Source organism: Arachis stenosperma, chromosome 6, assembly GCF_014773155.1.
Source record: "Arachis stenosperma cultivar V10309 chromosome 6, arast.V10309.gnm1.PFL2, whole genome shotgun sequence".
NCBI lineage: Eukaryota > Viridiplantae > Streptophyta > Magnoliopsida > Fabales > Fabaceae > Arachis > Arachis stenosperma.
The window spans coordinates 106,333,585-106,449,332 of NC_080382.1; the positions used below are offsets into that span (position 1 = coordinate 106,333,585).

The 115,748-nt window shown below is 32.6% G+C and overlaps 6 protein-coding genes and 1 pseudogene across 7 annotated transcripts; 6 read left to right on the plus strand and 1 right to left on the minus strand.

Annotated features, from left to right (window-relative positions):
• Positions 1-20,636: 20,636 nt before the first annotated feature.
• On the plus strand, positions 20,637-25,654 carry LOC130935164 (histone-lysine N-methyltransferase, H3 lysine-9 specific SUVH1-like). Of its 2 annotated transcripts, none has more exons than XM_057864758.1 (3): positions 20,637-20,826; positions 21,342-23,642; positions 25,271-25,654. In XM_057864758.1, the coding sequence occupies exon 2, from the start codon at positions 21,494-21,496 to the stop codon at positions 23,585-23,587; it is 2,094 nt and encodes a 697-aa protein (XP_057720741.1). In that variant the 5' UTR covers positions 20,637-20,826; positions 21,342-21,493; the 3' UTR covers positions 23,588-23,642; positions 25,271-25,654. The 2 variants fall into 2 exon arrangements, with proteins under 2 accessions (XP_057720741.1, XP_057720742.1); XM_057864759.1 differs by having other exon boundaries at positions 20,652-20,826; positions 21,442-23,642.
• Positions 25,655-29,174: 3,520 nt separating this feature from the next.
• On the plus strand, positions 29,175-32,932 carry LOC130934370 (probable protein S-acyltransferase 1). Its single transcript, XM_057863947.1, has 5 exons — positions 29,175-29,258; positions 30,431-30,617; positions 30,702-31,009; positions 31,896-32,117; positions 32,492-32,932. The coding sequence occupies exons 1-5, from the start codon at positions 29,175-29,177 to the stop codon at positions 32,930-32,932; spliced, it is 1,242 nt and encodes a 413-aa protein (XP_057719930.1).
• A 13,137-nt stretch (positions 32,933-46,069) lies between these two features.
• LOC130932733 (probable protein S-acyltransferase 4) lies at positions 46,070-51,112 on the plus strand. Its single transcript, XM_057862141.1, has 6 exons — positions 46,070-46,746; positions 47,337-47,525; positions 47,968-48,276; positions 48,632-48,847; positions 49,270-49,773; positions 50,275-51,112. Exons 1-5 carry the CDS (start codon positions 46,642-46,644, stop codon positions 49,732-49,734), a joined length of 1,284 nt encoding a protein of 427 aa, XP_057718124.1. The 5' UTR covers positions 46,070-46,641; the 3' UTR covers positions 49,735-49,773; positions 50,275-51,112.
• Positions 51,113-78,716: 27,604 nt separating this feature from the next.
• On the plus strand, positions 78,717-79,302 carry LOC130934371 (probable WRKY transcription factor 31; annotated as a pseudogene).
• Positions 79,303-88,149: 8,847 nt separating this feature from the next.
• LOC130933297 (uncharacterized) lies at positions 88,150-88,440 on the plus strand. Its single transcript, XM_057862876.1, has one exon. It carries the CDS (start codon positions 88,150-88,152, stop codon positions 88,321-88,323), a length of 174 nt encoding a protein of 57 aa, XP_057718859.1. The 3' UTR covers positions 88,324-88,440.
• A 17,592-nt stretch (positions 88,441-106,032) lies between these two features.
• LOC130935018 (magnesium-protoporphyrin IX monomethyl ester [oxidative] cyclase, chloroplastic) lies at positions 106,033-108,667 on the plus strand. Its single transcript, XM_057864558.1, has 5 exons — positions 106,033-106,612; positions 107,066-107,130; positions 107,222-107,549; positions 107,906-108,004; positions 108,255-108,667. Exons 1-5 carry the CDS (start codon positions 106,139-106,141, stop codon positions 108,516-108,518), a joined length of 1,230 nt encoding a protein of 409 aa, XP_057720541.1. The 5' UTR covers positions 106,033-106,138; the 3' UTR covers positions 108,519-108,667.
• A 431-nt stretch (positions 108,668-109,098) lies between these two features.
• Positions 109,099-111,093, minus strand: LOC130935019 (probable aquaporin SIP2-1). The gene is made up of 3 exons (XM_057864559.1): positions 110,616-111,093; positions 109,763-110,023; positions 109,099-109,615 (listed from the first exon to the last, which is right to left on the minus strand). Exons 1-3 carry the CDS (start codon positions 110,910-110,912, stop codon positions 109,451-109,453), a joined length of 723 nt encoding a protein of 240 aa, XP_057720542.1. The 5' UTR covers positions 110,913-111,093; the 3' UTR covers positions 109,099-109,450.
• Positions 111,094-115,748: the final 4,655 nt, after the last annotated feature.

Below are 115,748 nucleotides of genomic sequence, written 5' to 3' on the forward strand. Positions count from 1 at the left end.
TATACGTACTAAATTTTTATTTTAGAGGTCGTAATACCTTGCCATCTCTGAATTATGACTTAAACATAAGACTCTGTATGGTAATGTGTTACATTGGTTAACGAGGATGGTCCCGTAACTCACAAAGTTTTAACCATAAAATGGCTAGTTTATTGAGAACGATGAGTAGTTTAAATCTAGGAAAAATAATTTTTTAGTAATAAAAATAGATAACGATGAAGCATCCACCTCTAGAACTAAAAATGAATTAGAAATAGCTAAGTTAGAAGAAAGTTTTTATAATTGGAATATACCTATAATAGATAAAGACAAAGTATATAAAAAGAGAAACTTCTGGGAAGGAAGAAATTATGAAATTCATATGTTAGAATATTGTAAACCAGGAACAAGCAGTAATAAGATTATTACCATCTTAGAAGAAGATAAATTGAAAGAACATAGTAGCAAAGGATAATTTTATCCATATAGGGTTAATACAAGTAGCTATAAAACTTAATTTTAGGATAGGAATTAATCTACCTATATTATTAACCTTAAGAGATACCAGATTCTAAAATTTTTGTGATTCATTAATAGGAATATTAGAAAGTAACTGTCATGATGGACCAATTTTTTTTTAATTGTTACCCAAATTATGCTATGAATTTAAAAAATGAATACACATTGCAAGCCTTAAAATTGCAAGTAAGATCTTATGAAACAATTATAAATGAGAAATATGATCCATTTGAAATAATCTATAGAATATATTATAAAATTACTAAGGTTAATTATGACTTTAAAGCATTAAGATAATCCTCAAAAGAAGAAACGATAATTATGCATGCAAATCTAAAAAGATCTAATATACAAACCCCTAGAAGGTTAAGACATGAAGAATTAAAAAGCAGAATGCCTGAAAAATGGGTAATACCTGATGGTATTGAAGAACCACAAATACAAAATACTAGAATAAGAGAAATAATAAGAGAAGGACCAGATATTAGGATTAAGATGAATAGATCCCAATCATTAAGAATTCTTGATAATGTTGAAACTATTATTCATAGAAATTCTATAGATAACTCATCAATAGGAAATATGGATAATATTGTAGGAATTGACAACAGAAGGCCACATATAGCCACTGCTGTATACAAATCACCTTCAGAATTTGATCCAATGGAATCACAAGTTTTATCAGTAATTATTAAAGAAGAACCATTTGAAATTGATAAAGAATGGATAAGACAAGATTTTAATGCTGATTATAATAAACCACTAAGAGATTGGTATTTTACCAACCATTCAAAAAATGAAGTTATTAGACTAAGAGAACTATTCTATGATTTTATGAAAGAAAATAGAATTAGTTTATACTTATTTGATTGGTATGTTAATTATTACTCTAAAAACGATAAGAAATTATGTCCTTTAACAAAATCAACTGTTATTTGGAAAACAAGCTCAGGATCAGTAATAGAATCTGAATATCCTCCTAAAAAAACTATCAAAATACCAATTGGAAAAGACCTAGAAGTTGAAGCAACACCCTATAAAGATAGCAATGCAGAAGGAAATATAGAAAAAAGAGATATTAAGAAACTATATCAACAATTAAACTTTACTAATACCATGTTAGATATAATGAAAAATCAATTAGGAAGAATGAAAAATATGGAAAAGGTCATTAAGATAGAAAAACCCATAGAAAAACCTATATATAAGCTACAAAGTTTAGATAATATTAGCTTAAAATCTAAAGTAGAAGCAGAAGTTGAAAAACTAAAAGAAAAACTTAGAAGTATTAGTCTAAGAAAATTAACAATTAATACATTGCAAAAGGAAGAAGAATTAGAACTAAATAAAATATCCCAAAAAAGAGATTATCCTAAAACAAGGAATTAATATTTTAGACCATCACCAGTAGATGTAGGCTTAGAAGAGCGAACACAATTAGTGCAAAATAGTTTCTCAGGATCAGACTTAGTAGAATGGAATATAGATGGATTAAGTGAACAATCCATTTTAGATCAAATGTGTAATATGACTATGGCTACAACTGCCTATAAGATGAGAAAAGCTTCTGATAAAAAAGCGGCAATTATGATAATCCAAGAATTTACAAGACAATTAAAAGGTTGGTGGGATAATTTTCTCAGCATCCAAGAAAAAGAATTAATTATTAATAGTATTAAACAAGAAGATCAGTCATTAGACACTACATCCACATTAATATATACCATTATTAAAAATTTTGTAGGAGATCCCAGTATTTTTAAGGATAGGATACAAACTCAATTAATGAATTTAAGATGTCCAACCATGTCTGATTATAGATGGTATAAAGATGTTTTTATGTCAAAAGTTATGATAAGAGATGATTCACATGCACCTTTTTGAAAAGAAAGATTCGTAGCAGCCTTACCAAAATTATTCTCTGAAAAAGTATTACAAAAACTACAAATATAGTATGGACCCAGATTCCCTATAATTCATTAACCTTTGGACAATTGCATAATATAATAGTACAAACAGGTATAGAAATATGCACAGATACCAAGATACAATAGAAAATAAAACAAGAAAGTATCACGGGAAAAAGAGAGCTTGGCACTTTCTGTTATCAATATGGAATAACTCCTGAAAAAGTATCTAGTGGACAGCATAATGTTAAAAAGAAAAAATTTATAAAAGACCTAAATATAATATAGACAAACCCTTTTATTATGAATAGAAATATTATAAAAAATTTCATAAGACTCCTAAAGAAAAAACTAAATTTTCTAATAAGAAAAAACAAGTAACATGTTGGAAATGTAAAAAACAAGGACATTATGCTAATAAGTGTACGACCGAACAAAAAATAAATAAAATAGAAAATAAAGAGATTAAACATGATTTGACAGCCATACTAATCAATTCAGAATCAGAAGAAGAATCAAGTTATGAGGATTCTTCTGAAATTGAAGACTATTTTATACAACAATTAGACCTTATGTCGGAAGAAAAAAGCTCAGAAGGAAATAGTGGAAAAGAGGAACAGAATAATTGTTTAGGAATAGGATTATGTAACTGTAGAAATTGTGAAAAAACTATAAATGTTTTAACTAGAGAACAAACCTCTACCCTGGTCAAAATAATAGACAAGTTAGAAGATACTCCCTTAAGAGATGAGTTTATAAGACAATTAGCTGAATTAGTTAAAAAAGAAGAAGAAAGTAAGCAAAAAATAAGACCAATAGAAATAAAAAAAATTTATAATCGTTTTAAAAACCCACAAGAAGAAGTTTCCCTTAATTCTCTCAAAGAAGAGATAAAAAGTTAAAAAAAGAAGTTTCAGAATTAAAGCAACAAAATATCAATATGGACTATAGATTACTAAAAATAGAAGGAGAAAATATAATAAAAATCCAAGAACAAACTTTGAAAAATAATGTTAGAAAAACAGAGGAGACTAGTAACATAACAATTCCCGAGAATTATATTAATTTGGGTACAGAAAATTACATAAATATACTAACTTTATTAGTAAGCCAAAAGTTGTTCACTACGATAACCTTAATAGTGGGAGAAGAAAAATTTGACTTTATAACTATGGTAGATTCAGGAGCTGATGTTAATTGTATACAAGAAGGATTAATACCGATAAAATATTATGAAAAAACTACAGAAAGAGTCCTAATGGCAGAAAATGATAAAATGACTATAGACTATAAGTTATCTAAAGCAAAAATTTGTAAGAATAGAGTATGCTTTGCCACTATATTTTTTTTGGCAAGAAATATATCTCATCAAGTTATAGTAGAAAATTCTTTTACTTTATTATTATATCCTTTTAATGTCGATATCGACGGAATAATTTGTACACGAATCCCCAATCATCCTGTTCATTTTGAATTTCTCACTAGACCAAAACAACATGAGCTTAATATGTTACACACCTATCTACACAAGTTAGTATTATGGAAACAGAAGTAAAACAAATTAATTGTTTGAGCCAAGAGAAAATTTTACAACACCTACCACTCCAAATTAATATTATAGAAAGAAATACAAGACAAATTAACTATTTAAACCAGGAAGTTACACATAAAAGAATAGAAGAATAATTACAAACTCAAGAAATACAAGATAAAATAAAAGCAATTGAAGAAAAAATAAAGAAAGAATTATGTAGTCTAAACTCCACAGCTTTTCAGCATAGAAAATTACATAAAATATCTTTACCATATGAAGATGGATTTAATGAAAAAATATACCAACAAAGACAAAACTAATACATATGAACAAAGAATATTTAGAATATTATAAAAAAGAAATACAAAAATATCTGGATAAGGGACTAATAAGACCTTCAAAATCACCCTAGAGTTGTACAGGCTTCTATGTGATGAAAGCATCTGAAATAGAAATAGGTGTTCCAAGATTAGTTATTAATTATAAACCTAAATGGATTAGGTATCCCTTACCAAATAAAAGTGATTTAATTAAAAGATTAAATAAAGCAAATATCTTTTCAAAATTTGATTTAAAATCAGGATACTATCAAATTGCAGTAAAAGAGGAAGATAGATATAAAACAGCTTTTATAGTACCCTTTGGACATTATGAATGGAATGTAATGCCTCAAGAATTAAAAAATGCTCCAAGCGAATTCCAAGAAATAATGAATAATATATTTTACCTGCATATAAAATTTACTATAGTATATCTTGATGACGTATTAGTATACTCAAAAAGAATAAAGCAGCATATATATCATCTAAAAAAATTTATGGATATTATAAAAGAACAAGGATTAGTTTTATCAGAAAAGAAAATGAAAATTTTTACAACTAAAGTAAGGTTTTTAGAATATGAAATTTATCAAGGAACTATAGTACCTATTAAAAGAGCTATTGAATTTACAGATAAATTTTCAAATGAAATAACTGACAAAAAATAACTACAAAAATTTTTGGGATGTTTAAATTATGTAGCAGAATTCTTACCTGGAATCAGAGTTATATACGAACCTCTTTATAAGAGATTAAGAAAAAATTCACCTCCATGGACAAAAGAAATGACTTCTATAATAATAAAGATAAAAAATGCAATAAAAGAAATACCTTGTATAAGTATACTAGACCCATCGGCTAAATTAATTGTAGAAACAGATGCATCATAATTAGGATATGGAGGAATTCTTAAACAAATACCTCCTAATAGCTCAAAAGAACAAATAGTAAAATATCATTCAGGAATTTGGAACCAAACTCAAAAGAATTACCCAACAGTCAAAAAAGAAATACTTGCCATAGTATTATGTGTTTCAAAATTTCAAGAAGATTTATTTAATAAAACCTTCTTAATAAGAACTGATTGTAAAGCAACCCCAAATGTTTTAGAAAATGATGTAAAAAATTTGGTTTCAAAACAAATATTTGCAAGATGGCAAGCTATTATATCATGTTTCGATTTTACTATTGAACATATAAAAGGAGAACTAAGTTCACTTCCTGACTTTCTTACTAGAGAATTTTTGCAGGGAAAGAATGGATCAAAAACCAGTCTCCAGTGAAGATTATAGTCAACCTTTTGACTAAATAAAAGAAACAAAATTACCTATTACTCCTGTACCAGCAAAACCATTATCATTAAGACCCATGACTATGTCACAGGTTGTAAAAGCATCATCATTATCATCACCTTCTAAGAGCTCTTTAATTACTACTAATAATAAATTCACATTATTACTCAACCCTTGAAAGAACAGTTTTCTTACTATGAAAAACCTAATCCTATTAAAATATTAACCATTAAAAAAGAGTGGTTCAAAAAAGATAGAAAAATCCTATACAAGACTATTTTTTCAAATACCTTTCATTACATTCCTATTAACCCACAAAAAATCCAAAAATTCTGTGAATTCATATTAGTAGACACCGGATCTATTGAATTGACACATTATAGAGACTCCAATACCAAACAGTCCGTTTATTCAAAAATAAAAATCATGAAAATATTATCTTTACAAGAGTGGGAATTACCCCCATATCAGTCCAAAAGCTTCTCTTTGAAATTTGAACCTCAAAACTATACCTATTATGATTATCAAGAAGCATGGAGTCATATCTTATTCCTATCACCAAGTCCCCATTCTTGGTTCATTTGGTTCAGAAAGGAGATATCATTACAGTTTCTCAAATGGTTCCAATAATGGTTCCAAAATTTTGGACCAATAGAAGCCTTCTTCCCGAAAGAAGTCAGCATGGCATATGAATATTTTAAAAGCAAGTCATCATTTCTACAAGAGTATAAATTCATTTCATTTATAGCAGCTATGGGAATAAGCTGGATTATGACTTGGGAATATGATTCAACAGCATATGAAGAATGTTCAAGCATACAATATTTGGTAAGAATAATAAAAATAAAGTGGTGGAACAAATATGACATAAATCTTCTGAGTAAAAGAGCTATTGATCAATGGTTAACAACATCACAAAAACATCCAGCAATAACAGCCTCAAGCACCACCAACGAACAAATAGCTTATAAAAAAGAGACACAATTTTTAGCACAGAAGCGACAAATTATGGCAGCCCTAGCAGCAGCAACCTCAAAGGAAGATATTCAAAGCTCTCTACAAGCAATACAAACCGTATATATATATATATATATAATTGAGTGTTTTAAAAGAATATGTATAAAATATTTAAAATTTGCATAATACAATAAGAAAACAACATTGGCTTATATTAGAAAACATTAATTTTAAGACTTTAATTTGTTCATTTATTTTTTTAGTAATACTTCAATTGGTTTTTAATATATATTTTTTTGGACAAAGGAATTTTTAACAAAAAATAAATAAATTAATTTTTAATCTTTTAGAATACCATACATATTAAGAGTTTTTATTTAAAAAAAATATTTTGAATTTATGTTAAAAAGAACAAATTTACTATTATGCATATTATTTGTTAATTTTGTGGTAGCTTTATTTCACAAATAGTTTTATTTTGCTGAGATATATTGATAAATTTAAAAAAATAATATTTCATAAGTATTTTTTGCAAAAATTAAAAAATAAAAAAAATTCATTCCTATTTTACAGACTATACATGTAAAATCACATTAAAGAGATTTTAATTATATTAAAATATTATTTTAAATTAATCATTTATTTTATTTTTTATAACCTTTAAAATATAAATATCAATAAAAAAATATATATTTCTATTTGAATTCAAATAAAATATAATAAAAATTTAAATTTTGTGTTTTAATTCCAATTCAATAAAAATTATATTTTTTATAAATTTATCAATTTAAAACAAATCCATAATGATTTCTTAAGTTTTATTATAAATCATCATTAATTTACCATCATCCATGGAACTATTATGGGAATTTTTTATTTTGAATAGATACACCTAATATATAGTCCTACATATAACATATGAATTCAAAGTTAAGATTTTTAGAGTTGACGTTAGGATTTTTGCTAGTAAAGAATTTTATAAGAATATAGTCGCATTGTGAGTATAGATTCTAAACCAACAGAAATCCCTTCGTACAAACGTTTTGGTTGTCACAAGTAACAAATCCTTTTGAAATTGATAACCGAGTATTCAAACATCGGGTCGTCTTCTCAAGGAATTGCAGGGAGGTATGTTCTTATTATTGGTTATGGGTTTTGTAAATTGGGATTTTGAAAATGGGAAACAAGTAAATTAAATGACAAATAAAATAAATAATTAACTATAAAATAAACTCTTGGCAAGATATGAAAATTCGGAAGTTCTATCCTAGTTGCTCCTATGAGAATGAAAGTTAATCCCACTTAGTTAACCTTTGCGTAAGCAAGGGAAAGTCAAGTGAATCAATTGGTTAGATTTCCCAAGTCCTAGCCAATTTCTAAGGAAAGACTAGAGTTAGTGGAATTCCAGTTAATTAGCTGACATAACAATCAATCATGAATAGTTGATAACTCAAGAGCTTCCAATTAATCAATTAAAGCCAATAATATAGAAAGTTAAATAAGAATCTTAGATCTGAAATACCTCAAATTGAATTAATAAAAGTATCAAAAGTAACATGGACAGTTGTAGCTAAATAAAGAAGTTGAGTTAAACATAGGAATCCATAAACTAAATTGAGAAAATAAATAAAAAGAACATTGAACCTGGTATGAAGATGAAATAATCTTGAAGTGAAAAGAAATCCTAATCCTAAAATAAATTCTAATCCTAATCCTAATCCTAAGAGAGAGGAGAGAACCTCTCTCTCTAAAAACTACATCTCAAACTAAAATTGTGAATTATGAAAGGCATAATTATGAATGGATGCATTCCCCCACTTTATAGCCTCTAATCTGTGTTCTCTGGGCCGAAAACTGGGTCAGAAACAGCCCAAAATCTGCTGATTGTGAAATCTGGTCCGTACAGGTCGCGGCAAAGTGACGCGGAGGCGTCATCCACGCATATGCTTTCCAACGCAAGTGGAACCGCATCATTTGGACCTCTGTAGCTCAAGTTATGATCGTTTTAGTGCGAGAGGGTCAGGCTGACAGCTTTGCAGTTCCTTCAACTTCTTGTATTCCTTCCACTTTTGCATGCTTCCTTTTCATCCTCTAAGTCATTTCTGCCCTGTAATTCCTGAAATCACTTAACACACATATCAAGGAATCTAATGGTAATAAGAGAGGATTAAATAAAAGGAAATAAAAGTCAAAGAAGCATGTTTTCAATCAAAGCACATAATTAGGAAGGCAAATATAAAACCATGCAAATAATATGAATAAGTGGGCAAAGAATAGATAAAAACCACTCAATTGAGCACAAGATAAACCATAAAATAGTGGTTTATCAAGTTTGAACTAACATATAATAATATCTAAATATTTGTTATATTATATTTATTTTACAAATTAAATAGTAATTTAACTAATGTTATGCTTTAATTATTTTTAAAATCATAATTGCATAAATTTGGTTAGTATTCTTACTTTATTTTATTATAATTATTTGTTATTTCAAACTCTTAAGTTTAAACTCCTGTACCACCTTAAAAAGTTATATATTAGATGAATTGTTTTAAAATTAAAATATGTACACTACAAGAAAAAGGCGCATTTGTAACAAAAAATAGTGTTACAAAACGTCGATATTTTGACACAAAAGTTTTTTGTAACAAAAAAAGGGTCCATTGCAGTAAGTCCCGTTACAAAAAGTTTTTGTAACGAAAAATGAAACTGTTACAATTCAATAGCATATTTTGTAACAATTTTTTCTGATACAAAAAACCAGAAACCGTTACAAAAGTGGTAACAAATTTCGATCTTGAAGGTATTTTTCGTGACAGTCAATTTTTTTTCTATAAAAAAAATTTGTTACAAAATGTAACATGATTTGGTAACATTTTTTTTTCTTCAGTTACGAAAGTAAATTAATTATTTTGTAACAACTTTTTTTTATTACAAATTACATGCATAATTTACTAAATTATTTTTTAAATTAACTAATATATTAACGCTTTTAATAAGCAAGTTTACATGTATATAATATGCAAAAACATACATAAGTCAAATAAGATCCTTTTAGCTAAAATTGTCTTGAAACAAAATAACATTAACTAGTGAGTACATTGATTAGTTCAACCAAAACATAAAAGTTCTAACATAAAAGTTCAACCAAAACATAAAGTTCTAACATAGATTAGTGTCTCTATGCATCAAAACATTCTTGAGCCCTCAAGGTAGCATATGGTCACTATTTCAGCACTCCTGTAAATAAGAAAAACCGAAACAAAAAAGTTAGAAACAAGATATAACACTAATTATAATTTTTCCACTAAATTTTATCCAAAATATTTAGAAAAACTTCGGCAAAATCTCCCCTAAAACTTGAATATTTCCACCGTCCACGGTTCCAACAAACACAACCAATTCACAACTTATGTCTCAGCCATACCCAACCAAATTTATCAAACTAAATAATAGGACATTCGTCATTTTTCAACCATGACACAAGTAAAATGTGATAAATAGATCCATATACAAATTAAAGTATACTAATATAAAATGGGAATCATCTACGAAAATGTATTAAAACCATAAGCAACTTTAGGAGTACCTTTAGGGTCTAGTTTGTTTCATTGTCAAAGCGTGCTATGAGAGAGTTCACAACAACTTGTTGAGCTTCCAATTGAGCTTTCATTTGAGCTAATTCTTCCTCTTGCCGTGTTCGTTGCTCTTCAAGTTTTTCTTTGAGCACATCTATTTCCTTTGTTAGCTCCTCACGGTCTTGCATTGCCTCTTAAAATTGTGTTTGAATCCTTAACTTAGACTTTGGAGCCTTTATGTCATAACTTGCACCACTTTTCTCACCTCTCACAAGTAGAAAAGCTTCATTTGCAGTGAGAGGATTTTCCAAATACACAACCAAATTTATCAAACCAAATAATAAGACACTTGCCATTTATCAACTATGACACAAGTAAAATGTAATACATAGATCCATATACAATTAAACTATATTAATAATATATGAATCATCTATGAATATGTATTAAATTCAGTTTATTATATCTACCAAACAAGTTAATGTCTCCTCTAATTTGACAACCTTTATCTAAATTATCACATACTTAAATAATTCAGTTAGATGATTTACATGAACAAATACAGAACTTTTTTTGTATAATTATTCATTAATAAACAGTAAATACTTCCCTAATTCTTACAAATAAAAGAATATGAATCGCAAGTATAATTAAGGGAAAAATCACAGTTAAACCAAGAATACCATATATTACCTGCTCAATAATGTTATTATCTGTCAATGGAACTTTCTGCTTCTCTATTTTCATGTGTCCCTTCTTATAGATTAGCTCCTTTATGCTCTTAAAATTTGGGTATCTACAAAAGAAACAGATTTTCAAGAAATCAAGAATAATTTTAACATCATCGGCTAAATCATTACTTACGAGTCTATACCCTCAGACCTCATGCAATGTAATATAACTAAACACTAAGCCATTATTTAAAGAAATATTCTCCAACACAGATAAGCCAAACTAATAATCTAACATCAACAATACATAAACACCCATATGAAAATTTCAATCATATTCATCATATCAACTTTCTCTAGTTTTATTTACATAACTAAGTCCTGACTCTCACGAGCATCTTAGGTTCACTCACAAACAATGTAGCTTAGTTACATGCTCTCAAGTCTAAAGTTAAAGTAAAACAACTTATAAATTTATAATTAATTAAAACTGAAATAAAATAATAATAATAGTTAAAATTTTCAGTACAAAATATCTTCAACATAAAAAGGCAACTACCAAATAGAGATATGAAACACCAAATAACGTATATAAGTTATCAAGTAACTTATTTGACTTTGCTATGCCTACAATTGAAGCAAAAAATTTTATCATATCAAGACATACTAAACTAGATATTATACAATCATACAATAGTAAATATTCCAACTCCAGGATGGAAGATACAATACAACCAATTGCAGTTAACTTGAAGTGATAATTCCAAATCTAATAATCCAGTACCAACACAAAACACACTCCTAATTCTATACAATTCAGTAGCTAAAAACGAAATCAACTTCAAATTTTATAGAAGCTCCATAAAGCTACCCTGCCACTGACAGCTAAAAACATAATCACCTCATAACAAATATTTATAGTTAACTAGTTATAAAACAAATAAAAAGAAAATCAATGACAACAATATTCCTAGAAATGAAAGAAAATCAAAATCAGAGGGGAGAACGCCCTTACCAGAAGTGGATCCCAGCGAGGCAGTGCTATTTTTCGGCAACAGGGACTCAGTGACACAACCCCGAATAACGGCGACGACGGTGACTCCACGAACGGAGACTGGGCGCAGCAGCGCGAACAGCGACTCCTCCTTCTTCCTCGGTCTTCCTCCCACCACGCATCTGTCTCTCCTGCGCGTCCTCAGCGTCGCCCATGATGCGAGATGCGATGCAGTGGAAGCTAGCAATGATCCGCTTGCGATGAAGACGAGGACGGCGGCGGCTTCCCTCGGCGATAGCAGAACGCGAACTAACGGCGGTGACGGAGGCACAGCGGCACTCCTTCCTCGCTCAGCTCTTCCTCTCGCTCAACGTCTCCCCCTTCCTGACGGCGACACGACGGCGCGGCGGCAGTGATGCCCGCCGGCGCCGTCCTCCCTCTTCCCCTTCTCCTTCTCTTGCTCTTTGATTCCAGCTGCTCCCTTTCTTTTCCTTTCTTTCCCTGTACTGTGTGTGTGCGTTTTTGTGTTGTGTGTGTGCAATTGGGCAATTGTGAATTTGTGCGTTTTTGTGTTGTGTGGCGGCTGAGAGGGTTTAGGGTTAGGATGAGTGAGGGTGAGTTAGTGTGTGTGGGTAGGATTAGGATAAAATTAGCGTTAAAATTTTTAATTTGAGAATTAGTATTTGTTTTGGAAGAAAATGTAAAATTAGAGACTTTTGGATAAATTAATAATTAGTCATTTTAATTAAATTAGGGTATAAAGTATTAAATATTTATACAAATTATATAGATTTTAATTAATTTTAAACTTAAAATTTTATCACTTTGATTTAATTATTTTTTGATAATTAATTTTTTAAAAATAAAATTATTAATAACTATAATAAATCACAAATAGTTTATTATTTATTTTTTAACAACCAGAAATTTTACAAGCTTAATAATGAGTGTTGGATTATGGTGGGTTTAAGATTTTAGTAGAGAAAAAGAAAAAATCAGAATTCTATATTTTATTTTTAAGGAAGTTTTTTAAAAATTTATTTAAATATATAAATATGTTAAATTTTAGAGTGGTAATGAAACAAAAAATAATATTTTCTATAAATTTATTTTAAATAAAAGAAAGAGGGTAATCCAGTGAGCAATTTTACCTTCTGTAATAAGATAGCGTGACCTTGAGTGTGAGAAGTGAAGCCATAAAAATATTGAGAGTGGATGAAGGTAGCGAACAGTAGAATGAAGAGTGAAAATGAGGGTTAGAATTAAGATTTTTATTTTTTACTTTTGTTTGTATTTTTTAATTTTAACTATTTTTATTTATGTTTAACAATTAATTTTTTAATTTAAAAATTAATTTTTAATCAACATTTAAAACTTGATAATTAGTAAAAATTATATTTAGTTTTATAAAAAATATAAAATAATATATACCATTTTTAAAAATTCATCATTTAGTCTTTAATTTTTAATAAAAAATAATTAATTAATATAAATAATATTTTAAAAAATTAAATTTTTAAAACAAAATAAATTTATCTTAAAGATTTAATATTTTAAATTAATTTTTTTAGTTAGCAAAATTCTTGGATTTTGTGACAAATAAATAATTTGTTACCAATAATATTAAATTTTGTGATAAATTAATTTTTTGTTACAAAATAATTGGAGTTTTTGAAACAAAAAATTGTTTTGTTACAAAACAATTGGAGTTTTTGAAACAAAAAAAAATTTTACAAAATATTTCGAATTTTTGCAACTTCTTTTTTTTTTTGTTACAAAATATTACAATATTTTGTAACAAAACACCATCTCGTTACAAAAACTAACATAATTTGTAACAAAATAAAATAGGTTGTTACAAAATATTATCATGTTTTGTAACAATTTGTAATGTTGTTACAAAACATTATTCTTTTGTAACAATCATTAATTATTATTACAAAAAACTATTTTTTTGTAACAATTTTAACTTTGATACAAATTTTTTGTTACAAATGTTCTTTTTTCTTGTAATACGTTTAAAGTTATAGGTTTATAAAAAATACAATTTTACAAATAAATTTGATTTAAAATAAAAAAATAGATTACAATTTGTATTAGTTTTTACTTTTTATTTTATTTAAATACAAATGAGAATATTTTTTATTGAAATTTATTATTAGAATATTTTTCACTATGATTTCGCTTACATAACATGTAAAAATAAGAGTAATTCCCTTTACTTCATAACATGTAAAAATAAAGTATAAATTAATCCTTATTTTTAAAAACTAATATTATTGAGGAATTAAATTATTATTTAAAAACAAAAAAGATTTTATTTTTTATTTTATTAGAGATAGTTTACTATTTTTCTAATAGAAAATTTTTTTATGATAATTTCAATGAAGTATTATTTTTAATTTAGATATTTTAACAAACAAAAACTTATAGAATTTAACTATTTTAATCATGTTCATCAATCTTAGCATTTAAAGAGAAAAAAATATGATATTTAAATTACACTACTTGATATTTCATATATATAAAATCATTTCGACACTTCTATGTTAATCTTGCTATTTTTATAAAAATATTAATATTAACATAGAAGTCGAATTTTTTTTAATTTATTTCTTTTTACAAGTAAGCAATAAATTTTTGTTGGCAAAACTTTTTTAAGATTTATTTTCTATTTATTTAGTTATCATACTTAATAATAGAGTTTTTTTTGTTATTTTCTCTCGTAACTAATTATTTGGGGGGAATATATATATATATATATATATATATATATATATATATATATATATATATATATATATATGAATCTACATATAAATATACGTAAATATAGAATAGTTAATTTGATAGTTAATTTTTAGTACATGTAATAATATTTTTTATCTAAATAATGCATAAAAAATAAATAATAATAGTTCTTCTATTTTTTATAATGTCATTTTACACATAATTTTTTATAGGTTAAATTACACAGTTAGTCTCTACACTTTTAGTGAAATTACAAATTGGTCTTTATACTTTAAAAGTTTATAATTGGATCCCTAAAAAGAATTAAAATTTGTAATTTAGTCCCTACCGGTCAAAAAGTGTTGATTTAACAGAATATTCTCAAAATATACTGAAAATATTCTATTAAAATAGAAAATATACTGAGAATATTATGTTAAATTAAATACTTTTTGAACGGCAGGGACTAAATTGTAAATTTTAATTATCTTTAGAAATTCAATTACAAATTTTTAAAGTATTGGAACCAATTTACAATTTCACTAAAAATGTAGAGACCAACTGTGTAATTTAACCTTTTTTATGTTGTATATTTGTATTTTTTTCAAATATATAATATTATTAAAATAAAAATGATCATATTCATTTTTTATAGAAAATATAGTTATATATATATATATATATATATATATATATATATATATATGAATACTTAAATTTAATATTCAGTAAGAGAAAAAAGATAAGGTTCTCAACTTTTTTATTTCAATTTAATTAAAATTCGCAAATTTTAATTTTTTAAAGAAAAACTAAAAAAAAAAGAAATTATTTTTTCTTTTTTAATCATAGTATCTATATTTGATACTGAAATAGATTTTTTTCTTTTTTGTAAAAAAATGTGGTGATGAAATAGGTTAATTTGAAAATTTTCTCTCCTGCAAAATTAAACATCTAAACACAAATAGTACTATGCGTCTCTGTTCCATAGCAGCTGTCCCTTACCATTTTTTTTCTTTTGAGTTTGGGAATACAATAGTCATTTACACCATACTACAGGATAAATGCTAAATTTACAATTTGTTCATACCTGGAGTATCAAACTTTTAGAAAAGGACGATGGAGCACCTGAAATGCTTCCTATTAGGGATGTCAACGAAGTAAGGCGGGGGCGGGGGATGCCTCCATGCTCCCCATCCCCGCCCCCAGATTTGTTCTCCGTCCCCGTTTTTGTTTCCCTTAGTGGGAGAATATTACTCCCCAGTTCTATTTTTCATCTCTCTAATATTTCTGACTAATTATTAATTTCTATAGGAATAGAGTTGAAAGTATCTATCCTATACAAAAACAGCAAAATTTTATACAAAAATTCTAAACGACAAGAGGGTGACTTTCAAAATGACACCATGGTGAGCCAGAGCACAGAGCATTGGACAAAGTCAGAGACGTGATAACAGAAAGGAGAATAGAAACGACGATAGAGTTATGGAAAGGAATGTCATGAATATAGAGAATGATGCGGTGAGGGTGATGGGTGACAATGCGGTGAGACAGGAGAGTGGTGAGGGGGTGACTGTAGAGATGTTGGATGGAGTATGGATGACGCTAGGGATCTATGAATTAAAGAACGGTTATGCAAATGAGGATTAGGAATTTTGAGTCTCTATATATATATATATATATATATATATATATATATATATATATGTATGGCATGTGAAATGACTAAAAAACATATATGAAAAATAAACTATTAAGGACAATTAAGTAAATTTATAAATTTTGGGGATTAGCAAGGACCAGATGGGGATCCCCGCTCGGGTCCCCACGCCTACCTTGGGAGAATTTCGCCCCCTGCCCCCATCCTGCAAAATTTTTTCCCACCGTCGAATCTCCATTCGGGACAATTCCCGCAGAAATTCTCACGTCTCGGAGAGTTTTGTCATCCCTACTTCCTATATTATATGTACTAACTTAGTATATATAACAAAAGTGATAAAGCTAGTTTTAGGTGCTGAGCTTGAAATTATTGGGCTGTGCAAATGCTCGAAAATGCTAAGCGTCAAAACGAGTGTTAAGTGCTTGCGACATGTTAAATATTTTTTTTTCAACTTCGAAAATGTTAAACACTAGTTTAGGCATCAGGTGTCAAGTACAATTAATTGGATTTTATAAATAATAAAAAATATATAATTTAGTAAAAAATTCAAAGTGAAAAATATAATTAGTTAAAAGCTAATAGATTAAAAAATAATTAATTAAAATTTAGATATGCAAATATAAATAATTTGTCTCGAGGTTAAAGATTATTATTTAAAAGTTAAAAGAGATAAAAAAAAAGTAAAATAAGAGTTAAAAATATAAAAGGTAAATAACGTAAAAATTTTAAGAATATAACAATAATTATAATAAAAAACGTAGAAAGAGAATTTAAAGCCAAAAGCTTAAAAGTTCTATTCATAAAAGACTTAAAGTGAGGTAAGAGAGGTGAAGAAAGATCAACTAAGATACGAAAAGAGAAAAGAAAAAGAACAAATGAAATATAGGAAAACAGAAATAGAGAATTGATGAAGTCTAGAGTCTAAGAGTTAGAAGTCAATTGAAATAGTTTCGGCCATAAGACTTAAGAACTGAGTTCGAAAACAAAAGATATAAAGAAAGACTTTGAGTAATGAATGGAATAACTAATAATGTTAAACGAGTGATTGAATACTTGACAAGGTCAAGAATTTCGTTCTACTTGCTCAGTATTTAAGTGATTTGGTAGAGACATCTACAAATTAAGAATTGTTTTCCAGATGTAACGTATAATCAATATAATCTAAATTCAAATGTAATGGCTTCAGCCATAAGGCTTATATGCAACTATATGCATATGAAAAGTCATATATGGGACTTGTATCTAGGTAATATCGAGTTGCAGGGTGTAAGCCGATACGTGAGCTCATGATCTGCATAGAGTAGACATGCATCATACTTATTTGTGCATACCTATATGCTAAATATGTATTGTATGTTTGTGCGTGCTTTTTGTATTCTTGTCTACGTGATGTTTTTATATTTTCTATATGTCTATTGCTTTCTATATTTTACTATTTTTTGTATTTTTTATTTGTACATTATTTTTCTGGTAAGCAACGAAGTCTTAATGAACTTAACTAACAATCTCAATCTTACTAAAAACTCCCAAGTTCTCACCCCCTTTCTCTCCTCCAGATAGAACACTAGTGGCACAATAAAGACGTATGATCGTGCGGAGGAGTGATGGATGATTCTGATGGCATCAGCTTGGGTAAAGATTTTGAAGACCATGTTATACCCTCACTTTTATAATTTAGAGGAATTAGGGAATGTTATATATTTGTGTGTGTGGGTGTGTGTGGGTGAATAGTTAATAGTTAGTCACTTCTAGAAGTGTTATATTAAATGATGTTAACCACGTCCAGTGCATATATGTAAAAGTTCTAATTCTGCTTTATCTATTATTATCTATGATTTTATTTATGAATGTTTTTGCTTAGACCAAACACGTTTTTAAGAAAAATTATCCTGCGAAACAATTGCACGTTAACACTAATCAAGCTCATATAATAAATATTAGTTAATAAATAAGAAAGCAAGTTAGTAACACCTAGCTTCTAGTGTATTAATGACATGCTAGAAATTGGGTCGTTACATATAGCACAGACATCTATATACTGCATGAAACCTAAACGGTTCCATATGGAAGACATACGCAACAAACACGTCAATCCCCTCAAAGAACCCAGGTTTTAACACCCTAACTAGCCACCCATCTATCATTATCCCTATTATACATCCATAGATGATGATTTGGAATCATTTTGCAATAAACACCCTAGAATTCAACTAACAACACAAGTTATTAAATTTTTTAGAAAATTCGGTAAAATTTCTTCTATAATTATAATCTCTCACCAATTTAATTATCATTTTTTTTACATACCAAGTATATTTAAAATAATTTAAACGCAGAATTTCTCCTTAATTCAAAGACATACATCCACAAAATAAATTTATCACTTTTCATAGAAGAACAACTATAAGCATAAATTAGAACAAACACGCATTCTATAAAACATCAAATCCTAGTTGTTCTAGTGCGCAACCCTTATTACTCCATAATTTTCTAGCAAATAAGGGTTTCGAGAAGGCGCCACTACGAAGCCTTCTCCCACTTTTGTCCTAAAACTCTATCCTAAAAAAAGTAGGTCCATCATAAAACATAAACAACATACACATTTAGAGATAGAAAACCAACTTGAGTGCTGCATGAACAACCTATGATTAAAGCTACACAACTCAAAAAAAATATCCTAAAATAGAAGTGAAATTAGTAAATCTAAAAACTAATCATTAAAACTTAAAAATCTAACTTGAAAAATTAATAAAGTAAGTGAAATGTAAAAATTAATAACCCTAAATGTCTATTTACTTTCATCAAATTAAAACATAAAAGATTTATAATTAATCTTATATTTTAAACTAAAAACTAATTAAAATATCCTATTAGTTTATAATAGAATATAACAGAGTGTTATTCCATCATCTTTCTATTCATGTTATTCATGAAAAAAGTAACAACTTATAACTTAGTAATTATCATCCTAATTGCAAATTTTTTAACACATAACAAATTAAAATTATGTAAATTAGGATTTAAGGTTTATCTACTCTAAATTTTTTACTACGTGAGTTACCTGAAAATAGTGAAAGTGCAAAAACTTCTCCAACATGGTAGTGGCAGTATGTACGGCATAGTGGCAATGACAGTGACTAACTTGGAGGCTACATTTTAGGGTTTTAGTTTAAAAAATGCAAATATAAAATAGGATACAATATAAAGAAGGAGGAGGACAACCTACCTAGACGGAGGAAGGAGGCTACTCTAGCGAGCAACGACGAAATCGGCAGCAACACGACAACGTTCTACACGATGCAAGTTTGTGGTGATAGCGGCCAGTCCACGCAGTCGTTGGAGGCTGTTGGTGGTGGCTGGCGCTAGCGAAGAGGCTACCAGAGGTGGTTTGGGGAGGGAGAGAGAGAGAGAGAGAGAGAGAGAGAGAGAGAGAGAGAGAGAGAGTTGTCTTCCGAAATAAGGTGGAGAGGACACACGATACCAATTTAGGGCCCATTTTACCGTTGAATTTACCAGCGGATAAATCTGACGATAACTCATTGCGTATGACAAAACATTGTGTTCCATTAAGTGAGATTTACCAGCGAATTTATCAAAATACACCAAATTTCCTGTTTTTCCCTCCAAATATCACTGGTACATTTACTAGCGGAAAATTTAATCCAACGATAATGTCTTTATCGGATGAATTTATTTTCTGATCTGCCGGTAGATTCGTCGCTAATAGCTGATGCTAAATTTGACGGTAAATTCAACGATATTCAACATTTTTCTTAAAGTGGTGGTATAATGATGGTGGTGCAACTGTTTTAATTCTAAAAGTGGTTACAGTAGTGATGCTCAATATTTGAAAAAGAAAGGATCGTCAAGATTAAAAGGTTGAAGATAATAAAAAAAATAAGAGTAGTTTGACCGTTTGGATAATTTAATTAAATTTTTAACAAAATCAACAAAAATTTTTAATGATTTGACATGTTTGTCAAACAAAACTAATCTTTTATTATTATAATATTGTTTTTATTTTTATTTTTTTAGTCGATTTTAGTATTATTCAAATCTTTTATAATTAGAGATGATTATTTATTCATTTTAAAAATATTATAAAAGAGATATTTTATTAAAAGTTATTAATTTTTTTATAGTTTTAATACATTAAATGTATCAACATTTAATATGTCTATTATAATTATTATACTATAAGATGTGATGTATATCTTTAAAACACACGATAATTAAATCTTATTTTTAATGTAGTCTTAAATACTTGTTATTAAGATTTTTTTTTTGTACTTCCTCTCACTTCATTGCATCCAAATCTGATCCACAACCCCAATCACCATGCTCCGCTTCACCACTATACTCTCACTGTCACACTCAATCACATATTGCCACGTTATCTTTCTGATCCCTGACGTCACGAACTCCCTGCGGCTCACTTACACATGATCATGCTCACCTCAACATAAATTTCTTTTTTCGACTGTACCTTACATAAAGATACATACACAGAAATACTTAAACACAAAACCCCTCTCTCATTTTTATTTTCTTTCTCTTATTTATTTTTATTAATTTTTCTCTCTCCTCTGTAGAACTGAGGAAGCTTTGGTTTGGAGAACTTTCAGGGACTAAACTCAAACCGAAGCTCAACGAAGCTCACGCCAAATCTTCAAGACTCATTTCAGGTATGTTTGGTTCATTTCTTAGCTCTAAACCCCAAAGTTTTGAACTTCTCAACCTAATCTCGTAGCTCTCGCACCCTAATTTGAAAATTTTTTATGCCGTTTTTGAAACCTCTTGATCTGATCTGAGCTCCGAGGAGGAATCTTCGATTCTCCCCAGAATTATGATGTAGAATTTGCATTTTCGAATCTCTCCTTTCCATTTCGTTTTTCATTTTCATTTCCTTCAGGTTGGTCGTGTCGCTTGTTTTGTTGTCGTTGAGATTTTTCTTTTGTTTAATCTGCGTGTTTTTCTTAGGTGGGGGGGGGGGGGGGTTTGTTTGTGACAAAATTTAATGTTTCATTTTCGTCCAGCTCAAACTTAACCTTTTTTCAAATTCATTTTTTTTTTTAGCATTTGCCTAGTTTCCATGTTGTTCTGTTTATGATATCTGAATCTGGATATGCTTGCATGTTGCGGGAATGTGTTGTTCTTCACAGTGTTGACTCGAAAGTTTGTATCTGTTTTTCTCTTGTAGTGTGATTCTGTACCGGGTTTGTGCTGTTCTACCATTTCCTTGATTTATCTGAACATAGCAGAGATTAAAAGTTGTTAGCTTCCTCTTTTGCTCTTGTTAGCTGTGTATACTGAAACTGGTGGGTTCTGAATCACTGCTACTGAATCGTATCAATGGAACACAATCTAGGTCAAGGCAATGTTCCTCCACCGGGGTCTATTGATAAGTCTAGGGTTTTGAATGTTAAGCCACTGAGAACTCTTGTTCCTGTGTTTCCTTCGCCATCAAATCCCTCTTCCTCTTCAAATCCACAAGGTGGAGCACCCTTTGTTTGCGTTTCTCCTTCTGGTCCTTTCCCCTCTGGCGTTGCGCCGTTTTACCCGTTCTTCATCTCCCCAGAGTCGCAGAGGCTATCTGAACAGAATGCACAAACCGCACAAACCCCGGCTCCTCAACGTGTGGGCCCAATATCGGCCGCAGTTCCGATTAATTCATTTAGGACGCCAAATGGAGATGTGGGTTCATCACGAAAAAATAGCAGAACTCGTGGACAGTTAACAGATGAAGATGCCTATGCTGAGGTGCAGGACGTTGATGCTGAAGATGGAACGGGGGAAGGGAGGCGCACTAAACAGAAGAAACCAAGGGGACGGCGTCCTGGAGGTACTGCAGTGGTTGATCTGGATCAAGTGGCTAATGATATTCTCAGTTCAATTAATCCTATTGTCTTTGATGTTCTAAAACAACCTGATGGTAGTAGGGATGCAGTTACATATACACTTATGATATATGAAGTTATGCGAAGAAAGCTTGGACAAGTTGAAGAGACATCAAGGGATATTGCTGGAGCAAAGCGGCCTGATCTGAAGGCTGGCAACATTATGATGACCAAGGGGATTAGGGCAAATAGCAAGAAACGTATTGGAGGTGTGCCTGGTGTTGAAATTGGGGATATCTTCTTTTTCAGATTTGAATTGTGCCTCGTTGGATTACACTCTCCATCTATGGCTGGAATTGATTACATTGGTTCCAAAACCAGTCAAGAGGAAGAACCACTAGCTGTCAGTATTGTCTCTTCTGGAGGATATGAAGATAATGCAGAGGATGGTGATGTGTTGATTTACAGTGGCCAAGGTGGGGCTAATCGGGAGAAAGGAGCAAGTGACCAAAAGCTTGAAAGAGGTAATCTTGCACTGGAAAAGAGCTTGCATAGAGGTAATGATGTGAGAGTAATTAAGGGTTTGAGAGATGAAGCACATCCAACTGGTAAGGTATATGTCTATGATGGCCTTTACAAGATCCAGGATTCGTGGGTAGAGAAAGCAAAATCTGGTTTCAATGTATTCAAATATAAATTAGCTAGGTTGCCCGGGCAGCCTGCAGCATATATGATATGGAAATCCATTCAACAGTGGACTGATAAAACTGTAACAAGAACTGGAGTTATATTGCCTGATCTTACTTCCGGGGCAGAAAATCTACCTGTTTGTCTTGTGAATGATGTTGATAATGAGAAAGGCCCTGCATATTTTACTTACTCCCCATCTGTCAAGAATTTGAAGCCAACTGCCCCTTTGGAATCTTCTGGTGGATGTTCTTGTACTGGTGGATGCCAAGCTGTCAACCATAACTGTCCTTGTATTCAAAAGAACGGAGGTTATCTCCAATATTCTGCAAATGGGATGCTTGCTGATCTGAAGTCTGTGATATATGAGTGTGGTCCTTCCTGTCAGTGCCCTCCTAATTGCCGGAACAGGATTTCCCAAGGTGGCTTGAAATTTCGTTTGGAGGTGTTCAAAACTAAGGATAAAGGGTGGGGTCTAAGGTCTTGGGATCCTATTCGTGCAGGAACTTTCATATGCGAGTATGCTGGGGAAGTCATAGATAATGCTAGAGTTGATGAGTTTAGCAGTGAAAATGAAGATGATTACATTTTCGATTCTACTCGTATTTATCCGCAACTGGAAATTTTCCCAGCTGATACTGAAGCTCCAAAGATCCCTTCCCCTCTCTATATATCAGCAAAAAATGAAGGGAATGTGGCTCGGTTTATGAATCACAGCTGCTCCCCAAATGTATTGTGGCGTCCAGTTATACGGGAAAATAAGAATGAATCTGATCTCCACATTGCTTTCTATGCAATTAGACATATTCCTCCTATGATGGAGTTAACTTATGACTATGGAACAGTTCTTCCTCTCAAAGGAGGCCAGAAGAAAAAGAAATGCTTTTGTGGGTCTGCGAAATGCAGGGGTTACTTTTGTTAGTTGTCTGATGAGTTTTGGATGAGATGGCACCTGATCAATTAGACTAAAGGATAAGGTTAGTTTCCATTGTTCTAAATTACTTCAGCATACCGAATAAGTTTTTATCTTCTTCATTCCTTTCTCATGTAGTTCATGAATGGTGATTAAGGTTTGGCTTTAGTTGTGTATTTACTTTTGACATTATGGAGTTTGCAACCTTGATTATTTAATTTCCCAGTCTGTATTGGTAGTGCCTCTCATATATGAACTTACAAGATAGTTCTAATTATAATATTGAAATTCAAAAGGTGGTGTATCATGTATGGAATTTTGAGAAAAAAGATTGGTTAAGTAATTTGGATGAAAAGAAATATAATCTGTGTGCATCTTTTCTTGGTTGTTTAAATTGAAGAATATTTTCATATCTAATCCAACTTTCATACTGAGGTAATTATGTCACTATTCCATCCTGTTGCATTCATTGATATGATAATTTGTGTTTATATTATTATTATTATTATTATTATTATTATTATTATTATTATTATTATCTCTTGATTGATTATTTATTATTATTATTATTATTATTATTATTATTATTATTATTATTATTATTCCATCCTCTCAATTTTTTTTATGCACATCATCTAATTAAAAAGCTCAAAAATCAAGATGCTCAAACAAACAGGCCCTCGTTATAAAAATGATTGACTTAAGAAATTTGGTAAGCCTAGTGTCCCACATAATATGTAGGGATGAACTTTAGATTTTAAATTTGTAAATCGTCAGTTCGAGAACTTTTTATGAGACAGACTGATGGGTTATAGGAACTCTATTTGCAAGGTTATTGTGGTAGCCAATTTAAGAGTCAGAATTACTTTTAAGACATGAGAAAGCTATGGGAGAAGGGTTGAATATTCTGAATTCAATTGATGTATGACTAATGCTTAGTCTTGCTTTGATCATTTTTCGATAACAACCATAAATTGAAACCCAAGTTTGTTCCCTGACAAGTGATAATTTGAATCTTGAATGCCAAAAATCCATCTTTATGGATTACATCTGCAGACTTATGTATGCATGATGCAAATGGCACTATACTGCTGAGTGCTGACATGCTTAATAATTGAAAATTAGTGATGAAAATATATGAAGTTATTCAACAATGGATGTAGTATAAAGAACATTTGCTTTGAGTCTCTTGATGCCATATTTAACAAGTGTTAGGTAGCTTTGTTTTGAGGTACTAGGACAGAGACTGGGAGAGACTGGGAGACTGGGACTCGGGATCATGTTTGTTGGTCCAGAGACTGGTACTAAAATTTTAGTCTCTTTATCCAAAATTTCAATATTTCAGTACTTCCAAAAAGTGAGGACACAGAAGATTGAAATTTTTGGAGACGGAGACTAAAATTTTAATAACATTTTATATCTAAAATACCCCTAATTCAATTAATTAATTCCAATTTTATCCTTTGTACAAATTAAATTAAAGCTTTATTCTTATTTCAATTTCTGTCTCTCACTTCACACCAAACACAATACTGAGACTTATTTCAGTTTGTATCTCTCAATCGCTGTCTTTCTTCCAAACGCTGCCTTAATGACTTCTTTTAAACCTTTTTCATTTATAAAGATAATCCAGCTTTCACATTTTCTCAAGAAAGAAATGTCTCACTTATGTCATGTTTTGGTGTTTCTCAGCTCTTGCTGTGGCAGAAAGAAGGAAGAAACTTTCAGTAGACTACATGATGAACTCGTAGACGTTTTGGTTATCCATTCATCTTGTGAAGTATGGAATGTAGGAAGATGTTAGAACTTAGAAGACAACTTATTCCTTTTTGGCAATTGTAGTGAACGGCATTAGAAATATCAGGTTATTTTCTTACTAATGTGTTGAAGTTATTAAAAAAAATTAACTGTAAGACACAAGCTTTTTATGTAATTTATTTTCTTTTCTCCCTTTAGATTGCTGTTTTTATTACTCTTGGGAAGGATTTTGAGTAGGGCTTTTTGTCCATATTGGTAAGGATGAACCTTGACATGTAGCATTTAATTATTTAGTCTGTTGCCATCATTTTCATGATATATCTTTCTATTCTATTTTTTGGCATATGCTTGGCATGTTGATGATTTACTCCCATAAATAATGTGCAATTTGAATTTTATAACTACATCTCTTGATGGATGGTTTTTTAAAATGTTGGGCTCTTCCGCTGGAATAGAAATCAGTAGACTATAAAAAAAGAACATCTGAATCAATGCATTATGATGAATTTTGATTTGGTTTGGTTTTGTTTTTGTTTTTGTTTGTTTATTTTTTTATCTTTTTTGTTGTTGGTGTTTTGGATTCTTTTTATATTTGATAGGACAATTATGGGGTTGTTTGATCCGTGCAATTGACTCTAGTTAGTAGAACAACATAAGTAATATTTATTTTTGATTTGACTCTTTTTCAATTTAACCGTGGATATTTTCTCACAATTATGTGTGCTCTACTGCTCTTCACTGTATATGTTCCTGATTTTTTAAATAAAGCATTAACAGTAATACTACATAATCAACTGGTTTTTGTAATTAAGTCCAATCAAAGGGACTTCATTTTTTTTTCTTTTTAATCCTCTGGTGTTAATTTTTTTTTTCCTTCTTTTTTTCTCTTCTCTCTTTTTCTAAGCACAAAATTTTTTTCTTCTCTTGTCTTCTCATCTCTGTTTTTTTGTTGATTTTTTTCTTTTATCCCTCTATTTTTTATTTCCAAATTCTCATATTCTTCTCAAATGTTTATTTCTTTCAATTTTTTATTTTGTTCAAATTTCATTAAGAAAAAAAATTCATTTAAACCTTAATTTTGAATTATACATAAATATAATACAAAATTAGTACAGAAGAAAAAAATACAAAAATTATTTTGAATTATGTAAATATTTTTTAGTTGAATAAGACAAGAATAACACAGAAATATCAGTTGACTAATACAGAAATTGTTTTACTTTTTCAACTAAACATATGATTTCATATAAGAAATATCTTAGAAAGTATGAGAAATTGGTTAATGTTAATTTAATTTAAATGTAAGAAATAAATATTGATCACTAATATTTGTATTTTAATTATATCATGGTTAACACCAAATTATATAGGAGTTCAAAAGGCCATTGGTATACTTCGTTTAAGATAATAGAACTTTTTATTTAGTTATAAAAATTAGATTTTAATTTTGACATACCTTTGCCGTAAAATTTTATAATAAATATTTGTAGTTTATACAGGTAAAGCATTATTTTTGTTTCAAATGTTTGGATAATTATCAATATTATGTTTTGTCTTATTTGTGTCTTAAATATTTTAAAAGTGATTTAATATTTTTCTATCACTTATAAAAATTATGATAATATTACGTAACCAAGTTATTTTAAGTAATCAAGTTAGTCTAATATAGAATTTGATTTGGATACCAAACATAGACATTAGACTATTCGATTTCTTCCCCTCCGAATCTTACTATCAAAATTGATGTTAGTTGTCCTTATACACTACTTTAAACTTATTATATAAATAGACATATAGTTAGATATAATGTAAAGTTCTTTTATATGGCAGCCTTAATATTCTTTTTAGTATTTATTATTTGCAGAAGTATGTCCGTAAAGGCGTAAACCAATAAAAAGGGACGAATACTGTTTTTTTTTTTTTTAATTCGTCAAACTTATTCAATTATTAACTAAAATATCACTTGTCAAATTATACTACTTTATTATCAAGCAACATTACTCTACTATATCTTATCTACCATAATAATTTTAAAAACAATAATGCTTCATGTACATCCGTATAAAATAATATTTAATTTGGTTTTTAAAATTTCAATTACTTCTCTTTAGTTTTTAAATTTTGTGAATATAACTTATATTAATCTTTCGGATAATTTTTAACACATAAATGTTAACAGTATGATGTAAATAGTTAGATGTTATATTGGATTATATAAAATAACGTCATTTTTGTTTTGACACTCAAATAACCCAAAAACAAATATCGTAAATAGTGTTTATTAAAATTTTTCTTTCCAAATTAAAGTAAGTGATCCGGCGTCGTTTTTGGACTCAAAACAATGTCGTTTTACCAGTTTTCGTGTGACATCTGACTATTCATGTTTGCGTTCCGTCAACATTTATGTCTCAAAAATTATCTCAAGGACTATTGCAAAGTTTGAATATTAAATAGAGACAATTGAAATTTTAGAGACTAAATTAAAATCTACATATAAATTCAAAGACCAAATTGAGTATTAACTCCTCCATATATACTAAAAATTAGTTATTAAGTTAACCACTATCTATTTATTTATATTTATACATATTGATTCTTATATTTTTTATTAAATAATAAACTCCTAAAATAATTGAATCTGTCATAGTATAATAATCAAATTCGTAATAAATGAATTTTAAATTTATTTACCGTAGTATAATATGAAAATTATGAGATACGAAATAAATATTTTTATACGCAATAATTAATTAGTCACTAAACTTTTTATGTATAACTAACATGATTGTTTCAAAAATTATAATGTCAAATTTTAAAAATCTAAAAGTCGAACTAAGTATAAATCATAATTCGGGAGTAAAATGCATTTAATTTTTCTATTCAGTGACAATTTTCACTTAAATCAAAATTTAGGAGTAAATCACAATTTTTCCTAATTTTTCTGTTATGTTATGATTTTCACTTCTTAATGTTTTTGTTGTTGTTTATTTTGTTTGTCCGATATCTTAGGTTGTTTTAGATTTGATCTGTTCATAATTTTGTACACGATTCGAATCACACATCTATGATGATTGATGAGTATTTTGTTACTATACAGATAAATTCGCTTCGGTCCTCCTTAACATGTAAATAATCCAAATCCATAGAGATATTATGGTGTGATTACATTTTTTTATCTACCAAACGTATGGATAATTGGATAAACACCCAGTTAAATAAACAAACCTAAAATCTTTATTTGCATGACGTGCGTTTTTAAAACAGTTGGTAACACTTGCGAAAATGCCGGTTAAGTTTGAAAAATTGTTGGAGCATTATTGGTTTCATGGAGAGAGAGCAAGAGAGAGAGAAAAAAATGGAAAAACAAATAGAGAGAGAAAGTGTGGCAAAAAAGAGGGTGAAAAAAAAAAGAAAGAGAATGTAAGAAAACAAAAAGAAATCGAAGGAACCTCTGAGAAGGGACATTCAACTCCCTTCTCCTTGTTCCTTCTACCACCCTTCCCCATTCATTGTTCATCTTCCTTTATCAAATTAGTTCTCCCTCCCAAGAGTGGTGAGGGAAAATTGAGAAAAGGAAAAACGAAATTGAGGAAAAGAGGTAAAAAAAAAGAGAAAGAAGAAGCACAAATTTTCAACACGTGCAATTTTAACAGTATTGGAGGAGATGATTATTGTATTTGCATAAGGAATAGAAGAAAGAAAGAGTAATCAAAATCAGATCTAGGTTTGGGAAAAAAAATACCAAAAACAAAAAAAAAATAAAGAAAGAAAAAAGAAAAATTGATTGTGTTAATTGCATTGCATTTGTAATATGAACAACAATACCTCCAATCAGAACATGGTGACTCCTTCCCCTTCCATAGCCGCCTCGGCCGAACCTCCAAAAACTAAAAGGCTTTACCAAGTTTGGCCAGGGAACAATGTAAGCATTTTTATTGTTATCTTAGTAATGTTTTTAACATTTTAACGTAGACTTGTTTTTATGTTGGTTCCTTTTGATTGTGATGTAGTATCTTTCGTTCTTTTTATGTTTGTTTTTTATGCAAATGTAATTTTTTATTTTTATGGTGGTAATTTTGTTGTTTTCTATCATAGTAATAAAAGAGAATAGTGTTTTTTTTATGGGAGTTGTATTAGTGAAATAAGAATGACTTGGTGTTTGAATAGGAAAACACTTGGTCTAAAATTTATTTCTTAAGAAAGTTTAAACCATTTTCAATTTTGAAGTGCTTTATAAATTAGCAAAACATAGTAGTGTATTGACACTAATTATCTATATGGCTAAAACCATGCTAAAGTTCAGTATGAAGGCTAACGCTAGGTAACTATGATTTGTGAAGTTAGAGAACAAAAGTTGGACTTATGAAAATTGGTATACTTTTACAAGAAAAAAGCTAGATATGTAGGTAGAATATGATTTTCATCTTTGAATGGTTCAAGGCATCGTCGTTTTCTTCATAAACTGCCAATAAAAAAGAGGGTGGTCAGTCAAGGGAATTGGTTCACTTAATTGAAGGTGAGTTTTGAAGAAAATTGAGTAAGAATTTGGATAGAAAAAGTGATATCAAATTATTCATCTTTACCATAGACATATACAACTTAAATATTTCTTTCCGAAACAATAGATTTCTTGAGTTTCTTGTTCCAACTTTATTTATTCATTTATTTTTGGATCAAAGTGTTAATTGGTGCTTGAGAATAGAAAATTGAGAACAAAATAAAAGGAAGATTGAAAGAAAGTTGATTGGAGACATCTATTTATTAGTCTTTTACATTTTATAGTGGCATATCTATTTAATACATTTATCTCATACTTTTTCATCTTTGCAAAAAGACCAAAACAAAGCAAATAAAAACTTCACAGAAAAATAATATTTTTTTCTTTTTTAAATGACCTACTTTAGTTTAAATATATCTAACACATACAAATTACTAATTTAATAGTGTATGATCATTGTGTGGCAAATGGATAAAAAGTATTTAAAGAATAAATATACTGTACTTTCGTAATCCACCTTACAGAGCCTTAGAGTCTGAATCTATATGAAATACTATGTAAAATAATTTGTGATGAAGCTTCTTTTTTCATTTTAGAAATTTCTATGTGGTGGAAGGTTAGTCTTTGGTCACGATGCATCGTCTCTATTTTTAACATCGTTCCTGATTGGAGGTCCTGCAATAACCTTCTGTATAAAAATGCTAGTAGCGTTGAAACACGGGCATCCTATTGCTAGCCAGCCTATACTGATTGGAGCAGCAGTTCTCACAATTTTGGTTGGTAAAAAATATATAAGCTATTTTAATCAATGAAAAGTACTTGGCCTGCTTATGATATTGTAAATATGATTCTTCATTGTTTGACTACAGGATTTTATTTTTCTCTTCCTGACATCCGGTAGAGATCCAGGAATTATTCCGAGGAATTCACGTCCACCTGAAGATGAAGCATTTGACCTGAGTACACCATATCTTGACTGGATGAGCAATAAAACCCCTAATGTGAAAATACCCAGAATTAAAGATGTTAAAGTCAATGGTATGACGGTGAAGGTGAAATTTTGTGACACATGCCTATTGTATCGTCCGCCGCGTGCTTCCCATTGTTCTATCTGCAACAATTGTGTGCAGAAGTTTGATCATCATTGTCCCTGGGTTGGTCAATGTATTGGATTAGTAAGTTGTCCACACCATCTCATAGAAATCAAGCAAACTTTTATTATCTATTTTGGAAAATTAATGTCTCTCTTTTTACTTTTATTGGTAAATAAGGTAAATTAATAAATTTGTAGCAAGTTAATTTAGTTTGAATTTCAAATGCTACAAAGAGGAATAATATTTGAACATATATTGGGTTAAAATATAAAATAGGACAGTATATGTCATTGTCAAGTGTATTGTTGAGATAAAAAGGTGTTATATATATTTATGAGAGATGTTGAGTTTGGTGATAATATTGTTGAGATAAAAAGGTGTTATGTATATTTATATGAGAGATGTTGAGTTTGGTGATGATTAGTAGACATAACATTATTCTACTGAAAAATATGTACAATAGTTCAAGCACAAAGTGACTCTAACATCACTAATTTTGGTCATATGATTTAAGAAAGCATCCATCTAAATAGAAAATACAAATACCTCTTAAAAAGAAGCCAAGTTTTTCATTTCTAATAAGTATCCATAAATATCTACATGTCGAAAAAAGAAGAAATGATCTGATTTGCAAGGTTAATACATGATTCAATGTTATACCAATTGATTCATCCTTTGAGAAAGCTTTATTTTGATGCAAGATTCAATACTATATCACTTGTCTCATCCTCTGTAAGCTTTATTTTGATACCTTTTCACATACTTTTGTTTGCTTGTTAAACTTTTTTTCTTGCATCATTTTATTTTCTTTTCACACTATATCATAATTTGGAAAGACAAGTGCTAATTTTTGCCATATTACTTAATTCAACTTTACTTTACTCTATATTTTCAATCCACTATCTTTATCTTTTTCCAACTTCCTTTAGTAGAATCTAATAATTTTACTCATATTGATGTTTTGCAGCGCAACTATCCATTCTTCATATTGTTCATATCATCATCAACTTTGTTGTGTTTGTATGTTTTTTCATTTTCTTGGGTTAACCTTGTACGGCAAAAGGGTAGCTTGTGGTTTGCCATGTCACATGATTTCATATCAGTTGCTCTCATTGTATATTGCTTCATAGCCATCTGGTTTGTGGGTGGACTAACAGTTTTTCACTTGTATTTGATTTCGACCAATCAGGTAATCTCTTTCTCTATCTCTATTTCTATTTCTAGTGTTCTATTTTGTATTATTTCCCCTTCCATTAGTTCTTTTGAGAATCCATAGGAATATTTCTTAGTTTATTTCTTACTTTAATTTATCATTGTCTGGAAAATTTTAAAATTGGCCATTAGTTACAAACAATGACAAGGATGTAATGGATGACTCAAGATATAAACATTGTACATGAGAAATTCTTGTTGTATATTTAGTTAGGAAAATCCAAGTCCATCTTTCGTGTTTAATCTATATATTATTAAAGTTGATTCCTCTATATATTTTCTAATGTGTGAAGTTACTACATGATATATTTGTAATACATTCACCTTTTGTTGGCATTTTTCATATTACAGACAACTTATGAGAATTTTCGGTACCGCTATGATAGGAAGGAAAATCCATATAGAAAGGGACTAGTGTCAAACTTTAAAGAACTATCTTGTGCTAGAATCCCAACTTCATTGGTTAATTTTAGAGAGTGGGTTGCCGAAGAGGATGATTATCAAGATGAATCCTATAGGACATATAATTCAGAGTTTGATAAAGGTTTTGTAAACCCAAAACAAAAATTTGACATGGAAATGGGAACAATGTACGGCAAGGATAGTATGCGAGTTCCTAATATTCTAAAGGATTTGGATTATAGTGGCATTGATGATAATCTAAAGAAGAAAGTAGGAGCAAAAGATGGTACATTTGATATTTTTGTTCCTGCTGATCAAGATCTAAAGTATTCTCAATGGAAACCCAAAATTGCACCCAATGCAAACATTGGAGAAATTGGAAAGCTATAGCTCCTTCGGGTTACCCTACATGGGATTACATAGGTACCATTTTGATTTTAGCTTTACTCTCTGTACATGTAAAAAAGCATGAATCATACTTACCTCTAAGATTTGGTGAAATTTATCAACTTGATCTTCTTTATTAATAACTTGAACAAATAGAAGGATGTCCTGGCAAATTTCACCTAAACTGCGTAGGCGATTAGTGTTATTTCTCCATAAAAAATACTCTATATAATTCTTATGTTTGATTGTTTAAATACAAGAAAGAGAAACAAATAAAGTATTTATAAAATTTCATAGTTATTTCAAAAGACTGAGGACTTGAACAATTTGGATAGCAGTTAACACCTACTTGTATTTTTTGATCTTTTTGAGTGAAAAGTAATAGCCAGTATATGTTGTTGTTTTATTCCAAGAATAGATTTAATGAAATACCAAGATAAGGGTAATCTATCAGATTATGTTATTTGCAGTTGTTGTTAGTCTTAACTGATTCTACGGCTAGGATCACCTTATATTTTTTCAACTATTTTTTGTGCAGATCCAATTGAGCAATTTCTTGAGAGAAAAATGTTTATAGACAACAAATTTTAAGGTTAGGCTGCTATTTTTTTTTTCCAAAGAAAGGGGTGGCAATTAAAGGGTAGCTATGGCATGATTTTGTAATGAGAAGTTGTAAACAAATGTTAATATTTCAAATGCAAATTCAGATTTATTTTTCATTCTACTCAAAGATGGAGAAAAGTTTCGCAAGCTAAGTTACAAAAACTTAGCTCAAAACATGTTCGTCAGATAACACTGCAGAAGGAATGGAGACTCACATAAAAGAATAATGAAGCAGCTATATTAACGTATGATGTGTGATGCCTATTCTTTCTTCTTTATCTCAGCAAAATGTGGATTATAATTTTTTTTTTACTGCAATCCATAAATTTGTGTTTTCTATCTAAGCATGCTCTTTCATTACTTGTTATAGTAAGTCGTTATTACATTACACTTTGTATATTACAGAACAAATGCATCTAAGATAATGATATCCATTTCATTAGAAACAATTTATTAGCCTTGCTAGTAATATGTAATTGCACACATGAATCAATTAAATTCTTCAAGGATTTAACTTAATGGATTAGTTTCTATGTTTTTCTAGAGTAATATATCTAAACCAACATTTAAAACTTTAGGATACAATGCATAAGTGATTTTATGATTATTTATTTATTATTATTATTATTGTTGTTGTTGTTGTTGTTGTTGTTGTTGTTGTTGTTGTTGTTGTTGTTGTTGTTAAATTCTATTTATAAAGAGTAATAATGAGTTTCCAACTTCTAAAATAGTAGAAATCATTTTGTTGCAGCAACGACGACAATGAAAAGGAAAAATCTTCATTGACCAATCAAAGAGATGAGATAAAGGATTCAAGAGTAGGGTTTTAAAGTTCAATTCTCAATCGTATTAGAGTTTCATTGGCCGTAACATATTCAAATTTAATTTGTAAAGATAAGAAAAATTACATTGTAATGATAATAGATAATGTTGAATTTGAGGAAAATGACAATTCAATACATTTTTAATTTTTTTTTTGGTGTTATTCATTGTCGACACAATATAATGAGTAAATCCTTTTGCATCGTAGACTTCTCAAAGAGAGAAGAGTAATGACCAAGAAACTCTTATACTGTTAGTGTTCGAACCTCTAACTAAATGTTTAAGGAACTCTAACAAAAAAAAAGAGTTGAGTAAACTACAATTTCTATTTACGAAAATTAAAAACGTTGACATATCTATTTATAGAAAAAGAAAATTACTATTTGTACCCATGAAACATGAGTTTTATAAAATAAAATTATTCAAACACTAAAAAATCACATAAAAATCCTAAATTACCCTTATTATCATCCGTATCATCCTTTCCCTCTTCACTAACCACTCCATCATCCTCATCTGCTCATCACCTTACTACCACCACCACCACTAACATCCGTTGTTGTCCTCTTTCCGCCGTGAACATCCCTCCTTCTCTTCTTCCCTGTCTTGTCCTTGTCGACCAGGGAACCTTCGCACCAGCCCCTGCTTTGCCGCCGCCAGCAACTCTAGAGTGGCAGTGCCACCTTTCCTCTCTTCAACTAATGTGGCTACCTTTTCCTCATCATTGAACCAGTGCCACCGACGGGCCACTGCGCCAGCCGCCACCACCACGGTCCCTTTTGCGAACCAAAACCGCGGCGAGCTTTCTCTCTCTCTGTCTTTCTATCTCTTTCGCCATTTAATTTAAACCATCGAACCCTAATTCACTTCTCCGTCTCCTCTTCTTCTTCAAGAACCAGAGACTTCCAAAACACCATCACATCCCTGCCATCATCGCCGTCCGCATTTCCAGCCGCTAGAACTGTCGCGAACCACCGTCGTCTACACCATCTGCGACGAACCCGAGCCACCCTCACTGTTTCAGTCATTGTTTCTCTTGGTCCAGACCACCGCCAGCGAGCCACTCACTAGTCTTGCACCTCCTCTACCGAACCCTAACTCAGCCCTTATTCTCACGATCTCTTCTACTTCAACGAGCTGCTGGCGATGTTACCATCATCTGTAGCTAACATCTCTCTCGCTGAAACAGAACAAGTTTACCCCTGCCTCTCAGGGTTTAGCTCAAATGAGGATTGCTCATTTCCACATAGTCTGTTTGAGTTTGGCAATTAATTTGTTGCAGGAACATTAGGTGGTAGCACTATGTTTTGAGTTCAATAAAAAATTGAAAACCATGATGATAAGGGTAATTTGGGATTTTTATGTAATTTTTTAGTGTTTGGATAATTTTGTTATATAGAACCCATATTTCATATGTACAAATGATAATTTTCTTTTTCTATGGGTAGATATGTTAACGTTTTCAATTTTTGTGGATAGAAATGGTAGTTTACTCAAAAAATTTCAAAGAACTCAGAACTCGCACACGTTATCATAATTCATTGAAAACTAATCAAATCAAAACACATAATAAGAAAAAAAATCACAACATAATATATAATAAAACATTTAGTTAGATTCTCGAAGGGGGATTCAATTAGTTTGAGATACAGGGAGGGGTAGGGGTTGGAAGTTGCAACAACGTGGACGAGATCCTAGAATATGGATTTAAGAGAAGTATAGGCATTTAGAGTTAGAATTATTCTCCATATTTGTGAACAACTTACTGGAGGCTATTTCTCAAAAAAAGATATTCTATTTGTTCAAATAGACAAGAAAGATAACTATTATCTACCTTTCAAGAAAATATATACCAGATAAGGTATACTTGTTTGCTTTTACTAGATATATAATTGTTGGTACGAATTTTAACCTATAAAAAAATTCAATTATGATTTATAGGAGTTTAGGATATAATTGATGGATCAGATATTTAGCTATAGAGAAATTCACTTTCGACTATAATAGGAATGATAGTCGAAGTCGAGGACTTCATAATTTAAAATGAGTTGAGAATCAGGTTCGAAACTAAATAAACCACGTAGTTAAATGTGAGCAAAATGCAAGAATGTAGAGTTTGGAGACCATGACAAGATAGAATGTGGGGAGTCCACTATAAAGATTTTTCAGGGTTAAGGCAAAATTATGACTTGAGAAAAAGGAATAACTAGGTCACGGTCAAGATTTTTCAAGAGCAAGTCTATCCTTAAGGTCTATAAATAGAAGAAGTTTAGAAGGATAGAAGGGACTTCAATAGAAAAAAACACCAGATCATCATAGAAAATCCTGCAAAAAAATTCTCAGTCTCAGTGACGTAACGGAAGGTCATGGAGTGTAAGTGCATGTGAATGTATGGAGTCAACCTTTTATTTATTTTTTTATTGTTTTTGTTTCTTTTATTTCAAATTTATTTGCTCTGTCATCTCCAATTTATCTTGTTCAAGCACACTAATTTCTGTTTACTTTAAATCTCAATTATTTTATTACTTATTATCTTTGCTTTCATTATTCTTGTTTAGTCAAGTATTTCATTTCTTTTAAACTTCAACTATATTATTTTGTTTAGGTTCTATCTATTTTTTTCGATTCGACATCTAACTTAGTCGAATTTAATACATTTTTCTTTCTTGACACAAAACTAAGTAATTTCCGGATCAAACTCACTCTATCTTTAGAGGAGTCGTAACTGTTTCCTGAATTGAGATCTTGATACAATTTTGATTCGACACCCTTTCGAGATTACAAAAATTAGGTGAAATAAAATTGGCATGTCCGGTGGATCCCTGGGTTAAGTCACGGTGTCAAGCTGTGTATGCAATTACGTAGTAATAAATTAATAATGTCCGATAGAGCCTCGACTTTGACTGATACATCAAATAATAATATTGGGGATTTCACGAGAGGCCCAGAGACAGAGGTTCTCCCATCGACTGGAACCTCAAGGCAAAGGATGAACCCAGTTGTCATAGAAGAAATCTTAGGGTTGTGCCTGTCACATGGCCTCCATATGGGCTACCCCCAAATTATTCTTCACCTATAGAGAATCCTAATATGGGGTATATAGGAGGTGCTACTACCACAAGATATAACCCCTTGTACAATCCAGTACCGCGTCCTCTAGGTTATCCCCCTAATGGGGATATATAATTATAATTATGGCATGGTAAACTACAATGTCTACCAATACTTGATGAATAATCCTCCGTATTTAGGGTCAGTATCCATACCGCAATCTACTTCTATGATGCCAAATGCCTCTTCGACACAAGGCACAGGGGTACCTAGGTTGCCCAGGAGAGACACGTACCTCAATTTTTTTAGATATGTCGAGACAGATTTATGTCGAAATATCATCTCCTAATACAGTCGAATCCTTGGCTGTGTATAGATAGCAAATCGAGAATAGCCATCATGATTTAGTGAATATGCTTACTCAGCAGATGGCTACCGTGCTAAACCCCATGATAGAAAATAACAATGCTAGAATATAGCAAGTTGCTCAACGAGTCGATGATATTACAGGAGCAACCAATCGACCTTTTGTACCACCCTAGGCGGGATGCACGTTAATAACCCCTCTGATACTAAATAGGGGAGATGGCCCAAACAGGGTATTAAATGAGGCTAGAAGAATAATGCTGCTCAAACTTATGGTAAAAACATTATCCAAGCTGTCAAGCAAATCTTGAATAGAGCAGGGTTGAATATAGGAGTGACAAATTCACCTAAATTATCTCCTTTTCAAATTATGTCTTGCAAGCTAAACTCCCGAGGGGAGTTAAAGCTCCTAAATCCCTTACATAATTTGCTAAAAAAAGTGAAAAATTGACTATAGAGCACATTGCCGATATACAATCGACATCTGTGAGCTAGCCAATAATGAATACGTGAAAATGAGATATTTTCCTTCTTCACTCACAAAAAACGCTTTCACTTGGTTTTCAAACTTGCAACCTAATTCAATCCATAATTAGGTTCTATTAGAAATGAGTTTTCATGATCAATTCTTTAGGGGTGAAATGAAGGTGACTTTGTCTGATTTATTCATAGTAAAGAGAGAGAAAACTGAGTCGATCGATGATTATCTCATCCGGTTCAAGAATATGAGAAATAAGTGTTTCACTCCTATTCCTGAACTTGAAGTAGTAAAGATGGCTATCAAAGGGCTTGATTTTAATATCCAAAAAAAATTAGTGAATCAATAATTTCTCGACTTGACTAAGTTAGTTGATAAAGTACATTAAATCGAAAAGTTAAATAAAGAAACAGAGGAGCTAGAGTCAAACAAAAGGAAACCTTTCTTTAATAAAAAGGTGAATTTCATTGATTGCATGAGTAAGGAAGAATCGAATAATGATTCTATTTTTGTTGCAGAATTGAAAGGGCCTCCTTATATGTGTTAATCTCTTAATCGGTAAATGATAAGACCCCTTTGTCAGGGGAAAGAATTACTCTTTCGACCTAACAAAAGCTGAACAAATTTTTTATATGTTGTTAAAAGATAAGTAGCTTATACTCGCTGAAGGGAAAAGAATGTCATCTATTTCTGAAATTAGAAATAAAATATTTTGAAAATTTCATCAAACTTGTGGACATTACACTAATAATTATATTTCTTTCAGGGACTTAATACAAAAAGCTATTGAGGATAGTCGACTGAAATTCGCTGACAAACCTGAGATGAAAGTAGATTTTGATTCTTTCCATGTCACGTCGAACTTTGCTGAAATAGAAGACGTGGCCTTCTTAATTAACATGGCTTTCATCGAACATGTAAGAAAAGATTATCAATTTGAGCAGGATATTTTCGAAGCAAAGAGGTATATTTACCCAAAAGCAAGAGAAGACTTGTTGGATTTTTTGCTAAGGTAAAGAGAGGAGGAAGAAAATGTGATTACATGCCTTCGCTGCAGTGCCTTATGCGACACTTCAACTGCTAAGGCTTTCGACTCATACAAAAAGAGTAGAGAGCGTGTTTATCAAGAGGAATTAAGGCAAGCTCTACTAAATTAAGGAGCCAAAGGTCGAGATTCTGCAGATTCTCCTGTCAAACACCAAATACGCACTATGGTGATAGTCGATTAGAAACCCCAAGGGGTGTCAAGTTAGACTAGAATTCCTCTATCAAATGTGTTGAAATAAATGGGTACAAAACAATGCTCAAAACTACTCTAAGAACAATAATTATAATGTTCATAGAGGAGGTTTTGGAAATTGGGCTAGAGGCTAGAAAAGAGGTGTCTCTCGACGAGAAGCAAGTAGAAGAGGCAGTGGTGAGCAAGGTCTCAACGCAATTTTCAAGAAAGAGCTCCCTTCATTCCAAGAGTTGTAGCTCAAGCACATAATACTTGTGTTGATACACAGGGGCCATATCTAGAGTTGATTAAGGAAAGTAAGTCACCTCAAAAACAAGAACAGAAGGGAGAAAAGAAAGAAGAAGAAGAAGCACTGACAGAGAATTTCGATTTTGGTTTCGAGGATGATTTGGATGTGATATTTGGAGAAATTGGTTTTAGGTATGTTGCCAAAATATATGTTCTCTCTTTCAACTTCTAGGGAAACCTTGAAAGGCCTTGAAATTGTCTTGAAGGAGACTGTGATGACATCATTCCAAGAGATGAGTGCCGATTTATCAAAAATGGTATGATTAAAGAAGGATTGTTTGAAAGACCTGATGAGATCACCAAAGATTATCTTCAACCGCTGCATATTAAAGCAAAAGTCGAAGGATTGGTAATCAATCGTATATTGGTTGATGGAGGAGTGGCAATTAACATGTTGCAAGAGAGCATGTTGCCTTTGTTCCAGAAAATAGTCAAAGATCTGGTTAAAATAAACTTGGCTGTTATTGAATTTAATGGTAAGTTGACAACAGCCCTCAGAATGATCCCACTAAGGATTAAAGTAGGAAGTATTGAACGACCCACAGTGTTCATACTGGTGCCTACCAAGGAAACCTTCAACATGTTGTTGGGAAGAGACTGGATCCATCGAGTAGGGGCAATTCCCTTGACATTGCATAAAAAATTAGTGCTCCAGGATGAGGATGGAAGAATCGAGAAAATTGAAGTTGGCAATAGCTTCTGCTATGTCGAACAAATGAATGTCAGCCTTAAAGAATATCATACCAGTGTTCAACCACTAGATATTGATATGAGCATCTTTGACCCCACTCTTATCAAAGGTTGTTACGTAGGGGCTATGGTATGAAGCTGGTCCCTAAGGCTAAGGGGAGCTCAGCCACAGAATCTACTTAAATAAATATATCGAGCCATTGGACTGTTATGACATGTCATCTTAACGATTTGTAAAGTTCTTTTTCATTCATTTTCTTAGGTTTTAATCAAATTTCTTATGTTTTCTAATGGAATTTTACAAATAATCAAATATTTAGAGCTGGGATATTGTTTTTATATTTTCAGGAGTTTTCAGCTCAAAACAAGTAATAATCAAAGCTTTTTGACAAGAAAAACACAAGTACAGCAAAACTGTGTCTTAAGGAACCTTATTGTTTTTTTTTTCATTAATAAGTGAACTTTGTTCATAGAAAAAGACATTCGGTTCCTCAGCATAATTTCTTTTCATTAATTATTTTGCGTTCCTTCATGGGTAAATAATCCATTTGTTAAAGGGTTAGGAGCTCTGTTTATGTTTTCTATGGTTCATTAATCTAAGTTTATTTTATTTTGAAGTCTTGCATTGATCTATTTTATGATTGAGTTATTCATTCTTCATTTGGATTAGTAGTATTGGAAGGTATGCTAGTCCCTCTTGAAAATTAGTGAGTGAAAATTAGAGAAAAAATTAGTAAGGTCTCTCATATGTGTAATTTATTTGCAAGAGTTTTCATAATATGTAAGAGAGTATCATAGACTTCTTTATATATTTTGAGAGATTGTAATTTTACCACTTTATCATACTATTTTTACTATTGTCTAGGGCTACTGTTCATGGTTTGGTTAATCTAAAAACCAAACCTGTTTTTGGATTAACCAGAAATATAATTTGGTTAATTAACCAAATTAGTTTTATGTGATAAAATTGGTTATTAACCGGTTAGAAAATTCAAAAATCAGTTTTTAATTGGTTATAAAAATAAAAACTAATTTTAAAAAATAACCGATTTAAAAAAAATCGATTTTTTACATAGAAAAATTGGATTTTCAAAAAAAAAAAATCAGTTAACCAATTTGAACACAAAAGTTGTATAAAATTTAATTTTGGTTTTGGATAACCGGTTAAAAATTGGTTTTTAAAATTTGATTTTGATTAACCACTTTTTAATAATATAGATATGATTTTTAAAAATTATTTTATTAAATTGGTTAACCAAAATGTGGTTATAATTTTTTAACCGGTTAATCATAATTTGGTTATTTTATGAACACTTCTACTATTGTCTAAATTATTGTTCAATTTCATTCATTTTTCGTCCACAAATGTTAGTTGGGTTATTTTGTTCCTATTAATTCTAATACATAACATCAATTTTATGGAAATTACATTCTTAATTATTTTATCAAATTTGCATTGCTTGATATTTTTTATTATTGATAGATAATTTGTTAGATATTTTTATAAAAATTACTCAATGAATTCACAGACATACATTAATTTAGATTTAGAGCACATTTTTTTTTCAAAAATTTTAAATTAAGCTAAAACCATCTCTAAGAATATTTAAAAGTCTTGATAAGCATATCTTTTAAAGGACGTGTACATTAACAAAAAATTGACAAAATTAGAGATTAGACAATTTAAATATAATTTATATAGTTCTCTTTAACACACTATTTTTTATGAGTAAAAGCTCTTTACAATCCTTAGCTATTTATTCGATGGACATTGCTTCTCCTAACAATCATAAAAACACAAATCAGTCTCCATCCACTTTCGTATTTGTTCAATTTAGTCTCTAGAATCGGTTGACAGCAAGTCAATGCTGACGTGTCAGGTAATATCTCCTTCGTAATAGGAACAAATTGTTTCCTGAGCCATTCAACCATTTTTCTCCTCCGAAATTCTTTCTTCCTCTTCTCATCGTCCCTCTTCGCCACCGCACTCACAATCATCATCATTAATAATATCATCACCACCATTTATGCATGATGACTAATGAAAAATTTATATTTTTCTAAATTCTCTCTCCCTCCTCTCCTCCCTCTCTTTTCTCTCTATATTTTTTTACTTTTTTATTTCTCTTCACCACTCATCACTGCCACCACAGCCACAATAACATTATGAATTTCATTTATTTTAACGCTCAAACTTTACTTTTTTTTAGTCTTTATTTTTGTAGTAATTTTTTCGAAAAACAAATGAATTTTTTCTCCAAGTGACCAGTGTCTTTCTTTAGTGTGATTATGTCTTTAGTTTTTGAATTTTTGGATTCTAATGATAAAATTATTTATGACAATGATAATTATGATGAAGACGAGGAATAGTGAGGACGGTGATTTTGATGATAATTACGGTAGTGATAATTTTGATAATGATTATGAAGAGAAGGTGAGGTAGATTGGGGGTGTTAGGGTTAGGGTTTTGGAGTTGAGGGAGGTGATGGAGAAGAGGAAAAAGAGGAGGGAGAGAGAGTTTCAGAGGGATAAGAAGGAGGTGGCAGTTGAGAGGGAACGGGAAAAGCGAAGGAGGGAGATTATTGAGGAGTTCAAGAGATGATTTATCTCTATTACGAAGGAAACAAAGTCACGTAAATACGTTACCTGACACGTCAGTGTTTATCTGTTATCAACTGATTTTAGGAGCTGCATTGAACAAATACAAAAATGAATAAAGACCAATTTATGTTTTTATAATTATTAATTAAGAATGCAATATCCATCGAATAAATGGTTAAAGATCGAAAAGAATTTTTACTCTATTTTTATATTGTATTATAATCATCAAGAATAATTTGAAAGATTAACAATAATAAAAAAAACAATAAGTTGAAAGAAGTTCTTAAAAGATGATAAAAGAGAGTACAACTCCACCAAATGGTGTTATTTCAAGCTGGCAAGAATAGATTTTCCAATGAGCTATATGCCTCTAGTTTTCTTATTAAATAGATGCTCACTTGATATTTTTTTAGAAATTAAATAACACATTTTAAAACCACATGTTAAAATTTGTTATTTATTTCTTCTATAGAAAGCATATAAAATTTGAGTTTTTTATGTATTTATTATATATTTACTACAGTAAAAATTTTTTTACTAATAATCATTTTAACATGTGCTAATGTTAGTTAAACTTTTTTTCAAAGAGAGAATTTGTTTTCTTTGGACAGAGAATATTCCTGGTTTTTAAAATTTAACTTTTCTAGCTATCATTATTCTATATGCATCTTGTTGGGGCCCTTTATCTTGGTTATAAAAATTATTCTATACATAATTTGATTTGACCTCAAGGGCCACCGTTTAATAGTTAGATAGTAGGAATTTTTTGTTCAATAGATAAAAAAATATTATTTCAAAAATAAAAGAAATAACATTAAATATTAAAATTTAATATATTTTTTATTAAGAAAAATCGGGTAAATTTTATCCAAGAAAAATCGGGTAAATTTTATCCAATCATCGCCAACATTCCCATTTTTATGAATTTAGATATTTTAAAATGAGAAAATTAATAAAATGATAAAATAAAAAATTAATTACTATCAATTTTATCATTTTTATAAAATGTGTATTTTATTATTTTAATTTAAGAGTGACCAACTCTCTATTTTATTAATTTTTTTATTTTAGAGAATTTTGATTTTTATTATGCTAGCGTGCTTCTTTTTCTTTCCTTTTTTTAATTTGTGACGTGATAATTTTATTAGTTTTAAATGGTAATTTTTTTAACAAAATATTATATGTATATAAAAAATTAACTATTTTATATATACATATATGAGTTGTTTTTATATTTTAAATGTGTGTATATATATATATATATATATATAGTATGATTTAACTTTCACGGTTATTAACAAATTGTATTTAAGAAAAAATCATTTTAATTTAACTAATTCATTTCTTATACAATTTACTAATAATAAATTAATTAAATTAAACTAAATTTGGTAAGTACAATTTGCTAACCATAAAAGTTAGACTATGTTATATGTATGTTAAAAATTAGTTATTCTTATAAAATATATATTAAAAATATGTGAAATAATACATACATATATATATATAATACACAATGATTAGTTTTTTTTATATAAACATAGTATTTTCATAAAATATTTTATTACTTAAAACTAATAAAATAAATCACAATCCGAAATATAAGAAGAAAAAAAAGCAAGCATAATTACTAATCAGCCAATTAAGTGAGGTCTATCTAATTTTCTACAATTTTTTTTAAAAAAGTATATTTTAATATTTAATGTTGTTTTAAATTTTTTGAAAAATATCTTTTTTATTTGTTTAAGAAAATTTTCCTTACATAGTATACATAATAATAACATGACATAAAAAGAAAAGAAAAAAGAGACAAACAGAAAGTAAGAGAAAGGAAGGGGAAAAAAGGAGAGGAGGGGCGCTTTACTATGTTAAGATTTCTGGTGAAGCTTATTGGCGTTAAAGCAAAAGTTTTGGTTGGCGACTGTTGTATGAATGCAAAGCACGTTATGCCAAATGACAGCAAGCAGCGTAATGGCGTATTCAGTTAGACAATACTCTTATAATACCATGACTACATATCTGGCTCCACTCTCTATTGCCTTTGTATCTTGCTGTATGTCAACTACTTGATTTAATTTAAGAGATTAGTTTTATATTAGTATCTAATCAATTTGAGTTGGTCGAATAGTCAATTTATTAGTCTTCTTAACTCTTAAGCAAGTGTCACGAGTTTTGAATCGTGTCTGTCTCATATATGTAGCAATCTATTAGTGAATACGATAAATATTTAAATAAAAATCAAATCTACAACAAATTAATCTTTAACATAGAATGAGAGATATCATGAACAAAAAATATTCATATTAATATTTAACTTAATTTATTTAAATAAGGTTATTTGTACAAGTAAAGTTTATTTATATTTTTAAATAATTAACTAAATACTCAATTTTTTAAATAAATAAAATACATTTATATTTTGGAAGGCATTTAAAAGAATAAAAATATTTAATATATTCAAGATAACATAAAATAGTCTACAAAATAATTTGTCCTACACAGATATTACATCTGAACATCCTAATAAAATTTGAGTATCTAATTCCCATCACAATCCTAAAATTATGAGTTAAAGTTACAACTAATCTTGCCAACTTGACAAAATGTAACTACTTAATCCAACATACAATAATGTTGCTAATGATAACCATAAATGGAGCCTAAACATATCCTATATAATCTAATAATTTATTTACTCTTAAAAAGTATTCTAAAACAATTTTTTTAACATAAATTAATAATAAAAAATTATAAACTAACTTCAGATGAGATACATTTAAATTTTTTATAAACGTTTTTCGTTTTCAAATAAGATAAATAGCATAATATTCTGTTTGCAGTGATAATAAAAGATATAATATAGTGTGAGGGAAAATCAGATGTAATCGTAAATTTATTTATTTATTAAAAAAATAGTTTATTAGAGGGGAAAAAAAAAAGAAATGAAGGTATTGACTAATGAGACAGCAAATAAGAGAGGTATTACGCACGTAAAAAGCGCGAAAAGTTGTAGGATCTGCCGAAGGAGCTCCAATGCTGCCAGCACTTTGGATTCTGACACAGAAAGAAAAGAGAGAGTTCTCCTTAGAGAGAGAAAGAGAGGGAACAAACAGAAACTAACAGAAACAACAACATTGGAATTATCAGACAAAAAAAATGCAACAAGATAAGTTCGAAAACTTTGAGGAATTGCTGTTTTTTTATTTTCTCTTTGTTTTTGTTTCATGATCGGAAACAAAAAGGGACATGGACATTGTTGTCGTCTGATTTCTTTATCCAGCTGTACAAATTCACGTCTTCTTGTTGAGTTTGGAGTTTGAATTGCTGTGATCCCTTCTCAATTTTCTCTCTTCTCTCTCTTACACCCTGTCTTTCCTCTCTCTCTTTCTTTCTCTCTCTTACATCTGCATTGTTTCGCTTTAGCTGAATCAACGAACCCTAGGAAGGAAATTTGGAATTTTGTGGGTTGAATTTGAGGGTGATATGGGTTTTGTGGAGGTTGGAAGGCAAGAATTGTGGTGACACACACGCAAAAACACAGACACAAAGGTGGTGTTGGTGGTGGTGGTAGCCATGGGTGGGAATAGAAAGATGCAAATGGAGTCTTCTCCTCCTTCTCTCAAGGCGGCCCATAATTTGAAGCCACTGAGGGTCTATCAAGCATGGAGGGGAAACAATGTTAGTTTTCTTTTTCTTTTTATTTCGATTTTGTTTTTGTTGGGGTGGCTTGATTCTCATGGCTCAAAATTATGTTTCGCTAATGATGTGGATTACATGTTTGATGGTTATGATCTGTTTGCCTTTATTTTCTCTTCCATTGCTTTTTTGTGATCACTTGTGTCTGGATGCTAGGTTTTGAATTGGAATTTTGGAATAGTAAAAATTACAATCATAAAATGGAGCTTTCAAACTTGCATAGTAGTCGAAAATTTGATAATGTATGTGGACTGTGGATCCTAGGTTATCATCGTGAGTTGATCTATTTTACCTTTTCTAGAAAAATTACAAGCACAATTCAATGCTTTCAAATTTTTGGCTAATCTTGCATGGTTATTGTTCCTATTTTTATTGTGTATGCCCAGCTGAATTGTAAAATTTTAGTGTCTTAATAATTTAAAACTCTTTAGCTAACAGTGTCACTTGTACTCTTTGTGCATTTGAGTTGAGTTGAAAATAGAAAATTTCTTTCATTGAGGTTTGATTCGCTAGTCGGTGACAAGCATTTTATGTCTTACTAATTCTTCCTTTTTCTTTTCGCTTTCTTTCAGAAATTTTTCTGTGGCGGGAGGCTTGTTTTTGGTCCTGATGTAGCTTCTTTGTTTCTTACAACATTTCTTATTGCTGGACCTGCAATTGCATTCTGCATTAAGATATATCTTAGAATCAGGCAAGGAAATGGTGATAACGATGCTCAGTGGGTTCCTGTATTGGCTGTGGGTTCAGCCCTCACTGTTTTGGTAAATACCCTCTACAGTAATGAATGACTTTTACAGTTTACAGAATTTATTCACAGTTGTCTTTCTCCTTCTTTTGCATGACCATTTACATTGAAATGTAAGAAGTGGTTATTTTTGCTGATCTGACGTCACATAATTGGATACACATGTAAAACTGCTTTATCCTAGCTTAAAATTAAGTTCAAAACGATAACCTACTTACCCTGTTTTTTTAATACGAGTATTCAAAGTTAAATACTAATCTATAATCTAGTACAACAAGTATAGTAATCTCCTAATACTTTAACATGTTCAAACAGACTCAATAGTCATCATATCATTTTTATTCAAAGAAATAATGAAATTATATCATTTTTATGCTCATAATTAATGTATCCTTGTTCTGTTTCAAGGATTATTTTCTGCAATGTAAAAGCTCATATTTCTGGCATCATGCATGCAGGATTTACTATTTCTCCTCATGACTTCTGGGAGAGATCCGGGAATTGTCCCTAGAAATTCTAGAGCACCTGAATTTGATGAGGCATTTGATATACCTACCCCTTCCATGGAGTGGATTAATGGTACAACCCCTCATTTGAAACTTCCTCGAACAAAAGATGTGATCATTAATGGTCACACAGTAAAAGTGAAGTTCTGCGACACATGCTTGCTGTATCGCCCTCCTCGTACCTCTCATTGTTCCATATGCAACAACTGTGTCCAGAGATTTGATCATCATTGTCCCTGGGTTGGCCAATGCATTGGAATCGTAAGTTAGCTCTTTGCAAACAAACAAATAAAAAGAAAAGAATTAGGAAACATTCTTGGAGATAGTATTTTTATTTTTACACCATTGTTAAATTATATCCGTTCTTTTGAATGACCATTCACGTAGTCATTATAAAAAATAAGTTATTTTGTTGACACGACATTATGTGATTGAATTGTATCATAATCCTTTTTTTCTAGCATAATTGCTTAGAAATGCATCTATTGATAAAAATAGGAAGTTATATATAATATGAATTAACAATGTCAATTGTATATTTATACCAGGACCAAACTTTTCTGCTTTGTTATATACAAGAACTAACTGTTTTCTTCGCTTGTTGATATAATTGCAGCGAAATTATCGGTGGTTCTTCATGTTTATTTCAACATCAACCATTTTGTGCCTGTATGTATTTGTGTTTACTTGGATCAATATTGCCCAGAGAGGCACGTTGAGGACATTAACACATGATTATGTATCGGATATTCTCATAGTTTATTGCTTTATAGCCGTCTGGTTTGTTGGTGGCCTCACAGTTTTCCATTTCTATCTCATTTGCACGAACCAGGTTACTGTTTTACTTCTTAAATTCTTAAGTCTTAATCATTTTTCATTATTGATTCATCTCAAATGTATCCTTGAAAATTTCTTTTATAAAGAGGATGTTCTTCTTAGCGTTTATTAAGTTAGAGATATAAGCATTTACGTGCTTTCTCCTATCAGCTTAAAGCTTTTGAGAAAAGTGGTATCATGACATGGTATCAAACCTTCTATGAGTTCGATACTTATTATTTCCCAAAAGAGAAAAAAATAGCATAAGGCAAATAAAAAAGGAGTGATTTCATAAAATATAATAATAAAATAAGAAATCCAATAAGAAAATGTCTGGATATCCTTTTTCTTTGGCAACTTGTCCATATGGCCATTGTTTTCATAGATTTTGTTTTGCATGCTGATTTGTATGTTTTATGTTTTTGGTTATGAATGCAGACAACTTATGAGAACTTCCGATACCAATATGATAGGAGGGGGAATCCATACAATAAGGGATCATGCGGAAATTTAAGAGAAACACTTTGCTCCCGTATCCAACCTTCAAGAAATAAGTTCCGATCATTTGTGGTGGAGGAGGAACATATGCCCCACTCTTTGAGTCCAAATCATATGGACGGAATGTTGACTCCAAAGGAGAAAATCGACATTGAAATGGGATCTATGCATGCAGAAGGAGGTGGCATACCCATTCCCGAACTTCTGCGGAAATTTGATTTTGATAACTTTGATGATGATCTCAAGTTTGAAGATGATGAGGGACAACCTTCTTTTGATCCATTCTACAGTGTCGATGAAGATTCTCGGACATCTAATGCTACAGTTGTAAATTTCCATAGCAGCGAATATGATGAGCCTCCGGAAAGTTTCCATGCTAGAGAAAGGGATAGGCACAACCCATGATAAACCACACTGCCAACTTTTGCATATTAATTTATAGAGGTTCGCTTCTAACTCTCCGACTTCTAGATTTGTTGAACATTAGCCAAAGCCTCTAATTTTCCATCAATAAAATGTTCTTGATTTTGATAAGTGCCATTCAAAATTGTTTATTCTTTCTCCCTTAGATCTTAAGTAACATGGCTCTACATATCGTATGCAAATATGATTGAAATAAAGAGTTTAACATTGTCAAACCAATCAAATGGGTACAAGGGAAAGTTTAATTACCATGTATAACTTGTAGGAAGTTGCTGGTTAAGTACAATTTTGGATGTTTGTGTAAAATATTTTTTTTTATTTAGAGTACAGATACATGAAATCCTATAATAAGTTCATATCAAGCATATGGAGTTCTATTCCAAACAAAGACAGAAAAAGGAAAAAAAATGCAATTTGTTTTATTGACAGGCTGAAATAGTGTCGTTTGATCCATGTAGTTGTACCATCTAGTGGGACAAGGTTTTGTTGTTTCATCTTCCTTATCGGGGATCTTTATTTCAGGTCTGCTGCTGCTCCTTTGTGATTGTTGCTTTTTCTGAGGATAGTTTCATTAGTTGCAGCACTTAGTGGTTTGTATTCATTGCAAGTGCACATTGATATACTATTTGATGTTGGAAAAATGGAGAGAGACTGGCCTTGCACTTATCTCTTATTTCAGTATATCTGGCAAGTGTTTCATTCTAAGCTGTAAAAATCTCCCACGCTTGCTTTCACAAAATAATGCAGAACATTGTCTGGCACCAAAGTTTGTGATAGGAACTTTTCTAGTTTTGCCTATCTTTTGCATTCAGTCCCTTTGTTAAGAGATAGAGATATAGAGATTGGACTTTATCTATTTAAAAAAAAAAATTAGAAATTTAGAATAATGTGAAAGTAGTACATTGGTTTGTTCTTTGAATCTTTGTAAGTTGCTGTGTCTTTTCGTATTTCTAGGTCCTCAACTATCCAATGCTCAGAACTTCAAAGCTAAAAACGGTAACTATAATCTACCCCTTTTTAACTTTAACCTTTACTTTGGCATTGCAACTTCAAACTTTTCAAGATAATGAACGTAAAGTTAGTTGAGTGAACCATTAAAATGCCCTCATGGTACATTTGCCTGTTCTTAGTCTCTTGGTCCCATGCTACTTGCTCACCCGTGAGTCCGTGACCATCTCAAACGTTGTTCCAAGTGTCACTAAGAAAACAGAGGAAAACACCATCACACAAGCGAGGATGTCAACAACTTGTACAGTGGAATCAGATTCACCTTATTGAGGCATTGAAGCAAGGAGCAGCGAATGGGAAAGAATTGGTCAAGATAATGGAAGGAAATAAGGCAACAATTTGAACAAAGCAAGAATTTTTAAAAAATAAAAAATAAAAATGGTTATTCTGGTATTTTACTCTGTAAGCTCTTTGTTTTGGTAAATAAATAAAAAAATAAAATGGAAAGCCAAAAAATGCATATCTCTTTAGAGCTTATCTGCCAATTTTCAAAAAGGACAAGAAAGAAAATTTTGAGGTAAAAATTTAAGGGAAAAAAATACGATTCTAAGATTGTTATTCTTATATTTTCACCACTCTGCCCAGTTACTGCTAGAAGTAGTGGTTTTGCGGTTATAGAAAAATAAAAATCTGTGTTCTTCACACCGATATTTATTTGCATACCCAACAAATTATCATTTTTATAAGTTCAAAATAAATGAATCTGACATTTAGATATTTTTATTATACAAATTATTTTTTATGGATACATAATTTCATTTATGTGGAAATAGATTTACAGATTTGCTATACATTCAAATAATATTGTCATCCAAGTTTAACCAAGTAGATCTAATACCAATAAAAATCACTCATTAAAAAAAGCGTGATTACACGCACACATATCATTCTTCCAACCAAGTCAGTTACGTTCACGGGACTTTACGTTATCCTCGTCATCGTCTTCTTCTTCTTCGTGTTCCTTCTCCTCCTCCTTCTCCTCCTGCCCCTTCTCGTTCTTCTTTTCCTTCTCCTTCTCCTTCTCCTTCTCCTTCTCCTTCTTTGCGTGTTTTTTTTTTTCATCGTCATTCTTTTGTTGCTGCTATTATTGTTGTTATTGTAGTAGAAGGTGAAGACAAAGAGTTTTGAATTGAGCAGGACAACGAGTCCAAATGCAGCTTAATTCACTCAAAAATGAACCGAAATTATATAATGATTGCGACATAATTAACTTAGAAATGAACCGAAATTACATAATAATTGCGACATAATTAACTCAGAAAGAAAGAGAAGTAGAAAACAATGGATAAAGAATCTGCAAAACTCAGAAATTGTGTTAAATTTGAGTAAATCAAGAAGAATTTTGAGAAAATGAGATAAGAAGGAGAAGATGACGAAGAAAAAGATGAAAAAGAAGAAGAAGAAGCAGTAGAAGGAGGAGGAAGAGGAGAAAGAGTTTTGAATTGTCCAGGGCAATAAGTCCAAATGCAGCTTAATTTACTCAGAATCGAACTGAAATTATATAATAATTGTGACACAATTAACTTAGAAATGAATCGAAATTACATAATAATTGCGACACAATTAACTCAGAAAGAAAGAGAAGGAGAGAACAATGGTAAAGAATCTGCAAAACTCAGAAATTGTGTTAAATTTGAGTAAATCAAGAAGAATTTTGAGAAAATGAAATAAGAAGGAGAAGATGAAGAAAAAGATGAAAAAGAAGAAGAAGCAATAGAAGATGCGGAGGAAGATGATAAAGAGTTTTGAATTGTCCAAGACAATGTAATACCCTACCACATAGAGTTTTACGCCTATGACGTAAATCAGAGATGTTGAGGCGCTACTACCCTCTAAAAATAAAAATACGTATAAATATAGCAAGGATAATATAGCTAGGAGCCTTGAAGAAAAAAGGGGTAAGATCAAAACAAAACCGAAGATGCATCGCTAACGAAAAATGATAAGACAAAAAGCTTATACGGAGACCAAAAGACAGATATATAGAGTTCCAACGGATAAATATAATCAAGCTCTAAACTCAACCTGCGAAGCTAAGGCCGGCTGGAATATATATAAATATATATATACACCCAACAGTGAACCAAAAGACAAAAATACAAATCTTAGTTCTCCATAGTCAACCTCTAAGAGGGACAAAATAAAAATACAAATATAACAATGGAGAATATACATCTATATACAAACTAGAAACACAAATACCAAGTTCCAAAAGTAAGTTCTTCGCTACCAAAGAGTCTTCAACAAGCTCAACGTAGCATCTCACGTATGCATCTAAAAACAACAGAATATGTATGGAATGAGAACTGGGAGTTCTCAGCATGGTAAAGGTACCCGCATAGTTAATATAAAAGGCCTCGAGAATGCCAGAGGCATTCCTAGAACTCCGACACTCAAATTTAAACTTAAGATTAATTCTAAGCTAGAAAATCTCGGCAATTTATCTAAGGGGATTCAAGTTCTCAATCTAACTCTAACTCAATATTTCACTTTCTGCCTCCTCCAATCCTCCGAAACACCAGTGGAACTACCCTCGTCACACCTCCGCCAAATGAGAGATATCTCAGATGCAAAGACAAACAAAACAGACAAAGAAAGTACAGATATAGATAGCAGATACAGCAAATAGAACAAATAGCAGATAAGTAGAGATAAAACAGTTAAGCAAATAAAAACAATGCACATTCAAGTAAAACATACAAATACACATGATGTATGCCTGTCCTACTGGCCATGAGCTCACGTGTCGGTTACTTTGCCAGAACCCACACATCCGGTAGCTAAATCGGATATCGTCTCTCTGACATGCTCCACACTCTTGGGATATAGTGCCCGTCGCACTCTTGGGATATAGCGCTCGCCACACTCATGAGATATAGTGCCCGTTGCATTTCCTGAGATAAAGTGCTCCTACACTCTTGGGATATAGCGCCCGCCACGCTCTTGGAATATAGTGCCCGACACACTTTCCAAGGTAAAGTGCTCCCACACTCTTGGGATATAACGTCTGCCACGCTCTTGGGATATAGTGTCCGACACACTCATAGATATAGTGCCGGACACACTTTACAATAGAGAGAAAATGATGCAACAAAACATAATAGAACATACATTCACACTTCACATTCATAATCATTGTCTTCAAAATCACTTTCAATCATTTTTCTTCCTTATTTCTTACGCGAAGCAAGTGGACAACGCCACTGCATCTTACTCGGTCTCCTACATCTCAATCAATCTCATCATATCTCATTCAAAGTTCATAATTAACTCAGTTCTCCTTATTCTTCTTTCTCATAACGAACCTCAACATTAAACACCTCTCAACTCAGCCACATTTTATTATTATTATTATTATCTTCATTATTTACTTCTTATTCAACATTACCATGCCTCAATAATTTAGATAACACTTCATAAAATCCTCCCAAGTATCTCCTCAACTTATTTAACAGACTCATCCTGTTCTAAGACTTAAAGACTCACTAACAAACCTTAAACAAGTGTAAAAGAGGTTTAGAAAGCTAAATATTTGGTTAAACATTCAAAAAATCACATTTGGCTAAATAGGAGTTCTGCGTACGCATGCTCATACTCACATACCCCCTTTTTATTCCATAATCCTATCAACATATAAACTCATTAATATAACATCATCACAACTCATAATTCCACCAAATTCATATTAATATATCAAATTCCAAATCAATTGCACACATACATACATACATATATTCACTAATCACATCAACAATAAAACTCATTCCAAACTTATCCTATGGTTAATTAGGCTAAGTTTTCACGTGACATTAAATATTAACTATAAGAAACCAAAACCATACCTTAGTTGATTTCTTCCTAAGTCAGAGCACCTTAAAATGCCTATGTTCACAAGCTTCACAGCTCTAATTTCTAATTTCGCAAGTCCAATCACCTGAATTTCGTTTCAAACTGCCAAATTGAACTCCAAAATAACAAGAGGCATAATCTAACTCGCATAATATCACAATAATCAACATAGAACTCACTAAATCACCAATTTACAAGGGTTAGAATTTTTTTATCGTTACCCATGGGTCAAGTGACAGAACCCAGTGATTATCCACCGTTATAGTACCCTGAACCATTAAAATCATAAAATCTCTCAAATTTTGAAACCTAAATCACGAAACTGAAAGGGGGAATAACTGGGCACAAAATCTCAAATTTCTTACCAAATTATTCGGTGAATTTTGTAGAGAATTCCGAGACGAACGCATGGTCGCTGACGGCTCGTCAATTGAAGCTCCGAATTAAAAGTTACGAATAATTAAAATTTTAAGGTGATAACGTTTGTTTTCCCCGAAACCACGTGCTCTCTCTTCTTCACTGTGCAAATTAGAATTGTTAACAATGGGGAAGGCTTTTTTATATAATTGGGCTTAGGTTCTTGGGTTCTTGGGCCTAATACAGGTCCGATTTAATCGATTCGGTCTATTCGATCTAATTTTAGGTCAAAACCTTTAAAATTAGTGTCAAAACTTATTTTAATCATTTCTACTTCATTAAAATATAAAATTTAATTTTTTAATTTTTTTAAATAATAATTAATTTATTGACTAATTATTTATTAATGACCCGGAGTTTACAGACAACGAGTCCAAATACACCTTAATTCAATTAGAAATGAACTGAAATTACATAATAGATTGCGACACAATTAATTCAGAAATGAACCAAAATTGCATTACAATTGCGACACAATTAACTCAGAAATGAACCGAAATTTACCATAATGATTACGACACATAATCTCAGTTCAAAAACAAGCACAAGACTGAATCATGAACAAAAACATATCCAAAATCAATTTTGGATCAGATAACGTCATTAATATGTTTTTCTTCTTTTTTGTTTGATATTTTCTTCTCTTTTTCTTGGTTTTATTCTTCTCAAGAGAGTAAATCAGAAAAAATTGAGAAAATAAAATAAGAAGGTGAAGGTGAAGATGAAGAAGAAAAAGAAGCAATAGAAGATGAGGAGAAAGAGTTTTGAATTATACAGGACAATGAGTCCAAATTCACCTTAATTCACTCATAAATAAACCAAAATTATATAATGATTGCGACACAATTAACTCATAAATGAACCGAAATTACATAATGGATTGCGACACAATTAACTCATAAATGAACTAAAATTACATTACAATTGCGACAAATTAACTCAAAAATAAACCGAAATTTACCATAATGATTCCAACACGTAAACTCAATTCGAAAATAAGCACATGAACAAGATTGAATCATGAACAAAAACACATTCAAAATCAATTTTGGATTAGACAACGTCATTAATATATTTTTTCTTCTTTTTTGTTTGATATTTTCTTCTCTTTTTCTTTTTTTTTTATCCTTTCAAGAGAGTAAACCAAAAAGGATTTTAAGAAAATAAAATAAGAAGGTGAAGATTACAAGAAAAAAGATAAAAAAGAAGAAGAAGAAGAAGCACTAGAAGATAAAAAGAAAGAGGAGAAAGAGTTTTGAATTGTGCAGGACATCAAGTCCAAATGCACCTTAATTCTCTCAGAAATGAATCGAAATTATATAATGATTGTGACACAATTAAGTCAGAAATAAATCAAAATTACATAACAATTGCGACACAATTAACTCAATTCGAAAACAATCACACAAATAAGATTGAATCAAGAACAAAAGCACATCAAAAATCAATTTTAGATCAGACAACATCATCAACATGGTAAAAATTCAACAATAACAATAACAATGATAATGATAACGAAGATATGTATAAGAAGAAGATGAGGATAACGATAACGATGATGATGATGATGATAGAGGAGAAAAAAAAAGGAATGAGAAGAAGAAGCAGCGCCACGAGGGGAGAAGAAAGCAAGGAAAAAAAGCGCGTGACTCTAGGTAGCGTTTGTTTTTTAAGACAAGACACAAAGACATAGACACGGGTATACATGTTCACTGTTTGGTTATTAAGACACAAAATTGAGAGAGACACAGTTACACATAAATACCTATAAAATACATGTAATTTGTGTCTTTTCAAAAAGGTAAGACACAAATTTTTGACTTAAGACACAAATGAAATTATATTTTTATACCATTTTACCCTTATCTCATTTTTCTCTTTTCTTCTCCATGCACTTTCTTTCATCTTTGTTATTATTCACCTTCATCCTAAATATATATATTGACTGAGTACAAGTTATTAAAGTAGAGTACATTCATTTTTACAATTCGTAATTTTATTTTTACATTTATCTTTGTGATTCATAATTTTATTTCTCTTCTTTTTTTTCTGTTTTCTTTAATCTTCTTGACACAAATCCTAATAATATATATCTATGTAAAATTTTGTTTTGTTATTTGAATTTACTCTGGATTATGAAAATGGAATTATAAATTAGTTTTGTTAGAAATACGAATTAAGTTGACGGAGGAAGATGAATGGATAGAGATGCAGTTAATGAATTTTTTTCATATATCAAGGGTAAAATAGACTTTTTAAAATAATGTGTACTCTGTCTATTATAATTGTCAAACACAATACTTTTTAACCGTGTCTTTGTGTATGTGTGCGTATCTCAGTATTTATGTCTTTATGTCTGTGTCTCAGCCTTTGTGAGACATGAACCAAACGGAACCCTAAATCACTTGAATGAACTTAAATGTTAAAATTGTTTGGATGTAAAGAATAATTTATAAATTTATTATCATTTTAACTTTCAAAATAAAAATAATTACTTATTTTTCGTAAATAAAAAATCAATTTTATTTACTCATAGAAAGTTTTATCAATATTCAAACTTATAAAAATGATACCTGGACTATTCATAAACTTTTCTATAAAGTTTTTTTTCCCCAAGTCAAACTCTTGTAGGATTTAGTTTAAAAGTATAGAGTAAGTATTTAAATTAGTTTGTAAGATTTTAATCTTGGATACTTTAGTTTATTAAATTTCAAAATACATAAAACAATTTCTAACATTTATTTTTGTTAAATAATATAGTTTTTTTTAATTTGATATGTTTAATCTAAAAGACTATTTTAGAATTTTAAAAATTTTTCAAAAATTATTTTTAAAATTTTCAAAAATTATTTTATATTTTATTTTTTGGATCAAATTGGAGGGCATTTATATTATCGAATAGAAATAAATATTATAAATTATTTTGTGTATTTTAAAATTTAAAAAATTTTAGAAAGTAATTTAAATAATTACTCAAAAATTTATTTTTGAAACGATATATTTACTTTTGCACAAAGATAGAGTTTCAATTCTGAATAAATAAGGCTATGGTTTTCTCGGGAAAAAAAGTGTAGTTGAAAATTCTTTAACATCGTCTTAAAAGATAAATCATTTAATTAAAACCTCACTTCAAATCAAAACAAACAATACAAATTTTCAAAAAACTCAACTTTACATACTATTTATCGAGTATGTTTAAAATAAACACAATAATTATGTGCTTATTATATTTGCTACATTTATATAGACCATTAAATTATATTAGATGAAAATTAAAGATGAATATAAAAGAAGAGCATTGATTGACTTTAATAAATATAAAATATTCTAGTATCTAACTAAATACTTTAAATGACAATATTTTAATATGCAATACTTTAAATGGCAACAGAATCTTTTAATACTAGTGCCCTGTTAGGGTTTTGTTTTGTGCTCTGTTAGGGTTTTGTTTGTGTCTCGAAGGTTTATCCATGGTTAATGCCATCTACATATTCTTCTCATTCGCATGTAATCTATACTCTTTCATCACCAATTTCTTGCTCATTCAACCTATTCATCTATAACCTAATTCTCTTACTATATTCTAATCAACCTTTCTCTGCTTCTCTTTCACAATAAATCTCTCAATCTTCGCTTCTATCACTCCATCTCTTCTTCTCTTGGTGGCTGAACATGATTAATGACAAAGAGGACCACTGTGCTCCCAATCCCAACAGGGACAGCGATGAGGAGGAGGCGATTGTTCTGGAGGAAAACGATATATCTGAAGGGGTTCAGACTTGCACTAGAAGTTTGGCTGGTCGTATCTTCGCTGACAGGTTTTTTTCGATTGGCACATTAGAGAATGCCCTATTTACAATATGGTTTAAACCAGAAGGATTTAGGGTGGTGGAGAAAGGCAACAACCGCTTCCAATTCTTTTTCGAAAAGGAAGCCGACATCATGAGGATTGAAAGAGGGGCTCCTTGGCTCTTCAAAAACTATGTGCTTCATGTTCAACGATGGAACCAATCGGGAGAGGTGTGTGACAACATGATAGCCACGTTTCCAATCTGGGCTCAGTTTTGGGGGCTACCAGAACAATTCAAGACGCTGGAGGTGGGTAAAAAATTAGGGGGTCGTCTGGGAACCATTAGTGACATCGACTTATTTGAAGTTAGAGGCAAAGAGGCACGGATTATTAAGGTAAGGGTGGAAATCAACGGTGACAAGAGGCTCCGGGACACTCTAAAAATTGTGGGCCCAGATCGAAAAACAGTAGAAGTAGGAATCAGGTATGAACGACTAGGAACTTTCTGCACCTATTGTGCTATGCTGGGACATGATTCCAAGCACTGTCAGGACTTCAGTTGTGACTCTACTGAGAATACCCTAAAGGAGGATAAGGTTGGTGAATGGCTCAGAGCGACTCAGGTTGGTAAAAGACTCGAAAGGAAGGAAAGACCAGGTAGCTCACAACAGATCAGTGCAAATGTTGGTTCAATTCAGCCAAGGAAAAAGCCTCTTCCTTCATGGTTAATTGAAGGTTTTCATGGAATAAGCATGCAAGAGGAAAACCAAAAACAATCAAAGCAGCAGGCTTCCTCCAATTCAGAGGCTAAGGGGGAAGGAGAGGAGAATTTGGAGGATACTGGCCAAAACTTTTCTACCACTGCTACCCCGCTGGCTCTGGTTGATATTTCAAATGTCTTAACTCCCAATCAACAGATTATTACCACCCCCAAAAGATCTAGTATTGGTATTAAAAAAGTGAATATGAAACAGCTTGCTAGACAACATAGCTCTGGTAACAAGTCTTTTACAGGGAGTAAACGGAGGAATGGAGGAAAGGAAAACCCAGAACAGTTGAAGAAGATGTGCTTCGATGACCACACTACTATTACTCTGAAGGTGGAGGCTGCCAGCCGTCAATTGGCACCCCAGAACCCATGAAGTTGATAAGTTGGAATTGTCGGGGTTTGGGGAGACCCCTGACATTCCATAATCTTAAAGGGATTTGTAGATCCTACTCCCCAGAGGTTGGTTTCTTATGCAAAACTAAAAATCAACCTCGTCAAGTTGAGAGGAAGTTAAGGGCATGCGGTTTTGTGGACTGGGTTTTGGTAGATCCGGAGGGTACTGCAGGTGGGCTTGCTCTAGCATGGAAGGAGGGGGTGGAGACTGAAGTTATTCTTTCCAGTCGGTTCTTCATTGCTGCCAGAATTAAAGACCTAGTTAACAATGAAGTTTGGGGAGTGGTAGGGGTGCATTTAAGTATGTCGGACCAGTCACGGGCTTCTCAATTCGGGGAATTATCATCTTTTTTTCAGCAAATGCAGAATCGTTTTCTTGTCCTTGGAGATTTTAATGCTATCACTAGTCTCCAAGAGAAGGATGGCGGGGGAGTCAAATCTAATGCTTCCATGGCTGCTTTTTCTGGATTTATTAATGAAAATGGCTTGGTAGACTTGGGTATGGATGGGAGACCATTTACTTGGTCCAATAAAAGAAGAGGGCAAGAGTTAATCCAAGAACGTTTAAATCGCTTCATGGCTGATGATGTGTGGTTCAATTCCTATCCGGCAGCAGTAGTTACTAGATTGTCTGAGAATGGATCTGATCATGCCCCATTATTGTTAGACTCAAATCCTCCACTGGAAAAATCTAAAAGAAGGTTCAAGTTCCAGGAACGTTGGTGTGGTTTGGAAGGAGTTCGGAAGCTAATAGCAGAAATTTGGAGTGCTGAAGTTACAGGTTCATCAATGTTTAAACTAGCTGAAAAATTGAAGCTCTGTCGGCACCGATTGGTTCAATGGCAGCAGGAGAATCGTACCAACTCTGCGAAGCACATTCAAGAACTGACTGATAGTATTGAGGAGTTGCGAGGCTTAGGAGTACAAGGAGGGGACCAACTAGATGAACTTGAACGAATGTTAGAGGCTGCCCACATCCGGGAGGAAAGTTTTTGGAAGGATAAATCACGAATTAAATGGTTACACCTTGGTGATAGGAACACAAAATTCTTTCATCGAAACTTCCAAGCCCGGAACCGAAGGAACAAACTTTGGAGACTAGTTGGAAATGACGGTGCAATTGCCACATCTCATAGAGCCATAGCAGCAGTGGCAGAAAGATATTTTCAGGAGATCTTCACATCAGATAACCCTACTGATCCTAGTCACGCGTTTGAAGAGTTTGTGGCTAAAGTTACACCAGCAATGAACCGTAAACTAATCCGGCCAGTTTCAATGGAAGAAGTTAAACGAGCAACTTTTAGCGTGCACCCCCAAAGTGCTCCAGGTGAGGATGGTTTTACTCCAAAGTTCTTTCATTTCTATTGGGATATAGTTGGTGGAGATGTTTTTCGTGCGGTGAAGAGTTTCTTTATGGGTGGTCGGATACTGAGGAGTTTTAACCACACCCAAATCTGTCTCATTCCAAAAATCCCAGATGCTAGGGATATGACACAGGTGAGGCCTATCAGCTTGTCCTCAGTGTTCTATAAAATTATTTCGAAGGTATTAGTTCACAGATTGCAAGGAATTATGAACTCTCTCATTAGTCCTAACCAAAGTGCCTTCTTGAAGGGTAGGCTCATCTCTGACAACATTTTGGTTGCTCATGAATGCATGCACTATCTAAAGAATAAGAAGAGGGGTGTAGAAAATGAAATGGCAGTTAAGCTGGACATGAGCAAAGCCTATGATAGAGTTGAATGGCAATTTTTGTGGTTTATTCTGGAGAAACTTGGGTTTGATTCTCGATGGATTGGATGGATTCGAGAAGTCGTTACAACTGTTTCTTACTCGGTTATTGTGGAAGGACAACCTTTTGGTTTTTTAAAACCAAATAGGGGCATCTGACAGGGTGATCCCCTATCCCCATATCTTTTTCTTTTTTGTGCAGAAGGACTTTCCTTCTTGCTACACAAGGCTGAGCAAAACAGTGTTATCCATGGAATTCAGATTAACAGAAGATCTCCTAGAGTGAACCACCTACTATTTGCAGACGACTCAATTCTCTTTAGCAAGGCTACTACTGACAATTGCCAGCATATTCTTGAATTGCTAGATGATTATGAGGGGTTTAGCGGGCAGAAAGTAAATCTGACTAAATCAGCGGTGTTTTTTAGTAATAATACCTCTTCCCCATTGCGGCAAGCTTTGGCAGCCACACTTCACATTCGCAATATCGGTGCGCAGGATAAATATTTAGGACTACCTTCTGTAGTCCAAAGATCTAAAAAGGCCACCTTTGGAATGATTAAAGATAAAGTTAGAAAGAGGGTGGAAGGGTGGAAGCGAAAATTGCTCTCAGTTGGGGGTAGACACGTTCTTATCAAAGCAGTTGGGGAAGCTATCCCAATCTACAGCCTCTCCTGTTTTCTACTACCAGATAGTCTTCTAACTGAAATCCATGGAATCTTATCTCAGTTCTGGTGGGGACAGAAAGGAGGGGAGAGAAGAATGTCTTGGGTAAGTTGGGAGAGTATGACGCAACCCAAGAAGAAGGGGGGTCTGGGTTTTAAGGATTTGCGAGCCCAAAATTTGGCACTTTTGGGAAAACAGTGTTGGAGAATAGCTACCAGACCAAACTCTCTACTCACTAAGATGCTTAAAGGAAAGTACTACAGATACCAGTCTATTATGGAGGCAGGAGCAGGAGCAGTACCTTCGTGGGGTTGGAGAAGCATCCTAGAGGGTCGTAAAGTTCTTGAGAAAGGCTTGCTCTGGAAGGTAGGGTCCGGGGGAAGTATCCGTGTTTATGTAGATCCATGGCTGCCATCTCCTCATCCCCATTGTGCTCCTATGCAGTCTGCAACAACAGGGCAAAGTGTGACCTGGGTAAAAGAACTCCTAACTGAGAACAAGGAATGGAACAATCAATTAATACAGTGTTTGTTTCCTCCAGAAATTGCTCAAAGTATTCTTTCAGTTAATATTGAAGACCGAGAGGACCGAATATCCTGGGTTTTTCACAAGTCTGGTAATTATGAAGTAGCATTAGCGTATCGAGTGGCTTACCATTTTCACCACCCACCAATTGAGTTCTGTCCACCTATAGCTCAATGTAGTGATATTTGGAAAGATTTGTGGAAAATGAGATTACCCCCGAAGATCAAATTCTTCCTCTGGCGTGCCCTCCATGGAAGACTTCCTGTCCTGTTGAACCTCCAGCGACGAATCTCATCAATATCTGCGATCTGCCCCCGGTGTCAGATAGGAGAGGAATCGACTATGCACTGTTTATTCACCTGCAATAAAGCAAAAGAAGTATGGCTCAAAAGTCCATTTGTAGGTGTGACGATAGGAGAAGAGGAAGAGGAACTCTATCAGTGTTGGAGGAAAAAGAAAACTTACCTATTAGGAACTGAAAGTGATCAACAACACTTGCTCTTGGTTGGAATTGTGTGCTGGAATATTTGGAGAGCTCGGAACTGCTTGGTCTTTGAACATGAAGAAATTCTACCGGAAGTGACAGACCGAAATTCTCGAAGAATGTTGATGGAAGCGGTGACTATTTCCCCTATTCCCTTCCAATGAAACGTTAGGGATTAAAGCCCCTTTTAGATCTTATGTCCTTTTAATATTTCATTTCTAATTCTTCCTTTTATTATGTTTGCTTTATAACTCCGCACGGGAGTTGATTGGAAATTTCCCGTTCTCTCTTTTTTTGTCCCACATGGACCTCCTGTATTCCTTGGATTATGAATTGAATACCACTTGACTTTGGAAAAAAAAAACACAATCTTTTAATTTTAAATAATTAAATATAAAATATATAAAAAAATATATGAATATTTTTTATTCATTAAAATTAATTATTATGAAAAAAATTTATAATATTAAAAAATTATATTAAAATAATATTTTAAATTATAACATAAAAATATAAAATAATTAAAATTTTATTTATATTACTTGACAAATAATTAGATTATTATATTCAAAATTTATTAACTAACGATTTTTGTTAAAGATAATATTATATAATATAAATTTCTATTAAAATATTTTTAAAATATAATTTATTTAAAATATTATATATAATACAAAAAATATAAATATTTTTTATTCATTAAAATTAATTATTAAGTAAAAATTTTTTTATAATATTAAAAAATTATATTAAAATAATATTTTAAACTGCAACATAAAAATATAAAATAATTAAATTTTATTTTATATTACTTGATAAATAATTAATTATTATATTCAATACTTAACTAACTACTTTTGTTAAAAATATTATTATATAATATAATTTTTCATCAAATATTTGTCTAAATATAGTTTATTTAAAATATTATATATAATATATGAAAATATTATTTTATAATTTTTTTTAAAAAAATTGAATAAATAATATGTATCAACTATGTATATGAATCATATGTGTGTAATAGTGACTAATATAAGATTGATATATATTCTTTTTTTTTTTCTTTAGACTCTCTAATATATATGTTACACCATATTTCTCTCCTCTAGTCTTTCTTATTCATTTTTTTTTTGAACAAAAGAGCTCAACACAGTAAAGTGGAGCAAAGTAAGCACAACAAAAGGCAACATAAACATGAATAAAATGGTATGATCCGTTGTCATCTCCGGCATTACCATCAACAACCAAACGGATCAACTCCACACTGATCCCTGTAACTCCAAAACGATCTTATCTTTACTCCTTCAACACTTGTCTCTGTGCTTTGAAAAACTCTGCTATTCCGCTCCAACCAAATATTCCAAGTAACCGCAAAGAAGCCTATCAACCATTTCTTTTGCTCAGACTTGCAACCTGGTACACCAGTCCAGCTCTCAAAGAACTCTTTGACGGTCCCCGGATTGACCCATGCTCTATCAGCATACTTCAACCAAGCACACTATACCTGCCACATAAACTCACAGGCAAAAAATATGTAATGTACAAATTCTATATCCTTTTTACACAAAACACATATATTGTCATTATGATTAATAATGCGGAGTCTACTTAGCCTCTCCTTCGTGTTGACCCTACCTACTGAAACAAACCATGCAAATATTTCAACTCTTGGAGGCACCAAGCCTCTCCAAATGAAACTAGTGAAGCTGTAACTCGTGATGTCCTCTGAGAGAGTCTCTTGCTGCAGCACCTGCACAAAGGAAGTAGTAGAAAAAATACCATTTTTGTCAAATTTTCAGACAACTGAATCCTCTCTATCACTCAAAAATCTAACAACCCGTAGCCGGTCGTGAAGCTGATTGAGCAATTCTAACTCCCATTGGAATAGTTCTCTCCTCTACTGGAAGTTCCATACCCACTCTAGCCCATCCCAAAACCCACAATCCCCTATTACGAATCCTTATTGATTTGAAACAGAGAAGAGTCTCGAAAAACTATCTTTCAAAGAGCCATCTTGTAACCAAGCATCCTCTCAAAAACGAGTTCTTCTGCCATTTCCCACCTCCATAGACAAACCACGTATCATCATATCTCTTACCTGTTGCTCCTTAATATTAAGCTGGTAGATATCTTTCCACGGGCTCCCTCTTGTTAGCAACGGTTGGTGTGATAACATTACAGTTGGGTCCAACTGATTACAAGAGCATACAACTTTCTTCCACAGCGGGCAGTCCTCCTTTGAGAAGTGTCACCACCACTTAAATAGAAGCGACGCATTTCTAATTAAAGCATCTCCCACCCCCAAGCCACTTAGCTTTTTTGGAGCTTGAACTACCTCCCATTTCACCAGTGGTATACCATTATTCCCATCTTCTTTACTCCATAAGAACCTTCTCTGTAGTCCAATTATTTTTTTTTTTTTGCAACCGCCTTTGGCATCTTATACAAGCTTAAGTAGTAAATCGGCAGGTTATTGAGAACAGATTTTATGAGGACCAACTTACCCGCTTTGTTAAGCGATCTAGCTTTTCATATGCTCAACTTGTCTTCCACCTTGTCTATGATTGGTTTCCAGGTCTTTACCAACCGAGGATTAGCGCCAAGAGAAATTCCTAAGTACCTAACAGGTAACACAACTTCAGCACATCCCAAAAAACCACACATAGTCGTCACCCATTCCTTCTCACAGTTGACTGGGATTAGACTCGACTTATCAAAGTTGATACTCAGGCTAGACATTAACTCAAAGCACCGCAATAGCCTCTTATAATTCACAAGCGTCTCCGTTTCTTGTGGACAAAACAAGATTGTATCATCTGCAAATTAGAGATGCGATAATTCTATATTGTCCCTTTCCACCAGCAGTGGAGAAATTCTTCCATTTCTTACCGCCTCCCCCACCATCCTGTGCAGAATGTCAACAACAAGAACAAACAGAAAAGGCAAGAGGGGGCCTTCTTGTCTAAGTCATCTCTCCATCTTGAATGGCTTGGATGGTGACCCATTGATCAACACCGACATAGATGCTGTAGTCACACATTCCTTCACCCAAGTCCTCCATCTATGACCAAAGCCCATCTTCTGTAGCACTATATCCACAAAACTCCATCTCACTTTGTCGTAGGCTTTCTGGAAGTCTAATTTAACAATAGCCGCCTGCTTCTTTCTCAACTTCAGCCATTGGACCGTCTCACAAGCAATGAAGGCACCATCATGTATTTTGCGGCCCTTTACAAATGCAGACTGAGTTTCCCCCACTAAATGTGGCATCACTAACCATATTCTTCTTACCAGCACTTTGGATATCACCTTATAAACACAGCCCACCACACTAATCGGTCTTAGGTCTTTGATTTTCTTGGCCCCAACAAATTTTGGTGCTAACGCCACCCAAGTAACATTAGCATCTGTTGGTAACTTCGCAGTTTGGAAGAAGCCCAACATAGCTGCAGTAAACTCCTAACCAAGCTCACCCCAGCATTTCTTTATGAAGTTCATATTATAACCATCACAACATGTTGCTTTACTGGACTCACAATCCCAAACTGTCTCTCGTACTTTCTCAGCTGATGGCATTTCCTCTAGCAGTGCTGCCTCTTCATTATCAATCTTCTTAACCAGTCCCTCACGGATCCCAATCAAAGGAGCATACTCTTGCCTATACAGTTCTTTATAAAAACCTGTAATCGCAGTCTTTATTCTGGCCTGATTTCGTACCAGTCTTCCATTAATCACTAAAGAAACGATACTGTTGTTCCTCCTTCTTGCCGATGCTAGGTTGTGGAAGTACCTAGTGTTCTTATCCATATCACGAGCGTGTTGGGATCGGGATATTTGCTTCCAATGGATCTCTTTTCTGACATACCACTTTGCACAGCAAGTCACCAGAGCCTTCCTTCTAGCCTCCATTGTTCCGTCATAACTACCAGCACTAACCATATCATCAATCTTCTTTATCTCTTTCTCAAACTTCTTTATCCTGCTATCCATGTCCTCAAACATATCCTTGTGCTATCTTCTTAGCAGTACCGTCAAAGTCTTCAGCTTGTTTGTGAATGTATCATCTCCCAAGTTTCTCCACTCATCCTTTACCAACTTCAGAAACCCTTCGTGTGTAAACCAAGAATCCAAACTACGAAAAGGTCTTGGACCCGCATACAATTTAGAATCTTCTAAGATTAACGGGCAATGATCTGATAGGCCTCTCGGTCATCCTTTCAAACGAGTATCTGGGAACTCCTCAAGCCACTCCAAACTGACCAAGATCCTATCAATGCGTCTACAAGATCTACCTTGAAACCATGTGAATTTTCGATCGGTCAACAGTAAATCTACTAACTGTAAAACTTGCACACATACCTTAAAATCCTCCGCAAATTCCGGTAGCCTAACAACGCCTTTCCTTTTCTCCAACCATAGTATCTCATTAAAATCTCCTATGAAACAAAACGGGACCTGGCTTAAACCCACTATGTAGCTTAACTCCTCTCACATCACTAGTTTCTCACTCCGAGCATGTGCACCATACACCAAACAGAAAGCACATGTAAAATTATTTTTTGTCAGCAGACCTTCAACGCACAGCCAACCATCCCCTTTATAACAGTTCGATTGTTTAAATAATAAATTATCCCACATTAATAATAAACCGCTAGAGGCACCAACTGACTCCACAAACTCCCAACCCACCGTATCACAACCCCATAAACGTGCTACATCAAACTTAGTTACCACCTCCCTATTGGTTTCAATCAAACCTAGCATATTCAGCCTGTATTTTTTCTTCAATTCTTTCACTATACTCAACTTTCCATACCCTCCTAAGCCTCTAACATTCCAACAACTATAAATTATTTAGAAGGATTTCTACACACCTTGTTATGTTGTTTGGGCCTACTTCTCCTAGCTTTCTCCTTTTGTTTTGCCATCTATTTTTTTGCTGCGATAACTTCATTTTGACTTTGCATAATCGCCATTATATCTTCTTCATCGTCATAGAAAACCAGACCTGACTCCACTGCTAACTTCCACGTTTCCTTATTTTCTGCTAACTATACACTCTGGTCAAAATTTGGATTTGCGCTCTCAATTTTTGTCTCGGATCCAGCATCCGTTGTACCCTGCTCATTCACCTTGTCTTGACCCATGCCTTCATCTACACCTTCTATCTCTGCCAAATCGCTCACCTTTGCCCGCCCTAGCATGTATTGATCTCCATGTTCAGCCCAGCCACTTGCTTCACCAACTAACTCCTCCACTTCCTGTTCGTCACAACACCTTCCATCCTATTCGGTGTCACCGTGCTTGCTCCGTCACAGTTACGCAGAGCCAGCGCCTGGCTTCGTTTCTCTGGTTCCTCGCCAGGCCTACAGTCAGCATCTCTCCTCAACGCATAGAGACTCAAGCGGCCTTCATCAATGTTAGCCAGGTCGCCCACCCCGTCTGCTAAAGGAGACATTGCACTGCTTCGCTCACAAAATGATGCCTTGTGTGAATGATCATTCTGCTTCTCCGAACCAGATCCATTAGTTCGCACCTGACCCGGCCCAGCTTCACCTCCGCGTGTTTAATGCAGCTCGACTCCACGCTGAAGACCCTAGTCACTTTCCTGGTGCGTCTGGATCCTGCCCAAGAACCCCTCCAGCCCACTTCCTTCCATAAGCCCAGAAGTTAGATCCTGTTGCTTCCCCGATCCGGCTCCGTTAGTGCGCCCCTGACCCGACCTAGCATCATCTCCACGTTTTTTAAGCTTTCTGACTCCACGCAGCAGACCATGACCACTTCCCTGTTTCGTCTGAACCTCGCCCAATAAACCCTCCAGTCCACATCCTTCCACATGCCCATTATTTAGATGCCTCAATAGATGAGTACCTATGTTGCAAGCTTTGTGGGCCTCCCTCCTATATAAAATCGCATCCAGCTCATGCCCACCGTGAGTTATTGTAGCTAATTATTTGGCCCCACTTCCTTTGTCAAAGCATATCTCTGTAACAGTTCTCTCAGATTCACACTCCAAGCAATCGTCAGATTCTCCAATATCAGCCTTTTCATTAAATCCATTAATTTTGTGTGGATCATTTATCCATTGCCTTTTCAAGGCCATTAAAGTGTCTTGATTACATTATTTTGAAAATATATCTGTTATGACCGTAGTACCCTTGTTTACACCACCGTCATTAGCTTGTGTCCTGATTAGGTCAGCTACCAAATCCCAAGCCGCTACCGTCAACACCCTTTCGCCGGCATGTGAGTTAGCATTTTCACACGTTGACTTTACGCTTACATCTTCCAAAAGGCAATCATCCCCATATATTTCATGGCCTATTTCTTTCACAAACACATCGAATCCACTGGTTCCAACCGTGATATGAATCTATTCCTTAATCACGTCAAAGACACAAGTATCGATTAATACTTGGCCAACACTGAAAGATAAAGTCGACTTCGTCACATCATCACACTTGACTACTTCTCCCCATAGGCCGCCTATCTTATTGAACGTCTCCACTGATCAAACATGTAAAGGCACTCCATGACATTCCAACCAAACTCTTCTAGTCTCACTGCGTTCAGATTCCTCCTATCTCCATACACTGTAAAAGAATTGTAGGAAACTATTCATTTTGAAAGTAAATGCTACCTCTGCATTCTTCACATAATCAAACACTAGTAGGGCTTTGTATGCTCCAAGCTCCCTGACTTCAACGACCTGAGGAAAGTTCTTAACTATGGCCCTCTGTAACGCTTTGAAGTCAATGGCTCTTGTCGTGCCGCCTACTAAGCTCCTCAACAGCCAATCGAAATTCTCTTTTGCTATTGGCACTTCAACCTTCTTTGTCCAACCATTTCCTTGGGTGTCCTTGACGGGTGTTATCTTCTTAGTTTCTTCCACTCTTGTAGAACTTTCATCCTTCTGAAGTTGCCTGCTCTCCACCTCAGTTCTTGCAAGGTCTCCCTTACGTACCCTAGGGTTCTTCCCTCCTATAGCCCTTATGTACTTGGCCTCACCTACATTGATAATCTTACCCCTTATTCTTGTATGATTCATTTCAGTTATGGCATTCATCGCTCCCCCTTTTGTCGTATATTGTATAAATGCAAACATGTACACAATTCCATTTTTCATCTTCCAACCCAGATAGATGTCATTGATTCGTCCTGTCCAATGGAATAAGTGAAATAATTCCTTCTTTGAAATATCATTCGGCAGATTGTTGACAAAAACGGAGAAAGAAACATTTTCCAATCGTTGGTACTCTTCTCAATTCCAAATCTTAGGATCTATTTTCTGAACATTCCTAGTTCTACCCCACTCATTGTTCGCCCCCCCCCCTCTCTCTTTCTCTCTCTCTTCATGTGTACTTAAAACGTAGATTACATATTATTTTGTTGTAATATTAAATAGATATTAATTTAAAATTATTTTTTAAATTTAACATTATAGTTTCATATATATAATATTTATAACTATATATTTATAATAAAATCATTTTTTATTTTTTCAAATATTTTTTATTTTTTAGTGTGTGTTTGTGTAAGAAAAATTGGTGTAAAAATATCTTTCACACAATATCTACTTAATATACTAAAACTGGGTTTTTCCCCAACTAATGAAGGTGAGGTGTCGATTCCTCGTGATTCCATTTTTCCTCCAAAATGAATGCACTTTTCTCTATTCTAAATTATTTTATAAAAAATATATTTATTATAATTATATTATAATTAATATTTAATGAATAATACATAATTATACTAATTTAGAAACATATCTTCATTATAATTATATCAAATCAATATTTAATGCATTATTAAACTACTTATCAATTATATATCAATTGAAAATACTTTTAATTATTTTAATAATAATAATAATAATAATAATAATAATAATAATAATAATAATAATAATAATATATGATAATGGCACCGATCGTGATAATTATGATAAGAATATTTTATTTTAATCATAAAATGATCAAATCTTATGATATTAATAATGCACATTGATTTTAAATATTTTTTGTCATTTTAATTATATTAATTTTAAAAATATTTATATAATTCTAATTCTTATTCATTATCCAATAATAATAATAATAATAATAATAATAATAATAATAATAATAATAATAATAATAATAACTTGAAAAATCCGTATATAAACTATTTCAATTACCCGTGTATTATTATTAATTCAATCAATTATTTCAACTAACTAATTCAATCAATTATTTCTTAATTTATTTTTTTGAATTCAATAAATCAAATAAAATCAATTATACTAATTATTTTTATCAACTAATTGATTTGATTAATTCTTAAAAATATTTTTATTTTATTTATTTAAATACATGAATTATCACTAATTAGTTATTAATTTTATTAGGATAAATATCAAATTCTATTCCTAATATAAAAATATAAAATTTTATTCCTTCTATTTTTATTTTACCACTATAAAAGACCATATATGCTAGAAGAAAATATCATTTGTTTACCAATTACTCTTTCATTCGGTAGCTTTTACAATAATTCTTTTTCTTCTTATGAGGCATCGTCGCAAGAAAGCAACTATCGTGGACACAAACCACCACAGTACACTCCAACTTCTGTACTCATCATTCAGAGCAATATATGATATGTTATCCATGAGGCATTTATAAACCATGGTGTTATCATGTATGCATAAATAAAAAAAATCGTGTTTAAACTTAAGTCATTTACCTGTTTGTGTGGTATATTATAGTGTAAAATTAATTTCAATTTGTGCTGTGTAATAATATTATGGTCTAATTTAAGCTTTTACTTTAGAACTGTGTTATGATTTTATTTCATCATTTTCTCTTAGATATCAAGTTGACGTATTTTTATTTATTATTATTGAAACAGGTGCGATATAAAATTAAAAAAAACTCTCACACTGAATTTATTTTATTGTAGTCTTCTATCTCTTCTATTTTATTTTGTTTTCTTCTTATTCATTTTATTTTTTTTAAATATTATATAATTTATACCAATTAATTAATTATAATTCATTATATCAATTAGTTTGATTCATTAATTTATAATATGCATGATAAAATAAATTATTTGTTACTTATTATGTTAATTCTTCTAAAATCTAAATCTGAATAATTATATTTTTACTTTTTATTATGAACAAAATATTATTAATAATTAACCACTCATACTTTTAATCAAAATGTTTGGATGATTTTTATATTTATTAATATTAATTGTTAATTATTTTTTCGTAAATAAATTGTATTATAATTTTATCTTAGTTCATAATTGATTAACGATTGATGTTCATGAAGCTATGTTACTCTAAATTTTATATTTTATAAATATTTTATTTAAATGTAATTTTTTAAACATAAAAATATATTATTTTTGATAATATCATATTTTTACTTTTTTTAAATTATTCTAAATGAATATTTTATCGAATACTAATTAAAGTCATCATTCCATTTGCTTTTACTAATCTATTATCTAACTATTATATAAAATTAAAATTATATTAATAAATTTAATATTAAAGTTAATTTAGCTTTTTATTTAGAGCATTTTTCGATTTTTTTAGTGTAGTCAGCCAAAAATATTCAATTATGAATAGTCACTTCTATGTTATTTTAAATTATTGACTAATTAAAATTACTAAAATTTAATAATACAATTCTGTTTTATATTTTTATATTTAGTCTAATCCATCTAAACTATATAATAATCACTTCAATTTTTATATTTTATAATGTATGTAATACTACATATAGTAATAGTAAAATAACATATAATATTAAATATACAATTAATACATAAAAAATCTACTTAATATACTAAAATTGAATTTTTTTTCAACTAATAAAAGTGAGGTACTAATTTCTCATGAATTTATTTTTCTTCCAAAATGGAAATATTATTCTCTCCTTCTAAATTTATTTTATAAAAATATCTTTATTATAATTATATTACAATTAACATTTAATGAATAATGTATGATTATACTAATTTAGAAAAATATTTTTATTATAATTATATAAAATCAATATTTAATACATTATCAACTAATGAAAATGAGATATCAATGCATTATTAAACTAATTATCAATCATCAATATTTTTAATTATTCTAATTGTATTAATTGATATAGTTCTAATTCTCATTTATTTGTAATAGTTTTATTAGTAGATAGTTGGTGCACACATTAATGATGACTTATTTAATTTGATATCAATTAGTAGATAATAATAATAATAATAATAATAATAATAATAATAATAATAATAATAATAATAATAATAATAATAATAATAATAATAATAATAATAAAGGTATAGACAGTACATGCATTGTATTTTAAAAAGTAAAACATATTTTAAAAAGGATTAAGGTATCAATAATATATTGTGATTGATATCAATATTAATAATTAATTTTTATAATTATTTTTATCTACTAAAAACTACATATAATATTTCTTTTGTGGTATAAAATGGTTGTGATTCATAACATTTTTATGAAATTATATTGCATGGACACAAAATCAATTATTTAACAAATTAAATTTTAATTAATATATTTTATTTTTTACTCTTATTTTTATTCATTAATTTTTTTATTTTTATATCTCCTCTTTTAGCTCTTCCCTAGAAATATTGGCATATAATTAATGTAGATAACATATATATTGAGTAAGTATTTTCATTGAATTAATCATAAAGGTTAATAAAATATAATAGCATAATTTTCACCTAATTGTAGCAAGTATCTCTATTAAAAATATTGGCTAATTATTACTGTGTATAATTAATATATATATATATATATATATATATATATATATATATATATTGAATTTTTATAATTATTTATCATTTAGAGAATTCATAATACAAAAATTGTTCTTTTTCTATTTTTTATTTTTCATACCTAATGCTGCTAGCTACGATTCTATTAATAGTATTACTTATGGTAGATTATATGATAAAAAAGTTTGGAAAATAAAGGCAAGAATTATAAGGTTATGGAAAGTCTCATCCAAATTTGACAAGAGCAAGACGACTTACATAAAAATGGTTCTAATAGATGTTAAAGTTAGTTGATTATTTTTCATGATTCTTTCAAGTGATGTTAGGTCCAATTTATAAATATTTTTTATTCGTATTTTAAATTTATTTGATAAGTAAACCATTGCAATCAAAGACAGTGCCATTTAATAGCTTTATAAGTGCTAATAGTTTTTATATTTAATTTGTTTTACAGTGTAATAAAATTCATTTTTCAATCAATAATTATTCGGCAAAGATGTTTGAGAATGAACTGATTGAGGGAAAGGTCTATGTCTTCTCAGATTTTGTGATTGAAGAATCAAGCGAAATTTATATTCTGACTACACACGTATGTAGAATAACTTTTAAGAAGGAGTCACGTATACTAAATACAGTCGATGATCGTAAAATTCTTGACAATAATTTCAATTTTCTTGCTCATGTTGATATATTGAAAGAAACAAATGAACAATCCAACTTATTTGGTACGTAGTTAATTTGTATTAATATACACAAAATTATTTTTTTATTTTAATTTTTGCAAAGAAATCATATAATAGCATCATTTTATCGATAATATAAATTTTAATAGTTTATTTATGCAAATGTTTAAAATTGTATTGCGACTTTTTTAAAAGTATATCCTTTTATTAATATATTGTTAGTTTTATCGTTTAATATAAAATAAATTGGTAAAATTTCTTTAATTTATAAGTAATTTATTATATTATTCATTTATTTGTCCTTAATTTAATACTTTTAATTTATTTTTTTCAATTAGATATTATTGGACTCTTGACCGAAAAAGAAGAGCTTATATCAAGATCAAAAATAGGAAGAAGTGACCATTACATTGTGATTGATCTTCATGATTTGGAGTATGTGAAATTTTAATATTTCACAATAAGATTTTATTTTGTAACAATTATCTACACATATGCAAAATATTTTATCTTTTTTTATTATATATTACTACTTATTTCACTTAATTCTTGCTTTTATTTAGAAATGGAAAAAAATAAGGTGCACACTGTGAGATCAATTTACAACTCAATTATTCAATTATCTATGTGATCACCAAACAACCGAATACATACTTATTCTCCAATTTGCAAAATTTAATAAAGGCATTGGTAAGCATATTGGTTTAACTTTTTATTTAACATATTTGTTTATGTTATATTTGTAATCATATTATATCTATTTCTACGAATATATCTTTTTAAAAAATACTCTTAGTATTAGTATATGGTGTATTAAATAAATATTAGTAGCTTTAAATTATTTATTATTTATTAGAGAACTTTGTGCATTAGAATTCTCTAATAATTTGTTGTTCATTTTAAGTTAATTTTGATATGTTCTTACTTCACGGTAAAATAACATATAAAAATTTATTGGTGGAAAGTATTACTAGATTATTTATGGTCGCATTAAGTATATATGTCTGATTTATTGAAAAAAAGTAAATTATTAAAACTAATTAATAATTATTTTAGAGTTGATATACTTAATATTAGATTAAGAAAAAATGAACAATGCATAACATGTTACTTTTTTATTAGTCAAATTATTATAATTCAAATTAATTTTAATAGAATAACTTAAAATTATAATTTCAATCTTATCACGTGCATGGCACGGGTTATTATACTTGTTTTTCATTATATATAATTTATTAAAAATATATTTTATTAAATCAAAGACTAAAATATATAATTTTTTAGTTTTAATGTAACAAATTTAATATGTTATTTGATTTCAATGTTATTATATTATTATAATTATTTAATATATAAAAAAATAATAAGTATTATATATATATATATATATATATATATATATATATTAAGAAAATTACTACATATTTTATTATATAAATATAGAAGTTTTTTGTTTTAAAAATATAAAATAGATAAATACAAAAAATATAAGTAATTTTTATTTATTAGGATTAATTATTATACAATATTTTTTAAATATTAAAAATATATTAAAATAATATTTTAAACTATAATATAAAAATATAATAAAAATAAATATATTTTTTAATGAGAGTACATAAAGAGTACATAGTATATAAAGTATAATTCAATCGTAATATATTCCATCAATAGTAATTGGATTAATTAAGAATTTTATTTTCATTAGCACGCGCTCTCCAATTAAAATGTTGGAGGCCAAGATTGTCCGTAACTATTTTACTTATCAGCAGTTGAATATATATATTGTGGTAAATACGCTATAGCATTTCATGTAGAAATGAAATATTCTAATTTCTCCATATAATTTGATCCACATGGATGATACAAAAGTATATACCATGACTTCCTTCTATAGATATATCTAAGGAAAGATTCCAATTTTTTAGGAAGTGAATTAACACACTTTTAAATGACCTTAGCAGCGAAATACAAATTATATCGCTTCTTCTACCTTTGTCGTGTAGTGTCGGCCTCTAACGATTTTTCCACAACCCCCAACAAACGGCTATTATTATATATAGCAAAATTATCCCATTTAAATTCTTCTATATACATATTTGCATGATGGAAGTCTTTTGATGACAGCCATATAGTCTAGTACATAGGCTTGTAATTTGTTTTCATCTAAATTTGTACTATCCCATTATAATTTTAAAAATTCAAAATCTTCATCAACAAAATAATTTCTATTCCCAATGGAACAAAATTCTTATCCGGGTATTATTAGAGAGAAAAATTAGATGCGTCAACTTCAATAGTATTTATGGGAGAATTGTTCATAATTTTTTTTACTTTTGATGAACCTCTTGACTTTAATTTAGATTATTTTTTTATCAATACATGTAGACTTATTTGTTATAATTTTTTTAGTGGAAGTACATAAAGAGTACATAATATATAAAATGTAATAATTCAATAGATATTTTAAAGAGAATTTTTCATTCTCTTCAATAATAAGAATAACTTATTTTTTCCTTTAAAAATGTGTTAATTCACTTCCTAAAAGATTGAAATCTTTCCTTGAATACATCTACATAAGAAAGTCATGGGATACACTTCAGCATCATCCATATATATTAAATTAGATAAAAAATTCGAGTATTTCATTTTTACATGAAATACTGTAGAGTATTTGTCACAATATATTCAACTGCTGATAAGTAAAATAGTTACGGACAATCTTGGCCTCTAACATTTTAATTGGAGAGCGCCTGCTAATGAAAATAAAATTCTTAATCCAATTTTTATTGGAGGAAAATATTACGATAATTCTATTGAGTTATTACACTTTATATATTATGTACTCTTTATGTATTCTTACTAAATAAATATAATTATTTTTATTATATTTTTATATTATAGTTTAAAATATTATTTTAATATATTTTTTAATATTTAAAAAAATGGTATAATAATTAAACCTAATAAATAAAAAATACTTATATTTTTGCATCTATCTATTTTATATTTTTTAAAACAAAAAATTTTCATATTTATATGATAAAATATGTAGTAATTTTCTTAATATATATAATATCTATTAATTTTTTATATATTAAATTATTATAATAATATAATAACATTGAGATCAAATAACATATTAAATTTGTTACATTAAAACTAAAAAATTATATATTTTACTCTTAGATTTAACAAAATATATTTTTAATAAATTATATATAATGAAAATTATTTTGTGAAAGATATTTGTACACCAATTTTTCTTACACAAACACACACTAAAAAAATAAAAAAAATTATTTGAAAAATAAAAAATATTTTGATTATAAATATATCATTATAAATATTATATATATGAAACTATAATGTTAAATTTAAAAAATAATTTTAAATTATTATCTATTTAATATTACAACAAAATAAATATGAATAAGAAAGACTAGAGGAGAGACTTATGATGTGACATATATATTAGAGAGTCTAAAAAAAGAATATATATCAATCTTATATTAGTCACTATTACACACACATATATGATTCATATATGTAATTGATACATATTATTTATTCAATTTTTTAAAAAAATTTATAAAATAATATTTTCATGTAGGTTAAATTACACGGTTAGTCTCTACACCTTCAATGAAATTGCAAATTGGTCTATATAGTTTAAAAGTTTGTAATTGGGTCCCTCAAAAAAATTAAAATTTGTAATTAGATCCTCAATAACGTTTACTGTCAAAAAATACACATTTACCATAATGTCCACTTTTCTTCCATTATCCTTTCTCTTCCCCTCTTCCCCTCCCTTCTTCACTGGCAGCCATGGCCATGGCATCAACCACCACAGCAGCTGCCACCATTTTACTATCAAGTTCCATGTTAAGTGCATATGGAATCATAAACCCAAACCTCCTAGTAAGAGCTATTTTTCCATCGGGCTCTACTTCTTCTACTTCTTGAAGCATGGCAACACTCTCAGCTTGGGCACCATTCTCAACTGTCACATTGGATCTCACACAAAACTCATCATCATCAAATAATACTAATAATACTTCTACTCTTCCAATCAGGCATCATCATCCTCTTAATATTGTCCCTTTGTTCCAGTTACCCAATTTTCAAGGTCACCCGCAAAATTTTGAGACTCAAGCCCTACATAATCAATCAAAATTTTTCGGCCTTCAATTGCCTCAACAAGTTACTGCCTCTTCCCAATTGGGAATCTAACCAACTACAGGAACAGCCGCCATCCCTGGCTAATTCTATCACTGCAGCCGTCACCACCGATCCTAACTTCACCGTCGCTATTGCAGCCACCATCTCCTCCATCATCGAAGGTAACAACAACAACAATAACAATAACAACAACAAGAACAACAACAATAATAATAATAATAAACCAAACAGCACTTGAGATGGTAACAACAACAACGGCAGCCATCTCCTCCATAATCGGCACGATGATGACTAAGATCCCGTCAATGCTAAAGATGCTGTGAGCAGTCGAAAGTTGTTGCATTTAAGGTTGGAGGCGGAGGAGAGTTGAGGAGCAATGTGTTCCTTCAATTCATGATGCTCTTTCCTCTTTTTTCTCTGTTTTGCAAAGTAGAGAAGTGATAGTGAGAGGGCTGGGGAGGGGGTGGGGTGGTTTAGGGATTTTTTGGTCATTTTTAAATAGTTAAATTATAGTGTTAGTCCCTATACTTTTACTAAAATTGCAAATTAGTCCTTACTGCTAAACACGTGCAACTCGAATATTCTGTTAAATCAAACGGTGTTTGAACGGTAGGGATCCAATTATAAATTTTAATTTTCTTCCGGGAGTCAATTACAAACTTTTAAACTATAGAAACCAATTTACAATTTCATTAAAAGTGTAGGGACTAACTGTATAATTTAACCTTTAATATATTATATATAATATTTTAAATAAATTATATTTAGACAAATATTTGATGAAAAATTATATTATATAATAATATTTTTAACAAAAATAGTTAGCTAAGTATTGAATATAATAATTTAATTATTTATCAAGTAATATAAAATAAAATTTAATTATTTTATATTTTTATGTTGCAGTTTAAAATATCATTTTAATATAATTTTTTATATTATAAAATTTTTTTTACATAATAATTAATTTTAATGAATAAAAAATATTTATATTTTTTGTATTATATATAATATTTTAAATAAATTATATTTTTAAAATATTTTAATGGAAATTTATATTATATAATATTATCTTTAACAAAAATAGTTAGTTAATAAATTTTGAATATAATAATTTAATTATTTGTCAAGTAATATAAATAAAATTTTAATTATTTTATATTTTTATGTTATAGTTTAAAATATTATTTTAATATAACTTTTTAATATTATAATTTTTTTCATAATAATTAATTTTAATGAATTAAAAATATTCATATATTTTGTATTTATATATTTTATATTTAATTATTTAAAAATAAAAGATTCTGTTACCATTTAAAATATTACGTATTAAAATATTGTCATTTGAAGCATTTAGCTATATATTAGGATATTCTATATTTATTAGAGTCTATCAATGCTCTTCTTTTATATTCACCTTTGATTTTTATCTAATATAATCTAATGGTTTATATAAATATATCATATGTAATAAACACATAATTATTGTGTTTATTTTAGACATACTCTAAATATATTATTATATAATATAATTTTTTAACGTAACAGAAATATAAATTGAAAAAGAAATAGTTTTTTAACGTAATATAAAATGAAATAGTTTAACGTAATTTTTTAATGTAACAGAAATATAAATATATTATTATATAATGTAATTTTTTAAAAATATTTATAAAAATAAATTTATTTAAAATATTATATATAATACATAAAAATATTAACTTTTTTTATTTTTTTAAATTTTTATTGTGATATCACATGTTTATTGTTTTTACGTTTATTGTGATATATAATACATGAAAAGATTATACGTTTAAAATTTTTAAAATTAAGTTTGTTAAAATATTTTTTCAAATTATATATAATACATATAAATATTACACATTTTTTTAAATATTATATAATAATTAATTTGGTTAAAATAATATTATATATACTATTTTAAATAAAATACACGTTTACAAATATTTGATTAAAAAATTATGTCACACAATAATATATTTTTAATAAAATTAACTATTAATAAATATTTTTAATAAATAATTTAATTATTTTTAAATAATATAAAATAATTTAATTTTTTATATTATGTAATTAAAAATAATACTATATAATAATTAATCTTAATAAATAAAAAATATTTTTGTATGTATTTATATATTTTATATTTATTTTAAAATAAAAGATTATACTTGTCAATTTTAAAATATTCTATATTAAAATGTATTTATGTATGTATATACTAATATATTCTATATTTATGAAGTCTATCAGTACTCCTCTTTTATAACATTCTTTGATTTTCATTCAATAAAATCTAATGATTCATCAAAGGTGGCGCATCTAATTTGCACAAAATGATTGGACTGATTTTAAACATACCCATATATTTATATTTATATTTATATTTAAAAAATTATATTATATAATAATTTAATTATTTATCAAGTAATACAAACAGGAATTTGATTGATATTGAATTCGACTTGTGGAATTTGAGATTGAAGATTTGTGAGTTGATGGAGGAGATTGGTATTGCTTTGGTTGTCAAAATCACCATTCGAGGATCTCTTTACCATGTTCGTCATTTTGAGAAATCAATAAATCACAGAGTAATAAGAATTCAGATCTTCTTTCTTCCAACTCATTGATCGGAACAATTATGTTGACCAAGAAAGAATCTATTGAATGAGTTTAAAAGAAGAGGTAAGAAAAGGGGAAAGAAAATGTCGAAAGAAAAAATTAGGAAAAAGAAAGAAAATGGCAAAATTGGCAATAATTGGATCTCAATTCACAATTTTTTTTCAATTTGATTCACAGCTTTGTTACTCTCTACGCTCATTGCACTATGAAAAAAATCTCATATTTTAAATTGTTTAAACTGTGATGTTGATGGTTTGATGAACAAGAAAAAAGTAAGAGAGAGAAAAATAAATTATTCTCATTGTTGAAGAGAATGAAAAATTCTCTTAAAAATATCTATTGAATTATTACATTTCATATACTATGTCCTTATATACTTCCACTAAAAAAATTATAACAAATAAACTTATATCTAATATTGATACAAAAAAAATAAGACGAAAGCTAGTGCACTTTAAATAAAGTAGAGAGTGCAGCACTCTTTAAAAAATAACCTACTATAAAAAATTATCAGGTAAATTAAATTTATTTATTATTATTTTTTTATTGTTATGGGCTGAACAAACAACTTAATATAGACAAAAAAAACTAAACCCCTCTCTCAACTCTCAACTCTCAACTCTCAACCCTCTTATAGCATCCGCCACCGCCGTAATGAGAGACTCAGCACCACCGCCGTCCATTGAGCTCAGGAGCCACCGCCGCAGGGAGTGAAAAACTGCCATCGTTCGCTGCGTTGTGGTCGTGCTCCTAGTCTCCTCCAGTTCACTCTCATGATCTCAAAAAATCCCCAAACAAAAATTAAACCCTAGCTTCTTCAAAGGTTCTGCCGCCGCCGTCCGGGGTTGTCGGCGCCTCCGCGTCTGCGTCCTTCCCCCTGTCCCGAAGCCAGGCCCTGTCTCCTAGCTCGGCACGTCGTCCTCATCCTCACTGGCTTCTCTGTTCGAGGCTTGGAGCAACTCGCCGTCGTATAGCCCCTCGCCGCTCGCCGCTCGCTGTAGTCTCTCCACTCGCCGTCCTGCTGTCCGTCGAAGGTTAGTGGCACTGCTTTTACTTTTTTGGTTATTCCTTTTATGCTCTGTTTAGTGATTTGAGTATTTGACTGGTTTCTGAATGTGAATTTGTGAATGTAAATCAAATAATTGATTTTGTGTTGTTGAAATTATTGATAGTTATGGATTTGTGAAAATTATTCTGCTATTTTCACTGATTTTTGCTTATTCTACTTTTTTTTCCTCTTTAAATTTTGAAGTTTGAATGAAGTCTGATCTGATCTGCTACATTTTTGAATTTTAATTACCTAAAGTCCCAAAAAAAGATTTTTTTTGGGTTTTCTTTTCAGTATGCTCATGTTTTTAGAATTTTGCTGGTTAAACTCATTAAACAGAAAGAAAAATGAACTTCAAGAATGTTTAGTGCATTTAAATTAATTTAATATTAAATCTGTTGTGCTGTTGGTAATATTTTTTTTTATTAGATTTATCCTTTGAGAGCTGCTGTTAGTGTGGTTTGGTGTTGCCTTATTGATTTCAGTTGTTGTTTTTTGGATATGTGGTATAAGAATGAGGTTGAATCGTGCTATAAGAATTTTTTTTGAAGCAAGTGAACTATAAATATTTATCAAGTCTTTTAAACTTTTATTATTGATGAGTTTGAAAAACTCAAATTTATTTTGATGATGAACAAACATTATTGAAATAATTAATTACAAAATTATTGGTTTAATTTTCATGTAATATGTGTTAATCAAAATAATTTTGTAATGCAGGTTTCATATTGATATAATCATTGGGCTGAAATTGCCACAGGCCCAAATCAAAATATACATTCAGCCCTTGCTTGATGTTTTCTATATTAAGTGGCTGAACTGCTGTGATATTAATTGGACCAGATTGAGTTATTATTACAAGTCCAAATAAATATTAATGCTATCTGCCCCAATGCATGATCCGAAAATAATTCATCAGGAAAGCAAATGTTATCATTTGCCTCATGCATTCCAACGGATCTCAATCTTTGGCATATGAAAGATGGCTGAAATATTTCATCTATTGGGCCAGATTTACTCATTATTGATACAAGCCCAAATTGTTCCACATGCATGATCCGAAACCAATGAAAAAAAGAAAGCAAAAATGCTTCCAACGAATCTCATCTTTTGCCATGTGATGGATTCCAAATTCACTCAATTTTCATTTAATACATGGGAACTATGAGAGAGAAAGTGTCATTGATTTGATTGAAAAATATCAATGTTGCACGCTAATCTACAAGGAAAGTAAAAGCAATCCTAGTTCAATTAATTTGATTCACTTAATTGCTTTTCTTCTTTCTCTATCTTCTCTCTCATTTCTTTCTTTCCTTCGGTCAATATCCAGGAAGCCATGGAAGCTACTTCAAGCTACCAAAAGGAAAGAAAAATACGTCTCAAGACCATCATGATGATGGCAAGAAAACATAAAAAATTAAAAGTATGCTGTGGCTGAGATTTTCACCAAAAATGGTAAGATTTTGTGAGGTAATCTCGAGCTCTTCATACCCAAAATAAGAAAGAAGGAGATTTGGCCAGCAAGGAGGAGATCCTTGGAGACTGGCTTGTCTCTGATTCTACTCAACCACCACGGAAGTAGCTAGAGTGGCGAAGTGATGGAAGAGGCAGAGATTGGAGTATATGAAGCCATCATCATCATGAAGCATCAAAGGCCAGAAATCCATCTTGAAGAGCAAGCCAAGGATGGAGAGCTCGGATTGATGAAGAGTGATGACCAAAGAAGAACTAGAGGTATTTGCATGTTGGGTTTTGCATGGGTTACCTCCTCTCTCTCTTTGGCCGAACCGGTTTTGTGTGAAGGAAAAGAAGTTAAGCTTGGTTTTCGTTTCAACTGTGAAGGCTTCTCCTCTCTATAAAAGGGGTGAACAGTCACGGTTTGATTCAAGGAGAAAGTGTGAGAGTGCAAGGCACAGAAGTCTCATAGCTACCTAAGCTTACAGATTTTCTTCTTCTTCAATGTATTCTGTTTTGTATTTTTCTGTTTAATTTTGTCATGTCTTGAGTCTCATGGAAAAAGGCAAACAGTGAGGTTTGTATGAAAAAGTCATAGAGCGAAAAAAGGCAGAGAGTGCAAAATTAAAAGAAAAAGCCATAGATGTCCTTAGAGTTCCTTTGTTCATCTATGTTGTGTTTCATGATTCTATGGGAATCTCCTTGTAAGTTGGGTTAGCACTTTACAGTTTGTAATATGGATGATTATAGTGAAATTTTATCATTGTTGTGATGGAGACTGGATGTAGGCTGCATTGCACTTAGCAGCTGAATCAGGATATATCTGGGTGTAATTTTCTCTCTCTACTACTCTATTTCTGTTTCTGCTGCACAGGAGCTAAAACCAAAAATATCTCGTGCCAAGTGACGAGACAAAAATAAAAGTCTCGTGGCTAGGGACGAGACAAAAACAGAAAAGTCTCCTCAAAGACCATAAAGTGTAATCAAGCAAAAAGGGGGCTAAGATTCAACCATCCCTTCTCTTAGCCACTGAAACCATCAATTATCAAAATATGTTAGCATATAGTTCAAAAGGCCCTTTAAAACAATTTCTATGGTCAAAGAATAAAATATCGTTATCTGAAGAGGAGTTATTTTAAATATTAATCTTAAATACTTTTAAAAAAGTCATTTGATATACTTCAGATTATTAGATACCTTTTGAGGTCTTTGATGACTTTAGATTAGGTTAGAGGAGTATTTGAGATATTTATAGAACTTGAGACAATCATAAAAAAGAATCTTTTAACTAAAATAAATGAGGAGTATAAAATATAAAGAGTTAAGAGTTCAAAAGATGCTGCCTTATTGATTTCAGTTATGGTTTATGAATGATTATTTGATTTCTGGCTGTGTTGCTGCTGTTTTTAACATTGTGAATGACTTATTGATTTCAGTTATAGGTGATAATATTAATCAATAAGCAATTTGCTGGTAATAAGCAAATGATGCTGCTAATCCTAATCTTCCTAATTCTAGTAATGTGATGTTAAGAGCTATTCTTTCTTTAGTTTTTATTGATTATAGAATTTTAAGTGTTGAATTTCTTTTGGTACGAGAGTGTGAATGTCTTGTTTAAACTATTTTTTGGTTGTTGAAAAATTTTTTTATGAAGTACTGTCAAGTTCAAACAAGTGGTTTATAATTTCTGTAAAAATTTTATATAACTCTTTTACAGGCACACAAGAATAACAGGGCAATTGGAGATTGGGGGCTTTTTCATATTTGTTATTTGAGTTGTAACAACTTTGTGACAGAGCGTGGTACAAATTTCTTGGTACGTACTATTGCAAATATATAATGTATTAAAATAGAATCCTATTAATACCATAAACTAATACCTCTCACAATTCTATTATTGTAATGCTAGGGTTTCTTCTATAATCTATAATTTATAATCGGGAATTTTGTAGCATTGTCTTGACAGGAGCTCTTCTTTCTTTATCAACAAATGATTATAATTTATGAAAGAAAAATAAGCAGACAAAAAATAGAATAGAAATTACCGTTTGCCTCTGTGTTTGATGGAAACATAATCAAATTCATGATATTCCCCGCAAGACACTCAGATTTGATGTGGTATCTTGTGTAACTCATTATCTATTGTACATTGATTTCATAGGAAATTATTGTATTTAAAGGTATTATGTTGCTGCTGTATCAAATTTCCAAAGTGTGCTTGAAGAGAGAATTTTTGCGTGGTTTAGAATTTAAAATAAATTTCCATTGCAAGTATAGCTTCTAAACTAACAAGAGTCCTTTCTTACAAATGTTTGGTTGTCACAAGTAACAAACCCAATAAAATTTATAAACCGAAGTATTCAAACCTCGGGTCGTCTTCTCAAGGAATTGCAGGGAGGTATGTTCTTATTATTGGTTATGAGTTTTGTAGATTGGGGGTTTTGAAAGTAAGGAAGAAGTATGTTAAATGACAAGTAAAATAAATAAATAACTGTAAAATAAACTCTTGGCCAGATATGAGAAATTGAAAGTCCTATCGTAGTTATCCTTATCGATGGTGATGAGAATTGAGTTTTAATCCCACTTAGTTAACCTTTACTAAAGCAAAGGAAAGTTAAGTGGACTAATTAGTTTGATCCTCAGGTCCTAGTCAATTCCTAAGAAAGGACTAGAGTTATTGGAATTCAATTCAATTAGCAAAAATAGCAATTATCAATCACGATGAGTTTGATAACTCAAGAGTCACCAATTAATCAACCTAAGCCAATAGTAAATAATCTAAATAAAAGATAGGGAAAAGCAATCATGAGTCTGAAATACCTCAATTTATATCAATTAAAGAAAATCATAACATGAATGGTCATTAAACAAATAAAAGAGAAAATAACTAAGAAGAACATTGAACCTGAGATGAAGAAGAAATATTTCTAAATTCTAAAAATCCTAATCCTAAATCCTAAGAGAGAGGAGAGAACCTCTCTCTCTAAAAACTACATCTAAAATATGAAAAGTGAATTATGATCTGATCTGAAGTGTTGTCTTGAGTCTCTGCATGTTTCCTGACTTTAATCTGTATTTATGGACCAAAAACTGGGTTGAAATGCGGCTCAGAATTTCTGCCAGCGACTTCTGTAATTCTGCAGATCGCGCACGTCACGCGGCCGCGTCGTCCACGCGATCACGTCACTCAGCATTTTTCGTACCACGCGTGCGCGTCGTCCACGCATTCGCGTCGTTCGTGCAGCTTCCAGTCCGCGCGGTCGCGTCAGGCACGCAAACGCGTCACTCTGATTTCTTCCATTTCGCGCGGTCGCGTGAGCCATGCAACCGCGTGACTTCTCGCTGGTCATCTCCTCAATTCCTTGTGTTCCTTCCAGTTTTGCACGCTTCCTCTTCATTTCTTACGCCATTCCTGCCCTATGAAGCCTGAAACACTTAGCACACAGATCAATGCATCGAATGGTAATAAGAGATGATTAAGATTAGCTAAACTAAGACCAAAGAAGCATGTTTTTAATCATAGAACTAAACTAGGAAGGAATTGTAAAATCATGCAAATCATATGAATAAGTGGGTGAAAATCTTAATAAAATCCCTCAATTAAATACAAGATTTATCATAAAATAGTAGTTTATCAGTGCTTCTTGAGTTAGGGTCTTTGAGAAAAAGAAAAGATCTGAAGATAAAATAGACTTTAGCAAATGTGTGCATTATTAATTATTTCACCTTTCAATCATATAATTACAATCTTCTTTTTGGATTATCATTCACATGGTAGGTGTAAAAGATAATTGTTTTTTATTGACGTGACGAGATATAATTAAATGCAAGTGTAAATCTGTTTTATATTTCATTATAATTAAATTCTTATTTTTAATTGTTGAAGAGGAGGGAAAAAAATTGAAGTAAATGGTTTCGTTGTGTTCAGAGTAAGGAATGGGGGACAAGAAGAAGAAGGCTCAAATGTTTGTAAAACTAGTGTTTGCTGCTGGGACTGAATTTTTCTATGTGAAGAGGAAGCCAAGGCAGTACATAGAGAAGCTCGAGTTTCGCAAGTACGATCCAAGGGTTAACCGCCATGTTCTTTTTACAGAGGCTAAGATGAAGTGATACACCATCTTTCAGTTTCATTTTGATGATCATGGCTACATTCTTGTAGCTGGAACAATTTAGTACTGTTTTCTTTGAAACAGTAAGTTTGAATCATGCCAATCTGTGTTTTTTACTTCTCTGCCTTGTGTACATTTTTCTTAACAACGTAAAATGGTAGCTGAATTTTTAGCAAGGTAGCTGCCAATATAGAATCAGGAGATCGTTACCTTGCTAGAAGCATTAATGCTTAATCTAATCCACCTTGTATATGGGATATGTTGTCAGGTCTGACCTATAAGAATTTCCTATACTAAAAATTATAAAATAATTATTGTACGTCGATTAAAAAATGCTCAAAGAACAAATGGAATTTAAAAATAACACTTTAATCACATCTTGTAACACAAATAAATATTTATGATTAATTTTGTTAAATGGATACTTGCTCCTCGAAAAAAGAATGGAAAAAAGGCACATGCTAAAGATAAAGAATCAACAAGTATTAAAGTTGTTTAATGCCAAAAGAAAATACGCTTAATATACTTTGGCTTGGTTTACAATAAAATCAACTATAATCGTTTCAAAGTTCATATGCTCGGATGGACAACCATGGAGCCCTAAAAACCAAATTTATTATCCTTAGAAAGATGTACAAATTGTACAAATGTACAAATGAAGCTTGAAATAATAATAGTATCTATTCCATTTTAGGGTAGCCGTTTATAAAATTAGCAGCACCCTGATTTGATCATGATTTTAGCTACCAACCATGATAATTGATATCATTGTCATGTTTGTTTCCGTTAAAGTAAATAGAGGTTTATATGCACATTCATGCATGATGATGCACCAGAGGATGAGTTAAAAGCAAGTTCAATTAGAGCCAAACTCCTCATTCCAGCGCTCGAGCTCTTCCCACTTACTTTTCTTTAAGTTTGGTCTGATGACTGTCATTGCCTTCTTGAAATCATTGTAAGTTAATCCTCTTACCTAGTAAAGCCAAAAAACATCATTACACAACTTATTGTTCAATTTTTTTTATGAAAAAGGTAAATACTTTAACAAAGATTTTAAGTCATCTTGATATGAATTTTTTTATTATTAAATAATAAATTATAAAATTTAATTTTAATATATTATAAAAATATTATCTCTATTTAAAGTGTAAATAAGAAAAACAAATTATACTTTTAAGTGAGTATATATATATTTTTTAAATTAAATTTATATAATAAAAAATCTTTTATCATTGTCTTCATATTTAATGTTATAATTTTGTTTTGCACAAAATAAAATTATTATATATTTGTTTACTTTTCACGTGATTGATATATATATATATATATATATATATATATATATATATATTAAATTTATATAACACAAAATCTTTTATCATTGTGTTTATATTTAATATTACAAATTTTTTACATAAAATAAAGTTTATTTAAATTTTAATATTATATACATATTATATATTTAATATTAATTTTTTTTAAGATTCTAGTATATCTTTTTTTTTCTGAATTTGGTGTATGAATTCTTAACTTATTTCTTGTTGTAAAATAAAGGATATATAAAATAAAGATGTATAAATAGAAGACTCTATTATTAATATAATTAGCTCAATAATTTTTATATATATATAATAATATTATATGTTGTATTGTGTATATATATACAAAGATAAGAAAAAGTATTAAAAATAAAGAGAGAGAGATTTGCATTTGATACTATCTCAATATAATAAAGATGGTTAATATTGCTATTAATATTATATGTAAAGAGTAATAGAAAATAGAATTTAAAATACTTATAAAATAAAAGAAGAGAAAGAATTGTAATAGTAATATAAGGAGAAGGGTATTTGATTGCAACATAAAAGAGGATTGATTTATTTGTATGAAAAGGAAGGAAGAATAATATTTTTGTTCTGTTGTTATTGTTGTGTAAATGGCTTCTGATCAAGCCTTATATTTATACTTGTGAAAGTCTAACTTTCTTCAACATTATTAATTACAATCTATCTTGAGAATGTTAGCTTCTCATAGGAATGGGCATCCACGTCCCATTCTTATCACAACACTCCCCCTTGGATGCCCATTTAGGATTATGCCTCGTTAAAACCTTACTAAAGAAAAACCCAATGGGAAAAAACTTTAGTGAAGGAAAAAGAGTACAAAATCCTTTGTGATGGGACTGCCTCATTAAAAACCTTGTCAAGAAAAACCCAATGGGAAAAAAACCTGACCAAGGAAAAAGAGTACAGTCTCCCCCTCTTGTCGACATCATTTAATGTCTCGAAATCGACGCATCCCAATCTCATGTACCAATCTTTCAAAGGAGGATTTTGGGAGTGACTTTGTAAATAAATCTGCCAGATTGTCGCTTGAGCGGATCTATTGGACATCAATCGTCCCTTGATTTTGAAGATCATGAGTGAAGAAGAATTTAGGAGAAATATGCTTTGTTCTATCACCTTTGATGTATCCACCCTTAAGTTGAGCAATGCATGCTGTATTATCTTCAAACAGGACGGTTGGAGCTATCTTATGATCAATCAGTCCACATGATGACAGAATATATTGAATCAGACTCCTCAACCAAAAACACTCGCGACTAGCTTCATGAATCGCCAGTATTTCAGCATGATTAGAGGATGTTGTAGCAATCGTCTGTTTCGTGGACCTCCAAGATATAGCTGTACCACCATATGTGAACAGGTATCCTGTTTGAGATCTCCCTTTATGTGGATCAGACAAGTATCCGGCATCTGCATAGCCAACTAGTTGTGACTTGGATCCATAGGGATAAAACAATCCCACATCAACCGTTCCATGAAGATATCGAAAAATTTGTTTGATTCCACTCCAATGTCTTCTGGTTGGAGAGGAACTATACCTTGCTAGTAAATTCACCGCGAATGATATGTCAGGTCGCGTATTATTAGCAAGATACATTAGTGCTCCAATGGCACTAAGATATGGTACTTCAGGACCAATGATATCTTCATTTTCTTCTTTAGGACGGAATTGATCCTTTTTCATATCCAAAGATCTTATGATCATTGGGGTACTTAATGGATGTGACTTATCCATATAAAATCTCTTCAAGATCTTTTCTGTGTATGTTGTTTGATGAATAAAGATCCCGTCTTTTATATGCTCGATCTGCAGGCCGAGACAAAATTTAGTCTTTCCAAGATCTTTCATCTCAAACTCTTCTTTTAGAGTTTTTATAATTGTTGGAATCTCTTCAGGAGTCCCAATGATATTTAAATCATCAACGTACACAGCAATTATAATAGACCCAGATGTAGTTTTCTTTATGAAAACACATGGGCAGATGTCATCATTCTTGAAATCGTTTTTGGCCAGATACTCAGTAAGACGATTATACCACATTCGTCCAGATTGCTTTAGACCATATAAAGATCTTTGTAATTTGACTGAGTATAGCCCTTGTGAATATTCATTGGATGGTTTAGATATCTTTAATCCTTCAGGGACTTTCATATAGATATCCCGATCTAATGAGCCGTATAAATAGGCTGTTACCACATCCATTAAATGCATATGCAGTTTATGATATGCAGATAAACTGACCAAATAACGCAAAGTTATCGCATCCACTACAGGGGAATACGTTTCTTCATAATCTATACCGTGCCTTTGTGAAAAACCTTGTGCCACAAGTCGGGCTTTATAGCGCACAACTTCATTTTTCTCATTTCGTTTTCTCACAAATACCCACTTATATCCAACAGGTTTTACATCTTCAGGTGTACGGACTACAGGTCCAAAGACTTCACGTTTTGCAAGTGAGTCTAATTCAGCCTTCATGGCTGCTTCCTATTTTGGCCAATCATTTCTTTGTCGACATTCTTCGACTGATCTTGGCTCAAGATCCTTACTTTCATGCATGATATCTGATGCCACATTATATGCAAATATTTCAGTGACAATTGTCTTATTTCGGTCCCATTTCTCTCCTGTAAAGACATAATTTATTGAGATCTCATCATTTTCACAATTTTCAGGTACCTGAACGTCTTCTGGCGTTATATCAGAATTTTGGACAACTGTCGGTGTCTTTACTATGTCTTTTTCAACAGGAATCGTATTTACCTCTTTTCTCTTTCGAGGATTTTTATCTTTGGAACCGACAGGCCTGCCACGCTTCTGGCGTGTATTTGCTTCCGTGGCTATTTGTCCTACTGGGACATCAATTCGAATTGGGGCATTTTCCGCCCTGCCACGCTTCTGGTGTGAATTTGCTTCAGTGGCTACTTGTCCTACTGGGACGTCAATTCGAATTGAGGCATTTTCCGCTGGTATGTAAGATTTGGTTATTCTCTTTGTATCGGAAAATGCATCAGGCAATTCATTTGCTATTCTTTGCAAATGTATAATCTTTTGAACTTCTAGTTCACATTGCCCTGATCGAGGATCTAAATGCATCAACGATGATGCATTCCAATTAAGTTCCTTTTCAGGAAGCTTATTCTCTCCCCCTAATGTTGGAAATTTTGATTTATCAAAATGACAATCCGCAAACCGGGCTTTAAACACATCACCAGTTTGTATCTCAAGATACCTCACTATAGAGGGAGAATCATATCCAACATATATCCCCAATTTTCTTTGGGGTCCCATTTTGGTGCGATTAGGTGGTGCAATGGGAACATATATTGCACACCCAAATATTCTTAAATGGGAAACATTTGGCTGCTGGCCAAAAGCTAATTGTATAGGAGAGAATTGATGATAACTCGTTGGCCTCAAACGAATAAGTGCTGCGGCATGTAAAATAGCATGCCCCCAAACCGAGGTTGGGAGATTTGTTCTCATAAGCAAGGGTCTAGCAATTAATTGGAGGCGCTTAATAAGTGATTCTGCTAACCCATTTTGTGTGTGAACATAAGCTACTGGATGTTCAACACTTATTCCATTAGCCATACAATAAGCATCAAAAAGTTGGGAAGTAAATTCACCAGCATTATCAAGACGAATTGCTTTAATTGGATTTTCTGGAAATTGTGCTTTTAATCGAATAATTTGAGCCAGTAATCTCGCAAACGCCAGGTTGCGAGAAGATAATAAGCACACATGTGACCATCTCGAAGATGCGTCTATGAGGACCATAAAATATCTAAAAGATCCACATGGTGGATGAATAGGTCCACATATATCACCTTGAATCCTTTCTAGGAATTCAGGGGACTCAAATCCAATCTTTACTGGTGATGGCCTTAAAATTAACTTTCCCTGAGAACATGCAGCACAACAAAATTCACTAGTTTTAAGAATCTTCTGGTTCTTTAGTGAATGTCCATGAGAATTTTCAATAATTCTCCTCATCATGGTTGTTCCCGGATGACCCAAACGGTCGTGCCAAGTTATGAATTCATTTGGGCTAGTAAACTTCTGGTTTACAGTGGCATGTGATTCAATTGCACTAATCTTGGTATAATACAACCCAGATGAAAGAGAGGGTAATTTTTCTAATATAACTTTCTTATTTGAATCATGAGTTGTGATACATAAATACTCATGATTTCCCTCATTCATCGTCTCAACATGATATCCATTTCGGCGAATATCTTTGAAACTCAACAAGTTCCTCAGAGACTTGGTAGATAATAGTGCATTATTTATTATAAATTTTGTTCCTCCAGGAAACAAAATTACAGCTCTTCCGGAGCCTTCTATCACATTGCCTGAGCCAATAATAGTATTAACATATTCCTCTTTTGGCACAAGATGGGTAAAATATATATCACTTTTGAGAATAGTGTGCGAACTTGCACTATCCGCAAGGCATACATCTTCATTACATATCCTTGCCATTCTTCAAAAACAAATAATAAAATGAGTAATATGCACAGTTAAATTGAATACTTGATCAGAATTATTTTTCTTAAGAAACACTGTACATAAGATAATGTCATATACTGAAATTTTATTTTAAAATTTGACACATTTAATAATTTCAAAATTCATATTAATATTTCATTATTTATGTACATCACATTTGAAACTTAAATACATAGAAAATAAAACTTAACAATAAGTTCTTTACATTATTTATTTACATATATACTTCACAATCCCACATATTAAACTATTCCATCATTGATCAAATGACCAATATTTCCTTCAGGGTCCTCAAAGAAATCAGATACATCATAATGAGTGGTGGAGTTCTCAGCATCATTTGAAACAAAATTTGTTTCCTTTCCTTTGTCGTTCTTTTTCAAAGATGCCTGGTAAAGATCGACTAGGTGCCTTGAGGTACGACAGGTACGTGACCAATGGCCCTTTCCACCACAGTGGAAACACTTCTCCTCGGTTAATTTATTCTGCCCGATATTCCTTTCTTTGTCCCACTTCTGGTGAGATCCTCTCTTTTGAACATAATTCTTTTTCCTTCCATAATTTTTCTTGTTATTAAAAGCTTGCCATTTACCTCTTCTGGGGTAATGATTTGCCGCATTTACTTCAGGAAATGGGGCGGCGCCAGCTGGGCGCGCTTCATGATTTTTCAATAACAACTCATTGTTGCGTTCGGCAACAAGAAGGCAAGAAATTAACTCAGAATATTTTTTAAACCCTTTTTCTCGATACTGCTGCTGCAGGAGCACATTCGAGGCATGGAAGGTTGAGAAAGTTTTCTCCAACATATCATGATCAGTTATTTTTTCCCCACACAATTTCATTCGTGAGGTGATTCGAAACATTGCAGAATTATATTCATTTATAGATTTAAAATCTTGTAAACGCAAATGCGTCCATTCATACCGGGCTTGAGGAAGTATCACTGTTTTCTGATGATTTTACCTTTCTTCAAGGTCTTTCCAAAGATCTGCAGGATCTTTTAATGTAAGATATTCATTTTTCAATCCCTCGTCAAGATGACGACGAAGAAAAATCATGGCTTTGGCTTTATCCTTCTGGGATGCATTATTTTCAGCCTTAATGGTATCTCCAAGATCCATTGAATCAAGATGGATTTCAGCATCTAATATCCATGATAAATAATTGTTTCCAGATATATCAAGAGTATTGAATTCAAGATGAGAGAGCTTCGACATAATGAAAATATTACCTGAGTTTTCCTAAAAATTTGATCAGAGTCTCGTGCTGATAACGTGTTGTAAAATAAAGGATATATAAAATAAAGATGTATAAATAGAAGACTCTATTATTAATATAATTAGCTCAATAATTTTTATATATATAATAATATTATATGTTGTATTGTGTATATATATATAAAAAGATAAGAAAAAGTATTAAAAATAAAGAGAGAGAGATTTGCATTTGATACTATCTCAATATAATAAAGATGGTTAATATTGCTATTAATATTATATGTAAAGAGTAATAGAAAATAAAATTTAAAATACTTATAAAATAAAAGAAGAGAAAGAATTGTAATAGTAATTATTACGGTAGGTAACCGGAGATTAATACGACGAATGGCGTTTGGCGGCCCAAGTGTGTGATGGAGGAGAACTCCGGGAGGTCCGCAACTCGGGAGGCTCCGTCTGACTTGTGCTCGCGTGTGAATGGGGGGTGGTACCTGCAAAGACACTCCGATGCCTAAGTTAGCAAGAGTGTGAGCAGGTCTAGAGAGTATTGGACTTAGAGATACCTGAGGGGTGTCAGTGTATTTATAATGGTGAGCCAATAACCACCGTTGGTGTAGTGCCGTATCTTTAGGGTGGTAACCGTCCCTATTATCTTGGGGAGGTTAAGATATGGCTTTATGAGGCGGTTAGAGAGATTTTAGGAGCGGTTACTCATTTGAATGAGTGTTTATCTGCCAGCTAATCTCACATCCGACCTCTTCAGACCAAGTCGTGGTTGGCACCGACTTCTTATGTGAAGGTCGGCACTTAGCAAGGCTCTAATCCTTTAGATTAGGCCTTTTAGTTGGACCCGGGCCTTTGCATTGGGCTAGGGTATGAACAGTGCCCCTACTTGAGCCCAAATTTTCTTAAAAGTTTGGGTTCAAGTATTCAACTCGGGTGCGTAGTCGACTTGTTTGAAGAAAACGTGGGTCTTAGAAACCGACGTGATTTTCGCGACCTTTTGTTTCTGACAGTTACGTCAGTTCAAGCGTCGTGTCCGTTGGGGAAGTGTTGAGGGCTTTGGTAACGGTGCAATCTCATTAATGACTGCTTCGTTTTTACCATTATGCCCCTGGGTGTATTTATAAATACTTTCCCTCTCTTTCTATTTTCCGTTTCTGCAATCTTTCAAACTTCTCCTTATCTTGTTTGTGCTGCATTCTTGCGTTCGAAGACTTCTGTTCTTCTCCAACCTTCATTTTCGGATAAAGGTTAGTTTTGCTTTCTCCATGTCATGTTTGCATGTTTTGTTTAGCGAGTAGATAGGTTGACCCATAGACCTCAGATTCGTATCTCTTCTCTTTAGGGCCGTGTTTTTTGATTTTTTCTTTTCTTTTTCCCTTTTTGTAGGTTTCTGCCACTTTTCTTTATATAAAAAATGGCCTCCGTAGACATTCTTTCTCAGTGGGTTGACGTTACGGTCCTTGGGGAGGAACCGTTGGTCGACGCTGAGTTCATCACTCACCTTCGTACTCATCACAGGCTTTGTACTTCGGAGGAGGACGAGCCCAAATATGAACTGATAACCCCGGGTCTTGAAGACCGGGTCTGTTTTGGGAGAGTTAATGAGGCGGCCCCTCATTTTTTCTTCATGTATGAATGTATGATCACCCGCTTGGGTGTTTTCCTCCCTTTCTCCGATTTCGAGATATCCGTTTTGCACCACTGTAAAGTTGCCCCTACTCAGCTTCACCCCAATTCTTCGGGTTTTTTGAAGATTTATCAGTTTATAAGCCATGCTCTGGACTTCCCGACCTCTTTGAGGATTTTCTTTTATCTTTTTCATATGACTAAGCCCTTTAGTGGGCTAAACAACAAACAGCAATGGGTATCCTTCCGAGCCATTCAAGGTCGGAGGATTTTCACCCTTTTTGATGAATCTTTTCACGACTTCAAAAACTTCTTCTTCAAAGTTCAAGCCGTAGAGGGTCACCACCCCTTTTTTCTGGACGAGCATTCCTCCCCTCGCTTTCCCCTTTACTGGTTGCCGGCCTCCCCTTGCGAAAAGATTGGTCTAGATGACCTAGACGAGGTGGAGGCGGCCATTGTGGGGTTTTTCCGAGAAGCGTGGGGGAGGGCCCCATACTTAGATACGAGGAAAATCCTTCAGGGGACGTCGACTTTTGTTCAATCTTGCATAGGTAGTGCATGCATTTCTTTTTTCCGAGTTGTTTCCGCCGACTTGTGTTTTACCGACTTGTAACTTGGTTGTTTCTTTTGTAGATATGGCAAAAAAGAATGCTCAGGAGTCTTACCAACGGGTGCAGGAAGCTAAAGCGAAGTCCCGGGCCCGGTCCGGGGGTGCCAAGGCGGTCGTCTCTCCTCCTCCTCCTCCTCCTCCTAGAAATGTGGGTACTCCCTCTCAACCTATTATTATTTCCTCCTCCTCAAGTTTGGCTCGACCACTCCCATCTGCCCAACTACTTTCCGAGCCGGAGAAGAAGAAGCGCAAGACTTCAGAGTCTGGCCCCTCTTGGGAAGGTGGGGTTAAGGCGGATGCTCTTGCATTCGTCCGAAAGAACATCTATCCTCTTATAAATATGGATGATGTTTCTGTTCGGAACCACCTTACCGCTCTGGCCGAGGAAAGTTTTAGGGCGGCGGGAGTTTGTGGCAAACTTTTGGACATATTTGAGAAGACTCCCCTCAGCTCCTTGGGAACTTCCCCAAAGGTTGAGGAGCTGGAGGAGAGGCTTCTTATGTTTGAAAAACATGAGAGGGAGTTGAAGGAGGAGAGGGATAAACTGAGGAAGGAGAGAGATGTCCTCCGGGAGAAGGAGAGCCAGCTGCGAGCCCAATGCACTATGGAGGTGAATCTGAGGAAGGCAGCCCAGGAGAGTTATCAAAGCTTATTTAAAGATATGGTGGAGGTGAGGAAGGATTTGATGAACTCTCGGAATGCTTATACTGAGTTGGAGGACTCTATCGCCGAGGGCGCCGAGGAGTCTTGGAGAATTTTCTTGGAGCAGGTCAGGGTCATAGCCCCCGACTTGGACCTTTCTCCACTACATCCTGACAAGGTAGTCATCGATGGCGCTATTGTTGATCCTCCTGCCCCCGAGGTCGTTTCCGAGTCAGACCTAAAGACTCGGGGGCAGAGGATTATTGAGTCTCCTCCTCATTCCAAAGATGCTCCGAGTTCTTCAACTCTTGCCCCGACTTCCTCGTTGGCTCCTCCTCCCGGTCCTGGTGGCGCTTCTCCTGGTGGTGGTGATTCCTCTACTCCGATGAAAAAATGACTTTTATTTTGTGGCTATATGGGGGCCTGGCCTGTGGGTCCCCCTTTTTTAAACTTCTATTTTTGTTGGTGGTTGTGAACAATTTCCTTCTGGCCTTTTAAGGCCGTAAACAAAATATTCCTATCCGCCTCCTTTTTTGGATAAGGGTTTTAAACAAAATAAATGCCCTTCTTTGGATAAGGGTCTAAGTTACCTTGTGCGTGCACATGCTTTTCTGTTTTGGATATGTTTGATCTTTTCGGAGAAAACCTTTTGTTAGCTTGCATTGTTTTCTCGAGCCTTTTTCGTGCAAAGGCTTGTATGCAACTTTTAAGCTTTTTCGGGTTTTCCTATCTCTTTTGTTATCCTTTATACTCGACTTTACTTTAGTGAGTTTTTATGACTTAGGTTATTTTTGCGATGCGTTTTTCATTTACTCGGAATATATCCGAGTTTTTCTACTCGGGTTCTTGTCTTCGACTTATGAGTCGGACTGTTCCCGAGTTTAATACGATCAGCTCATATAACCTCTTTACGCCGACTTGTACCTCGTCGTTTCATCCTGACGACCATGTTAGGTCGGTTCATGGGATTTTCACGTTTTGTCGAGCTTAAGTCGGCGCGTTTCGTAGAAAGACTTATAAAAATAAAGGAGGATTTTAAGAGAGATACTGTAAAAAAGATCTTTATTAATTGGGAAGGTACCTTTTTGCTACTAAGGGTCTTGATAGACTATTTTCCCTTAGCCTCTACTATGATGCCTCGTTAAAAACCCTTCTCCAGAAAAAACCCTTTTCTTTGGGAAAAAATCGTGAAGTTGGGAAAAGAGTACATCAGGGAGTAGAGTTCGCTTTTAACTGTAGTACCTTTTCATATTACAAGCATGCCACGACCTTGGTAGCTCAGTGTCATTTAGGTCGGTTACTTTATAATAACCTTTTCCTAAGACTTCTTTGACTTTGTATGGTCCCTTCCAATTTGCGGCGAGTTTTCCTTCTCCCGATTTGTTGACTCCGATGTCATTTCTGATTAGGACCAAGTCATCTGTAGCGAATGTTCTCCGAATGACTTTTTTGTTGTACCTCGTAGTCATTCTTTACTTCAGTGCAGCTTCTCTTATCTGGGCCCCCTCTCGGACTTCGGGGAGTAAGTCAAGCTCCTCTTTGTGCCCCTGTATATTTCCGACCTCGTCGTGGAGAATTACCCTTGGGCTTTGCTCACTGATTTCTATTGGAATCATGGCTTCTACGCCGTAGACTAATCTGAAGGGCGTTTCTCCTGTGGCAGATTGGGGAGTTGTCCTATAAGCCCATAATACTTGAGGGAGCTCTTCAGCCCAAGCTCCCTTTGCTTCCTGTAGTCTTTTCTTTAATCCTGCCAGTATGACTTTGTTAGCTGCCTCGGCTTGCCCATTGGCTTGTGGGTGTTCTACCGAGGTGAACTGGTGCTTGATTTTCAGACTGGCTACTAGATTTCTGAAGGTGGCGTCGGTGAATTGGGTTCCATTGTCTGTGGTGATGGAATAAGGTATTCCATACCTTGTGATAATGTTTTTGTAGAGGAACCTACGACTTCTTTGAGCGGTGATAGTGGCTAATGGTTCTGCTTCTATCCACTTTGTGAAGTAATCTATTCCCTCGATCAAGTATTTGACTTGCCCTGGTGCTTGGGGAAAAGGACCTAACAAATCCATTCCCCATTTTGCAAAAGGCCAGGGAGAAGTGATACTGATGAGCTCTTCAGGTGGAGCTATGTGGAAATTTGTATGCATCTGACATGGTTGGCATTTCTTCACAAATTCTGTGGCATCTTTCTGCAAGGTTGGCCAATAGAATCCGGCTCGGATTACTTTTCTGGCTAATGACCTTGCTCCGAGATGATTTTCGCAGATTCCACTATGTACCTCTTCCAACACCTCGGTGGTTCTTGAGGTCGGCACGCACTTCAGCAATGGTGTTGATATCCCTCTTCTGTAAAGGACATTTCTCACCAAAGTATAATGTTGTGCTTCCCTTCGGATTTTTTTAGCTTCTTTCTCCTCTTTGGGGAGGATGTCGAATTTCAGGTATTCGACTAAGGGATTCATCCATCCGAGGTTTAGGCCGGCTACCTCAAGTACCTCTTGTTCATCCTCTGTTTTTGATACCGAGGGCTCTTGGAGGGTTTCTTGGATCAGGCTTCTGTTGTTCCCTCCGGGTTTGGTGCTTGCTAACTTGGATAGGGCGTCAGCTCTGCTATTTAGATCCCGAGTTATATGCTTAACTTCGGTTTCCGCAAAGTGCCCAAGGTGTTCCAAGGTTTTTTCCAAGTATTTCTTCATATTGGGGTCCTTCGCCTGATATTCTCCACTTATTTGGGAAGTCACCACTTGTGAGTCGCTGTAGATCATCACCTTTGCAGCGCCAACTTCTTCTGCTAACTTTAATCCGGCAATCAAGGCCTCATATTCTGCCTGATTGTTTGAAGCCGGAAATTCAAATTTTAAGGAGACCTCTATCTGGGTTCCTTTTCCATCTACCAATATTATGCCTGCGCCGCTCCCCGTCTTGTTGGAGGATCCGTCTACATAGAGTTCCCATGTAGTCGGTTTTTCCTCTTGTTCACCTGCGTATTCTGCAATGAAGTCGGCGAGGCACTGGGCTTTAATTGCAGTCCGAGTTTCGTATCTCAAATCAAACTCGGAGAGCTCTATCGCCCATTGAACCATTCTCCCTGCAACATCCGTCTTTTGAAGGATTTGCTTCATGGGTTGGTTCGTACGGACTCTTATTGTGTGAGCCTGGAAGTAAGGTCGTAGCCTTCGTGAGGCTATCACTAAGGAGTAAGCAAACTTCTCTAGTTTGTGGTACCTTAGCTCAGGACCTTGTAGAACCTTACTGGTGAAATAGACCGGGTGTTGCCCGACCTCGTCTTCTCTAATCAGGGCTGATGAGACAGCCCTGTTTGCGACGGATAGGTATAGGACGAGGTCTTTCCCCGGTATTGGTCGGGTTAATATAGGAGGTTGGCTTAAGAATTTTTTGAACTCTTGGAACGCCTCCTCACATTCCGGAGTCCATTCAAACCGGCATCCCTTCCTTAATAGGGAAAATAATGGAAGGGATTTTAGTGCCGATCCTGCCAAAAACCTGGAGAGGGCTGCAAGTCGGCCATTAAGCTGTTGAACCTCTCTCAAACAAGTCAGACTTTTCATTTCTAGGATGGCTCTGCATTTGTCGGGATTGGCCTCAATCCCTCTTTGTGTTAGCATGAAGCCTAGAAATTTCCCTGCTTCTACTGCGAAGGCGCATTTTGCGGGATTTAGTCTCATCCCATGCAACCTTATAGTGTTGAAGACTTGTGAGAGGTCGGTTAAGAGGTCGTTTTCTTGCTTGGTTTTTACTAACATGTCGTCGACGTATACCTCCATTAGGCTCCCTAGATGGGGGGAAAACACCTTGTTCATCAGCCTTTGATACGTGGCTCCTGCGTTCTTTAGTCCGAATGGCATGACCACGTAGCAGTAGTTGGCTTTTGGTGTGATGAACGATGTTTTCTCCTGGTCGGGTTCATGCATCGGGATTTGGTTATATCCCGAGTAGGCATCCATGAATGATAGGTATCGGTACCCCGAGCTGGAGTCCACCAGGGTATCAATACTCGGTAGAGGATAAGGGTCCTTAGGACATGCCTTATTCAAGTCGGTATAGTCGACGCACATTCTCCATTTACCATTCTGTTTCTTGACTAGCACTACATTGGCTAGCCACGTTGGGTATTTGACCTCTCTAATAAAGCCGGCTTCCAGGAGCGCCTGTACTTGTTCTTCTACTATTGAGGCTCGTTCTGGGCCGAGCTTGCGTCTTCTTTGCTGTACAGGTCGGGACCCTGGAAAAATCGAGAGCTTGTGGGACATGAGCTCGGGATCAATCCCGGGCATGTCGGAAGCCTTCCATGCGAAGAGGTCGGAATTAGCTCTTAGGAGCTCTCCCAACCTTTGTTTTAGGGTTTCCCCTAGGTTGGCTCCTATGTAAGTGTTTTTTCCTTCCTCCTCACCGACTTGTATCTCCTCGGTTTTTCCTCCCGGCTGGGGTCGCAGTTCTTCCTTGGTCCTTGTGCCGCCTAGCTCTATGGTGTGGACTTCTTTGCCCCTTCCTCTCAGATTTAGGCTTTCGTTATAGCACTTCCTTGCCAATTTCTGATCTCCCCTTACCGTTGCTATTCCTCCTGGAGTCGGGAATTTCATGCAAAGGTGAGGAGTTGATACCACTGCTCCCAGGCGATTAAGGGTAGTTCTGCCGATTAAGGCATTGTAGGCTGACCCTTCATCGATGACTATGAAATCTATGCTCAAAGTCCTTGATTTTTCCCCTTTTCCGAAAGTGGTGTGAAGGGGTAAAAATCCCAGTGGTTTTATTGGCGTGTCCCCTAACCCATATAGGGTGTCGGGGTAGGCTCTCAACTCTTTTTCATCTAACCCTAGCTTGTCGAAGGCGGGCTTGAAAAGGATGTCCGCCGAGCTTCCTTGGTCTACTAGGGTTCTATGGAGATGGGCATTAGCTAGGATCATAGTTATTACCACGGGATCATCATGCCCGGGTATTATCCCTTGCCCATCTTCTTTCGTGAATGAGATAGTGGGGAAGTCGGGTGTCTCTTCCTCAACTTGGTAGACTCTTTTGAGATGTCTTTTGCGAGAAGATTTGGTGATCCCGCCTCCCGCAAATCCTCCCGAGATCATATGGATATGTCTCTCTGGGGTCTGTGGTGGCGGATCTCTCCTGTCCATATCATCTCGCTTTCTCTTTCCATGGACGTCCGACCTTTCCATGAGATATCTGTCGAGCCGACCTTCTCTAGCCAGCTTTTCTATCACATTTTTGAGGTCGTAACAGTCGTTGGTGGAGTGACCATATATTTTATGGTACTCGCAATACTCACTGCGACTTCCCCCTTTTTTATTTTTAATAGGTCTTGGGGGTGGCAGCCTTTCAGTGTTGCAAATCTCTCTGTATACGTCCACTATAGAAGTCTTTAGAGGAGTATAAGAGTGGTACTTCCTGGGCCTCTCGAGACCGAGCTCTTCCTTCTTCTTGACTTCCCTTTCTCTCTCCCTAGAGGAGGAAGTGGGTCCAGGTCGCGAACTCAGGTCTCTTAGCTTTGCATTCTCTTCCATGTTGATGTACTTCTCGGCCCTTTCTTGTACATCACTTAGAGAAACGGGGTGTCTTTTGGATATGGACTGTGAGAAGGGGCCTTCTCTAAGTCCGTTGACTAACCCCATTATTACTGCCTCTGTGGGCAGGTTTTGGATCTCCAAACATGCCTTATTGAACCTTTCCATATAGGCTCGTAAAGACTCTCCGACCTCCTGTTTTATTCCCAGGAGGCTCGGTGCATGTTTTACTTTGTCTTTTTGGATTGAGAACCTCATCAAGAATTTCCTAGAGAGGTCTTCAAAGCTGGTGATGGACCTCAGGGGAAGGCTATCGAACCACTTCATCGCTGCTTTCGATAAAGTGGTTGGGAATGCCTTGCATCTCGTAGCGTCGGAGGCATCGGCTAGATACATCCGACTTTTAAAATTGCTTAGATGATGCTTTGGATCCGTGGTTCCATCATAGAGGTCCATATCAGGGCTTTTGAAGTTCCTTGGAACTTTTGCCCTCATTATGTCCTCGCTGAAGGGATCTTCTCCGCCCGGGAGTTGATCTTCGCCTTCGTCGCGGGAGTTCTTGAGGGAGGATTCTAGCTGTAAGAGTTTTCTTTCTAACTCTTTTCGCCGTTCCATCTCCTCTTTAAGGTACCTTTCGGTTTCCTTTTGTTTCTCCCGCTCTTGCTCCAATTGCTCCAGGCGACTATGGACTAATCCCATTAGTTCAGTTACGTGGGATGGTCCACCCTTTTCTGATTCGCGACCATCTGAGGAATTTACCTTCGGATTTTTCATTCCGGAGGTACCTTCTCTATGTTGGTCGTTATCTTCCTGGTGCTGGGCCAGGTCTTCATTGTTATTGCCTGCGTTCAGATTCTCTTCTTCGGAATCTGTTTCCGCACGGACTTCTTCGTGGAATCTATCCGCCATTGATGGATGATCTCTCGGGTCCCCGGCAACGGCGCCAATGTTACGGTAGGTAACCGGAGATTAATACGACGAATGGCGTTTGGCGGCCCAAGTGTGTGATGGAGGAGAACTCCGGGAGGTCCGCAACTCGGGAGGCTCCGTCCGACTTGTGCTCGCGTGTGAATGGGGGGTGGTACCTGCAAAGACACTCCGATGCCTAAGTTAGCAAGAGTGTGAGCAGGTCTAGAGAGTATTGGACTTAGAGATACCTGAGGGGTGTCAGTGTATTTATAATGGTGAGCCAATAACCACCGTTGGTGTAGTGCCGTATCTTTAGGGTGGTAACCGTCCCTATTATCTTGGGGAGGTTAAGATATGGCTTTATGAGGCGGTTAGAGAGATTTTAGGGGCGGTTACTCATTTGAATGAGTGTTTATCTGCCAGCTAATCTCACATCCGACCTCTTCAGACCAAGTCGTGGTTGGCACCGACTTCTTATGTGAAGGTCGGCACTTAGCAAGGCTCTAATCCTTTAGATTAGGCCTTTTAGTTGGACCCGGGCCTTTGCATTGGGCCAGGGTATGAACAGTAATATAAGGAGAAGGGTATTTGATTGCAACATAAAAGTGGATTGATTTATTTGTATGAAAAGGAAGGAAGAATAATATTTTTGTTCTGTTGTTATTGTTGTGTAAATGGCTTCTGATCAAGCCTTATATTTATACTTGTGAAAGTCTAACTTTCTTCAACATTATTAATTACAATCTATCTTGAGAATGTTAGCTTCTCATAGGAATGGGCATCCACGTCCCATTCTTATCACAACATTTCTTATGTATTATTTATTCTAATTCTAAAGTCCAAAAATTTATTTTTTGTACAGACATGTTATAATTAATATTTATATGCTATTTTTTGTTTTGAATTTCAGTTTAATATCTAAAAGTTACAAAAATATTCAAATTAAAAAAAAAGTAATTAATCTAATTAACAGGTTACTTTTTTAAATTCGAGCCATTCAAATAAAATATAATAAATAAAAAATTCAGATTTAACAAATTAACAAGATGTACAATCTTTCCTACTTAACAAGGAGTGTTTAAGGACATGCCAAAAAATAATATAGTTAACAAATTTTACAAAAGTATCGATGCAAATTGAAGGAAAGCCACAAGTTCTCGTCCACTTGAAATCACAATAAATAAACCAATCATCTCACCAAGAACCTCACAACACCTGCCACGTGTCAACCTTCCATTACATCTCATAGATTTCATTGGATGAGATTCTATCACGGTCCATCCGCAACTTAACAGTTATATCCTCATTCGATTCTTTGTCCTTAGTACTCCTCTGGTTACTCCTCAGCCTCAAAGTACACTCACATACACACACACCAACTGCTTGGGATTTTGCTCCAAAGAAAAGAAAAAAAAAATGGCTGCAGAAATGGCCCTTGTGAAACCAATCTCCAAGTTTAGCAACACCACACCCAAATTTGGCACCAGAAGAATTGGTTCATACTCCAAATTCAGCACCATAAGAATGTCCACAACAACACCAACACCTCCAGCTGCATCAACCTCAACAAAGCCAAGCAAGAAGGGTAAAACTGCCATAAAGGAGACACTGTTGACACCAAGATTCTACACAACAGACTTTGATGAGATGGAGATGCTGTTCAACACTGAGATAAACAAGAACCTGAACCAGGATGAGTTTGTGGCACTGCTGCAGGAGTTCAAGACTGATTACAACCAGACACACTTTGTGAGGAACAAGGAGTTCAAAGAGGCTGCTGACAAGATTGACGGTCCACTCAGACAGATCTTTGTTGAGTTCCTTGAGAGGTCTTGCACTGCTGAATTCTCTGGTTTCCTCCTTTACAAGGAGCTTGGAAGGAGGCTCAAGGTCTGTGTGTGTTTGCTCTTTCTAGTTTCTTTATTTCCAGGAAAATGCAATTCACCATGTGAACTTTAGTTTTGGGCATTGAAAAAAATTGTGATGTAATTGTCAATACAGCATATAAAAGTGCACTATTGGTGTTAAATTCTAATTAGTACTAGGATTTTGGATATATATTTTTTGGGTAGCTTAATGTAACTCTGAAAGGATAAGCCTGAGAATGCCATTTCTATTTGATTTTCATTCTTGTCTTACAAGGAAGCAGAGCTTTCTTTGCCAATGCATTCTTCGAGATGTGTTGTTTGTACTCATTTTGACTAGTTCGCTGAATCAAAGTGTGTTGGCTCGGTTTGGAAGTAAAATGAGCATGCAAAACATTTCTAAATCTTTATTTCTTTGTACACTTTTGGGCTTTCTATTTTTGAGACTGATGAATTGCTTTGGATGTTGAAATCGCAGAAAACCAATCCTGTCGTGGCTGAGATTTTCTCTCTGATGTCTAGGGATGAAGCCAGACATGCTGGGTATGAAAACACTAAATATTTGTTCTTCTTTCCTTCAATTTATTGTTTCATGTCTTATGCTGAATGGCCTTATCCTTTTGATTCTATACAGATTTCTGAACAAGGGTTTATCTGACTTCAATTTGGCTTTGGACTTGGGCTTCCTTACAAAAGCTAGAAAGTACACATTCTTCAAGCCAAAGTTTATCTTCTATGCTACATATCTGTCTGAGAAAATCGGATACTGGAGATACATAACCATATACAGACATCTCAAGGAGAATCCTGAATACCAATGTTATCCCATTTTCAAGTACTTTGAGAACTGGTGCCAGGATGAGAACAGACATGGAGACTTCTTCTCTGCTTTGATGAAAGCACAGCCACAGTTTTTGAATGACTGGAAGGCAAAACTATGGGCTCGATTCTTCTGTCTATCGGTAATTTTTTGCTTGTGTAGAATTTGGTTCTTATTTTTTACTCTCGGATTGTTAATTAGATTCTTAAATGTAACCATAATATACGTTCCAATTTATTTAAGGTTAAGCTGCTATATTGAATATAATAGATAATCAGGAGTTTATAAGGGAAAAGTGTGTATATGGAACACTACATTTACATGTAGATCAAACCCAATAGCATCCATCAATGTCAAGTACATCCAAGATAATTTCATTCACATATGAATTTCTTAGTGTCATGAATCGGGTTATGCCTGTCAAAGAGATCTTATTTGTAGTATCTTTCATCATCCTTCGTAATCTTTAAAATGTAATTCTCGAATTTGTTCATGCAGGTTTATGTCACGATGTATCTCAATGATTGTCAACGCACAGCTTTCTATGAAGGCATTGGACTCGACACAAAAGAATTTGACATGCATGTCATCATTGAGGTTAGTTTTTAATTTCAAATTAGCAGCAGTAATCACTATTGATGTTCAGTTAATTTTTTGTTCGTAAGTTTCTATTCTCCATAATGAAATCGAACATAAATACTAACTTGCGAAAAAGCAAGAAAGAAATTTGCAGCCTTAAGTTCCCTTAAAAACACATTACAATGAGAGCTGCTCAACAAAGAACTAACTTAGACTTCATTAATTTCAAGATATTACTCAAGCTTCATTCCTTGATTGTTCTATGCAGACCAACCGCACAACAGCTCGGATTTTCCCAGCTGTTCTTGATGTTGAGAACCCGGAGTTCAAGCGGAAATTGGACCGGATGGTTGAGATAAACGAGAAGCTTCTAGCTGTTGGTGAGAGTGATGACATTCCGGTGGTGAAGAACTTGAAAAGGATTCCACTTGTTGCCGCCCTGGTGTCTGAACTCTTGGCAGCATATCTAATGCCACCCATTGAGTCAGGATCTGTAGATTTGGCAGAGTTTGAACCACAGCTTGTGTACTGAAGTTATGCATAAAATTCCCTTATTTACTTTTGATCTCCATCATAATGTTCATTATGGGTTCTATTAGTATTGCTGCCAAAAGTTGGTTGTACTAGACAGTGAGGAAACATTTACAATATTGACTTATTGAGGTCCCTTTCTAGTTATAATGTGTTCTACCGTATCTTCTAGTTTTTAATTTCTCTTTTTCTTATTCAAAGTTAACTAGAAATCAGAAGTCTCCTTATGAAGTACTTAATAAAAAAGATATGATCCTTTTTCCTACAATCTTAAATTGGAAGGTCTAACAGTAGAATTTAAGGTACTTAATTAGAAGTCCCCTTATGAAGTACTGCACATTGATCTTTTTGTTTAGCGTAGAATTTAAGGTAGAATTTTCCGTAATCTAGCTCTATAATAATGTATCCTCAGGTTATAAAGGTGTTACAAAACAATTCCCGAATGATGCAGTGAGGTTATAAGTGAACAGAACTTGTGGGATTTATTCAGAAATGCTTTTTGTGTCCACAAAATCTGATGTATAACAATTGGGTGTTCGCTTAATAAACATCGAATGGGAAAAGAAACCGTTTACTTGTATAGAAAAGAAAATTTAAGGTTTGAATTACTTGCAGTATAGAGCAGAAAAATTGTCTTTAAAAAAAATTAAAAAGATGGATTTTACACACTTTGTTAATGCCTAACAATCTGTTAGGTGGGAGAGTACAACGCGAGTCATGCATAAGAATCCAAGAGATGCATGCAAGGATTCCAATTAACTCGAGCACTAGAAAAATATTTAGAATTGCACAAAAACAATAGCTGCCACAACACACACTGAATGTTAGTCACCTAAGCTTGATGTACATTTATCCCAAACCAACTAGACTACCCAAATATTAATTGAAATCTAAGGAAGAATCACACATTTAGCACAAAAATAGTAACAAAGCTTAATCCGATTTAGTTTTCGAGGCAGTCTTATCTTGTTTAACGGGCTGCACTAACAATTTGAATGTCCAAACTGCCAATATAGTTGCCTCTATGGGGGCAATCCAGTACACAAGAATGTGCTCCTTTGTTATGTGATCTCCTCTAGCATAAGCCCACCCCATTACCTGAAACATAGTCAAACAATGTTTTAATCTTTGATAAGATAACAATATAGAAGGTTTTTTAGCAAAAACTATTCGAAAGGATTCTCGCAATTTTTAATTTTACACTTGACGAGATCAAGTGTGATCTTTTTGGAGTAGTGTGCTTACAGAGGCAGGGTTCATACAACCACCAGTAAGATCCAAGCCAAGTATATGAAGTGTTAGCTTCGAGAGACTGGATATCCATGTTTTCATGAAGAAACCTCCACGAAGATTCGTGGTGAGACCAAGAGAAATGGTCACAATTGCATACGTTAGTAACCCTTCTGTCAAGGCACCCCGATGAATGTCAGTGTTCAAGCGCGGTCCACGTCCTACTTCAGGAATCGTATCAATTAGAAGCTTAACTCCAATTATAGATCCAAGCACCTGGAGAGAATGAAACCAAGCATATTAGAATGGTAATCTTCCATTCAAGTTGAGTTTGAGATGGAAAATCAAAATGGTTCAACTAAACTAAAGACGTGACATTATGCGCAAGTTAGCAATGTTATGTCAAATAACACCCCTGGTTCCTCACGCATCGGACATTATCATTGATTTTCTGTGTGCCATCAAATCAACTATGATAAGATATGTATTACAACAACTATCATTAGTACTAGAGTATATGGATTTCCACAGCATGTAGGGTGTGAGGGAAAAAGATCTAAGGAGATTCGTAAACTGATACAGGTTGCCGATGATTGAATTTCTAACTTCCATAATATACGAGTCTATTTTAATTTAAGAATGATTAAACGTTTATTTTTTCACTTTACAGAAACTTATGCATTTTTGAGACATACAGAAATATACTGAATACAAAAACTCGTTTATTTCTGGAGGCAACATATATATATTAACTTCCCTTATAAATAATTCAAAGAACATAAGAATCCAGAAAAAAATGTGAAAATGGTTATGCAAACTGCAACTGATGAAGAGTTTTGTTAAGGGGCAGGGTTTTGAAGAAGGTAACCTGAGCGGGGATCCGGGCAGCAACACAGTAAAAGAAGCTTCGGAAGCCTGCAGAGAAGGCAGAGGACAAAACGGTTAGGGGGTTGTAGGCCCCACCACGTGTGGCATTGGAAAGAAAGGCAAAGACGAACATGTTGGCCACAGAGAGCCCCATCTTCACAATCTCCGCGGCCAGGTGACCGTGATGGCGGCCCACTTGCATCACATCGAAGACGAGCATCCTCACAACAACGCCAGACCACACCCACATCGCGGACAGCACAAAGTCCCACAACACCAGCCTCGTCCGCTCTCCCATCTCCGATGTCGAACGTCTCCACTTGGCTACGGTGGCGCTGACGTGGCCATAGATGATGCAAATGAAACCGTGTCCAGGCAATTTTAACTCTTCATCTCATCTCTAGGACGCCAATTTTCTTTTTATGGAAGGAGAAAGTGTGTTGCGCTTCGTCGTCAAGCTAATTCCTTTAAACAGTCCGTTTTGTTAAGCATATACTCAAATTGGTCCTACAAAATTTTGCGTCTTACATTTTTGTTTATAAAATTTTTGTTTATTGAATTTTATAAAAATAAAATATATAAATTTTTATTTTAATTAAATTTATTATTTTTAAAAGATGTAATAATAAATTTATAAAAATAACTAAGCATAAATTGATAATAAAAAAGATTAGATCGATTAACACGAAAGAGATGAGATAACAAATTTTAAAACTTATATTATTATATGATATCGTTATTTATTATTAACAATAAAATTTTATAATTAAATTATTTATTTAACTACCGCGTGTCGAACATATTTTAGACACGACACTCACCGATAGTTCTGTGAATCATAGACAGATAACAAACTTTTAGGACACATTTATTAATGTGTTTTTTTCCGGAATTAGGAATGAAACTCGAACCCACGACTTAGGTAAGTATGGAGAAACTATGCCATTTGAACTATAGCTCCTTGGCTTCTAAGAAGCTATTTAAGTGCTTATGAAGAAGTTAAAAAATAACTTCTCTCGTAATAAAAAGCTTTTTATCATATTTCTTTTAAAATAAACATTTTTAGAACTAAAAAACCAATACAAAATATCTTATTTATAAGCTATTTTTAATATAAGCATTTATTGTTTAAGCTATTTTTTTAAAAGGAGCTTAATTAAACTATTTATCTAAAATGGGCCTTAATGTAAACGACTTCTCTCTCGACATTTTTCTATAGATTTTGTTTTCTTCTTTGATTTTTCTGCGTTTTCTGAATATTTTTTCTCTTTTTTTTAGATTTATGCTTTTACGATAAATGTTATTTGATCTGAATTTGTTTTCAATCAAATAGTAAAATCAAGCAGTAAAATTAAATTTGTATAAATTTTGTGTGTTCAAAAGCAATGAATGATACAAATTTAGATCAATTGACTCAAGACAAATTGAATTATTATTTTGAATCAAATCAAGTGGATAGGGTTTGATTCGTTTTTAGTTAATGTAGTTTGTTAGTAGTTGATGCTTGTGTAGTTATTTTGTCTATAAGTTGAATAATTTTTTTTTTTGTGAAAATCAATGTTCATAGTTGAAGATTTAAATTTGAATGGAATGTAAAAATTTTGAATTATTGTTTCGATGAATCTATTTATATTACTTTTAATGATAGTTTTGGTGTATTTTAAAATACAATTTGGTGTTAACTAGAACTATTTTCGGTGCTTTGTATTTTGTTGTGGTCACTTTAATATATGATTTTGTGGTTGATATTGCTGGTTCTTATACTAAACACTCAGTGCTAAATGAAATTAGTTATTGTGTTCTTTTTTTAACTTTTATGTGATTTCCATTAACAATGAGCTGATGAAATTCTTTGATTATGAATATGAACACTTTTTGTGTTTTTGTTAATTTATAATAGTGTCGTGCTTATAACTTTTTGTGTTTTTTTAGTTTTTATGTGATGTTGATAAACAGTTTGTCCTAAAAATTGGGATGATTTTTAACATATTTGAAAAAGCTGATTGGATTCTATTTTTGGCAAACTGCATAAATTAGATCTGATTTTGGATCTATTACTCAAAACCGATCCAATCTAAATCCGATCTAATCCAAACCACACAATGCATTAAATATTATTATTTTATTATCATATTTACAATTTTTTTATAATATATTCAATTTGTTATATGTTTTTATATTATTTACGTATTATTATTATTTAGTGAATATTTTATGTTCAAAATGAGATTTATTTATTTATTTTAACTAATTTATAATTTTATTTCTATTGTTAAGTTATTATTAGTTTTTCAAATATTATTGAACTTGTTATGTTATTGTTAGTTATTTAAAATTTGATGTATATTTTTTTTTAATTTACAAAATCCCAAATTCAATACAATCCAAATTGTTTGAAATTGAATCGGATTTGATCGGATTCTCAAAAAAAATCTAATCTAAATCGCAATGCAAGTAAAATAGTGTTCAAATCAGATAAATTTTTTACTCAAAATCGATTCAAACCACACTGCAAACACCCCTAAATCTAATCATAAGACAATAATATAAATAATTTATTGATATTAATAAATTATATTCAGATAAAATGAAAGTTTATGATTTTGAAATGAATAATTAATAAAATAAATTATATTTAAATGTTACACAAAAATCTAATAATAACTTTACACCATATGAAGAGTGAAGTCTTAAAGTGATTTTTGAGATCGGTCGTGAAAATGATCCTTATATTTTAACTGGATATCAACGTTCTTGAGATTAAAAAAGTTGCACTATGTTAGTTCCTTTCTTCCTTTCCACTGAGTTACTCGGCTCAGGATTCGGTGGTTCCAGAATTTTTGGACCACTCAATGGTCATATTAGAAAACATGTTTTTAGAGTTTTTTTAACAATTGCTACATAGTCTTTGAACTAATTTTAATTACAAATTAACCTCATATATTTTATTTAATTATAAAAACCGTTTTTTATTTTATAAATTATTATTTTATCAATTATCAATTATATTTATTAATAATCAAATACAAAAATAACAACCAATTATATCCTCTATTGATCCTAATAAAGCTTTTGGCCATTCCAATCGATTAAAATATTAAATTTGATCTCGTGACGTTCGTCCATGGCTTCCAAGTCGTGTTTCCTTAAAATTCAATCGATTGGTTTATCAAAACAATCGATTGAATTGTAACTCAATCGATTGAATTACAGTGTATCACAAAACAATCGATTGAAAATTGTAAGGTAGAATGATTTTCACTTAAACCAATCGATTGTTTATACTTTCCAATTCGAATGAATGCCCAAAAAAATCATTCATGTTGTTTTCGTGAATTCAATCGATTGAGTAACAAAAATAATCGATTGTTTTTGGACATTCATTCGATTGGAAAGTATAAACAATCGATTGGTTTAAGTGAAAATCATTCTACCTTACAATTGTCAATCGATTGTTTTGTGATACACTGTAATTCAATCGATTGAGTTACAATTCAATCGATTGTTTTGATAAACCAATCGATTGAATTTCAAGGAAACACGACTTGGAAACCATGGACGAACGTCACGAGATCAAATTTAAATATTTTAATCGATTGGAATGGCCAAAAGCTTTATTAGGATCAATAGAGGATATAATTGGTTGTTATTTTTGTATTTGATTATTAATAAATATAATAGATAATTAATAAAATAATAATTTATAAAATAAAAAACGGTTTTTATAATTAAATAAAATATATGAGATTAATTTGTAATTAAAATTAGTTCAAAGACTATGTAACAATTATTAAAAAAACTCTAAAAATATATTTTTTAATAAGACCATTAAGTAGTCCAAAGATTTTGGGACCACCGAATCCTGAACCGAGTTACTCCTCAGGTTGTGCGTGACCTAACATATCTTTTTTATGCTGAATTAGACAAAATAACATTGCTTTAATTTTGAATCAGACAAAATAACGATGCTTTAATTTTGACACTAACTACTTTATGAAACTGACGAGTAAAACCCCATAATGGTCCTTCAGATTGAGCCCGTGCACCAATGTTACCCCTGACTTTCGAAATGCTCTAATTGCACCCTTCAGATTGAGCTCCGTGCGAAATCCTGGTCCCTCCACCCAATTCCGGCGTGACTCGGCAGCCGGAGCGCTGAGCTGGCAGTTCCACCACCTCCACGTGGGCTTCATCACCCTCCACCATCACCATCGTTCCTCCTCTCCTCCCAACGGAGCCACTACCCTTCTCTCTTCTTCCAATCCTCATTTCCTTTCTTCCTTCCTCAAGCATTGCAGCCCTTTCCTTCTCTCAGTTCACCAGCTTTCAGATCACTACTTCAGAACCACCACCACAACCCTTTCTCTTTTCTTCTTCCTTTCTTCTTTTCTCTTCTTCCTCAAGCTTGGAGAATATTTCTATACACTTTCAGCAACAATCAGAATCCAACAAACTAAAGAAGCCACGCCCGCCCAACCTTCTTTCTTTCTTCTCTTCTTCTCTGAAACCCAGCCCAACCCGCAGACCTCCACACCAACCTTCCGTCTGTCCGTCCATTCCTACCGCCGGCGACTACCGTTGCTAACCCTCCCTCCTCCCTTCTTCCTTTTCTTTCTTTCCTATTTCTCCATTTCTTTCCTCCTGTACGCAACACCCCTATTCGTGGTGCCACCTCTGTCTGCACCTTCCAGTTCCGGTGAAAACCACCAGCGGCGGCGAAACTCTGTGCCGCTACGACACTACCTCCGCTCCTTACGCTATCTTCTTTTTTCACTCCTCAACGCAGGTTCCATTCCATCCTCTGTATCTGTTTCTTTTTTTTTCTAATTATTTTTTTTCAGTGCCTTTTGATTCTGCTTTTACTGATCTTGTTAGACTTAGGATAGTTGATTATTTGTGTTTCTGGACTGAATGTGTATTGGCTGGTTGAAATTTTTAGGTTGATTGATGCTTACATTAAACTGAAATTGCTGTTTATGAATCCTGCATACAACCTGTTTGATAAATTGCCTGAAAATTAAATCTTATGTCTGATCATCATAGGCTTCAAATTTTGTTTCTATTAGGCATTGTAACTCAGAGAAGAAGGCAAACCGAAATGTGAGGAAGGAGAGGAAGGTTAGTCATCATGGGT

Excerpts from the sequence above, each read along its gene's own strand:
- LOC130932733 (XM_057862141.1), top strand. The coding sequence starts at position 46,642 with ATGGGTGGGAATAGAAAGATGCAAATGGAGTCTTCTCCTCCTTCTCTC. Across the intron at positions 48,277-48,631 it reads TTGGCCAATGCATTGGAATC|CGAAATTATCGGTGGTTCTT; the intron begins GTAAGTTAGCTC and ends ATATAATTGCAG. Across the intron at positions 48,848-49,269 it reads ATCTCATTTGCACGAACCAG|ACAACTTATGAGAACTTCCG; the intron begins GTTACTGTTTTA and ends TTATGAATGCAG.
- LOC130933297 (XM_057862876.1), top strand. The coding sequence starts at position 88,150 with ATGGGGGACAAGAAGAAGAAGGCTCAAATGTTTGTAAAACTAGTGTTT.
- LOC130935018 (XM_057864558.1), top strand. The coding sequence starts at position 106,139 with ATGGCTGCAGAAATGGCCCTTGTGAAACCAATCTCCAAGTTTAGCAAC. Across the intron at positions 106,613-107,065 it reads AGCTTGGAAGGAGGCTCAAG|AAAACCAATCCTGTCGTGGC; the intron begins GTCTGTGTGTGT and ends TTGAAATCGCAG. Across the intron at positions 107,131-107,221 it reads GATGAAGCCAGACATGCTGG|ATTTCTGAACAAGGGTTTAT; the intron begins GTATGAAAACAC and ends GATTCTATACAG.
- LOC130935019 (XM_057864559.1), bottom strand. The coding sequence starts at position 110,912 with ATGGGAGAGCGGACGAGGCTGGTGTTGTGGGACTTTGTGCTGTCCGCG. Across the intron at positions 110,024-110,615 it reads CTGCCCGGATCCCCGCTCAG|GTGCTTGGATCTATAATTGG; the intron begins GTTACCTTCTTC and ends CATTCTCTCCAG. Across the intron at positions 109,616-109,762 it reads GTTGTATGAACCCTGCCTCT|GTAATGGGGTGGGCTTATGC; the intron begins GTAAGCACACTA and ends ACTATGTTTCAG.
- LOC130935164 (XM_057864758.1), top strand. The coding sequence starts at position 21,494 with ATGGAACACAATCTAGGTCAAGGCAATGTTCCTCCACCGGGGTCTATT.
- LOC130934370 (XM_057863947.1), top strand. The coding sequence starts at position 29,175 with ATGGTGACTCCTTCCCCTTCCATAGCCGCCTCGGCCGAACCTCCAAAA. Across the intron at positions 31,010-31,895 it reads TTGGTCAATGTATTGGATTA|CGCAACTATCCATTCTTCAT; the intron begins GTAAGTTGTCCA and ends GATGTTTTGCAG. Across the intron at positions 32,118-32,491 it reads ATTTGATTTCGACCAATCAG|ACAACTTATGAGAATTTTCG; the intron begins GTAATCTCTTTC and ends TTCATATTACAG.